The following is a 144,179-nucleotide window of genomic DNA, read 5'->3' as shown; positions in this document are numbered from 1 at the left end:
CCCCCTTATCCCCCCACCCCTCCATCTTTTTTTATTTTTATTTTTTTTTCTGAAGCTACATCCTTTTTCCCTGGATATGTCAGTGTGTGAAAGTGGGTTACCTGTCATGACATATAGCACATATGCACCAAGTGTAAGAACAAATATTTTTTACGGTCTAAAGATGGCCATGATAAAAAAAAAAAAACCAAAAACAAAAGCCTCAGTAGCCACAAAGGCTACAAATTAATTTTGTGTGTACCAAATACTGTTGTAAACCTATTGCCTTGTAAGGCTACATTCACACCGGCGATTAGTGGCAGGAATCTGAGATTCTTGCCTCAACTCTCGGCAGATAGGTGTGGCCGCCGGCCCCCGTTCACCATAATGGCAGGTTGGACGCGTGTTTCACTCCGCCCCCAGGGGTTCATCATGGGGATGTTCTCCATGAATAAGCCCAAGGTGCGAGGTAAAACATGTTGGGGATGTGCCCTGGGTGAATTGTGTTGAGGCTGCTTCTACCTGCTAACAGCCCAGCCGCTGCACACTCCACAACGCCCAAGTGATCTCTTCTTATTACTATAGCCGCTGAGAGCCACAGCAGGAAACTCTAAATCCTGCGAGAGTAGAGCTTTGGGAAAGATCCAGCAACAGCACCCACTACATGCTGCTTACAGAAAACTATAGGAGGGGGTGGAAATTACACCATTCATATTGGCCTAGGAGACGAAGAACAGCAGTGACTGATATTGATACCGGAAACTCCTACAAGAGGCAAAGTATAGGAGCTCCTTTATGCTGAATTGCTGCACAGCTAAAGAATGCTATTAAGGTTTTAAGAAATTCAACTGGTACTGTTCAGGGCCACAAAAGTAACATGACCTCTTAACAGAATTCTCTGGGTACCTACTATGTATGTTATCACTTTGTTTATACCTGGTTGAGGATTATTTTCTGTTAAAGTAATAATGTGCTGACAATGTAGTTATAAACCTTGTAAAATTAATAGTACTTCCCTTTTGTTACCGTTTCACAGCTATTCAAGCAGCACAGTGACGATGTTGCAGAATATAAAAGAAGAAATGGGTTGGAATAAATTATAGGGTAAGTATAAATGAATGTATTGCATTAAGTAATTATTGCATACTGTTTCCATTGTATGGCTTGTATTTCCCCTTATAAACCTATAATTTTAGCTAGTATAGGCAAATTTTGACTGTTTAAAAAAAAATAAACTCTGTATATTGAATTGGGAACTATACATTAATGGAAGCCAGTCCAGGTTAAAACTGATTAACAAATTTTGATAAAGTTTTTTTGTAGGGAAGGGTTGGAACCTCTGCTAGGTGTTTAGCGCCATGTGTAACCCCTGCTGGGGAGAATTGGCTCCTTGCTTGTCCTGGTAAACACTGTTGGTGGGACAGAAGGTGATGGAAAATCCAAAATATATTGTTTTCCCTGGACTGAACTTTAGGACTTTCCTGTTGTGGTGACATTTGCCGCAGAGGGAAATCTGCCAGACTTTCCAGTTCCTCTCCCTTTCTCTTGAGTCTCTAGGGCACAAACTAAAAAGGAATGGCCAGAAAGGGTACAAAAAAAAAAAATCTCTGGCAGGGGTTTTTACTATTCGCCACTCTATTCTATCCAAAACAAGGAAAAGTTTTGGCGTTTAGACCAGATGCGCATCTGAGCAGGTGTGGGAATGCACGTAATCACACGCTTTCCCGCACAAACAGAGAAAAATGCACTGCAAGCAAGGCCTCTGGAAACTGCATAGATGTGAAAAGAAGGTAAATCTGCTCTAAAATGATTGTAAAGTCAAACCTTTTGTTATATTAAAAAATAATCATGATATACTTGTTCTGTGCAATTGATCCTCCTCTTCTTGGGTCCCTTGCCAGCGCTCCTGGTTCCTCTTCCTCTTTTCGGTGTTCCCCTATTGAAAGCCAGTTCCTATGGTGGCACGCCTGCGGGCTCAAGCTGTGCTGTCTGTGTCTATGGACACACCATGGCCCTCAAGTTCAGGAACTACAATTACAACCATGCCTAGTCATGTCTGTGAATGTCAGAGTTTTGTGACGTGTAGTTCTGCAACAGCTGAAGGGCTGCTGTTTGGAGATCCCTAGAGTGAGGGCTTAGCAGAGTATCAGGGAGGGGGGGGGGCAATACTGTTGGCTAAACATTCAGCATGGAATGCATTAAGGTAAAAAAATGTTTAGGTTTTAGAACCACTTTTAATAAGAATATTTCTGCTTGTTTAATATTAACTTTACTAATCTCTGTTATCTTTAAAAATAATTATAATAGAAACCATAATTCATTAGTAGTTGTTCCATATTTTCAGGGATGCTACTTTAAAAGGCAATAGATAACACATGGCCCAGTTTTTCAGCTTCCTTTTACTTCATGTAAAGTCAAGCTGTTCCTACTATTCGGTTCTTTGAACTATATGGGAAACATGCTGGTCTGTGGAATCCTGCCTAAATGTAATTTAGGATGTCCTATGCATTGGAATTCTGCCATGACTCCTACTTGTACATACAGAAATAGAACTCCACTGCAATCATTTCCATGGCTGCACATGTTGTCTAGGGATGAGCTCGGTGTGTGAGAACATCGGCCGTTCGTCTGTTTGGCGAATTCAGAACTTTGTGGAAGGTTCACACCAAATTCGTGTGGCACGAATGGTCCTCAATGCACTACGCCATCGCAGTGCATTGCTGGCTCACGATTGGCCAAGCATGCACTTTGACCCCACAATCACAGCGCCGGCAGCGAGGAGAGCCATAATTGGCTACAGGCAGGATGCCTGTGGCCAATTATAGCTCAGGGTGTTTAGTACACGCCCCACGCTATATAAGGCTGCCAACGCTGCGGCCTTGTGTAGTGTGTTGGCGTGCAGGGAAAGAGCTAGATAGGCAGGGACAGTGTGTTCTTTTCTCAGCCATCTGCAGGAGTTAGTGGGTGTTGTGTGCCTCCAGTGGATTATACACCTGAAGATACCCCTTATTGCTGGTGTTGTATAGCTTGCATATTAGCCTTTAAAATTAGCACTTTTGATTTTGAACGTTCGAGTCCCATAGACTTTAATGGGGTTCTAAAGTTCGTACGAATTTTAGGTCCGTTCAAAGGTTCTGGTACGAACCGAACCGGGGGGTGTTCGACTCATCCCTAATGTTGTCATATCAGGCAAGATTCAAAACCATGTTATTGCAATTTTTTCATATAAAAGGTCACGTTTGGGGTGTTTTATTTATTTATTTTTGGCAATTAAATGTTCTTTTATTGCAAGTTAGATATATACGTTGTAATACCTTTTCTATATCTTATTTTCTTGCAGATGAATAAAGCTCCTTGCTTTGATGGATTTGTATACTGTGCAGACCATTTTTGTTATTGTGCTCTTCAATAAATACTAATATATCCATTATGAATTATGATTACTTTATTAAATGATGAGTTTGGCCTGAAAATCCAGAATCACAGTTTTCTAAGGAAAAAAACTATTTATACTCTTTAACCACTTTAAGACCGGGGCTATTTTTCAAGCATGTTGTTTACAAGTTGAAAACATATTTTGTTTCCTAGAAAATTACTTAGAACCCCCAAACATTTTATTTTTTCTAACACCCTAGAGAATAAAATGGTGGTCATTGCAATACTTTCTGTCACACCGTATTTGCTCAGCGGTCTTACAAGCGCACTTTTTTTGGAAAGAGAACACTTTATTTTTTAATAAAAAAAACATTAAAGTTAGCCCATCTATTTATTTTTTATATTGTGAAAGATGATATTATGCAGAGTAAATTGATACCCAGCATGTCACGCTTTAAAATTGTGCGTGCTCATGGAATGGCGACAAACATTTATCTTTAACAATCTTCATATTCAACGTTTTAAACAATTCTAAAGGTTGTATATTTTGAATTAGAGACTAGGTGTAGGACTAGAATTATTACTTTTGTGCTAACGATCAGTCATACCTCACATGTGTGGTTTGAATAGTGTTTTCATATGCGGGCGCTACTCGCACATGCTTTCACTTCTGCATGCGAGCTCGGCGGGACAGGGCGCGTTAAAATTATGATTTTATTTTTTATTTTATTTATTTTTTTGATTTTTTTTTTTAACTGTTCTTTAAAATTTTTTAAAAAAGTCACTTTTATTCTTATTGCAAGGAATGTAAACATCCCTTGTAATAGAAAAAAAGCATGACAGGACCTCTGAAATATGAGCTCTGGTGTCAAAAAGACCTCATTTACACTAAAATGCAATATAAGTCCCTTTTTAAGAGCTGTGGGCAGAAGTGACTTTTTAACGTCGCTTCCGCTCTGCAATTGTATGGAGCCGAGCGGGGGCCATCTTCCCCTCACTCAGCTCCATGCCAAGCAGGGGACAGGATGCATTCGCCTCCACCGCTGCCGGAGGCTCCAGTAAGCGTCGGGAGGGACCCCTCTCCCGCCACCGATTAAAAGTGATCTGGTGACGAATCTGCTACTGAGACCACTTTTTTTTTTTTTTTTTATCTGAAAGTGGACCGCCCACTAAAGAAGAGGATACCGGGGTTATTGCAGCTAGTTGCTGCCATAATAACGGTATTCCACTTCAAAATGCCACCGTATAATGACGGCAAGCAGTGTTTAAGTGGTTAAAGGGTGTGTGGACTTGTGAAAAACTATTTCATTTCCCTTATCGATAGACTAGACTGGATCAGTGTTTCTCAACTCCAGTCCTCAAGGAGCCCCAACAGGTCATGTTTTCAGGCTTACCATTATTTTGCACAGGTGATTTGATCAGTTTCACTGTCTTAGTAGTTACCACAACAATCTTGTCTGAGGGGAAATCCTGAAAATCCTTGTTGGGCCACCTTGAGGACTGGAGTTGAGAAACAATGCACTATGCCTCTCCAATCCTCTATTCCTTGGATCTTGCCCTTGTTATGGCCCCAAGCTCTTAATTCAGTACTGACGCACCCCTTTGCAGTTTGGGACTCCATTAAATACTTAGCCGGTTTAATATAGCCATATATGCCACTTGTGCAGATATTTAACTGTCCCCTTTTCCCTCCTGGGATGGATAGCCCTTAGAGCAGGGGTCTCAAACTGGCGGCCCTCCAGGTGTTGTGAAACTACAAGTCCCATGAGGCAATGCAAGGCAGTTACAGCAATAACAGCTACAAACATGACTCCCATGGGCAGAGGCATGGTGGGACTTGTAGTTTAGCAACAGCTGGAGGGCCACCAGTTTGAGACCCCTGCCTTAGAGCTTCCATTGTTTGAACGTTCATTGATTTAGGCTGGTGCCCTCCCTCCTGCCCTCCCTCCTGATGACAGGTGGGGTTTATTCTTGTCTTCCCGCTCTATCGCTGCAATCGTTATACTGAGAGCAACCATTCTAGCGCAAGACCTCCTCTGTAACACTAAACAGGTAACTTGTAAACATTTACTAAAGCGTTACCTATGGAGTTTTTTTAAGTACCGTAGCATGTCGCCATTCCACAACACAAATTTTAAAGCATGACATGTTGGGTATCTGTTTACTCAGTGTAACATCGTCTTTCACATTATACAAAAAAATGGGGGTTACCATTGTGTGTGTGTGTTTATTTTTATTTGTTAAAATAAATTTTTTCCAAAAAGGGGTTTAAAAAAAAAATCAACGCGCAAATACAGTTGTTCTAGGTAATTTTCTAGCAAAAAAATATGCTAATTTAAACTTGTATCAGAAAGTTCCAGAAAAGATTTGATCAGTGAGTGGAAAATAACCAATGGAAGAATCCATGGGAAGAACTCCTGTATCAACCGATCAAACATGCCGGATCTACACTTTTCCGGTGAGTGTCCATTTCACAGTGGTGCGGTGGATGATACTGGATCACGTCTTCACTCTTCAAGTCGCCACCAATTTTTTTTGTGTACATCTTTGCACTGAACTATTGTGCTTTCACCAATAAGTTTTTATTGCTCATCCTATCATGGGACTGTACATTTAAATCTACTATAATTTTCACTACATTGTTTTTTGTTATGACTTCCATTCAAGATTGGACATAGTGTGTGTGTATATGTATATGTGTGTATGTATGTATGTATATATATGTGTGTATGTGTGTGTGTATATATATATATATATATATATATATATATATATATATATACACACACACACACACACTCTCATAATCACAACAGAAACTACCCCAATGACCCTGATCAAGAGTTTACATACCCCAGTTAATAACACGTATTGCCCCCTTTGACCTCAATGACAGCTTGAATTCTTTTGTGGTATTTGTGGATGAGGCTCTTTATCATCTCAGATGGTAAAGCTGCCCATTCCTCTTGGCAAAAAGCCTCCAGTTCGTGTTAATTCTTGGGCTGTCTTGCATGAACTGCACATTTTGAGATCTTCCCAGAGTGGCTCAATGATATTGAGGTCAGGAGATTGAGATGGCACCTCCCAGAACTTTCATTTTATTCTGCTGAAGCCAATGAAAGGTGGACTTGGCCTTGTGTTTTGGATCATTGTCTCGTTGGAATGTCCAAGCACGTCCCATGCGCAGATTCCTGGCTGATGAATGCAAATGTTCATCCAGTATTTTTTGATAACATACTGCATTCATCTTGACATCAATTGTGACCAAATTTCCTGTGCCTTTTTGTAGCTCACACATCCCCCAAAACATCAGCGATCCACCTCCGTGTTTCACAGTCGGAATGGTGTACCTTTCATCATAGGCCTTGTTGACTTCTCTCCAAATGAAGCGTTTATGGTTGTGGCCAAAAAGCTAAATTTTGGTCTCATCATTTCAAATGACTTTGTGCCAGAAGGTTTGTATAAGCCCTTGTACACACGGTCAGACATTCTGACGGAAAATGTCAGATTGGACCGTGTTGTCGGATAATCCAACTGTGTGTGGGTTCCATCGTACTTTTTCCGTCGGAATGTCTGACCAACAAAGTTTGAGAGTTGGATATAAAATTTTCCCACAACATGATCTGATGGGACTTTGTCCGATCGGAATTCTCTACAAACGATCGGACAAAGTGCCACGCATGCTCAGATCAAATTCCTAGACCAAAGCTATTGGCTACTAGCCTGACTGTAGTCTCGTCATAACGAACAAACGTTATCACGTTCCGAACAATCGGATTTTCCGACAACTTTGTCCGACCGTGTGTATGCAACATCAGTTTCGGAAAAAATCCAACGGATATTTGTGGTCGGAATGTTCGACCGTGTGTACAAGGGCTAACAGTGTAAATTTGTTGTCCCCTCAAAATAACAACACACAGCCATTAACGTCTAAACCGCTGGCAACAAAAGTGAGTACACCCCTAAGTGAAAATATCCAAATTGTCAATATCTTGTACTTGTATGGCCACCGTTTTTTTTTTTTTTTTTCCAGCACTGCCTTAATCTTCTTGGGCATGGAGTCCACCAAAGCTTCACAGGTTGCCACTGGAGTTCTCTTCCACTCCTCCATGCCTGACATCACGGTGCTGGTGGATCTTGGGTACCTTGTGCTCCTCCACCTTCTGTTTGAGGATGCCCCACAGATGCTCATTAGGGTTTAGGTCTGGAGACATGCTTGGCTAGTCCATCACCTTTACTTTGAGCTTCTTTAGCAAGGCAGTGGTTGTCTTGGAGGTGCGTAGGGGGTTGTTAGCGTGTTGGAATACTGCCCTGAGGCCCAGCCTCTGAAGGGAGGGGATCATGCTCTGCTTCAGTATGTCACAGTACATGTACTCATTCATGGTTCCCTCAATGAACTGTAGCTCTCCAGTGTCGGCAGCATTCATGCAGCCCCAGACCATGATGCTCCCACCACCATGCTTGACTGTAGGCAAGACATTCTTATCTTTGTACTAGTCACCTTGTTGCTGCCACACATGCTTGACACCATCTGAACCAAATAAGTTTATCTTGATCTCATCAGACCGCAGCACATGGTTCCAGTAATCCATATTCTTATGCCCCATACATACGGTCGGATATTCCGACCATAAAATCCGTCGGATTTTTTCTGACGGATTTTGGCCAAAACTTGTCTTGCATACACACGGTCGCACAAAGTTGTCAGAAAATCGGATCGTTTGGAACGAGGTGACGTACAAAACGTACGATGGGACTATGTAGAGGCCAGTAGCCAATAGCTTTAGTCTCCAAATTTTATCTGAGCATGCGTGGCACTTTGGGCGTTTGGAATTCTCTACACGCGATCGGAAAAAGTCAGATCGGATTTTGTTGTCGGGAAAATTTTAGATCCAGCTCTCAAAATTTTTCCGTTGGAAATTCCGACAGAAAAAGTCCGATAGAGCCCACACACGATCGGATTTTCCGACAACATAATCCGGACTTTTTCTGTCGGAATTTCCGACTGTGTGTATGGGGCATTCGTCTGCTTGTTTTTAGAAAATTGTTTGTGGGCTTTCTTGTGCATTATCTTTAGAACAGCTTCCTCCTGGGACAACAGCCATGCAGACCAATTTGATGCAGTGTGTGACATATGGTCTGAGCACTGAAAGGCTCACCCCCCACCCCTTCAACCTCTGCAGCAATGCTGGCAGTACTCATATGTCTATTTCCCAAAGACAACCTATGGATATGATGCTGAGCACGTGCACTCAAGGCCTATTCTGAGTGGAACCTGTCCTGTTAAGCAGCTGTATGATCTTGGCCACAATTCTGCAGCTCAGTTTCAGGGTCTTGACAATCTTCTTATAGCCTAGGCCATCTTTATGTAGAGCAACAATTCTTTGTGGCATGTTGAACTTCCAGTGACCAGTATGAGAGAGTGAGGGTGATGACGCCAAATTTAACATACCTGCTCCCCATTTACACCTGAGACATTGTGACACGAACAAGTCACATGACACCGGGGAGGGAAAATGGCTCAATTTGGATATTTTCACTTAGGGGTGTACTCACTTTTGTTGCCAGCAGTTAAGACATTAATGGCTGTGTGAGTTATTTTGAAGGAGCAGCAAAGTTGCACTGTTACACAAGCTGTACACTCGTTGCTTTACATTGTAGCAAAGTGTAATTTCTTCAGTGTTGTCACATGAAAAGGGGTGTACTCACGTGTGTGTGTGTGTGTGTATATGTATATGTATATATATATACACACACACACACACACACACACATTTATTTTTTCACTTTAATGCCCTGTACACACGGTCGGACTTTCCGACGGAAAATGTGCGATTGGATCGTGTTGTTGGAAAATCTGATCGTGTGTGGGCTCCATCAGAATTTCCGACACAGCGTTTGAGAGCTGGATCTAAAGTTTTCGGACAACAAAATCTGATTGTTTAAATTCCTATCGTGTGTAGATAATTCTGATGGACAAAGTGCCACGAATGCTAAATGAAATTTATATTACGAGATCCAAGCTATTGGCTACTGGCTGATCGGATTTTCCAACAACTTTGTGCGACGTGTGAAAAAATCTGATGGATTTTGTCGTCGGAATTTCTGACTGTGTGTACAGGGCATAAGAGTTTTTTGGACTTTATTTTCCCATTTATGAACACAGTATTCACATTTCATTGCTGGTCATTTAATTTTGACGCTACACACTTTTTCTTAAGTAATATACAAAACTTATAAATAATCTTATCTGTGTCAGCTGCCACCCCATCACAGCGCAGAGATACATCTTTTCTATTTCGATCAAACATGCCACCCGTCGGGAGCACATATGAATTACTCATAGCTTCATGGTGACAAAAAAATGGATAGCGAGGGTGTAGAAATGACCAGTACTTAGCTTTGATGAGATTAAGCTTTTTTGTACAAGGTATAATGATAAATGAAAAATGCACTCCTTTCTCTTTACTAAGCCAGACTGCTCATAGACGACCATAAGCTAGAGGTCATTACACCCAAATTTTTGGTGAACTGATCGCCTGAGTTGATGACACATTATGTTCTGAGCTGCAGTTCAATTTATGATCCTCTCTTGTGATGTTCTCTGGAATGCTTCCTTTGATTGTGCCAACATACATCCCATTCCTTTGTTCTATGGGTTAGCTAAGTGCAGTTGTCTACGCCATGGGTCTTCAAACTATGGCCCTCCAGTTGTTCAGGAACTACAATTCCCATCATGCCTAGTCATGTCTGTGAATGTCAGAGTTTTACAATGCCTCATGGGATGTGTAGTTTTGCAACAGCTGGAGGGCCATAGTTTGAGGATCCCTGGTCTACGCTATAGGTCAATGTTCTACATACTGGCAAGCAGAGTTCCTCTAACAATTGTACCTTCCTTTTTTTCGTTGGAATACAAAACTAAAACACGCTGAATGGACCCGAAGGCTGTGTTGTTTATGGGTTATATACTATCCTTTTGATTAAAAACAAAGTGAAAGGAAACAAAATCCCATTTCCCTTTGCCCATTGCATCAAAATAATCATAGAATATCAAGTTTCAGATGATGACCCCCCCACATTTCCCAATGTAGAAGCCTCCCTAGTGCTGGGCTTGTTTACATTCTATTACACTCTGGATGCGATTTAATCATTTGAACTGACTGGGCCCAGTCATAAAGAATAATGTCCATCTTTGTGCTGAGAGAAATATGGACAATGTGTTTTATGACCTTCCTCTATACATGCTGTTTGTTTGGCTGTCATAGTGATCCATTAGCCTCAATACTTTCTGAGTCATTTACAAGCGCAGCTAGCAGATCCTGCATTACAGTCTAAATAAGCAACAATGTAAAGTGATAAGAATAGCGCTAATCCACACACAAAAAACTTTACATTATGAAACGGTTAATATTAGAAATTATAACGTTTATAATGCATGTCAACATTTGCATGTGTACATGTATATGTGTTATACCAATTCAATATGCAATATCTATAAAATGCTAGTGCTTAACTCTATGCAACATACTATAAAGTTGCTAAGATAAGGTGCAGAAAAGATCAAAAAATGGGAAATGATGAATATCAATATTAACCACTTGCCGCCCGCCCACCGTCAAATGACAGCTGGGCGGTGCGGCTTTCTTACTGGATGGATGTGATATGACAAACTCTGAGAGCGACCAATCGCGGCCGCGCCATGTTGCTGGAATACGGCGCAAGCCCGATCTCTATAAAGAGCCGCGGCTCTTTACCCATGTGACCAATCACAGCTGGTCACCTGTAAACACGGAGATGCTGGTAATCGTCGCTCCTCACCTCACACTGGCAGAGTGTGAGGAGAGGAGAGCAGATCAGCGGCATCTCCTCACAGAGGACATCTAGGGACGTAATCAGGGCACTGATGATCAGTGCCCTGATTACAATTAAGTGTTTACCACTGCTAGCAATCAATGCCTACCTTTGCCCACAAGTGCCAGAAATCAGTGGCACATGTGCTAGCAATCAGTGGCCATTAGTGATGCCAGTCAGTGCTGGCTATCAGTAATGCCCATCAGTGACCATCCGTGCTGCCTATTTGTGCCCATAAGTGCGGCATATTAGTGCCTCCTTATCAGTGCCCATCAGTGCTGCCTCATCAGCGCCCATCAGTGAAGGAGAAAAATTACTTATTTACAAAATTTACTGACAGAAACTAAGAAACTTTTTTTTTTAATTTTCAAAATTTTAGGAAAAAATAAAAAACCCTAGAAGTGATTAAATACCACTAAAAGAAAGCTCTATTTGTGTGAAGAAAAATTATAAAAATTTCACATGGTTACAGTGTAGCATGACCGCGCAATTGTCATTCAAGAAAGTTGAAAAATGGCCTGGGCAGGAAGGGGGTGTAAGTGCACTATATTGAGGTGGTTAAAGTAATAAACAAAAAAACAGTGAGTGAGTGAGTGAACAGTCTTTCCTTATGTTATTATTACAAAAAAAGTAAATTTCACCAATATGTGAATCTTTCACTGCTCTCTCTCAATTGGACTCACCAGATGAATAATTTGATATATCAACTGGAGGAACACACTCTCCACAAATGGTCATCAATCACAATTTTTCTTTCAATGATTACAGCATATCATGGGAAAGATAAAGAAAAAGGAAGGAGGCTTAAAGAATATCTCACAGGCTTGTTAACCACTTAAGCCCCGGATCATTTGGCTAGCAAAAGACCAGAGCGTTTTTTGTGATTTGGCACGGTGTCGCTCTAACTAGCAATTGCGTGGACATGTGATGTGGCTCCCAAACAAAAGTGATGTCCTTTTTTTCCCCACGAATAGAGCTTTCTTTTAGTGGTATTTGATCACCTCTGTGTTTTTTATTTTTTGCACTATAAGCAAAAAAAAGCGACAATTTTGAAAAAAACACTTTTTTATTTTTGCTATAATAAATATCTCCCAAAAATATGTAAAAAAATTTTTTTTCCTCAGTTTAGGCCGATATGTATTCTTCTGCATATTTTTGGTAAAAAAAAATTGCAATAAGCATTTACTGATTGGTTTGCGCAAGTTATAGCATCTACAAAATAGGGGATAGTTTTATGGCATTTTTATTAATATATTTTTTTTACTAGTAATGGCGTCAATCAGTGATTTTTATCATTACTGTGACATTATGGCAGAAATATCAGACACTTTTGGCGCTATTTTGGGACCATTCACATTTATACAATGATCAGTGCGATTAAAAATGCATTGGTTACTGTTTAAATGTGACTGGCAGTGAATGGGGTTAACCACTAGGGGGCGCTGTAGGTGTTAAGTGTGTCCTAGGGAGTGATTCTAACTGTGGCGGGGTGGGGCTATGTGTGACATGACACTGATCACCGTTTCCGATTACAGGAAGCTGTGATCAGTGGCCTGTCACTTGGCAGAATGGGGAAATGCTTGTTTACATCAGCATTTCCCCATTTTTTTTTCTCTCCGTTAGACGATCGTGGATATCCCCGCAGACATCAAGTCCGTGGGACCTGCGATCACACAGGGCTCGCGGAAGGGCGCAAACCGCTTCTTAAAGGGCAACTTACAGGTACGTTAATAAGCCTGTACATGCCCTTCTGGCAATGTATATTGGCGTGAGTCAGTCGGCAAGCAGTTAAAAAACTATTTGCATTCCACTCCCATTTGAAGAGTGGCTGTCCAACAATAGGGAATAACATGCTCAGCTATGTATAGCCGTTCACCTCCAGACCTGTCATGGACTGCAAGTGTGAACTGGCCCTGCTCTAAGTCTGTTTCGTCTTGTGACGTCCTTAAGGAACAACCTTCACACGACAAAACAGATGTAGAGCAAGGCCAGGATGCTGAGGACTTTGAGATTGCCAGTTCACACTTGCAGTCCATGACAGGTCTGGATAATGAAGGTTTGCTGCACAGCACAGACAGGGTTAATTATGGTATTCATAGCTGTCAAGCTCCTCTATAAATTAAGAGAGCTAAGCAGGAAATGTCTTTGCTGGAGGGCCAAAATAAAGCATCTAAATAGGTAAGCTGCAAGTTTATATATTTTTTTTGTTATGTTATGCTATGTGAATGGGAATATGTAACACATAAAATAGGTAACATAAATCAAAGGACAGGAAGGGAAATTAGGGATTTTCGCGGTGCAAGTTAACAAAGTACAATTAATTAAAGTACAAAATTTGTAGTACAAAAATGTATTAAGTTTGAAGTTAAAATCAGTAGCAATATATGCTTAAAAGATACAGAATAATGCAATACAGTGGTTGTTCTCGTCAAGCACACATAGTCCCGACATGTTTCCCATTGGATTGCTTCTTCAGGGGATGTGTGAATGTTTGAACAAAATCTAAACCAAAAATACAAAAATAGTAATAGAATATATCACAAAATTCATAAGTGCAGAGAGAAAAAAAAAAAAAAAAAACAACAAAGACACACATCAAACCCACCTTAAACCACTACATTGATGGTAAAGTAGGGGAATTGTCCACCTCGGGGGTTAACTGCAGCAGTGCTGAATCGCAGGGGGCTAAAAAGCCAACCCAAGGAAACTGATAACAAAAAGGTATGTAGTAAAAAGCGAAATTTGAAATTTTGGGATAATTTAAAGTTCTTTAATACATGACTTAATTTAAAGGTTGCTAAAATAAAATAAAACAGCCTTTTAGGGGTGAAAGACCCTCTAAAGTATAGAAATTGAGAAAGGTAGTACACCGATATATTTTAATTTCAAATATATTACTTACATAGGTTGGATAGTTGTAAGAAATGGGGACGCTCGTATTTTGAGAAAAATCTTTTGGAGCACTCAGGGAGACACACCTGCACAGAAGTACCAGCTGGGTGGCCAATCAAAGAAAAAACAAAACGAAGATTAGAAAGGTTAGGATAGGTAAGAAAGTATATCTCAAAAGGGTGGTGTGTACATCAAAAACTGAGTGTTATAAAAACACAAACACTCAAGCATATAGACATACACTAAGAATTACACATTAGCATCCCAAAGCATAGAATTCCAAGCCAGGGAGTCAATGCAGACATACAAAAAGAAACATGGACAATAGCCCAGGTCTAAAGGGTTGAAAAACAATCAGAAGGAAAAGTGAACGTTTGCAAATGAAAAGAACGATCGATTAAAGTAAATATAGAAAGATATAGCAGTAAGCTTACCAAGAAGTACAAAGTCTGGAGGACCAAGCGTCACCCTTGGCTGCGACCCGCAAAGGAATGACGGTATTACGAAGGCTTTTTATATGCCCCGCCATCAAGCCGGCGTCTGACATAGTCGGCCTGATGCGGACAAAAGGAGCACTATTGCGCATGCTCACCAATGGGACGAGACTGAGTAAGCCTACAAGTCCCATAATGCCTCAAGCATGTGGGCGGGGGAAAGAGGGGAACGAACGATGCCTTCGTAAAAGGCGACGGCATAGACGAACGTGGCCACCAATCCGACCGCCCAGTCAGGCGTGGAGGCAAAGACGATGGAAAAAGAGGGTCGGAAAAGGATGGCAAAAAATGGCCAAACCTTCCGACCGATGTAGGGGGAGCGTCGCAGCGCTAGAAAGGGGCAGTGGCACACAAGGCGCCTATGCCCCCGGGCATCCGTGCGAACAGCACTGATGGGGAAACCGAGGAGGTGGACCATTCGGGTGGGGAATCATAATAATAAAAAAAATAAAAAAAAAAAAATAAAAAGGGAGGGCAAAAAGTACCAGTTACTTACCGGTAACTGTCTTTCTGGGAAATCTTCCAGGACGGCACACCTGAGAGATGAGAGGCTCCTCCCTACAGGAAACACAATCAATCGACAGCTGTTTTAAGTCCCCACCCTTCCCCTTGATCCTCAGTTTGTAGAGAAGTAACTCCTGAACCAGGTTCACAAGGGAAATCATTCCTCATAGGTACTCACCTTCTAGTGTTCTAGAATTTTCCCTCCTCCAACGGGCGGGAAGTAGGCCTGCCGTCCTGGAAGATTTCCCAGAAAGACAGTTACCGGTAAGTAACTGGTACTTTTCTCAAGTCATCTTCCAGGACGGCACACCTGAGAGGATAAACAAGTACCTCAGGCCTACCTTAGGGTGGGGCCACTGCAAAACCCTCTTGGCGAACCTTGGCTCTGCAGTGAGCTTTACCTCCATTCCATACGCTCATATGCTTGATGAAGGCATCTTAGCTGGATCATGCGGCTGATCTGCAGGTCTGCTCCACAGATGTTCCTGCCTTTTCCGCTTCAGATGCAGTATCTAGGTGAAATGGGCTCTTAAAAATGGAATCAGAAAACATGTTAAACTTGTAGGTTAGCAATGTTGCCTATCTCACACATCTAACAACCATGGCCTATTATGCCTGTAGGTGCTACTTAGAACCACTAAAAAGATAAATAAGAGACCTGTGTAAGACAAGGACACTACATTAATCAATAAGAGGGCCTGTCTTAACACTATCCTGTTGAGGGAAATAAAACTGCTTCCTTTTTATCTTTATGTCAGCAAAAGACTAAAGGGAAGCCTACTTAAGGGAAATAGATTAACAGAAGCTTGAACCCTGGGTTTAAGGCACGCCCCAATCTATGTCCTTACTTACGCCTGAGAGCCTTCTTCAGGAGATTAAAGTCCCTAGCAGGAGTAGACTACCCATATTGCTATGTCTAGTTTTGCTAAAAGGGCAAAATGAAGGCCATGCACCGAGCCGAAACCTATTCGATCGGGTATACATCTTTATACTTCATCCTTAGGCCCTAATACTCCTCTGAACAGAACTCTCCAAGTTCTTACTAAACAGGGCGATTCATTATCCCCTTCCTCCAGTGTCCCATAACCCTACAGGGCTTCAACCCTAGGAAATGGTTCTGGCATCCCTGAATGCAAGTGGTCAAGGTTTTCTGACATGTGGCAGCTGCAGCCCGAACTCCTGGCCCCTCCATGGAAAAGAAGGCTGAAATACAAAAAGGTGATACATGTATTATTAATATCACAAATAAAATGATCATAGATTGTGGGCACGGCACAATAGATTTAGACAGAAAGGACACAAGCATAGACAACAATGTTGTGTGCCTGAGTGTGACTAGCTAAACCAATATATCAAATATGGGAAGAGACCCAAATCTGAACCTCAACGTAGACAAACAGTCCTCATAGTCTGGTTTTCTGATGTGCTGCCAAGATGTAAAAACATTAAGACTCAAGCAAACCCTAAATGCTGCGTATTTCTTTAGTGCAGCTAGCTAGGTCATAACTGATATATAAATACGGAAAGGACAGGAACCCCCTTTACTGTTGTGCTTTACCTATGTACAGCAAAACAAGGCTATAAAGACAGAAAGACCCAAACTTCTATGTTGTGTATTTCTGACAAACCACCACAGTTATAAGATTAATATGAACACAAACTCCCGTGTTGTGCATTTTTGCTATGCCACAGGGAAAAATATGGAACACAAGACAATCCTTTCTGTCATGCACTTCTGTAGTGTAGTTCAGATAGAACCAACACTGAGAAAGGACACAAGCAACCTGCAGCATTGTGTTTTTCTGAAACAGAAAGCACCAACAAGCTTCAATCTTGAGTATTTCTGCTGTGCAACAACATAAAAGCAGACACTGAGGAAAAAGACAGACAGCCTTTACAGCTGCAATCTTTCTGGTCTGCTGCAAAATAAAACAATAACGTCATGATGAGTATTCCTGCTGTGTAGCAAAACCTCAATCAGAAGGGACAGATAAGTTTAGGGTTCCCACACCTGTGCGACCCAACCTGCGACTTGGGACTGCAAGACGCATGAGAAGTCATATACTATGGCTTCCAATGGGTACCATTTGTGTCTGTGCGACACCAGCAGTCCCTGATTCCTGGATCCACAGACCTCAAGATTACACAGGTCGCAGGGAAAAAAACAAATAGCAATTTTCAGGTCGAACAAGTAAGGGGTCCCCAATGCTGTGACTCCCTGGAGGATTGCAGCCAACAAACCCCTGCTGTGTATCCCCAAGATGCAGAAAGGTAGATCCATGAGAAACACTGCTTAGCCTGATATACAAACGATAAGGCAGTAAATATAGGACATACAGGACACAAACATTCAATCTTTGTGTATGTCTGATGTGTAGTAATATACCAATACTGAGCAGAGAGGCCACCATCCTCAATGTGTCTCTCAGCTGAGCAGCAAAAACAAAATCAGAAAAAGACAAGCAACCTTCACTGCTGTGTCCTTTCTGATATGCAGCCAATAAGGCAGTATATGCAAGACATAAAAGGACAGACAACCTTCAATCTTGTATATGTCTGATGTGCAACAATATAACAATTCTGAATAGAGATAGCACATCCATATTGAAGCGATTTGGCCTTGCGACTCAACATGTCAAATCGCATTGGCTAAAATCAGCACAACACCACTTTTTGGTGCTACACGGATTACCAAAGGCAGTATATGTACTACACCTGGCAGGGGTTCAATTTGTATTTCTACTATGTAGCCCAACAAATTCGAACCATCAATTTTCACTGCTGCCTTTCTGATAAGGCAGTAATACAGGACACAAAAACCTCACAGACCTTAATGCTGTATAAATCTGATGTGCAACAATAAAACACTATGAATAGAGATAGCACATCCATATTGAAATGATTTGTCATGCGACTCAACATGTCAAATCGCATGTTTAAACTCGGCAGCCATTGCTGTTAATAGCACTGTCTGAATCAGCACAGCGCCACGCAAATCAGGACCATCAGACTTCACTGCTGCCTTTCTGATAAGTAACCAACAAGGCAGTAAAACAGGACACAAAGCCCCACAGACAGACCTCAATCTTGTGTATGTCTGATGTGCAGCAATATAACCATTATGAGCAGAGATGTCACCAGACTCAATGATGTGCATTTCTGCTGTGCAACACAAAACCAGAAAGTACAGACCACCTTCACTGTTGTATTTTTCTGATCTGTAGCCAAACAAAGCAGTACCTTTAGTATATAAAGGACAGAAAACAAGCTTCAGTGCAGTGCATTTCTGATGTACAGCAATATAGTCCTTATTAAGCAGAGATGTCACAAATCTCAATGTGTATTTCTGCTGTGCCACAAAAACATCCCAGCAAGGACAAACTTTCACTACTGATCTACTGGTGTGCAGCCAATGAGGAGTCATGGTCTATCCCTTTATGAAATAACCAACAGGCAATTTATTTCATAGGCATAGCCTGGGCTGTAGATACTAAACCTTCACCACCAGTGAAGGAACAGATCCTAAAATGGTTGGACACCCTACTATTAGTAGTAGTTGTTGTCCTACCTTACCTCCATAGACTGAGCAAACGCTAGCCAGCACAAATCCAGGTGGTGCTGATTAGCAACTAAAGTCTCAATGAGCCCAGCCCTAGAGACCAATTTAAGACCTCTCTAGAAGAGGTGGTTACCAGTTTAGCCTGGGAGGTAAATAGCTATTTGCAGGCTTCAAACAATCAATTATGTAGCTCTTGCATAGGTTTGCACAGAAAATCCTCAATTAAAAGGATGTAGGGAGCGATCTATGGTGAATCGCCTTTAGATCTGCCACTGAGTGGATTGTAGCCCAAACCAATAAAAAAAGTTTCTTCTTACCTCCTACATTATAATATAAACACAGTGTAAAGGTGGAGTGGGAGGTTGGAGCTTATGAAAGTTAACTATAGCAGGCAACCCCCAAAAGGAGGATCTGTGACAAGGGAACCCCTACTGTGCCACACAGTAGCTTGGTCTCTGCCCATCCTTGAATGTTAGGTCAGCTTTTAAACATTGTGAAGCAACTTCAGATTCCTAGCAGCTGGGCTAATAGGGCCGGTAACCTAGTGCACCTGCTGACCAGGGGAGCTTCTGAATCCACCAACCACTGCCCAATTAATAACCTGTTCAGTGGTATACCTGGCCTGTAAGTAACTTTGTATCTACCAGGTCCCCTCTGTACGCTATATTCATCCCTACTAAATGTACCACAACTGGGCATGTAGGGAGAGGCTGGCAACCTACTGCTGCGATAACCACAGTGTCTCTGCTGTAAGAGGGAGCTGTGGCTGGTGGTTTTAGCAGTGGCGTCTGCGCTATTTGTATCCCGACCCCAAGTTCTGCACTGCACCAGTCAGTATATACATGGGGAAGGGGGAGCAATGGCCTACCTACCTCTTTCTCATCTGAGGTGGTTTAGGCACACTCGTTCCTCTGCACCACCTGTCCACCATACAGCTTCTCTGATGCAAGAGGGAGCTGCGGCTGGTGTTTTTAGCAGAAGCTTAAGGGCTATTTGAATCCAGACCCCAGGTGAGATCTCAAATGCCCAGAAACCCTCTGGCTGGAATTGGGGATTTTGCAGATAATTTCCCACGGCAAAAGGAAAGTAAAGTACTCACCGTTGTCGTCTTCCTCTTTTTGCCACAGCCAGCGGGCTTGCTTTTCCATCCTTATGGTCCACACGCAAGGAGGATAGCCGCCAACGTGCTCCCCCCCCAACTGCTGTCCCCATAGGGAGGTGCTAGGTTAGGCTGTGTCCTGCACTGTACCAGTCAGTCAGTCTATATACATGGGGGGGGGGCAATGCCTTCCATTCCTCATTCCCATCTTCATATCTGAGGTGGTTAAGGCAGACATCCACCGTAGTAAACTGGTGCCTCCTCGCTCTAGAGAAAGGAGGATGTGGGCGCCTGCTCCTACTGACTCTCAGCCTTCCCTCCTGGGTAAGAACGCCGCTGCCATTTTCCCGAAGTTTGAAAATGACGCGGGTGCTTGTTGCCACGCTCCCTCTCCGGCAGCCCACGCGAGCTACCGGGGACCCAGGAGTCGGGGACAAGATCCCCCTGGAAAGAACCGATGGCCAGCACCCCCGTCTGAACAGCCACCTGTACAGGTAAGGAGGGGGAGACAGGATAATGGCCCCTGAAGTTCTGGGTACACCACTGTACCCAGGGTCCTTCAGCTCTCAGGGCGGCTCTTCCAATTTCTGCTGCCCGCCCTGAGGAAAAGATAGGGGAACCCCCCAGGAAGGACAAGAATATCCTACCAGACCCAGAGGCTTCCCAGGCTTGTGGTCCGGCTCCCAGGGGGAGACCTCCAGCCCCAGGCTTCGGGTCATTTGGAAAAAAACAAACAGTTTCGCTGTGTAGGGAGAAACACAATCAAAAACTGAGGATCAAGGGGAAGGGTGGGGACTTAAAACAGCTGTCGATTGATTGTGTTTCCTGTAGGGAGGAGCCTCTCATCTCTCAGGTGTGCCGTCCTGGAAGATGACTTGAGAAAATTATTTCTCTGAAAACTGCACATAATAATATCATAAACATAATAATATCATAAACATATAAACATATACATAATGTATTCTTATACTCGTTATTAACAAACAAATCAATACAAACAAATTTCAAATAAAACAATGAAAAAAAAAAGGGGGGGGGGGGAAGGGGGAGGGGGAAATGGGAACCCAAACAGGTTCCCTCTCAGAGGGGCGGTCAGCAGGACTGAAGGGCCAGAAAAAAATATATCACAAAAAGGGTTTAAAGCTTAAGTTTTCATTAAAGCCAGGTGAAGTTGTAGCCCTTAAATTAAAAATCCATTCAGCTTCATGTTGAAGTAAGATATTATCCACACTGCCCCCTCTCACATCAAGGAGGATGTGTTCAAGTGCGGAAAAGGTGATAAATTTGGGATTGAAAGCATGGAAGAGGCCAACGTGCCGACTGATGGCCGTCTCCATTTTCTTTTTAATAATGGGTTTGATGTGGTCCTTGATTCGAATACAAAATTGTCGCTTTGTTTTACCTACATAAAATCCGCCACAAAGGCAACGGGCAAGATATATAACGCCCTGTGTTTGACATGTGACTCGATGTTTAATGGAGTGCCATTTGCCATTTGGCAGTTTAAGTTTGGTATGTGAGTTAACATAACAACAAACGTCACAATGGCCACATGGAAAAGTGCCATTGATTACTTTTCTAGTATCCAACTTTGGTTGTTCAAAGTGACTATGCACTAGTTTATCTTTGAGAGAGGGAACTCTTTTAAAGGTAACTTCGGGAAAATTTTTAATATATTTCTTGGTGGTAGGGTCAGCTAGAAGGAGTGGCCAAAACTTGTGTAGAATTTCCTTAAACTTACGATGCTGATTGGAATAGCGAGTAATAATTCTAACTGAATCATTTGTACTGGAACGTCGGGTAGAGAAAATAAGTGAAGTTCTAGTTTTAGGTTTTACACGGTTATAGGCTCGTTTCAAACATTTATGGCTGTATCCTCTTTTTCTCAATCTTTGGTAAAGGTCATCAGCTGCTGTATGAAAATCTGAGTTTTTGCTACAATTTCGCTTTAAAAGCAAATATTGGCTATAAGGAATACTATTAATCAAAGAAATTGGGTGAAAGCTAGTAGCGTGTAAAACCGTGTTACCAGCAGACGGTTTCCTAAATAAGAAAGAGTTGAGTCTACCTTCACTGTCCAAAGAAATGGTTATGTCTAAAAAGTTAACTATTGACTGACTATGTTGCATGGTAAATTTCAAATTAAAATTATTAATAGAAATCAATTGAAAAAAAGTTTTTAATTCTGTTTCCGTGCCTGACCAGAAAAAAAGAACATCGTCGATATAACGAAACCATGAAACAATTTTATCCAAAAACGGTGACAAATCTTCTCTAGAGAAAGTTTCCTTTTCCCACCCCCCCAGGTACAGGTTTGCATACGATGGGGCACATTTAGTCCCCATCGCAACCCCCTGTACCTGGAGGTAGTGGGTGGAGTCAAAAACAAAGACATTATGCTTAAGAATATATTCAAGAAGGACCACAACAAAAGAGCTGTATTGTAGGAAAGAGGAGCCTCTTTCAGAAAGAAACCTACGTACAACTTCAACTCCCTTGTCATGGGGAATTGTGTTGTAGAGGCTTTCGATGTCCAGGGCAACCAACCATGAGTTGGGAGGGAGAGACAATCCCTCAATCATTCTTAACAAATCGATGGTATCTTTTACATATGAAGATAAAGAGATGACATGTGGACTTAAATAGCTATCAACTAATGCGCTCGCATTTTCAGTTCAACAGGAACATCCTGAAATGATAGGACGTCCTGGGGGATTTGTTTGAGACTTGTGAATTTTCGGTAGTGCGTAAAAAGTTGGAATCTTTGGATCCTTGGTGTTTAGGAATTTCCATGTGTTGAGGTCAATGACCCCTTGTTGATATGCCTTAAAAATGAGATTCAAATAGATATTTCGATAATTTAGAATAACAGTTTTAGAAATAGGACGATACCAATTTCTGTTGGACAATATATTTCGGCACATGGAAGTGTATTGTGCAACTTCCATGATCACCAAATTTCCGCCCTTGTCTGCGGGCTTAATGATTAAATTTGTGTTTTTTTGTAGAGATTTAATGGCTGCTCTGTGTTGTAACGAAAGATTGGTAGATAGAGGTGAGTGAAAAGACAATTTCTCAATCTCTATAGTTGTTTGCTGTATAAACGCCCAAATGTTTGGGTTTGCATTGAGTAGAGGAAATGCTCTGGATTTGCATTTAAAGGATGGAGGAGGGGGGAAGGAAACACCTGGGACCGACAGACTCGGAGTAGAAATTACTTCCGAGTCGTCGTCATCAGTGTTGCCCTCCTCCCATAATTCCATCAAATTTTTGATAGCGTAATGTTCGGTCATATTTTCATAAGGCCGGACATCGTCATTACTATTAAAACCTGCAGTAGCAGGCTTATCAAAAATAACTCGATACAACAATCTACGGGCAAAAAGATGTAAGTCCTTAATAAGTTGAAATTTGGTTGTGTTGGAATCAGGACAAAAGGTTAGTCCTAATTTCAGAAAATAGGTATTATCCCAATTTGGATGCAAAAGTGGCAATACAGCATACCTGTGGTCCATGGCAGGCCTAGCAAAAGTGCGTTATATCAAAGCACTGTGAAAAATAGGATGTACGGTATGTATCAGAGTTAAAAAGAATCTCTCACTTTGCCCACCTACTAAACCTACCCTTCACTGAGCAGCTCCCCTTTCTTCTGTCAAGCCCTTTAAAATACCCAGTGCTTACACAATGCTTAATACTTGTGCACCCAGAATACAGTACTAAGCAGTCAATCACCAGGAATGGTCCCTTGGGACGGGAGCAGCACATTAACTTTAGGCAAACTCTGACCTTGACCAACACAGAGAGGGTTTAGTTCCAGAGAAGAACAGGCAATGGCAAATATAAGTGGCTGAGATTTCAAGAGAACTTGTCGCTTAGCCCTGTATGGACAAAGTCATATGTATGGGGTTTATTTACTAAAGGCAAATCCAATGTGCATTGCAAGTGCGGTCGCTGTATATCTGAGGGGGACATGCAAGGAAAATAAACAGCACTACATGATCCTGCTTCTGGGCCATGTAAAGAGACAGCGCAGTTCTCCTAAGTACATAAATGATCATTCCTGGACACAAACCATGAGTGATTATTTGTCCCTAACTTCGGGTTAGTTGCTGGCTGTGTGATTATTACATCCGAACACCGGGGGGGCTTTGTGGCCGCAACTGTTCGCATCCACTTATACATCCAGCCACAGGAATCCACTGAATTCCTACTGCAGCCAGAACATTTGCGCAAATTTTCATATGAAGATGCACCTGGTGTGCACATGTATGTATGTGTGTGTAGATTGGGGAGAAGATCTTTACAGTGGAACTAAAGCCTTCTATCCTTTACAGCCCAGGAAGCAGCCATCTTAGCCTCTGTTTGATCTGCAGTTGCCGATCAGCAAGGCAAGAATATTAATGCGTTTCACGATATGCCAGCGCTTTGTTGTAACCTACTAAGTCATTCTAGCACACTGCAGTATATAACCATAGAAACCTGGTAACCCACAGCTGTGCGAATCAATCAGGTATATATCTCATCATCTTTTGCAAACCTCTATATGGGGTAGTAGGACAAGACTCGCATATTTGGGCATGAGAACTCCTTTTTGTTTCAGCACCAAACTATTTTGTTATATTGACGGTTTTGATTATTGTGTTTGATGGGCTGGATTTTTCTTTGGACACATTTTTTTGAATTATTTGAATGATAATGATTTAGATTTACTGGACACAGGAGTGACACTGAGAATCTATTTTTGAATGTTCTACTAAGATCTAGTCGGGCTAAGGTTGACACCACTCTTTATAGAAAACCCCTTTTAGGGAGTACTATTTTGAGGGTTGATTTGGTGCACCGGAGGCATACAATCAGGGGTAGCCCCCCCGGTGGGACAGTTGCTGAGGATGCACCAAATATGTTCTGATTAAACACATTTTAGCCCCCGTTCACACCAGTGCGGCTTTGAAATCATAGTATTTCTTTCTCGTACATCACGGGACACAGAGTCTCAGTAATCACTGATGGGTTATATAGGGTATCACTAGGTGATTGGACACTGGCACACCCTAGACAGGAAGTTCAACCCCCTATATAACCCCTCTCCTTACTGGGAGTACCTCCAGTTTTTTCGCCAGTGTCTTAGGTGTTGGTCACGTGTAAAAATGTGCTGTGCTGAGCTCCATTGGAATATCCTGCACTGGGACAAGCCATACAACGGGATCCATTCAAGGTGTCTTTTTCAGCTGAATTGGATGGTACCAGGGCCTCATGTCCAAAGAAATGAGGTTTTACCTGTAACGCTTCTCTTTTTAGAGAGCTGGCCCCCGGGATCCAGTATATGTTTTTTTTCAACCATATCCCTGGCGGGGTGCTTTACAGGCCCAGAACTGCGGATCCCCCTATACAAAGGAAGCACCAGTCTCTAAAGGTTTTTTTCTAAATGGAGCCCACTGTGAGAGGTGAAGGTTGGGTCTGTTACACAGAACCCTGCAGCTGGATAAGGTAAGGGAGACTCCTTAAGAATTTTTCTAATTCTAGTACGTTTCTCCTTTAAATAAATGTATGCTATGCCTAAAGTCATCACGAGGGCTGTCAAGAGCACATACCTTTTCATGCCTGATCTGTCTGTCTTGGTGTCCATGCTGTAGGCTCCTCCAAGCCATGCCCCAGGTAGGATGTGGGAAGGGGTGTTTTCTCTTTCAGGGATTCTCCCCCCATGGCTTAAGTAAGGCACAGGGAAGCGGTAGTATACTGCACCGCTCGCCTATGACGCCATTACAGCGGCTTCCCATCCACCGGCCCTCCTCTCTCCTCCGCCCCAGCCTCCTCTCCATGCTTGTACTGAGGATTGGAGCCTAGGCCCGCGTGGGAATGCGGTCTTTTTTGAAAAGACGAGGAGGGCGGAGCGTTAGTTAGACGCCCACATCGCAGGCTACACACAAGCTATAAAGTGCACTCTTTTCAGATGCACACGACTTATGGAGGGACACAGAGCAGAAGGGCGCATGTGAGTGTGGGGGACACTGGCATTCCCGGGCAACACTTACTTAGGCACCAGACTGAGACTTGGTAGCAGCGACAGTTGTTGAACTACATTGCTTAGCAGTCAGTGCATTCTGGTAGTACCTCTGCCTTTGTTGCTTGGCACTATGGGTAGAAGAGGTACAAATACCCTGAAAAATAGGGTCTTTATGGGATCTCCCTTAGGCTCTGAGGGCCCCCCCTCTCCAGCACCTTCCCCCCCCTGAAGGACCTGGGGTGGGCCGTTGGGGTCAGGAGCTGCAACTGCTTCTGGCACTTCAGCCCCTGTATACATTACTCATGAGGTTTATTCCTCCATTAATGGATTAGAGGAAAGACTAGTGGCCTTAATCGGATCTTCACTCAGTGGAAGAAAATGCACTAGGTCCCCCTCTGCCACTCAGGGCCTTCAAACAGAGGAACTCTGGGGGAAAAAGGAGAGGAATACCCTTCAGAGGATTGGGATGAAACTGATGACTCCTCTTCTAAGGAATCAAGTGGAGAAGTGCCTTTTCAACTCCGGATGAGAAGTTGCTGGTGCAAATTCTTGCTGGATTGGTCCGCTTCACATTTAAGTTACCCGTATCTGAGTCAGTTGAAGAACCCTCCTCTTGTTTGGGTTCACTGAAGCCTCCTCAATCTACACATGCCTTTCCTGTTCATGGTTTACTGGAAAAGCTTATTTATTCTGAGTGGGATTACCCAGATAAACATTTTTTTCCTCCTAAAAAGTTTTCAACACTTTATCCTATGGAGGAATGCATTTACAAAGATGTGGGGTATACTGGCAATTGAGTCCGCCATATACTCCTTAAATAAAAGTCTGACTTGTCCTGTTGACAACTGGTCCAACTGATAAGAAATTGGAAATCCTATTAAAAAATGTTTTTTCCTTGGCAGGTTCAGTGGTTCAACCTGTAGTGTCAGCAATCGGAGTCTGTCAATACTTGAGAGACCATGTTAAACAGGTGCTCAACGTTTTTTACCTGAACAGCAAGCCCCAGGGTTAGCCAACCTACCAGCGGCTTTGTGTTTTGCAGTTGATGCAATCAGAGATTCTATCCTCCAGACCTCTAGCCTTACGCTTGGGTTGGTGCATATGTGTAGAATCTTATGGTTGAAAATTTGGTCAGCCGAATCACCATGTAAGAAGCTTCTGGCTGGATTTCCCTTTCGTGGTGCAAGGCTGTTCGGGGAGGATTTAGCCAATTATATCCAAAAGATCTCTAGTGGGAAAAGCACCCTCTTGCCAGGTAAGAAAAGGAGTAAACGTCCCTCTTTTAAATGTGCTCTTTCCCCAGTGCCAGGAGCATCAGCCTCCAGGCAGTCGCAACGCCCTCCCCAATCAGGCTCAAGAATTAAATCTCAGAGTCAACCCCAGGGACAATAGAAGTCCTGGTGGAGGAAGTCTACAAGACAAAACGCTAAAGCCTTTTATGAAGGGGCGCCCCGCTCGCTCGACTGAGGGAGAAGATGGCTACAGTTCTCAAGGGTATGGCAGGAGGATTTTCAGGACAGATGGGTGGTCTCCACAATAACTCTAGGCTACAAACTAGAGTTCCGAGAATTCCCCTCTCTTTATTTCCTCAGATCAAATGTTCCCAGAGACCCAGCAAAAAAGAAGTCCCTCTTTCTAACGTTTGAGCGACTTTTGTCGCAAAAAGTTATCTTGGTAGTTCCCATGCAAGAGCAGGGATAGGGTTTTATTCAAACCTTTTCATGGTACCAAAGCCAAATGGAGATGTCAGACCCATTCTAGATCTGAAAGATCTAAACTGATTCCTAAAGGTACGGTCCTTTCGCATGGATTCAATCTGATCAGTAGTCTCCATCCTATAAGGAGGCAAACTTCTGGCGTCAATAGACATCAAGGATGCCTACCTGCATGTACTTATTTTTCCTGCTCATCAAAAGTATCTGCATTTCGAAGCAGAAAAATGCCACTTTCAGTTCGTAGCTCTGCCTTTTGGGCTAGCTATTGCACCTCGGGTGTTTACAATGATCTTGGCCCCTCCTCTGGCCAGATTAAGGGCCCGTGGTATAACGGTTATAATGTACCTAGACGACCTGCTCTTGATAGATCGGTCGGTAGCCCGCTTGGACCAAAACTTGGTCACCACAGTCAACTACTTGGAACACCTAGGTTGGGTTCTCAATTTAGAGAAGTCTTCTTTAAAAACAGTAAGAAGACTAGAGTATTTGGGTCTGGTCATAGATACAACCCAGAAGAGATTATTTCTTCCCTAGGCAAAAATCAGTTTCATAAAAGAACTGATTCGGTTAGTCAGGTCAAAGAAGGATGATTCTGATTGATTAATGCAAGGAAGCCAGCTTCCAGAATGATTTATCATAGAGTCTGGAAAGTTTATGTCTCCTGGTGTGAAACCAGGTGTTGGCATCTCAGAAAATATGTCATAGGTAGAATGCTTGACTTCTTGCAAATGGGGTTAGAAATTACGCTGGCCTTGAGTACCATCAAGGGCCAGGTCTCGGCTTTGTCAGTATTGTTTCAACGTCCGCCTGCTTCACATTCTTTTGGTCCGAAGCTTTATGCAGGGTGTAACGCGCATTAATCCTCCAGTTAAGGCGCTCCTAAACCCCTGGGACTTGAATTTTGTTCTGTCAGTTTTACAGAAACAGCCTTTTGAACCATTACATCAAATTCCCTTGGTCCTGTTGACAGGGGAGTTCTTTTTTCTGGTAGCCATTTCTTCTGCTAGAAGAGTATCATAATTAGCAGCTCTTTCCTGTAAAGAGCCTTATTTAATCATGCACAAGGATTGAGTGGTATTGCGCCCTCATCCTAGCTTTCTACGGAAGGTGGTTTCAGGGTTTCATATAAACCAAGATATTGTTCTGCCTTCTTTTTTTCCAGATCCCTGTTCTACGGAAGAAAGGTCACTACATTCTTTGGATGTAGTGAGAGCAGTCAAAGCCTATCTGGAAGCGAATGCTCAGATTCACAAAACAGATGTTTTGTTTGTGTTGCCAGAAGGTCCTAATAGAGGACAGGCAGCGTCAAAGTCTACCATTGCTAAATTGATTTGACAAGTTATTGTTCAAGCTTATGGTTTGAAGCAGAAAGTTCCGCCTTTTCAAATCAAGGCACACTCCACAAGAGCTATAAGTGCTTTGTGGGCAGTGCATCACCAGGCCTCTATAGCTCAAATCTGCAAGGCCACAACCTGGTCTTCAGTCCATACATTCACCAGATTTTATCAGGTGGATGTGAGAGGGCATGAGGATATTGCCTTTGGGTGCAGTGTGCTGTAGGCAGCGGTACAAGGTCCTCAGGTCTGATTACACCCTACTTGTTGTTGTCCCCCTCCCCTCAGATAGCATTGCTCTGGGACATCCCATCAGTGATTACTGAGACTCTGTGTCCCGATGATGTACGAGAAAGAAAAGAGTATTTTTATAACAGCTTACCTGTAAAATCCTTTTCTTTTGAGGTACATCATGGGACACAGAGGTCCCTCCCCTCTTTTAATACACTTATATTGCTTTGCTACAAAACTGAGGTACTCCCAGCAAGGGGAGGGGTTATATAGGGGGTTGGACTTCCTGTCTAGGGCGTGCCAGTGTCCAATCACCTAGTGATACCCTATATAACCCATCAGTGATTACTGAGACTCTGTGTCCCGTGATGTACCTCAAAAGAAAAGGATTTTACAGGTAAGCTGTTATAAAAATCCTATTTTTAAAGCCGCAGATCAGTGCGATTTTAGATCTCTAATTTCATTGCGACTTAATTTAACAGAAGTCAATACAGGTCACAATATAATCGCATGAAAGTATTGCAGGAACCTTTTTCAAAGTCATTGCGACTTGACATGCTACGATTTGAACAGTTCCATTGCCGAAAATAGGGTGCGACTTTTCATGGGATTTTAAACTGTCAAATTGAATGACAAATTGCATTGGTGTGAACGAGGGCTTAAACCAGAAGCTGAATGAATGTGTAAATGTTTCTTTCAGCAAGGATATTCTGAACAAGCTGTGGGAAGAGCATACAACCTTGCCAACACCATACAAAGAAGTAGACTGTTACAAAAGCAGCAATTTAAGAATAAACCCTTGTACACACACATTCCGACGGAAAATGTCAGATCGGACCATGTTGTCGGGTGATCCTAATGTGTGTGGGCTCCATCGGACTGTTTTCGTCTGAATATCCAACGGACAAAGTTTTATAGCTGGACCGTGTTTACAAGGGCTAAGAAGAAAATTAGTGTAGCGGCGTTTTCCACTATGTACCCAGTAAGCAAGTGGTTAAAAAAAAATAATTAAAAGTCAGCAGCTGCAAACACTGTAGCTGCTGACTTAATAAGCACACTTACCTGTCCAGGATGCCCGCGATGTCGTTGACCCGTCCCTCGGCTCCCGGCGCCATTTTGGCTAAGGGAAACAGGCAGTGGAGCCTTGCGGCTTCACTGCCCGTTTCCTACTGCGCATGCGCGAGTCGCGCAGCGCTTTGTGAATGGGGCGCGCTGTGTTCTGGGACACACAGTTCCCAGAACACAGCGCGACCCATTACCCAGAAGACGCAGCACGGAGGAGAGAAGACAGTAGATCTCCGTGGAGGAGGAAGAGGCAGATTAGGATGATGTGCCTAGCAACAGGCATTTCTGGTAAGTAAAAAAAAAAAAAAAAAAAATCTTATTTTTTTTCTGATTTATTTTTTATTTTTAATATATATTTTTTTTCAGGGTGGCCCTCCACTTTAAAGATTGTGGTCCCTGATGCAAAAGTTGAACTGCCCCCCCCCCCCCCCACTACCACCCGCAGCTTCCATTGCGCACCAAGATACTTCCACCGCACCAAGATATTTCAAGTGGCTAAAGAGTTATTTCAGACCTTTATTTACATATTAAGAGGCTAATTCAAATGAATTGGGGAAGTATGTCAAAATGTGGACAGTTCAATCTTTTGAATGCCCTGGAGCAGGGGTATGCAACCTTACAGAGGTGGAGATCTACCTGAACAATGTGAAAGAGATCAAAGATCACCGGAGTTGAACAAGAAGTCAGTGAGCGCTATGTAGTGACAGAGAGGTCAGCGAGCGCTATGTAGTGACAGAGAGGTCAGTGAGCGCTATGTAGTGACAGGGAGGTCAGTGAGTGCTATGTAGTGACAGGGAGGTCAGTGAGTGCTATGTAGTGACAGGGAGGTCAGTGAGTGCTATGTAGTGACAGGGAGGTCAGCGAGCGCTATGTAGTGACAGAGAGGTCAGCGAGCGCTATGTAGTGACAGAGAGGTCAGCGAGCGCTATGTAGTGACAGAGAGGTCAGCGAGCGCTATGTAGTGACAGAGAGGTCAGTGAGCTGTATGTAGTGACAGGGAGGTCAGCGAGCGCTATGTAGTGACAGGGAGGTCAGCGAGCGCTATGTAGTGACAGGGAGGTCAGCGTGCGCTATGTAGTGACAGGGAGGTCAGCGAGCGCTATGTAGTGACAGAGAGGTCAGTGAGCGCTATGTAGTGACAGAGAGGTCAGCGAGCGCTATGTAGTGACAGGGAGGTCAGCGAGCGCTATGTAGTGACAGGGAGGTCAGCGAGCGCTATGTAGTGACAGGGAGGTCAGCGAGCGCTATGTAGTGACAGGGAGGTCAGCGAGCGCTATGTAGTGACAGGGAGGTCAGCGAGCGCTATGTAGTGACAGGGAGGTCAGCGAGCGCTATGTAGTGACAGAGAGGTCAGCGAGCGCTATGTAGTGACAGAGAGGTCAGTGAGCGCTATGTAGTGACAGAGAGGTCAGCGAGCGCTATGTAGTGACAGAGAGGTCAGTGAGCGCTATGTAGTGACAGGGAGGTCAGCGAGCGCTATGTAGTGACAGAGAGGTCAGTGAGCTGTATGTAGTGACAGGGAGGTCAGCGAGCGCTATGTAGTGACAGGGAGGTCAGCGAGCGCTATGTAGTGACAGGGAGGTCAGCGAGCGCTATGTAGTGACAGGGAGGTCAGCGAGCGCTATGTAGTGACAGAGAGGTCAGTGAGCGCTATGTAGTGACAGAGAGGTCAGCGAGCGCTATGTAGTGACAGGGAGGTCAGCGAGCGCTATGTAGTGACAGGGAGGTCAGCGAGCGCTATGTAGTGACAGGGAGGTCAGCGAGCGCTATGTAGTGACAGGGAGGTCAGCGAGCGCTATGTAGTGACAGGGAGGTCAGCGAGCGCTATGTAGTGACAGAGAGGTCAGCGAGCGCTATGTAGTGACAGAGAGGTCAGTGAGCGCTATGTAGTGACAGAGAGGTCAGCGAGCGCTATGTAGTGACAGAGAGGTCAGCGAGCGCTATGTAGTGACAGGGAGGTCAGCGAGCGCTATGTAGTGACAGGGAGGTCAGCGAGCGCTATGTAGTGACAGGGAGGTCAGCGAGCGCTATGTAGTGACAGGGAGGTCAGCGAGCGCTATGTAGTGACAGGGAGGTCAGTGAGCGCTATGTAGTGACAGAGAGGTCAGTGAGCGCTATGTAGTGACAGAGAGGTCAGCAAGCGCTATGTAGTGACAGAGAGGTCAGTGAGCTGTATGTAGTGACAGGGAGGTCAGCGAGCGATATGTAGTGACAGGGAGGTCAGCGAGCGCTATGTAGTGACAGGGAGGTCAGCGAGCGCTATGTAGTGACAGGGAGGTCAGCGAGCGCTATGTAGTGACAGAGAGGTCAGCGAGCGCTATGTAGTGACAGAGAGGTCAGTGAGCGCTATGTAGTGACAGAGAGGTCAGCGAGCGCTATGTAGTGACAGAGAGGTCAGTGAGCTGTATGTAGTGACAGGGAGGTCAGCGAGCGCTATGTAGTGACAGGGAGGTCAGCGAGCGCTATGTAGTGACAGGGAGGTCAGTGAGCTGTATGTAGTGACAGGGAGGTCAGCGAGCGCTATGTAGTGACAGGGAGGTCAGCGAGCGCTATGTAGTGACAGGGAGGTCAGCGAGCGCTATGTAGTGACAGAGAGGTCAGTGAGCTGTATGTAGTGACAGGGAGGTCAGCGAGCGCTATGTAGTGACAGGGAGGTCAGCGAGCGCTATGTAGTGACAGGGAGGTCAGCGAGCGCTATGTAGTGACAGGGAGGTCAGCGAGCGCTATATAGTGACAGGGAGGTCGGTGAACATAACAAATGGCATTTGGACATTTTTTTTTTTACTTACATTTTAAAGTGGAGGTTCACACAAAAATTTACCCTCCCCCTGTAAACTTCTTTTTAATGGGTGGAAATCCGCTTTAACTTTAAACAAGCTGTTGGCTGTACTCCATTTCGCTTTCTAGAGACAAACCTTTCCTCTCACAATGATTTCATGTATTGTGAGGGAAGGGCTCCTCCCCCTGGGTGTGGCCAGTGTACGTGCTGACCTGAATTCCTAGGTCAACGTACATTGTGCGTGCGGGGTGCATAGGGCGGCATGTCGGCCTCCAGCTTCCTCCGCCATGACCTTGGCTGAGGCTTGCAGAGTGCTGACATCTCCCGCTCTACAATGGGCCTGGCTTCCCTGTCCCGGCTCTATCAATGCAGCAGCACATTCCTATGAAGGAAGGGAAGCATTGCTGGAACTTGTACTAATCCAGAACACATACATTGATATGTATAGAAAAGTGACATATGTAGTGCACTGTATGCGCAGGGTGGCGGGTAATGGTTCTCACGCTAGAAGTATGACTATGAGCTACCAGTACCCCTGCTTCACCTCAGTCACGATAAAACAGGTGCACAACACGCATGCGCACTGCGCACACCTATCGGATTGCCAATAGAATAGAACGCAGCGCGTTTGGCGGTAGGTGTAGTGGATTGGTTACGTCTTTGTGACGTCGCGTGCCCTTGTGCGATTTCTCCGCCCAGTCTGTGAAGCCGCTGTCGCTGACAAGGTTGAGTCCGCTCAGTGTTTCTAGGAGCTCTCCGCTGATATCATCAACCATGCTTGTGTGCCGGAGCGCCTGGCAGAGACTGGCCCCCCTCACCCAGCGGGCCACCGCCACCCTACTCCGCAATGGTGAGACCCCTCACTGCCATTGGCACTCCTCTTATCTCTACTGGGCTTCAGAAGCTTGTAAAGGACAGGCAGCGGGCGGGGCGTGCTATATCTGTATGTTCTCCATTACAGTGTGCCACACGACCGCCTCTGTGTGTGCTACTGTAGGGGATATATGGGATATTTAGGTTATATATGGGCATACTGGTGTATTATTACCTGGGTGACTTATGTAATCGTGAATGAGTCCTGATGGAGCTTATCAAGGGCCTAATACTCCCATAGATCTTCCAACATGATCCTACAAACATTTCTTTGTATATTCCATGGCTGGAAGGGTGGCGTTCGAACATGTTGCTTGCTTTTAATCCACGATTTTACAGCGATTTGTTACTTCCTGAACGAAAACTCCGTAAGCCGTTTGAAATTCATTAAAGAAAAATTTCCCATCCTGCCCCTTTTAATTTTCCAATCATCGTGGTCGAAAACCAATGTTGGGTTTGATTTAGAAAATACTATACGTATATGGTTAGTAGTGAAGAGAGCTGACCATACCCATATAGAATTTTTTTTTTTGTGTTTTCATTTTGAAAAACGTTAGTTAAATTTTTCTTTCTAATTCAGGAGTATCTCCAAACTTTTTAAACAAAGGGCAGGTTTATGGCCCTTCAGACTTTGGGTGGGGGCAGACTGTGGCCATTGGAAGTAGAAAATGTCTGGCATCTGTAAGAGTATAACCATTGCTTAAGTTTTTTTAGGGTCAGAGGAATTGTTCCTCATCATTGTTGTCATTGGGTGGGAAAAGTCCTTGTCCATTTGGAGGATCTGTGCCCCCCCCCCCCCCATTTTCAATGTCCCTTTTGAGGACCTGTTCCTTGGAGGATCCACCCCCACCCCCCCATTGTCTGGGTCCTTTTGATGACCTGTTTTTTGGAGGTCCCCCCCCCCCATTGTCCGGGTCCATTTGAGGACCCGTTCCTTGGAGGATCTGTTCTCCGGCCCCCCCCCCCCCCCCCCGATTTGTCCTGGTCCCTTTGAGGACCCGTTCCTTGGAGGAACCGCGCCTCCCTCACTGTCCATGTCCCTTGGGTGATCCATCTAAGCCATTGACTGTTCTTACAAATATTCCCATTTTAATATCTAAATGGTCTGCTGTTCTGTATGTGGTGATATGGCCGTAGATCAGCCCATGGGTGACCCTTCACCAAGTTCCCCTTTAAATCTAGACTTAAGCCCCATACACACTATCAGATTTTCTGCTGTTTTTTGTCTTCAGATTTCCCAAAACCATATAATATAAGGTCAAACATGTGTATGCAATTAGGCAGGCCCTTGCACTACATGGTTTAGGTAAATCTGAAGACAAAAATCAGCAGAAAATCTGGTAGTGTGTATTGGGCTTTAGGATCAGGGTGCTGGTAATGACTGTCTTGGAGCAGGCCTTGCCTTGTGCTCTGGAATGAAATGCCTAATCCTGTGTGTGATTTTTATAAACCTTTGATCAGCTGTCTGCCCATTAATGATCCTTCACCAGGTGCCAACATCACTTAGAAAACTCAATAATCGTCCATTAATTATAATTCTGCGAGAAGGATCGGGGGTGTCGGTGAGTGGCCCTGTGCTGGTAATGAATTTTATAGCACACCAGGGCTCATAGTGCAGCATGTTTATGATTGGAATAGCTCTGTAATGATGCAGAAAGAGAGATTTAAGTATTTGATAATGCTTTGTATCCAGGAAACAGCCATGTGTAAGTCACCAATGTGTTGTAGCTACTAGTGGACGCGGAGGTAGAGGCAGGCAGATGGTGACTTAGCAGACGAGTGAAGGTCACACATAGGAGGAAATGGAGATCGGAAGCTTTATGGCGATTCATGGCGTCATGCAGTGCTGTGATGAGCAGAGAATATACTAGATGTGTTTTGCAGAGGGATTTTTCTAGTGGTGCAATGTTGGAGGTGGAGTTTTCCTGATGTATTGCTCAATCTGAACTAAGTTCTAGCAATTGAAGCATTGCTTTTACATATCTGCCAAATCTAGAAATGCCTTTTGTGTTTTCCCGGTGATCTGTTTATGCAGGAGCATGTGTTTTCTGTGCAGACTTCACATCTGTGATGAGGATATCTGCTTCATCTCTCCAGGCTGTTGACTGGTGAATAAGATTTGCAGAGCTACAACAGGATCATTTAATTTTCCTTTTTATCAACTAGCTTGGTGAAATGTTACCAGATGCAAAAAATAAAAATACCAGTCATGTTTTTTTTCTTGTCTACATATCAAACAAAAATTTAATATATTGCTACTTGTTGCTGAATATAGTGGCTGCTTTCAAATTCACATTTTGGCAAAGAGAATTTTTCGTCAGGTACAGAAAATACATGCTGATCTTGCTAGAAATGCTGTGTCCTTGTTACTTCTAGTCCACTTAAAAAAATGCACAAAGAACCTTGAGATAGACTTAGTAAAACTGGAGAGTGCAAATTCTGGTGCAGCGCTACATGGTAGCCAATCAGTTTCTAACTTCGGCTTGTTTGATTAAAGTGTTTGCAAACCCTTTTTGTTTTTATATTTAAAAAAAAAAACACATGCCTTTTCTTATCTACTCTATGCAATCGTTTTGCACAGAGCAACCCCGATCCTTTTCTTCTGGAGTACCTTGCCTGCTCTCCAGACGCCTCCTCTTTGTGTGCCCTCTGGGGGCCCCCATGCAAACTTGCTCTCGAGTCGCGCTGCTGCATTCATTGACACAGACAGCAGTACTCGGCTCTGCCTCCTGCTCCCATATCGCTGGATTTGATTGAAAGCAGCTATCAATTTGTCCAGTGAGGAGATAGACAGCGGCTAAAGCCACTGCACTCATGCACATCACTGGATCGGATCAGCAAAAAACAAACATGTTATACTTGCCACCTCCTGTACAGTCTGTTTTGCACAGAGTAGCCAAGATCCTTCTCTTCTCAGGTCCCTCTTTGCTCCTCCTGGCCCCTCCCTCCTGTCGCTTGTGCCCACAGTCAGCAGCTTCCTGTGGTACACTGGAGCCGAGTCACAGCTCAGTGTGTCCATTCAGACACGGAATCATGCCCCCTCCCTCCCCTGGTTGACTGACTTTTACAGCCTTGGGCGCTAATGACAGTGCTGCTGTGTCTCAGCCAATCAGAAGGAGACTCCCATATGGCTTAGACATTTGTGGACATCGTTGGGGTGAGATGGGGCTCAGGTAAGTAATTAGGGGCTGCTGGGGTGGCTGCTGTACACAGGTGTTTTATCTTAATGCATTAAAAGGGTTGTAAAGGCAGAAGTTTTTTGTTTATCTTAATGCATTCTATGCATTAAGATAAAACACCTTCTGTGTGCAGCAGCCCCCCTAATACTCACCTCAATCCAGCGATGTCCACGAATTCCCTTGGCCGTCCGGGACTCTCCCTCCTTATTGACTGAGACACAGCAGCGGTGCCATTGGCTCCCACTGCTATCAATCAGGTGGGAAAGGGGGTGTGGCCAAACCACGGCCCTGTGTCTAAATGGATACTCGGAGCAGCAGCTTGGCTGCGCCCATAGCAAGCTGCTTGCTATGGGGGCACTCAACAGGAGGGAAGAACCATGAGCACCAGCCATTAACTTGAAGAGAGGATCAAGGCTGCCCTGTGAAAAAACAACTGCAAAGAGGAGCTAAGTATAACATGTTGGTGAAGTCTTTATTTTAATATAAAAAAAAAAAAAAAAATCACTTAAAGGTGAAAAATCTTGAGGCTTTAAAACCACTTTAAGCTTTGACAAAAAATAAAACCTGCAAGCTGATTAGTTTCTATGCACAGTTGCACCAGATTTTGCACTCCGTTTAAGTAAATCTACCCCTTATCTTTACTGTGCAAACTACTAGTCCAATGCACTATGTAATGGAGATGAAGGCAGTGGGGTTGATTTAGGCTCCATTCACACTTGTGTAACTCCAAAGTCATGTGATTTCCATTGCGGCTTTGATGCAAATTTGAATGCGTGTAGCTTTGGCTGTTGACTTTGGCTTTTACTGTGGCACAACTGTTGTATTTATAAGATGCAACTTTTGAGAGTTTACATTGCAGTCTGACACTTAAGTTGTATAAAAGTCACATTAAAGTAGCGCTGGAACCTTTTTTTAAAGTAGTTGCGACTAATTTACTAAGATTTGATGGCTTCCATTGAAATACCTAGGCTGTGACTCGTCGCTTTGTTTCCTAAGTCGTATGACAAATTGCACATGTCTGAATGGAGCCTTTCTAAAACTGGAGAGTGCAAAATCTGGTGCAGCTGTGCATGATGGCCAAATAGGCTTCTTACTTCAGCTTGTTCAATTAAAGTGGAGTTCCACCCATTTAAAAGTCAGCAGCTACAAACAGTGTAGCTGCTGACTTTTAATAAACAGACACCTGTCCCACAGTTCAGTGATGCAGGTGCATGAAGCCTCGCTCCTCTCTGCCAGCATTCTATCTATGGGCGCCTGGCTGTGGCTTCACAGCCGAACACGGGGTAAAGTTGGGCAATCATCTGGGTCCTGTGACATGTCCTAGAAGATCGGGGGTGTGAGAGGTGACCTTCCTTCCAGCGCCAGTGGAGGAAGTGGGAGCTGGGTGCCTGTAAAAACAAGGTACCCGCTCTTCCCCCCCCCCCCCCCCCCCAAATAAAGTCATGGCAAATGTGGCATGTCAGGGGGTCACCAACACTTTAAGCGGGAGTTCCATTTTTGGTTTGCACTCCGCTTTAAACTTTGGCAAAAAACTTTGGAAGCTGAGGTAACAGGGGGGGAAAAAAATAAAATAAATGCAGCCACCACATGTAAGGATTGATAAACTGCAATATATTACGTTTTGGGTTTAATACACCTTTAACTACAATCTAGCAGAAATAGTAAAGGCCATTGTGTCAGGTGAGACAAGAGACATTATGGCACAGGCGCCGTGCCCTGCCTCCGGCCCCATTGCAGGATGCATACATTCCAATGGGGGGGGGAGGGGTTTGAAGCACCTGATTAGAGCCAGGATCTCTAATAGGCTTCAAAATAGGGTGGGCACAGAGCACTTTTAACTGAGCCCACCGAGGTGTTAAAACGGCAAATATTCGCTATAACACTAATCCTCCTCCCGGCCAATCAGGAAGCAGGTCTTGAGACCCGTCACTCGATTGGCTGGCTGAAAGGAAAGGCGATCCTATTGGACGTCTGAGAGGAGATGCATGGCGGAAGCTACCGTGATGGAGGTGAGTACACTGGAGCTGATGCAAGCCACCTAGATGAGGTAAGTGCCAGACCGACTAGCAGACAGTGGGCGGGGGAGGTGCCCCCGGATCCTCTGGGGGTGGATGTTTGCCCCCCCAAAAAATAAACACCAGCCGCCACTGTAATCTGATATGAGGAAACATGCCTATATATTGTTGGACTTTGAAATCATCCCATAAACATTGCGTGCATAGGTGAATCGTAACATATGAACAAGGCTGTTGATTCTATATGCATTTAAACTGTCAGCTAGTGCAATTTGAGCACAGTTTATAACCTGCAGTATAGATATGCTGATGGTATGGAGGAGAGGCCAAGTAGTACACAATAAAAAGCAACTTCTCATCTTTTAAATATTATTTTTATTTTTTTATTTTTTTTCTTTTCTCCCCCCTCACCTTGACAGCTGAGTTGCCCTCATAAAAAATACTCGCCTGTCTAGCAAATTCAGCGTCGTCTGGTATAAGCTGCCGTTCCATCTCTGCATCCCATGCCGTGTGTCGCCCTCTGATTTTTCTGGTGTCATCAGGAGGCTGCCTGTCTTTTCCATGTTTCTTGATCTGGCCACCTGATGTGTGTAGCTGCACATGTGCATTGCAGCAGAGATTGACCCGAAGCCCCCCCGGGGTGTGTGACTTTAGTGTCTCGGGAGGCTTGGGGTACAGTGTCATTCTCAATGTAATAAACTCCAAAGTGCAGGGCAAGGGCCTGTGGATAATATACCAAACAAAAACAAAAAACAAAAAAAAAGTAATATCCAATTGTAGAACATGGTTAGGGTAGGGAGGGGTAAGCGTAAAGCCATGCAATGCAGATATGATTAAGTAAATGTGCATGAATACAATTTGATCGTATGGATGTACAGTATAATGAAAGATCAGTAAAGGATAGCTGGCTTGCATAGAAAATGACCTTTCCCCATCCCTCTGGAAGGAGAATGATGTTGCAGAGTGTGCTGGTTACTAAATATCTAAACATGGATAAAAAGTAAATGGTCCCAGGTGGCTGCTGTACTGATGGGGTGTCACAAGGACAGGATGGGTGGCTGTATGTTGGGAGCAAAAAAACGACAACAAAACTGTATTTAGTAGGAGGAAGAGGGGGGGGGGGCTTAAGGAGATGGAGATATATATATTCTCTCTGTTCTGACAGGGAAGCAAAGATCAGCTGTTCCTAGTGATCAGGAACATCCTCTCCCTCAGTTAAAAAGCACCCCCTAGGGAGCACTTAACCGTTTGATCACCACTAGTGTTAATACCTTCCAGTGTCATTTTTACAGTGATCAGTGCATTTTTATAGCTCTGATCACTATTGGTGTCACTGGTCACCAAAAAGTGTCACTTGGGGTCAGATTTGCCCACCGCAATGTCGCAGTCCCACTAAAAATCGTAGATCGCCACCATTGCTAGGAAAAATAAAAGTCCCTAAAAATCTTTCCCCTATTTTGTAGACGCTTTAACTTTTGCGCAAAACAATATATACGCTTTATTGCATGTGTTTTTTTTTTTTTTTTGTGGGGGGTATGTATTAGAACGTAAAAAAATATTTTATTTATTTTTGTCAGTCTTTGTTTAGCGCTAAACAAAAAATACCACAGGCAATCAAATCTCTCCAAAAGAAAGCTCTATTTGTGGAAAAACAACGTCAACCGGTACGTCGCAGGGCCACGCAATTGTCAATTACAGCGACGCAGTGCCGTATAGCTCAACTGACTTCAGTACAACCAGCATGTCTGCACCAGGCCCACATTGCCCTTAATCTGACCCACTGGCCTGCATAGAGAGATCTCTCTCTCTCTCTCTCTCACTTTTTAAAAAAGTGCGCTTGTAAGTCCGCTGCGCAAATATGGTGTGACAGACAGTATTGCAACGACCACCATTTTATTCTCTAGGGCAGTGATGGCGAACCTTGGCACCCCAGATGCTTTGGAACTACATTTCCCATGATGCTCATGCACTCTGCAGTGTAGTTGAGCATCATGGGAAATGTAGTTCCAAAACATCTGGAGTGCCAAGGTTCGCCTTCACTGCTCTAGGATGTTAGAATAAAAAATATATATGTTTATGGGTTCTAAATAAAGGGAAGGAGATAGGCAGGCAATGAAAAGAGCCAGGGGAATCTCCATTAGCATTGCTGGTTGTCATACCAATGGCCACCACAAGAGGGCGCCAGATTCCAGAAGGAATCATAGGACCACAGAGGGCCTCAATTACCGGCCGCCGGCGGAATAGCCCGACGCAATCACGCGGAGGGGGGTCCACGGAGACAGGATACCCCCAGCTGTGCTGCCCAAAAATAAATAAAAACATTTTTTCTTAGCCTCAGTTTAGGCTGATACGTATTCTTCTACATATTTTTGGTTAAAAAAAATCGCAATAAGCGATTGGTTTGTGCAAAATTTATAGCATTTACAAAATGGTGATAGTTTTTTAGGCATTTTTATTAATTTTCTTTTTTTTTGCTACTATTAATGGCGGCTTTTTTTTTTTTTTTGACTGCGACATTATGGTGGACACATCGGACATTTTTGACACATTTTTGGCCCCATTGTCATTTATACAGCAATCGGTGCTATACAAATGCACTGATTCCTGTGTAAATGGCAGTGTAGGGGTTAAGTGTGTCCTAGGGGCCTGTTACTGTGGGGGCTGGGCTGTGTGTTGGTGAACACTGATCTCTGTTCCAATCACATGGAGCAGAGATCAGTGTCACTTGTAAACAGAATCTCCCCGTGAGACGAATGTGGGTATCTCCGCGGCGATCATGTCTGCGGAACCCCGGCGACCGGACTCGCGGGGGTCCCGACTGGCATGCGCTGCCGGCGGTGCGCACGCGATGGCAGGGTGGCAAATACAAATGGACGTACCTGTACGCCAATTTGCCTGCTCGTACCATTCTGCCGACGTACATCGTTGTGCACCGGTCAGGAAGTGGTTAAATCTCATCCAGTAGTGGTACTTCACACAGGTCTATGCCCACAGGTCCCCTTTTGGCAGTACAGTAACCCATAGCAACCACTGGGAATCTGCAGTGCCTTGAAAGAGTATTTTATACTCCTTGACATTTTCTACATTTTTTGTCACATTACAACCAAAAACGTAAATTTATTTTATTGGAATTTTATGCGATAGACCAGTGTTTCTCAACTACAGTCCTCAAGGCGCCCCAACAGGTCACGTTTTCAGGATTTCCCTCAGATGAAATGGCTGTGGTAATTACTAAGGCAGTGAATTTGATCAAATCACCTGTGCAAAATAATGAAGGCCTGAAAACATGATCTGTTGGGGTGCCTTGAGGACTGGAGTTGAGAAACGCTGTGATAGACCGACAGAGTGGCACATAATTGTGAAGTGGAAGGAAAATGATTTTACAAATCCGAAAAGTGTGGCGTGCATTTTTATATTCAGCCCCTTTTACTCTTATGCTCCTAACTAAAATCTAGTGGAACCAATTGCCTTCAGAAGTCACCTAATTGGTAAAGAGTTCACCTGTGTGTAATTTAATCTCATTATAAATGCAGCTGTTCTGTGAAGCCCTCAGAGAACGTTGGTGAACAAACAAGGCACTGTATCTGTCTGAAATTGGGTTGTTGCACGGTTTTGCACCCTCAGCAGCTTTCAGGGGATACATAGGAAAGCCATTCAGGAAGTCATGTGTTAGTAGAGTGTGGCTTGTTTATTTCTTGATTAAACATTTCCTGACCTCCCTACCCTTCAAGTGGGATGTCGGAGCCATGGGCTGATTTTTGTGACAGTTTGTTTAGAGTTGATTGTAAAACAAAAGCTGGCAGCAAAATGATAGTTTCATTCAAAAGTTTTATGGAATCACAAAATGTAGTAGTATTCAGGCATTATATAGCGCCAACCTTTTACTCAGTGCTTTGCAATATAAAAGGGAAACAATATAATTATAATACAATCTAATACAAGAGGATTAAGATGGCCCCGCTCAGAAGAGCTTACAATCTAATAGTGTGGGGCAAGTGGTTCAAAAAGGTTGTAACTGTGAGGAATAAGCTGATGGAAGTGGTAAAAGAATAGCTGGAGGCGTGATGGGCTTCCCTGAGTTTTTGCCTGAAGGTAGCAAGAGTAGGGGATAGCCAGACAGGTTGTGGTAGCGAGTCCCTCTATTTTTGTTTTATAGCGCAAAAAATAAAAAACGCAGGGCTGATCAAATGCTACCAAAATAAATTTATTTGTGGAGGGGGCGAAGGTCAGTTTTGTTTGGAAACCACATCTCATGACTGCGCAATTGTCAGTTAAAGCGAGGCAGTGCCGAATTGCAAAAAGTGGTCTGGTCTTAAGCCAGCAAAATGGTCCGGTCTGAAAGTGGTTAATAAAATGGGATTGTTTCTGCAGCATTTCAAGATCTTTTGTCAGGAAGTCCTTTTATTCCTTTAGAAATGTGAGACGTCATTAATACTGTCAGGATTATCATACATGTGGCTGCCACAATGATACACAGTGAGGTTGCACACTGGCAAATAAAATGTTCTGATGATACAGTATGATCTGAGCTTCATTGGGGAGGGGAAGAGTGTCCTGGCTGGAGTCCAGCTATAAATATTTAATACTATTCTCGAGGTACTTGCCCTCCTTTCTGTTATACAAATGTCAGCTATTTCCTATAAAGCCTAGTACACACGTGTGTGTGTGTGTGTGTGTGTGTGTGTGTGTGTGTGTGTGTGTGTGTGTGTGTGTGTGTTTCTTTTTTTTTTTTCCTGGGGAGGTTGAATGAAAAAAAATTGTCAGCTCAGGTCTGAGCCTCTGTACTAACAATCAGACGTTGGTACAGCGATTTCCCCCTTCTGAGCTATTGTGTTCTGATGGGGATTATCGCATGGTTACTGTGAAATTGTGTGACTGCATCAATGCAGTGCATGTAACTATTATTCACGATGTAATCTCAGCTTGCATTCATTGAATGAGTTAACCAAAAATGTAAATATTTCAGAATATACAGCCTCATGCTGTTGCATAACTAAGCTCTGTTTCATGCTGATTAAATTGAATGTCTCTTAACCACTTCAATACAGGGTATTTTCACTCCCTACCTGCCCAGGCCAATTTTCAGCTTTCAGAGCTGTAACATTTTGAATGACAATTGCGCGGTCATACAACACGGTACCCAAACTTTTTTTTTTTTTTTTTCCCCCGCAGCTTTCTTTTGGGTGGTATTAAATCACTTTTGTAAGTAAGTACTCCCGCGCTACTTAGGAAAGAAATAGAAAACCAAAGGTCCATGAGGGCCAAATACTACCCATGAGTAAATAAAATAAATCCAATAATTGGTGTTGAGCTCCTAAGTATATTAAATAGTGTTCGCATATAACTGTAAATAACTTTACAATACATAAATAGGCACCATATAACCAATAAAGTGCAAATTACCATAAATAATAAAGTATGGTAATACAGTGCATAATAAGTGAAGAGAGATCACAAGCAGGTTTGCTGAGCAGGTGACTCAAGTGGATAATAAAAATAAATATCTAAAAAGACTTTAAGATAACCATAAATAGATAAATAAGATCTATAATGGATAAATAAGTCCATATAGCTAAAGTGCAAATTGTGCTGATGAAACTTAAAGGGGTTGTAAAGGTTCGTTTTTTATTTTCTAAATAGGTTCCTATAAGCTAGTGCATTGTTGGTTCACTTACCTTTTCCTTCGATTTCCCTTTATAAATGTTTTTTTTTTTCTTTGTTTTCTTTGTCTGAATTTCTCACTTCCTGTTCCTCCTCAGTAAGCTGTTCTGGCTAACCACCAGCTCGGATGATGGTGTGAAGTTTACTGAGGAGAAACAGGAAGTGAGTTATTCAGACAAAGAAAAAAAACATTTAGAAGGGAAATCTAAGGAAAAGGTAAGTGAACCAACAATGCACTAGTTTAGAGGAACCTATGTAGAAAATAAAAAAACGAACCTTTACAACCCCTTTAAAAGGACACTCTTCTGGGTTCATGGTGCAGAGTGCAGTGTGGAGGTGTTCTATAGTAACATCAGGTAACACATTGACTTTCAGTGAGAGGTGGATCCGCAGTGTGTGTAACAGCCATAGGTGTACTAAATTATTACCTTACTGCTGTAAGGTAAACCGCATTAAGCGGGAGAGGGAGTAGATCACTCAAGTTTGTCTTTTTTCTTTTTTTCCTCTTCTTTTTTTCCCTGTCAATTGTCAAATGACGGCTGCAAAGGGGTTTCAAAATCCTGACTGGACGTCCTAGACCGTCCTCAGGATTTTGAGCCGCGGCGATCGTTGTTGCGGGGTGTTAGTCTGACACCCCGCAACTACGATCTCGGGAAAGAGTCTCCGGATCAGCCGTGTCCAATTACAGCTGATCACAGTGTAAATAGGTAGAGCCGGTGATCGGCTTTTCCTCTCACGTCTGTCAGACGTGAGTAGAGGAGAGCCGATCGGCTGCTCCTCTGACAGGGGGCGGGGTCTGTGCTGATCATCAGCACAGCCCCCCAGAGATGCCCTCCACAATGGATGCCAATCAGTGGCCACAATGGGCATCACTGATTGGCATGCATTGTTTGGCATCCATCAGCATAAAACCATCTGTGCCGCCTCTCAGTGCCCATCTGTGCCACCCCATCAGTGCCCATCCGTGAAGGAGAAAACTTAATTTACAAAGTTTTTTAAAAAAAAATTCAAAATTTTCGGTCTTTTTGTTTGTTTAGCAAAAAATAAACGGTAGAGGTGATCAAATACTACCAAAAGAGAGCTGTATTTGTGGGAAAAATTATAAAAATTTAATTTGGGTACAGTGTAGCATGACTGCAATTGTCATTCAAAGTGCGACAGCGCTGAAAGCTCAAAATTGGTCTCGGTAGGAAGGTGTTTAAGTGCCCAGTATTGAAGTGGTTAAGGAAGTGGTGTGACATCCATGCTGATATGTCAGTAATGCCAGAGGAGACTGAAAGAGTGAGGTGAGGAGTAGACAGTGTAATCGGCATATAAGTGGTATTGGAAGCCATGGGTGGTTATCAAGGGAGGAGGTGTAGATAGAATAGAGAAGGGGGGCTCCCGCAGAAAGAGGCAATGGAGGGGAGTAGACAGTTGTAGGTGACCCTGAAGGAGCGCTGTGATGGGCAGAGAACCAGGATAGAGCAGAATCTTGGAGGCCAAGGGAATGTAGTTTGAGGAGGAGTGGGTGGTCAACGGCATCAAAGGCAGCAAAGAGGTCAAGTAGTAGGCATATGGAGTATTGGCTGTTGGTTTTAGGTGTTAGTAGATCGTTAGTGAGTTTTAGTAAGGCAGTTTCCGTGGAGTGCTGCGAGCGAAAGCCAGACTGGAATGGGTCAAGTAGGTTATTTTCAGTGAGAAAGGAGCTAAGACATTTGTAGGCTAAACGTTCTAGAAGTTTAGAGGTGAATGGGAGCAATGAGATGGGTCTTAAGTTGTTCAGGTTGGTGGGGTCCAGTGAGGGCTTTTTAAGTATGGGGGTGATATGCACATGTTGTAGAGGGAAGGTGCCACTAGAAAGGGAGAGATTGAAGATGTGAGGGAGCATAGGGTAGAATTAAGAGGGTGACCGTAGTATGTGAGAAAACGGCATCCAATGGACAATTGGTTAAGTGGGCGTCTGAGAAGTTTTGTAACCTCTTCAGTAGCAGCCAATGCAAAAGAGGAGAGTGTTGAATGTGCTATTGGGCAAGGTATGTTGTGTGGGGAAGATGTAGGCACAGTGGAAGGTTTCCTCACAAATTGCATCAATCTTGTCTTTGAAGTGATTGGCAATCTCTCGGGCAGTGAGTTAGTGGATACAGGGGGTGGTGAACAAAGCGTAGAGTTCAAGGTTGAGAAGAGCCAACGGGGACTAGATGACAAAGTATTAATGAGAGACAAAGTTAGCTTGTTTGGCAGCATGGAGGCAGGAATTGTATTTTAAAAGGACAGATTTATATAGCTGCACTTTCTGTTGGTTTGAATCTTGCCTATCTCATCGCACCTTCAGTGTCACTTACAGCTCCGCTTCCTCCTCTTAGCGTTGGGGTCCCCCAAGGTGCTATTCTTGGACCTCTATTCTCGAACTACACGTCCTCCCTGGATCAGCTGATGGCCTTCCATGGCTTCCACTACCATTTATATGCTGACACCCAAATCTATCTCTCTGCCCCTCTGCTCACCCCATCAATCTCGCGCATCACCAATTTTACTAACAGACATATCAGCCTGGATGTCAAACCACTTTCTAAAACTGAGCTCTTAATATTTCCTCCCCCATGTGCCCCTTCCCCGGACTTCTTTGTCAAGATCAAAAGATCAATGGCATATCTATCAGTCCATCCCGACATGCCAGGTTGCTAGGAGTAACCTTAGACTCTGATCTGGTCTTTCAGGCCCACATACAATCCCTGTCCAAATCATGCCTCCAACACTTCCAGAATATGCCCTTTTTTAACTGACACCACCAATCGTCTAATTCACTCCCTGGTCATCTCTTGCCTCGACTACTGCAACTCCCTCATTAGATTACCTTTACATACACTATCCCCCCTTCAGTCCATAATGAATGCTGCTGCAAGACTCCTCCACCTTACCAACCATTCATTGTCCTCCACCCCTTTCTGCCAATCCCTCCACTGGCTTCCACTCGCCCAACGAATAAAATTCAAAGTACTAACAATTTACAAAGCCATCCATAAATCTGCCCCCAGCTACTTAACTAACCTAGTCCCAAAATACCAACCAAGCCGCTCTCTTTGGTCCTCCCAAGACTTCCTGCTCTCTAGCTCCCTTGTCGCCTCCTCCCATGCTCACCTCCAGGGTTTCTCCAGAGCTTCTCCCATCCTTTGGAACTCCTTACCCCAATCTGTCCGACTGTCCGCTAATCTATCCATCTTTAAATGATTCCTGAAAACCCTTCTCTTCAAAGAAGACTATCCTGCTTCTAACAGTTTTACTTCCTCCATCAGTTCATCCCCCCCCCCCCCCCCCCACAGCTGTTACCTTTTGTATCAATTAACCCTACCTTTTTTAGATTGTAAGCTCTAATGGGCAGGGCCCTCCTCTTGGACCGAAGTGTAATGTAACTGTAATGTCTGCCTTTATTTTGTTAAGCGCTGTGCAAACTGTTGGCACTATATAAAACCTGTATATTAAATGATATCCCTCTAGTTTGCGACCAATATGGATTTTTCAGAAAATGCTGATATTGGCCTGCAATAATCGGTCAATCCCTGATTCTAGTATTATGCCTGTGCACGCTCTGATTGTGTTTTTTGTTCTCTTTACAGCACCTGTTCGTCAGATGTCAGCCAGCAGTGTGCCAGGCTCTTCTGGTGAAGCTCTGCCTTACTACCTGTTCGTTGGTGTATCTGCAGTTGGTGGAGTGGCATATGTAAGTATTTTCTCTTTGCTGGGATTGCTTATTGGGTATCTCAGAAGTCACAGCTAATTTAAGTTTACAAATAAACTAGCACAAATACACCACCACAGGATGGTACTGCAGGTGTATAACTAATAGTAAAGTGCCACATCCTAATAACTGAATTGATTGATTATATGTTGAAAGAATCATGGACTTTACAGGCACCCCAATGTATTTAAAAATAGTAATTTTATTAACAAATGTTCAAAAAATAATGTAAAACATTTTAAGTACAGAATTAACCACTTCAGCCCTGGAAGATTTGGCTGCTCAATAACATACCATTTTTTGCAATTCAGCACTGCGTCACTTTAACTGACAATTGCGCAGTCATGCAACACTGTACCTAAACAAAATTGTCGCCCGCCCCCCCTACAGATAGAGCTTTCTCTTGGTGGTATTTGATCCCCTCTGCGGTTTTTATTTTTTGCGCTATGAAGAAAAGTGACAAGTTTGAAAAAAAACAGATCTTTTTTTTACTTTTTGTTATAATAAATATCCCACTTTGTTAGTGTTTTTAATTTTTTTTTTTTTTTTTTTTTTTTTTTTTTTTTTCCTCAGTTTAGGTCGATCTGTATTCTTCTACATATTTTTTTGAAAAAATTGTAATAAGCGTATATTGATTGGTTTGTGAAAAAGTTATAGCGCCTACAGAATAGGGGATAGATTTGTGGCTTTTATTTTTTTTTATTATTTTTTTCTGCTAGTAATGCCGGTGATATGCGATCCCGCTACTGGCAAGGAAGGGATTAACACTAGGGGGCGATCAAGGTGTTTACTGTGTTCCTTATGTGTGTTTAACTGTGGGGGGATGGGACTGTCTAGGAGGAGAGCGAGATCAGTGTTCATACATAGTATGAACACACAGTCTGTCTCCTATCCCCTGAATGAACCGGGATCTAGCACGAGCGATCGTGGGAGCCCGGCGGTCATCGCATCCCCCGGGCACTCGCATCGGGGTCGGTCACACGCTGCGGGTGCGCGTGCCGCTAGTGGCCAAAAGGCAAAGCGACGTAACATAGTTCCGCCCATCCGTGCCATTCTGTCGCAGTAAAACTGCGGCGGCTGTTAAGCAAGAGTTTAAACAAGCGATAATTAGCACATCCAACTCTAGCTGCTGGGCCACGCGCTATCGTGTGCATGAGCATCAGCGTGGGGATTTGTGTATTAAAACACACAAATTCCTGTGCTGTCAGAGGAGAGGAGACATGTCCTTTATAGTGGTTAGGTACAGTGAAATCTCCCCTCCTACCTAACTCTGCCTTAACCACATGCCAACCAGCGCATGACTATGCACAATGGCACGGCTGGGCAAATGGGCGTACAGGTATAACCCCTTTGAATTGTGGCATTGTGGGTGCACACCCCCGTCAGGACTCTATGTCCGCCGGTGTCCCGGAATGGCAGAACGGGGAGATGCATTTTGTAAACGAGGTATTTCCCTGTTCTCCCTAGTGACATGCAGGGCTGCCATCAGGGGGGTACACCCACCACAATTGTAAGGGACACTGGTGCCTGCCCAGGCCAGAAGAAGGCAGGACAGGTGAAGGGGAGCTGTGCTCTGCATTACAGAAACTATTTCACAGCTTCTGCTGTTCTGAAAGAAATAAAAATCATCAATTGCAGCCAGTGAGACCCCCTGCCTGCTCGTCGTCTGTCACTTAACCTGTCTTGGTGGGGCAGTGGGTAACTGCGGCGAGCAGGGTCCTTCATGCTTCTCCTGCCGTTGTCTTCTCCCATCCTCTCCTCCTGATAGGCAACCAATAACGATGCATATAAAGAACAAAATTAGCTGCGCTACCTACCCCCACTGAGGCTATTACTGTTTGTGCAAAGAAATGAAAATTAATCGGATAATTCCAATAGATTAAGTGAAATCAGCTAGAACTATTCATATACAATCAAAATTAAGTGAGAAATGCTCAAATTAAATATGATTAAATTATTAATATAGTGATTAATAAGTTGATTATATTCAAAAAGTGAATAAATAATTATAAATGAATTAATTAATTAATTATTGACTAAGTAAATGAATTATAATCAATATAAATACAGTGATTATAATTAAATAAGATTAAAAACCCAGTGACAAATTTAATAAAAAGATATCCATAAAAAAGGTGAACCAGTGAACCACAACCAATGAGAAAAAGTCTTTATAATGGAAGAGATCTCCTTAAGAGTGCCAGTCAGCCGTGCGATCCACCTTCACCAAGCCAGAAACCCGTGAGTCAACAGTGGGAATGCACGCTTACCAGAAAGCGGTATGTAAACGCTCATTGAATTTGTCACCCGAACTGCACCAATCCTGACTCCTATTGCGGAAACGCTTTCGAATGGACCATGGAGATTTCCACATAAGCAGGCAATGGTTTAGATGGTAACTCAGAATACACAAAGCCGCCCATAGCGTAAACCAGGCAGGATATTTTCATTTCAATAAACAAAATATACTCACAAACATAGCAGTAAAAAAGCATGAAATGTCGGCCGGCATGCCAACGCCCGTTCAGAAGGTCAACGTAATTGTGTCCGCACATCTTGACCACCCGACGTGCATTTCGTCATACGGTGACGTCTGGGGTATGGGCGACGCGCTGACGCATCACGTTTAAATAGGGACAGTAATAAAACCAAGCCTCATTGTGAATAATGAAAACCGGTTTTCATTATTCCGCAATAGGAGTCAGGATTGGTGCAGTTCAGGTGACAAATTCAATGTTCAATGTTCAATGTTTACATACCACTTTCTGGTAAGCGTGCATTCCCACTGTTGACTCATGGGTTTCTGGCTTGGTGAAGGTGGATCGCACGGCTGACTGGCACTCTCTTAACCACTTGACCACTGGGCACTTAAACACCCTTAATAACCAGACCAATTTTCAGCTTTCGGTGCTCTCACATTTTGAATGACAATTACTCAGTCATGCAACACTGGACCTATATGAAATTTTTGTCCTTTTTTTTTTTTTTTTTCACACAAATAGAGCTTATGGTGGTATTTAATCACTGCTCGTTTATTTTTATTTTTTTGTGCTATAAAAGAAAAAAATACCGAAAAATTCTGTAAAAAAATATATATATATTTTTTTCTTTTTCTGTTATAAATTTTGCAGATTAGTAATTTTTTCTTCATAAATTTTGGCCAAAATTTATAATACTACATATCTTTAATAAAAATAAGTACAAATTGGTGGATATTATTTGGTCTTTGTGAAAGTTAGAGTCCACAAGCTATGGTGCCAATATCTGAAAATTGATCACACCTGAAGTACTGATGGCCTATTTCAAAACTTGAGACCCTAACATGCCAGAAAAGTACTACAAATACCCCCCAAATGACCCCTTTTTGCAAAGAAGACATTCCAATGTATTTAGTAAGAGGCATGATGATTTTTTTTTAAGTTGTCATTTTTTCCCACAATTCTTTGAAATATCAAGATTTTTTTTGTACTTCTTTTTTTTATTTTTTTTAACAAAATTGTCATATCAGTTTATTTCTCACACACAGCATATTCATACCACAAATTACACCCCAAAACACATTCTGCTATTACTCCTGAGTACGGCGATACCACATGTGTGAGACTTTAACACAGTGCGGCCACATACAGAGGCCCAACATGCAGGGAGCGCCATCAGGGGTTCTGGAGCACCCAGGACAATTCTGACAGTTCTCTCCTACGTGTAAAAATCATAATTTATTTGCTAGAAAATTACATAAAATCCCAAAACATTATATATGTTTTTTTAGCAAACATCCTGGGGAATACAATGGTGGTCGTTGCAACTTTTTTTATCTCGCATTGTATTTGCGCAGCAATTTTTTTTAATGCTTTTTTTTGGGGAAAAAAACTGTTTTGTGCTTAAAAAAAAAAAAAAAAAAAACACAGTAAAGTTAGCCCAATTTTTGCATAATGTGAAAGATGAAGTTACGCTGAGTAAATGGATAACTAACATGTCACTCTTCAAAATTGCACACGCTCGTGGAATGGCGCCAAACGTCGCTACTTAAAAATCCCCATAGGCGACGCTTTAAATTTATTTTTTTTTTTTTTTTTACTGGTTATATGTTTTGAGTTACAGAGGAGGTCTGGGGCTAGAATTATTGCTCTCGCTCTAACGTTCGCAGCGATACCTCACATGTGTGGTTTGAACACCGTTTTCATTCGTGGGCGGGACTTGCGTATGTGTTCGCTTCTGCATGCGAGCACATGGGAACAGGGGCGCTTTAAAAAAAAATTTTTTATTATTGTTCATTTTACTTTACTTTATTTTAGTTTGACATTTTTTTTTCCCCAAAAATAAATTTTTTGATCACTTTTATTCCTATTACAAGGAATGTAAACATCCCTTGTAATAGGAATATGGCATGACAGGTCCTCTTTACAATAAGACCCTACATCTCACCTCTAGGCTGGAAAGCCTGAAATAAAAAAAAATAAAAAAAAGATTCTGGCTTTGATCGTATTGGCGAGTCGGTAGAAGCACCGGCGGGAGGGGGGGGGGGGGGGGGGAGGGCGATGTCTATGGCTGGGTATTGCAGGGTATCTCAGAGGAATTTTACTGCAGGGTATTGGCTGGAATTTTACTGCAGGGTATTGGCTGGAATTTTACTGCAGGGTAATGGCGGGTAATTGAGGGGTTAAATTTCTGTGAGCAGCGATGTGGGCACTGCAGATGCAGCCCACAGCGCTGCTGATACCGATCTCTCCCCTCTCCGCTGTACCGATCGGTACAGAGAGGGGGAGGGAGGAACCAGCGTCATAACATGATGCCGGTTTGTTTACAAGTGATCACTCCGTCGTTTAAAGGAGCGATCATGTGGTAAACGGCTGCGACGAGCAGCCGTTTACCGTGATTCGTGATGCGCCGGGTACTGTGGACCCAGCAGTCACGGATGCTCTTGAGTGCGCGTGAGAATGGAATTCTGGGAGGACGTCATATGACTGCCTCCCAGAGTTAAAAAAACGCCCTGTAGCAGTCATTCGGCTATGGGCCGGTTGTTAAGTGATTAAGGAGATATCTCTTCCATTATAAAGACTTTTGGTTTGGACTTTTTCTCATTGGTTGTGGTTCACTGGTTCACTAATTTTGTTCTTTATATGCATTGTATTTTGGATGTGTATCACATCCTGGTAGCTGCAGCTGTAACTGGGTTTTTGTTTTTTAACCACCTCAGTACAGTGCAGTTACACCCCCTTCCTGACCAGACCAATTTTCAGCTTTCAGCGCTCTCACATTTTGAATGACAATTACTCAGTCATCCAACACTGTATCCATATGAAACTTGCGTCCTTTTTTCCACACAAATAGAGCTTTCTTTTAGTGGTATTTAATCACTAGTGGGTTTTTTATTTTTTGTGCTATAAATAAAATAAAACGTAAATTTTGTGAAAAAAATGCCTTTTTCTTCGTTTCTGTCATAAATTTTTGCTAATTAGTAATTTTTCTTCATAAATTTTGGCCAAAATTTATACTGCTACATATCTTTGGTAAAAATAACCCACATTAGTATATATTATTTGGTCTTTGTGAAAGTTATAGAGTCTACAAACTATGGTGCCAATCACTGAAAATTCATCACTTCTGATCAGGCCTTCAGTACATCAGGTGTATCTCATTTCTTGAGACTCTAACTAGTCAGGAAAGTACAAATACCCCCCAAATGACCCCTTTTTACAAAGTAGACATCCCAAGGTATTAAGTAGCATGGTGAGTTTTTTTAAGTTGTCATTTTTTCCCACAATTCTTTGCAAAATGAAGATTTTTTATTTTTTTTTACTAAATTGTCATATTATCAGGTTATTTCTCACACACAGCATATGTATACAACAAATTACCCCCCAAAATACATTCTGCTACTCTTCCCGAGTACGGCGATACCACATGTGTGAGACTTTTACACAGCCTGGCCACATACAGAGCACCAACATTGATGTAGTACCTTCAGACGTTCTACGAGCAAAAATGACGCATCTCATTTCTCAACCACCTATTACACTTTTGAAGGCCCTGGTGTACCAGCACAATGGAATTTCCCATAAAATTACCCCATTTTGGAAAGCAAACACCCCAACGTATAATCTGTGAGGCATAATGAGTCTTTTGAACGGTTCATTTTTTTCCAGAAGTTTTTGGAATATGTGGAAAAAAATTAAAACGCATTTTTTTTTACACAAAATTGTCAATTTATAAGATATTTCTAACACATAGCATGTATATAGCAAAAATTACACCCCAAAATACATTCTGCTACTCCTCCCGAGTACGGCGATACCACGTGTGTAGGACTTTTACACAGCCTGGCCACATAGATGGGCCAAACATTGAAGTAGTACATTCAGGCGTTCTAGGAGCATAAATGACACATCTTATTTCATTCCTACCCATCACACTTTTGAAGGTCCTGGACCACCAGGACAGTGAAATTACCCACAAAATGACCCCATTTTGGAAAGTAAACACCCCAACGTATATTCTATGAGACATGGGCTGCAAATAGGTACTCGGGTACTCTGATGGGCTGGAGATAGGTACTCGGGTACTCGGGTGGACTGTGACAGGTACTCGGGTACTCAGATGGACTGGAACAGGTACTCTGGTACTCTGATTGCCTGGTGACAGGTACTCTGGTACTCTGATTGCCTGGTGACAGGTACTCTGGTACTCTGATTGCCTGGTGACAGGTACTCGGGTACTCTGATGGCCTGGTGACAGGTACTCGGGTACTCTGATGGCCTGGTGACAGGTACTCGGGTACTCTGATGGCCTGGTGACAGGTACTCGGGTACTCTGATGGCCTGGTGACAGGTACTCGGGTACTCTGATGGCCTGGTGACAGGTACTCGGGTACTCTGATGGCCTGGTGACAGGTACTCGGGTACTCTGATGGCCTGGTGACAAGTACTCGGGTACTCTGATGGCCTGGTGACAGGTACTCTGATGGTTTGGTGACTGGTATTTGGGTACTCTGAAGGGCGGTGACAGGTACTCAGATGAACTGTGACAGGTACTCGGTACTCTAATGGACTGTGACAGGTACTCGGGTACCCTAATGGACTGTGACAGGTACTCGGGTACCCTGATGGGCCGTGACAGGTACTCGGGTATCCTGATGGGCCGTGACAGGTACTCGGGTACCCTGATGGGCCGTGACAGGTACTCGGGTACTCTGATGTGCCGTGACAGGTACTCGGGTACTCTGATGTGCCGTGACAGGTACTCGGGTACTCTGATGTGCCGTGACAGGTACTCGGGTACTCTGATGTGCCGTGACAGGTACTCGGGTACTCTGATGTGCCGGGACAGGTACTCGGGTACTCTGATGTGCCGGGACAGGTACTCGGGTACTCTGATGTGCCGGGACAGGTACTCGGGTACTCTGTGCCGGGACAGGTACTCGGGTACTCTGATGTGCCGGGACAGGTACTCGGGTACTCTGATGTGCCGGGACAGGTACTCGGGTACTCTGATGTGCCGGGACAGGTACTCGGGTACTCTGATGTGCCGGGACAGGTACTCGGGTACTCTGATGGGCTGGGACAGGTACTCGGGTACTCTGATGGGCTGGGACGGGTACTCTGATGGGCTGGGACAGGTACTCTGATGGGCTGGGACAGGTACTCTGATGGGCTGGGACGGGTACTCTGATGGGCTGGGACGGGTACTCTGATGGGCTGGGACGGGTACTCTGATGGGCTGGGACGGGTACTCTGATGGGCTGGGACGGGTACTCTGATGGGCTGGGACGGGTACTCTGATGGGCTGGGACGGGTACTCTGATGGGCTGGGACGGGTACTCTGATGGGCTGGGACGGGTACTCTGATGGGCTGGGACGGGTACTCTGATGGGCTGGGACGGGTACTCTGATGGGCTGGGACGGGTACTCTGATGGGCTGGGACGGGTACTCTGATGGGCTGGGACGGGTACTCTGATGGGCTGGGACGGGTACTCTGATGGGCTGGGACGGGTACTCTGATGGGCTGGGACGGGTACTCTGATGGGCTGGGACGGGTACTCTGATGGGCTGGGACGGGTACTCTGATGGGCTGGGACGGGTACTCTGATGGGCTGGGACGGGTACTCTGATGGGCTGGGACGGGTACTCTGATGGGCTGGGACGGGTACTCTGATGGGCTGGGACGGGTACTCTGATGGGCTGGGACGGGTACTCTGATGGGCTGGGACGGGTACTCTGATGGGCTGGGACGGGTACTCTGATGGGCTGGGACGGGTACTCTGATGGGCTGGGACGGGTACTCTGATGGGCTGGGACGGGTACTCTGATGGGCTGGGACGGGTACTCTGATGGGCTGGGACGGGTACTCTGATGGGCTGGGACGGGTACTCTGATGGGCTGGGACGGGTACTCTGATGGGCTGGGACGGGTACTCTGATGGGCTGGGACGGGTACTCTGATGGGCTGGGACGGGTACTCTGATGGGCTGGGACGGGTACTCTGATGGGCTGGGACGGGTACTCTGATGGGCTGGGACGGGTACTCGGGTACTCTGATGGGCTGGGACAGGTACTCGGGTACTCTGATGGGCTGGGACGGGTACTCGGGTACTCTGATGGGCTGGGACGGGTACTCGGGTACTCTGATGGGCTGGGACGGGTACTCGGGTACTCTGATGGGCTGGGACGGGTACTCGGGTACTCTGATGGGCTGGGACGGGTACTCGGGTACTCTGATGGGCTGGGACGGGTACTCGGGTACTCTGATGGGCTGGGACAGGTACTCGGGTACTCTGATGGGCTGGGACAGGTACTCGGGTACTCTGATGGGCTGGGACAGGTACTCGGGTACTCTGATGGGCTGGGACAGGTACTCGGGTACTCTGATGGGCTGGGACAGGTACTCGGGTACTCTGATGGGCTGGGACAGGTACTCGGGTACTCTGATGGGCTGGGACAGGTACTCGGGTACTCTGATGGGCTGGGACAGGTACTCGGGTACTCTGATGGGCTGGGACAGGTACTCGGGTACTCTGATGGGCTGGGACAGGTACTCGGGTACTCTGATGGGCTGGGACAGGTACTCGGGTACTCTGATGGGCTGGGACAGGTACTCGGGTACTCTGATGGGCTGGGACAGGTACTCGGGTACTCTGATGGGCTGGGACAGGTACTCGGGTACTCTGATGGGCTGGGACAGGTACTCGGGTACTCTGATGGGCTGGGACAGGTACTCGGGTACTCTGATGGGCTGGGACAGGTACTCGGGTACTCTGATGGGCTGGGACAGGTACTCGGGTACTCTGATGGGCTGGGACAGGTACTCGGGTACTCTGATGGGCTGGGACAGGTACTCGGGTACTCTGATGGGCTGGGACAGGTACTCGGGTACTCTGATGGGCTGGGACAGGTACTCGGGTACTCTGATGGGCTGGGACAGGTACTCGGGTACTCTGATGGGCTGGGACAGGTACTCGGGTACTCTGATGGGCTGGGACAGGTACTCGGGTACTCTGATGGGCTGGGACAGGTACTCGGGTACTCTGATGGGCTGGGACAGGTACTCGGGTACTCTGATGGGCTGGGACAGGTACTCGGGTACTCTGATGGGCTGGGACAGGTACTCGGGTACTCTGATGGGCTGGGACAGGTACTCGGGTACTCTGATGGGCTGGGACAGGTACTCGGGTACTCTGATGGGCTGGGACAGGTACTCGGGTACTCTGATGGGCTGGGACAGGTACTCGGGTACTCTGATGGGCTGGGACAGGTACTCGGGTACTCTGATGGGCTGGGACAGGTACTCGGGTACTCTGATGGGCTGGGACAGGTACTCGGGTACTCTGATGGGCTGGGACAGGTACTCGGGTACTCTGATGGGCTGGGACAGGTACTCGGGTACTCTGATGGGCTGGGACAGGTACTCGGGTACTCTGATGGGCTGGGACAGGTACTCGGGTACTCTGATGGGCTGGGACAGGTACTCGGGTACTCTGATGGGCTGGGACAGGTACTCGGGTACTCTGATGGGCTGGGACAGGTACTCGGGTACTCTGATGGGCTGGGACAGGTACTCGGGTACTCTGATGGGCTGGGACAGGTACTCGGGTACTCTGATGGGCTGGGACAGGTACTCGGGTACTCTGATGGGCTGGGACAGGTACTCGGGTACTCTGATGGGCTGGGACAGGTACTCGGGTACTCTGATGGGCTGGGACAGGTACTCGGGTACTCTGATGGGCTGGGACAGGTACTCGGGTACTCTGATGGGCTGGGACAGGTACTCGGGTACTCTGATGGGCTGGGACAGGTACTCGGGTACTCTGATGGGCTGGGACAGGTACTCGGGTACTCTGATGGGCTGGGACAGGTACTCGGGTACTCTGATGGGCTGGGACAGGTACTCGGGTACTCTGATGGGCTGGGACAGGTACTCGGGTACTCTGATGGGCTGGGACAGGTACTCGGGTACTCTGATGGGCTGGGACAGGTACTCGGGTACTCTGATGGGCTGGGACAGGTACTCGGGTACTCTGATGGGCTGGGACAGGTACTCGGGTACTCTGATGGGCTGGGACAGGTACTCGGGTACTCTGATGGGCTGGGACAGGTACTCGGGTACTCTGATGGGCTGGGACAGGTACTCGGGTACTCTGATGGGCTGGGACAGGTACTCGGGTACTCTGATGGGCTGGGACAGGTACTCGGGTACTCTGATGGGCTGGGACAGGTACTCGGGTACTCTGATGGGCTGGGACAGGTACTCGGGTACTCTGATGGGCTGGGACAGGTACTCGGGTACTCTGATGGGCTGGGACAGGTACTCGGGTACTCTGATGGGCTGGGACAGGTACTCGGGTACTCTGATGGGCTGGGACAGGTACTCGGGTACTCTGATGGGCTGGGACAGGTACTCGGGTACTCTGATGGGCTGGGACAGGTACTCGGGTACTCTGATGGGCTGGGACAGGTACTCGGGTACTCTGATGGGCTGGGACAGGTACTCGGGTACTCTGATGGGCTGGGACAGGTACTCGGGTACTCTGATGGGCTGGGACAGGTACTCGGGTACTCTGATGGGCTGGGACAGGTACTCGGGTACTCTGATGGGCTGGGACAGGTACTCGGGTACTCTGATGGGCTGGGACAGGTACTCGGGTACTCTGATGGGCTGGGACAGGTACTCGGGTACTCTGATGGGCTGGGACAGGTACTCGGGTACTCTGATGGGCTGGGACAGGTACTCGGGTACTCTGATGGGCTGGGACAGGTACTCGGGTACTCTGATGGGCTGGGACAGGTACTCGGGTACTCTGATGGGCTGGGACAGGTACTCGGGTACTCTGATGGGCTGGGACAGGTACTCAAATACTCTGATGGACTGTGACAGGTACTCTGATGGACTGTGATTGACAGGTACTATGAGGGGTGGTGACAGGTCCTCTTTATTGGGGGGGGGGCAATCAGTATGTTTGGTGTACACTGTATGCGGTAACGAGATGTTACCGCAATCTCCTCCTCACACACGATCGGTGTGTGAGGAGGAGAACCCGGTAACATCCCGTTACCGCGGTTTGTTTACATTTTAGTGATCGGCTGTGAAAGGATCACAGCCGATCACGTGGGTAAACAGCCAGCCAATGGCTGTTTACCAGTGTCGGTGACGAGCAGTGTTCCCGGGGAACACGCCGCCACCGACGTGCACGTGCAGCGCGCTCGCGATCGCGCGCATGCGCCGTGCACGTAGGGGGTGTGACCATCTGTGATCGGCCGTGACTTCATCACGGCCGATCACGTGGTAAACAGCCATAACGAATGGCTGTTCACCCCCTTCGGTGGCGAGCGGTGTCTCCGTGACACGCCGCCACCGAAGAAACAGGGATGCCTCCCGCCACAATAGCTGCGCCGCCTGGCCGTCATTTGACGGCCGGCGGTCAGCAACTAGTTAATCTTTTAGATTAGGAGCGCAGTCCCCTTTTTTTTTTTTTTTTTTTTTTTTTCTCTTATTGGTCCAATAACGGTGCCAGTTTTGGGCCAATCAGTTGACGGGTAACAGACCTAAGCACCTGATTGGCGGAGAGGTGGTTCAGTGTTAGGAAAGCGAATATTCATTCTCTTTTCTAACACAGCTAGGTGAACTGCGAGCGCTGTTTTACCTTTTTTTTTTTTTTTTAACCTTTTTTGACGCCTATTAGAGCCTGTGGCTCTAATCGGGTGCTTAAAAAAAAAAAAACCACGCCACTGTAATTCAGGCTCCCAGCGCCTGAGAAGGGGGTGGCAGTGGCGGCCATAGATTCATGCAATACATGAATCTATCTATTGGTGATAGGGGTGGCTGGAGAGAGGGGGCGGCGCCCGTGTGCACTTTTGTACGCACACAATCACTGTGTGAGGGGCTGTCATATATACAGGATTCCTTGGGGGGGCGGCTCAGTGCATACAGGTGAGGTGGCCTGTGTGCTGATTCGGTAGGATGGCCTGTGGCAAGCCCTGGAGAATGTTGGTGGTCAGGTTCGGGGGGGGGGAAGAAGACGCCAGGCTTAAAGCTTAACGTTTCTGCTGGCTGCCCTGGTGACACGATGGGGGTCTACTGCTCCCTGATTGCTGTCATGTCAGTGGTAACCCATCTCTTCCCCTCCCCCACAGAACATCTCCCTAGGACACACAAAAATCGCAGATCGCCGCCATTGTATAAATATAAATCTATCCCCTGTCTTGTAGACGCGATAACTTTTGCCCAATCCATATACATATTGGCCTAAACTGAGAAAAAAAATATGTATGTGTGTATTTGGAGCTATTTATTATTGCTTTTTATTTTTTGCGCAAAAATAAAAATAAAACGCAGAGGTGATTAAATACCACCAAAAAAAAAACAGTATCTAGGTAAAAACACACATGCTCTATGAATATATATTTATGTGGACATGGTCATGATAGATCGAGATATACTTCTGCCCATACGTCTTAAAGGGACATAAATTTTTTTCAAATGACAAAATTTTTTTTGATTGCATTTAAATCCTAATATGAGATCAGAGGACCTTTTTTGACCCCAGATCTCATATTTAAGAGGATCTGCCATGTTTTTTTTTTTCTATTACAAGGGATGTTTACGTTCCTTGTAATAGGAATAAAAGTGACCCAAATTATTTTTTTTTTTTAAACTGTGTAAAAAAAAAAGGTGTGTAATAAATATATATATATATATATATATGTGTGTGTGTGTGTGTGTGTGTGTGTGTGTTTTAAATGCCCGGTCTCGATGCGCTCACTTGCAGAAGCGAACACATACGTGAGTAGCGCCCGCATATGAAAATGGTGGTCAAACCACTCATGTGAGGTATCGCCGCAATAGTTCTAGCCCTGGACCGCCTCTGTATCTCAAACATGCAACTTGTAGAATTTTTTTTTTTTTTTTTTAAACGTCGCCTATGGAAATTTTTGAGGGTTAAAGTTTGACACCATTCCCTGAGCGGGAGCAATTTTGAAGCGTGACATGTTGGATATCCATTCACTTGGCGTAACAATATCTTTCACAATATAAAATAAAAATTTGGTTAATTTACTATTGTCTTATATTTTTTATTTTTATGCAAAAAAGTGACTTTTCCCAAAAAAGTGCGTTTGTAAGACCGCTGCGCAAATACAGCGTGAAAAAAGTGTTGCAATGACCGCCATTTTATTCTCTAGGTTGTTAGGAAAAAAATATATAATGTTTGGGGGGTTCTAAAGTAAAGTTTTAAACATGTAAATGCCAAAATCTTAAAACGAGGCTGGTCCTTAAGTGGTTAACATGGACTTTGGGTAGTCAAGCTTAAACCCCAATTTTTTTGTTTTTTGCCCCCACTTTAGGGGAACCCCAGTGGTCATTACACTCAGTGACCCGGGCCCAGTGGCTAGAGTTGTATGTGCTAATTACTGCTTGTATAAGTCTGTCCTTTATATGTTTTGAAGTCACTTTTTGTACATTTTGTTTATACATATTTTTTTAATACATTGGTGCCTGTAAAGTCCATGATTCTTTGTAAATATAATTAAAAGTTAAAGCGCATCTCTAGGCAAAACGGCTACATCCTTTTTGTTCTTTTTTTCTTTTGTAGGCGTTGCATACTGTGAACAGAGACAGAGCCCGCTATCGTGATCGCCATGAATACATTGAAACGCAAGTGAAACCCCTAGCGGGCACACTTGGAGGTAAGATCAAACTCTTGAATACAGATAAGCTGTGCTGTGGTACTTTTTGGAATTTGTCAAAGAGCAGGTTACTTTTTTTTTTTGTTAGGATAGATTCGATTTTCCTAAAGTCATATCATAGGTTTATTAAAGGGTGCTGCTGCACACAGGTTTTTTTACCTGTAAAATGCCTTGAGTCTTTACAACCACTTGTTTGTGTCCCCACAGGGGAAATTCCCCCCTTTAAAAGAGAAGTATAGGTTGAGGGGGGGTTTCCTGATTTATACTTTGGTGGGTGCAGCATCGGACACGGGAACCTCTACACTGAGGACTGTCAATCAGCAGCTCTCCACTCTGCTTCCTCCTCGCTCGCTGGAACGCTGAGCTGTGGAGGGACGGGGAGTGGCTGCCTCAGGCTCTCAGCAGCTTGCTGAGCGGGGTGTCAGTCCAGGCACCCCATTGTCGCGATGACACGATGCCTGGACTGGCTCTGTGACCTCAGCGTAAGTGTTTTCAGACCGCTCTCCACTGAAAACGGGAGTGCAAAACTAATTGCAATCCTGTGATCCATAGGAGAATCTCAGCCAAACAAGCTCAGATTGGATTTATCCTTTAATTTTGTCCTTGATGATTGACACTAAATAGGTGAGAACCTCCTTCAATGAAAACGCCTATTCTTTTGACTAATCTCCAATAGGGGATTTACAATTCACTTTGGAGAAGCTTTTGTTTTTTTCTGTTGCAATAAAGGAATCGTTATCGCAATCTTGACTAAAGTGTTTCACAATTCTTTCTATGCAAAGAATTCTCTCTGCTCTTCTGAAGCCACAGCCCTCAAAAGAAAGGAAGGAAAAACTGGGCAGTCTACCAAGAATCAAAACATTCTTTATCAGTTGAACTTTAGTATAAACATTGTAGTAATTTGTCAATGGAATAGACTTAGACAGTGTGCAAGTGATAAAAGTTTAACCACTTAAACACTAAACCTTTTTCTGACATTTGTTGGTTTCAAGTGAAAATAATTTTTAATTTTTTTGCTAGAAAATTACTTAAAACCCCCAAACATTATATATATATATATATATATATATATATATATATATATATATATATATATATATATATATATATATATATATAATATATTTTAGTAGACACCCTAGAGAATAAAATGGTGCAATATTTTATGTCAAACTGTATTTGCGCAGCCGTCTTTCAAATGCAATTACGTTAATGAACTAAAAAAAGAACCAGTAAAGTTAGCCCATATTTTTTTTTATTAAGCATAAACTATGGTGAGAGGCCTATAAATTTACACCGTGAAGCAGGTTCTGAAAACCAGGGTATACTCTGCTCTGCCTTGCCTGGTAGTTAACACCTATGCATCCAATTGCTTAGAACCATAGCCAGAAACTGTTGTCTGCCTAACTTGATGCTTGTGGCTGTGTTATCGCAGTCCTGTTGAAGACCCTCCTGTTACCATTATTCATTTGATATGACAGGTGTGTGCCCCGCCTCCTGTATTGGTAAAGATGTAGTGTGAAATGTAATACCGTTGACAAAGTAAAGGTGCCCTGCACAAGTTGGTCTGATTACCAGACATTGGAGACAGTATTCTTTTTTCATTGTAGAAGTTGGCTGATCTGAAGTATTAAGATGGTACAGTAGCTGGTACCAGGCCACACCCCTCAGCACCTTGTCCCCATGTTGATGAGGACCAGGGTCTCTTCCCATCAACCCTGGCCGTTGGTTGTCAGGATCTAAGGGGGGCTTATTGGAATCTGGGAGCCCCCTTTAATAAGGGGGCCCCCAGATCCCAGCCCCCCACCCTATGTGAGTATGGGGGTACATCATACCACTACCCATTCATCTGGGGGAAAAGTGTCAAAAACACACTAGACAGGTTTTCAAAGTAATTAGGCAGCTCCGGGTGTTGTCTTCCGTGACATTTTCCTATTGCAGCCAGCACAAAATGTACAGTGCCCTGTCACCGAGAACCGGCATGATGGGATTGCGCTGGAAACCTTCTCGTCGGGTACTGTAGCTTGTTGTATTTGGGCAAAACAATGTCAGGTGGACCAGCAGGGTATGTTGGAAGATCAGGATTTTGTTTCCAAAAATGTTCAAATATGTCCTAAAACACAGATCTTTCTAGAAAAAGTGGCTTTGTGTCTGCAGCTGTGCTGAAATGTGTTTTTCATAATGCAGTCAGTTCTGTGACACAAGTTAGTGGCCATCTCACATTGTGCTGAGTTGCACATCATGGTTGTAAAACGAAAAGATCACTGACCGTGATCACACACAGAAAAGTTTCATCATCCTTTTCATTAGAGGCATATTTCCAGTGCCGAAAAACAAACAAAATTTACCCCACGTTTTCTTCAATTGACAAGCTATGACGAGAATCCATTCTATTTTCATCATCTAACGAAAACAGAACGCAAGCAAGGTAGCGTGCTTAGTGTGCTTAGCACTGTGCAGTATTAAAGGCCTCCTCAGATGACCCTCCAGAGCACTGTGTGCATTACCAGCCTCCTGAGAGTCCTGACTCATGAGCATCCAGAGCACATTACAGGTCCCCTCAGACTTTCCAGAGCACTGTGCATTACAGGCCTCACGTGTTCTGACTTTCCAGAGGACCAGAGCACTGTGCATTACAAGCCGCCTCAGACCACTGTCCAGAGTCTGTGCAGTGTGTTCAAATGTTAATACGATAAATTATGTATTCGATTATTTTTACTCCAGGGGTATATGAGTTTGGAAATTCTACAGAAATGCTTAAATAATGCATTACAATTTAACTAAACCCATTAGATTTCAGTCAACTAAAATGTACTGCAGATTTTAGTCTACTAAATATGACTAAAACAATTGCAGATTACTAAAATGGCATTTTAGTCAAGACTAAAGGCATTTTCACACTGGGGTGGGGGGCATCGACTGTATTTTTAACAGAGCTTTACTGTCGTTTTAGCTGCACTTTACGTCTGCTAAGCACCGCTGGCCATTGATTTAAATGGCACAGGCGTTTTAGGAGCAGTGTATTTACCGCTCCTGCAATGCACCAATGATGCTGCTTTCAGGAGTTTTTTCCACATCCTGCAAGCACACTGCTCCAGTGTGAAAGCGCTCAGGCTTTCACACGGGGGGGGGGGGGGGGTTCTCAGGCGCTTTACACGTGCTATTTTTAGCCCTTTAGCGGCTGAATAATGCCTCAATGTGAATGTAGCCTAAAACTAGACTGAAATTTGACACCAAAATTTACACTGCAGAGCAGTTTAATAGTTAGGTGTTTAAAGAAATCCAAGTGACCTAGCAATGTTATTAAACAGTTTGTACATTCCAGCACAACCGTAGATAATTGTGAAGCAAAGGGATATGCAACGTGTTTAAAGGATGCGTTTTTAGAGAGCAGATTGCAGATCTGCTTAGGTTAGTTTAAAGGGGTGAACTGGATTTCCATTTTGGATAGAGTAAGAGATTTCTAATCCCTGTCAGTTTGTTTGTTTTGTCTTTTGCCATCTGGGAGATTTCCCTTCACTTCCTGTCCCATAGCCATAACTTTCAATGATATGGTAAACAGGACAAATAGAGTGAATCTCCCTAATGGGGGACACAAAATTAAAACCTGACTGGGGTTCTAATCCCTCTCCACTGTATCCAAAACCTAAAAAAAAATAAGTTTTTCCTCTTTGACAATTTAATATATTGGAAAGATCTTGTTTATGTACAGCAGGCATGGCCAAACAGTCGGTTTGTATGAGCTGGTAGGGGGTTTCATTCTGCACAATAATTATTTTTAAATGGATCATATGCAAGACCTATAGTGTAGGTTTACTAAAACTGGTGCACTCAGAAATTGGTGCAGCTGTGTATGGTAGCCAATCGGCTTCTAACCTCCGCTTGTTCAATTAGGCTGGGTTCACGCTATACTACACAACAGTAGTATGACTTTCATCCTACTTTGCTCTGCGACATCATCAGTCCTACATTGGTCCTGCATCCATCCGACTTTCATGAACAGGATGCTACTTTGATCTCACTTTTCAGATAGTTTTGATTGGTCAAAGGACAAGTCATATTAACACACAATGGGAGGGGCTACAGCAGGGGGCGGGAAAAAAACACTATGTCTGATGTTAGTCGGATGGTTAGGACAAGGATCTGACTTTGATCCTACTTCAATGGATAGTCAATGGGCTGAAGTGGGATCAAAGGGGGACTAAAGTAGTACAGGGAGCATTTTCAAAGTCGGACCGACTTGTGTCGGACCAGTTAAGACGGTTCCCATAGGGAAACATTAATTTTCACAAGTCATGTGACATGAGCTCCTGTCGAAGCGTTTGTCCTACCAGTGTGAACCCCGGCCTTAAGCTTTGGCAATAAGGCTGGGTTCACACTGGTCCGACATTGGGAGCTCATGTCGCATGAAAATCAATGTTTCCCTATGAGAGCCGTCATAACTGGTCCGACTTTGAAAATGCTCCCTGTAGTACTTTGGTCCGCCTTTGATCCTACTTCAGCCCATTGACTATCCATTGAAGTAGGATCAAAGTCGGATCCTTGTCCTAACCATCCAACTTTTGACATCAGACATGGTGATTACAGCAGCAGTAAAAGGAGATTATCTCACACTGGGATTGTTTTGATTCAGACTATCACAAAGTTGGATCAAAGTAGTATCCTGTTCATTCAAGTTGGGTGAATGTAGGACTGATGTCGCAGAGCAAAGTAGGATGAAAGTAGTATGTCTGTTGTGTAGTATCAGTGTGAACCCAGCCTAAAACCTGGAAGCTGATTGGTTTCTATGTAGAGCTGCAGCAGATTCTGCACTCTTCAGTTGTAAATTACCCCCTCGTGATTTGGGGGGGGTTAGATGAATGGTCAGATCTCGCTCTCTCGCTCTTACAAACTTTGCACTGAGCGCTATACATGTCTAGCTATGCCGTTGATGATGGATGTTGTGTGAAGGATGCTTCTGCCCAGTACAGGGCAGGCAGTTTTATAGGGAATACCCTGATCTTAAATATTGGCAGTTTGGAGGCTGCCCATGACATTTTGTGTGTGTGTGTCTTTTTTTTTTCCCCCAACAGATCATGCAGTCATCACTTAAATGTACACAATAGGCAATGTCTTAATGTGATTTTAATTGTTGTGTTTTTTTTTTTTTTCTTCTCCAATCCCCAACTTTCCTTTCGTGCTTTCCAGATGACAGTAAGTAGATTTCTTCTATTTAACGTTCTTTGTAATCTTTCCCATTTTTATAGTACTTGCAAAAATATATTTCTCTGCTCTGGTTTATTCCCACCTATACTAATCTATTAGATCAATTTTACTGACAACAGTGGCTTCAAAAACATTTGTTTTGGATGTTCATACAGACTGTTGAATTCTGCCATAGGTGTTTGTATTGGTGAGCACCATATGGGTAGAATGGGAAACCTGAGCCAAGCAGTATATTATGCCACTCTACCTATGACTGTTTTGAACAAGGTTGTCTTAGTAGTTACAGCATGTTTTTAACGTTGACTATTATGTTCCAGATATTGAATTTTTGTAGCCGAACTTTTACCATACAAATATACTATTAAACTTTACCCAAAGTATTGAAACTTTTATTCAATTCTTTTTTTTTTTTTTTTTTTTTTTTTTACATAATTGTCAGACAAAAGTGCTTACCCTTGTTCAGAACAGATATAGTCTCGTGTGTTTTCTGTGACTGTGTGTGAAAGTGTTATCGGTGTCCTTTCAGTTCATTCTGGTTAGCTCTTAAAATAATTTTTTTGTTTTCCAAACATTTTTTATATATATTTTTTTTTTTTTTTTTTGGCATGAGCATTACTTATTTTAACTTTTGCTCATGTTTCTTTTATTTTTCTCTAACTGTCACTTTTGCTTCTTACAATTTCCAGAATAAAGCCCAAGGGGATATCTACCTAAACTTGAAGTTATAACAACCAAAAAGGGACAGTCCATCATGCCGTGCAGCCTAACTAGTGATGATTTATAGTCGCACGCCAGTCCTTAAAGTCTCACTACCACTTAAATTTTTTTTTTTTTTTTTTTTATATTGGTTATTCTGTTATACTGTTTCCGCTAGTTGCACCCCCACCCCCACCCCCTTGCCACAAGTGGGGTAAGATCTGGTTCTGATTCTGTTAACAAAAAAAGTGGAATCTCTCATTTTTAAATGAATCCATTTAGGCTGATTGCTCTTATTACCTGTGTGTGTACATGACTGTCCAATAAAGAGACCAATATGAATGTTGTTTTGACTGACTGTCTTATTATTTTTTTATTTATTTTTTTCCTACTTTTGATTGGGATTTCTGGGTAGTGCTGCTCTTAAACTTAGAGTGGTCCCCTTTTCTTGAGGTGATTAAGGTGTCCTAACACTGAAGTGTGGGCTTTGTGTGTTGATGGAACTAACATACTTTCCTTGCTTGCTTCCATTGTAGAGCTGCTTAGTGTCAAGGCCATTTGTAGAAAAAGAGCTTTCTGCTTCTGATAGTGTTTATTAGCATCACTTTATTCTTAGATCTGCTGTGATCTAGGGATAGAAACTTTCCAGAAATAGATGGTGTTCTGTCAAGGTATGAGCACATGTCCATGTATTTTTGTTAAAGAAGATCTTTCCTGTTGCATTGCCAAGCTTTCTATCCAGTGAATTTAATGTTCACTGCATTCTGGTTTTTAACATTTTGATCCTATATGTACACAGCAGTACATGTTATGGGGCTCTAATTCACAGCCATTTGTATGTCCAAAAAATTCCATGTCACTCATTGGTGAAACCATAAAGATTTACCCCTTGTGAATTTTTGGAGATCTTTTTAATACATTTTTTTGCAAGTTAAGATTTTGTGCGATGTCTGCATAGAACTAAAGCTGGAGAATTCTCTTTAGGTAAATTTTTTTTTTTTTTTTTTTTTACTCTTCTTCCTGTCCCAAAAAAGCAACAGGAAGTGAGAGAATCTCTATTGGGCGAGGGGAATTCCCCTCTTAGTTGTCACAGAAAAAAAGGGGAATAGTTCACCTCATCTCTTGTTTTGGTGATGCCCTTAAAATGTGCATTTCCCATCATTTTGTCAGGGTAGCAATGGTCATCAGAACAAATAGAGGTTTACTCTACCTACTGGAAACAAACGGCAATAAGTACTTGGCAGGTTCTAAACGTTTCTGATTTGGCTGTACATACCTCTTCTTTTATATGGAAGGAAAAATAATATACCGTGCACTTCTAGTTATTAGAAAGCATGCTGCCCAGTGACTCCCTTTATTCATTATGAGACTACTGCTAGTGTAAGAAAAACAGAAGCCCCTCCAATTTACTTAATTCAATTTTTGCCCACCAGGAAGTCAGATGCAAGTCAAGCTGGTCTTTGTAGAGTACCAAAAGGTTGACAGATAACCGCACACCAGCAATAATAATAATAATAGTAGTACATTTAATTCCAAGCAGTAATACCAACAGCATGATATAGCTCATGTATCGTGGTGTTGTCTTTACTGATTTAAATGAAATATATATCGCCATTACTACTGGTGTGCAGTCATCCATTATACTCTATAATAGGACTCTCCTACTTGGTGACTGGTCTCTCGGGCACCCAGTGCTATCCCAAAGTTAAGGCGAAAGTGTCCCTGACTCTAAGTTTTAAAAAAAAATACAGTAATCTAGAGCTTGCACATAGATTATTTTGCTAATTTTCAGTGGCTAAAGGGAGACGTGATGGAAAGGTGAGTTTGGGCTGCTCGGAGCTCATCAAGGACACCTGTTGCTTTTGTCTTACTTGGGAAAAACAATGGTATAGTGTCATACTGTAGTTGTAATGGGGATGACCGATTTTTTTTTTTTTTTTTTTTTTTTTTTTTTTTTTTTACATTTCTGCACAAGGCTGAAAAATCTTCTTGTATTTCTTTTGTACTTGAATCCCTTTCACACAAGCGAATCAATTGGCTCTGCATGTCAGTTTTTCCAGGTGGCCCTTCCATTCTCTTCTCTGGAGCGGCAGATGTAAATAGACATTTGTCTGTTTACACGCACTGACCTCATATCCGCTAAAAACAGACTGATGGGGATTGGATGGCAGTTGGGTGTAAACTGAAAGGCGGTCCCTTTATATCTGACCGCCCATGGAGGAGAGCGAGCTGTATCTGTATCGACTCTGTATAAGCGGACACGAACAGGCCATCCACCTGCTCAGCGGCGATCCAGCACACAGATTCCCTGCTGAGATAGCGGAGCCTACCCTGTGTGGAAGGGGCCTAAGGTGCAGAGATGTCATTGGAATGTCTAGTTCTGCCCATCAGATGGGCCAATTACAGGGCTGACTTAAATGGCAACTCCACCTTTGGGCCCACATTACACCCATATTTAGGATGCAACGATGAATAAATAAACTACAAGTCCCGTTTGCCACCAAAGCATATGGTCTTGTAGTCCTTAATGGAACTAAAGTTTGGTTATTACTACATTATTCCTCCAGATCTCTAACCCAAAGTCTTTACCTTGATGTGGACGTAGAGCTGGAGGAAGAGCCTGGCATTGCTCCCGCGATTCACAGATCATAGTTGCAATGCTTTGCAGGCACATTTGCAAAAAAAAAAAAAAATGTACATTTGATTTTCTTTATATATGTGCATTGTGTACCTTGTTTTTGTTTTGCAAAAGGTGGACAGCTAGCTGTTCACTTAATTTTCTCTTGTTCAGCTCTGGGCTGAGCATAGGGACCCATATACACTATTGGCTTTTCTGCAGATTTTTGTCTTTACCAAAACCATGTAGTGCCAAGGGCCTGCCTGATTGCATAGATATTTAAACGCTTAAGGTTTGACCTCATATTATTATATGGTTTTGGTAAATCTGAAGACAAAAATCTGCATAAAATCTAATAGTGTGTATGGGAGTCTAAGAAAATCAACTAATTTCCCCCATCCTTGCTAAAAAGGCTATGCTATTCTCTCAAGATCAGTCAACCAGCTGGTGCCCATAAAAATAAAAGTAGTTCTAAGTATATTTAATTTACTCTAGATTAAAAAGTATTCTAGCTTGGTTGGCTCATCTGTAGTAGTAGGGAGTGAAGCTATAAACCTATGTTTCTGTTTCATGTGATTGTTTTGCCTGACCATAACACTGTATTACTGGAGAATTCTAAATGCCTCTATCTGTGAAATCGCAAAGTATTGCATAATTCCCCAACCTATTCATCCACGTTGGCTGCACAATCTTTGCTACTAACACAGATGGAAAGCTGTTTGGTTTTTATTTTACTGTACATGGCACGCTTTCTTTTTTTTTTCTTTAATATATAAAGGGCTGCAACCAGAATGCTGTATTATTGCCTGTTACTCTTGTCAGCCTTCTGTATCTCACACCTTCTTTTGTCTGTCTGCTGTCACCCCTTTGTCGTTTTTGTTGCAAGTCTACAAATGCAAAATGAAAGAATGAGCATACTGGGCTTGTGAAACTAAACCTACCACACAATGGTCTGAAGGCTTTCCATGTTTGCACACAGCACTTTCAGCATAACTGCTCGAAGATGGGTTATTTTAGGAAAAGGTTTTTCAGACCAGTTCCATATGGTTTGTGTTGTTATATTCCAGCCTCAGAACTGGTTTTATTTTCTCATGTGCTCCCTCTGGGGAAAAGGGAGAATGGGGGGGGGTGTTCATAAGATTCAAACAAAACCAGTTGGCTTACCCCTACAACTTCAAGCTGTATGGTGCTGTTTTCTAATATTTAGATTGAGTAGGGAATAATTAATTTTGAGCTGCTAGAGATAAATACAATAAAGTCTCTTAATAAAAAAAAAATATATATATATATATATATATATATATATATATATATATATATATATATATATATATATATATATATATATATAAAATAATTTTTTTTTTTTTTTTATGGCTACCATGCACAACTGCACTCCACTTTTAGTAAATCTACCCACTGTGTACAGCAAGCTTTTAGATAAACTTTCAAAATGCGTTTTATTTTTTTAAGAATTAAGGTTTATTTCACCAGATTACCCTTCTTTAATCAATATGCGCAGAAATAATTGGGTTATGTGTGATTTTCTTTTTTTTTTTTTTTCTTTTTTTTTTTTGGATTGGCTTGTTCTTTTGTTGGGTGCACTGCATAGGTATAGAAATCCAACACTTTTGGTTGTGTTGGATCCTATTATCTGCCAACTACCCTGATGGTTTCGTTCACGCTTGCAGCAGCCCTTGGCGATTTGTGGTGGAATACTTTTGAGAGGAGTTTGACAGATGGGCGGGAAGCCGCACCACCTTGTTTTTTAACTCTAAAATCCTGTATGCGCTTGCATTATGCTTGAATTGGTCGAGTTTGGGGGGGGGGGGGGGCAGTACTGTCTGTTGGATGTGAGCTGCAGTATAGTTTTTGCTGTGCCATCTGTCAGCCTTTGTAGGTTGGGGGGCTTTAAGCTGCGGCTCAACTGCCTCTTCTTTCTACTGTCCCAATCTGCAAGTGTGAATGAGGCCTGCAAGACTTTGGCAGTGGTGCTCCATTTTGAAAGGGGGGGCGGGCTGGGTGGAGGTCTTGTTTGCCGCCAGCTCTGCTTGCAAGCTCACCAGGTCCCGGGGCGGCTTCTCCTCCTGGCAAATCTGGTCTCAGGACCCGCTTCCTGTCCTGATTGGCTGTGAGAAGAAGACAATAGCAAATCAACATTCGCTATTGTCGCAAGAGGGTAGGCTCAGGGCGCAGTGCTCTGAGCCCACCCTTTTTGAAGCCAATTGGAGCCTCCTGCTCTAATTGTGCATTGCAAAAAAGAAAACCCCCGGAGAGCTCTATGCCTCTGAATCCCTGCATATAAACTAGAGGGACAGCACCCTTGGTCTCCTTATGAATGGGCCTCTGCTGCTCTTTGGAGCTGTCAGGACAAAGCAACAACAAAATCTTTGTTACAGTTTACAATCTGCAAGTAGTTCCCACTGTCTATAGTTACTATCACTACATGACGTGCTTCCTGGGTCTCTCTGGAGCCGTGTACAAGTAGGGTCCTACACCACTCTTTGGTAAACTGTCCCATACAATAAACCCTCCTTAATTTCCAGATTTGGGCCTTAAAAAGTGACATTAAGTGTTATAGGGTTCCTATGTTCAGCTAGAAAACTGTATGAACAGCCATTGGATAGTGTAGGCTCTCTTAAACTTAATGCACACTAACCTCCCCAGGATGCCGGCTGTGGCAAAATGCTAACAGTTAGCTTGGTTTACATGATTTATTGCCATGTTCAGTGGCCTTTGGCCAGAGAGGGAGGTTTAACCTCCCCTAAATGTGGCTGCTCCTAAACTCCGCTAAAAGCTTACATGGACACATGGGCTTTTATTGCGTTGCGGTTAGGGTCTTTGGCAAAAAAAAAAAACGCCAAAAGAAGCAAGTGTACATGAAGCCTTAGATATTTAACTCTGTTCCCAGGTTTGCCAAAAAGGGGCCAATCTTTGACTAATTCAGAGGAAGGCAAAGATCAGTGCATCTGGTATAGTACATCGCAAATCGGTTAACTTGTGTAATCTGTTATTTTACCATTGGTCTTGGGCTCCATGTATATTCTGTGTGGTGAAGGAAAATCTCATTTTGAGGATAGCTTAGAAAATTACAAAACAATCTCTGCCAATTTGTCAACAAATATTTGTCATTTAGCCAGGGCTTTTTTTTTTTTTTGTCTGAAATGTGTCAGTACCCTGTTCCCTACCTCCAACGCTCCCTCTGTTACTTGTAAACGCAGAAATCCAGCTTCTGTGTTTACAAGTGATGTGTACTTCTCCCTGAGGCTCCCACAGAACCCTCCCTACCCTGAGCTGTGGGAGACCACTCAATGTCCAGTGTGGAACTGTAGGACAGTGCGCATGTAGTGAGTAGCAAAGGTGGGAATTGTAGACTAGCTGAGTGTCTGGAGTCTCAAATAGTACACTGTGTCTCTGTCATCTGAAAAATTATAGCACCAAGGGATGGCAGTGAAGGGCACTGTGTGTGAGGATTACATGAGGGGACTGAGGGTGCTGTGTGGCCTTGTCTATGTCCCTACCACTGATTGCAGGTGCTACGCCAAACTTCATATCGGCACTGAGCATGTAACATATTACTGCCAGCTGTCCCCTTCTAGGACAGGGCAAATACCCCCCATGCCCCTATTTTCACCCGATGTCATCCTGACCTACCCCTGCCACTGTGTTATGCACTTCGAACCCTGGCCCTCTTTATGTTGCACACTCCTGATTTTATTTACGCTGTCCTTTTAAGGCCCTCTTATTTTACCAAATTGGCCACAGGTACCATTTGATGAGGTGCTCAGAATGCTCCACACCACAACGCTCCTCCACGGGCAGTGAGAAAAGGTTGCAGGGGTTGGTGGAATTTTTGTACCTATTCTGGTAGTGCTTAAGAGCCCTCCGTTTAGTCAGTGTTTCTACTAGTCCTCTGATAGTAAGAAGCTATTGATATGCGCATGCTCTTCATTTTGCATGGGAACGTCTGTGCTCCTTGGATATATACTGTATGTATTCTGTAGTGGAGCTGCATCATCTTTACTAAAACCCTTTAAAAGGTGTGACAGTGGAAACTGGAAAAGTCTCTGAAATAACAGTGGAGGCTGTTGAAGCGATCACTGAACAGGTCCCCGCTATGTCTATGGAGCAAGAGCAGCCTGTTACTGAAGAGGAAGCCTCCTTGTCACCTTCAGAGGCGGAGCCAGTAATGAACGCAGAGGCCTCTACAAAGCAAGGTTATGATCAGATATAAATGTGAAAATATAGCTGAAAAACAGCAGCTAATAAACTCTGCGCCACTTATGCAAAATGTAAAAAGAGAAATAAACTAATAATCAGTGAATCAAATACACTAAGTGAAACACTAATAGCTGCTCCCTAGAAACAAGAGAAAAAACTTGTGCTGAAAATAAGGTAATAGTAGGGGCGCTGAAAAAATTTAATTAAAAAATATAAATATTAATTACAAATGTGAAAATTAATAATCATAAAACACCTCAAGTAATGGACAACCTATCACCATGAATTGTAAAGAACAAATAGTTGCAAAAACAATGATAAATAAAGTCCCAATTGGATACTAGAACAAAAAATATATATCCACAGTCCAAGACAGTGATTCATTCAGTGAAAAACTCCTTCTAAATCCATATGCCAGAAGGCGGCTGAAATGTTCTATAAAGTTGTGACGCGTCCCTTCACCAAACTTTTGGACACAGAAAACACCCCAACTGTGAAGATAAAGTTGTCTTCTTACCAGATGCTGTTGACTACTTTATTTAAAAAGATAGTCAAATAGGCTTATGCAGGTGAATTCCCTGCTCACATGGAATAAGGTGGACCTCTTATGGAAAAAACCTTCTCCTCATAGATTCAGACAGGTCATAAAAAAAGGAGAGCAAACAAAATCCATAGCGTGACACCGTTTAATAATAAAAATAAATTAAAAAACATGAGGCCAAATGGCTGCTTACATATGCCGGTGCCCGACCTGGCACTGGGGCTGCTCGCTTAAAACAATCGTTTCGTAATGGATGCGTAGTTCCTCGTTGTGTAGGGCGTGCGTTCCACCAAGAAACAGCCGACAACCAAAAACGAAAGAATAGAGGTAATAGGTTGCGCTAAGGAACTTATGTAGAAAATACAAAATATAAAATATATAATATATAAATTATGGAGGAAGAAAAAATAGGTAAGAGCTGCCTCTATTAATATCCACCTGGTGGGGTGGAGAATGTTAGATAAGGGAGTACTATGAATAGATCTGGCGCTATACCTATATATCAAAAATTTAAATTACAAGTGTTACATCAATCCGGTGTATGAGTGCCAATGTGCAATATATTAGTGTTGAAATAAAATATAAACTATAAGCAAAAAATATGTGTATATAAAATGTTTGTCACATAGTAAATAATTGCCAGCGTGCTGGCTAAAAAGTAAGATTTAACTCAAGTGCAATAAAAACCTAAATAAGTGATCACCTTATAAACTCTAGATCATATAAATACCTTAAAACATGTGAACTACTTAATATATTGGTGATGAATTAGGTAAAAAAATTATACATGTAAAATATAAACCACAAAATTAACACAGTTGTTGGTTTTAAAGTGCACAAATGTGACAAATGAAGTCTATGCGTGCAATGCTAAAATGTACAATAAATTTGTGATGAATATCAATACTTCACGTGAAACATGCCAAATGTTGGGAGTGAAAAAATAAGAATAAAAATAAAGGTAAATATAAATATAAAAATGAAAAATAAAATAAAAATAAAAATAAAATAAAATTAAAGATGAATTAAAAATTCCCAGAAAAATAAAATTGAGAATATTCGATATTTGTCCCAAAAAATATAAAAATATAAAAATGTATACAAAGAGAAGATGAACGGTAAAAAAGATAAAAAAGCAAGCAGTCTCTGGTGCAGTGCAATTAGTGGGGGATTTCCCGTGGGTAAAGGAGGGGATGTGATGGATCCAAACAACTATTCTTCATGCATTGTGGACACTTCTAGGTTGTACTCTCACCAGAAAAATAACCCCGTCCGGGGTGGATCAGCCTTCACAGTATGAGCTACTGTGTCGCTCTCTGGCTTGCTTCAAATAGGCCGTGATTCTCTTTTCCTGGATTCCCGCACAACAGCTTAGAAATGGAAGAAACAGTCTTTGTCTACCTTCATACGTAAGCTACCCAGCTTTCCTCATTCTTTAACATCCAGAAATGAACTAGACTAGCGTCTCATCCTCTCCCCATGTGTTTGTCAAACACATGGGGAGAGGATGAGACGCTAGTCTAGTTCATTTCTGGATGTTAAAGAATGAGGAAAGCTGGGTAGCTTACGTATGAAGGTAGACAAAGACTGTTTCTTCCATTTCTAAGCTGTTGTGCGGGAATCCAGGAAAAGAGAATCACGGCCTATTTGAAGCAAGCCAGAGAGCGACACAGTAGCTCATACTGTGAAGGCTGATCCACCCCGGACGGGGTTATTTTTCTGGTGAGAGTACAACCTAGAAGTGTCCACAATGCATGAAGAATAGTTGTTTGGATCCATCACATCCCCTCCTTTACCCACGGGAAATCCCCCACTAATTGCACTGCACCAGAGACTGCTTGCTTTTTTATCTTTTTTACTTTTTTACCGTTCATCTTCTCTTTGTATACATTTTTATATTTTTATATTTTTTGGGACAAATATCGAATATTCTCAATTTTATTTTTCTGGGAATTTTTAATTCATCTTTAATTTTATTTTATTTTTCATTTTTATATTTATATTTACCTTTATTTTTATTCTTATTTTTTCACTCCCAACATTTGGCATGTTTCACGTGAAGTATTGATATTCATCACAAATTTATTGTACATTTTAGCATTGCACGCATAGACTTCATTTGTCACATTTGTGCACTTTAAAACCAACAACTGTGTTAATTTTGTGGTTTATATTTTACATGTATAATTTTTTTACCTAATTCATCACCAATATATTAAGTAGTTCACATGTTTTAAGGTATTTATATGATCTAGAGTTTATAAGGTGATCACTTATTTAGGTTTTTATTGCACTTGAGTTAAATCTTACTTTTTAGCCAGCACGCTGGCAATTATTTACTATGTGACAAACATTTTATATACACATATTTTTTGCTTATAGTTTATATTTTATTTCAACACTAATATATTGCACATTGGCACTCATACACCGGATTGATGTAACACTTGTAATTTTAATTTTTGATATATAGGTATAGCGCCAGATCTATTCATAGTACTCCCTTATCTGACAACCAAAAACGACCGGAACTGTACGTGTACGAACGTGACTAGGTACCGCCTCGACGTACGTTTCGTTTGACACGTCATCAGGAAGCGCTTCTATTATCTACTATTACCTTATTATGATCAGATATAGAAAAAAAATGCTTTCAATTGTGTATTTAACAAACCAAAAGGGAGTAACATAGAGACCTTCACTTTTAGGCTTTACATACATATTTTTTATTTTTTTTGTCAGCAGAATAGGTTTCTCTTCACCTCCTATTCTGGTACCAACTCAAAAAAAGTTCTTCCATCTCTACAACATTGGTAACCTCCCAGTTGTCTGTCAACCACTCTCTGAAAAGTGTTTCACCGTGGGTCCCTTTTCGGAAGGTTAGCAAAGACTGCCACCAGTGTAAATGTGCCATAAAAATTTGAACTAGTATATTGCACTCTTAAACTCTGCAACCCATGCATATTACACTCCTGAACTCTATGACTTTGTATTATGCGCTGCTGAACCCTGACACTTTGTTTTATTTAACAGTGCTCCTTTAAGATCCTCCCATTGTACCAAATTGGCCATACTTACCATTTGATGCAGCTCACAGGATGTGCCACATCATAACTCTCCCACACAGGCGTGAGGATGAGGTGGAGTTCCTGTACCTAGTCCCTGACAAAAAAAAAAGGTCCTGCATTAAAATAGTCAAAAGCTATACTCAAGCTTTTCATTTTGCATAGTTACATGTGTGTGCTCCTTGAATATATACTGTATGTATTCTGTAGTGGAGCTGCGTCATCTTTACTAAAATCCTTTAAAAGGTATGAGCGTGGAAACCAGAGAAGTCTCTGAAACAACAGTGGAGGCTGTTGAAGCAGTCATAGAGGAAGCCATAGCGGAAGAGGTCACCGCACAGGAGGCTGCTCCCACTACATCTATGGTGCAAGAGCAACCTACTGCTGAAGAGGAGGCCTCCTTTTCACCTTTAGAGGAGGAGCCAGCAGTGAACGCAGAGGTTTCTACAGATCAAGGTTATGATCAGATATAATAAAATGCTTTCAATTGTGTATTTAACAGACCAAAATGCAGCAACTTGGAGACATTCACTTTTAGGCTTTACATGCATTTTTTTGTCAGCAGAATATGTTTCTCTTCACCTCCTGTTCTGGTACCAACTCTAAAAAATGTTCTTCCATCGCTACAACATTGATCACCTCCCAGCTGCCTGTGAGCCACTCTCTGAAAAGTGTTCTCCTGTGGGTTGCTTTTCAGAAGGGTAGCAAGAACTACCACCAGTGTAAATGTGTCTTAAAAATGTGAACTAGCATAATACTCTCCTAAACACTGCAAGCCGTGCTGCACACATTCCTGAACTGTACCACTCTATATTATGCACGATTGAACCCAGCCAATCTGTTACGCACAATGAAACCCTAGTACTCTCATTTTTATTAGTGCCCCTTTGAGACCCTCCCATTGTACCAAATTGGTTACACCCAACTATTTATGCAGCTCACAGAATGTGCCACGTCACAACTCCCCCACAAAGGCAGCGTGGGAAACTTGGGGGGGGGGGGGGGGGTTCCCTGCAACCATTCCCTGACCTCAACAATAACGTCCTGCATTTAGCCAAAGCGTTTCTACTAAAAACAGGAGGAGCCAAATAGTGAAAGGCTATAGATATGCTCAAGCTCTTCATTTTGCATAGTTACATGTGTGCGCTCCTTGGATAAATATCGTATGTATTCTGTAGTGGAGCTGCATCTTCATGACTCAAATCCTTTAAAAGGTGTGACAGTGGAAACTGGGGAAATCTCTGAAACAACAGTGGAGGTTGTTAAAGCAGTCTTAGAGGAAGCCATAGCAGAAGAGGTCACGGAACAGGAAGCCACCCCCGCTACGTCTATGGTACAAGAGCAACCTACTGCTGAAGAGGAGGCCTCCTTGTCACCTTCAGAGGAGGAGCTAGCAGTGACTGCAGGAGCTTCTACAGAGCAAGGTTATGATCATATATAACTATATACTTTCAATGGTGTATTTAATAGATTAAAAGGTAGCAATGTAGAGAAGCTCGCTTTTATTTTTATTTTTTTACTTTCTCTGTATTGTCAGGGAGATTTCTCCTCATTTTAACGGATACAGCAGGAAGTAAGAGAAGAGCTCTCCAAAGTGAGGGGGTATCCACTCCTAATCATTTGTCAGCAGAATAGGTTTCTCCTCACCCCCTGTTCTGGTTACAACTCAAAAAAGACATTGGTCAGCTGCCTGTCAACCACCCCCTGAACGTCTTCCAATGTGGATTACTATTCAGAGGAGTGGCAAGGATTGCCACCAGTGTAAATGAGCCCTAAAAGTTTGAACTAGCGTAACACTCCAGAACCTTGTACGTAATGCACTTCTGAACTCCGCTACTCTGTGTTTGACACATTCCTGAGCTCTTCCACTCCTGGACCCAACCATCCTGTGTGTTAGGCACTCTTGAATCCTGCCACCCTGTTTGTTAAGCATTTCTGAACTCTGCCACCCTGTGTGTTAAGCAGTCCTGAACTCTGCCACCCTGTGTGTTAGGCACTCCTGAACCCTGCCACCCTGTGTGTTAGGAACTCCTGAACGCTGCCATCATTGTTTTACGTACTCTGAACCCCACCAGACTGTGTATTATGAACTGAACCCAGCCCCTCTGCATGTTATGCACTCCTGAACCTTGCCACTCTGCATGTTACACACTTCTGAACGATGCCACCTTGTGTGTTACACACTCCAGAACCTTGCCACTCTTTGTTGTTATACACTCCTGAACCCCTCCACCCTGTGTATTACCCATTCCAGAACCAAGCCACCCTGTGTGTTTCATACTCCTGAACCCCACCACCCTGTGTGTTACACACTCCTGAACCCTGCCACCATGTGTGTTAGGAACTACTGAACCCTGCCATGCTTGTGTTACATACTCTGAACCCCACCACCCTGTGTATTATGAACTGAACCCAGCCACTCTGCATGTTACACACTTCTGAACCCTGCCACCTTGTGTGTGTTACACACTCCAGAACTTTGCCACTCTATATTGTTATACACTCCTGAACCCCTCCACCCTGTGTATTCCCTACTCCAGAACCCAGCCACCTTGTGTGTTTCACACTCCTGAACTCCACCGCTCTGTGTGTAACACACTCTTGAACCCAGCTACCCTGTGTGTTACATCTCCTGAACCCAGCCACCCTGTGTGTTATGCACTCCTGAGGCCAGCCACGTTTTGCGCTGCGTACTCCTGAGCCCAGCCACCTTTTGTGTTACGCACTCCTGAGCCCAGCCATCTTTTGTGTTACACACTCCTGAACCCAGTTAAACTGTATGTTACTCACTCCTGAACCCAGACATCCTGTGTGTTTCACACTTCTGAACCCAGCCACCCTGTGCGTAACACGCTCTTGAACCCAGCTACCCTGTGTGTTACACACTCCTGAACCCAGCTACCCTGTGTGTTACATCTCCTGAACCCAGCCAACCTGTGTGTTATGCACTCCTGAGGCCAGCCACGTTTTGCGCTGCATACTCCTGAGCCCAGCCATCTTTTGTGTTACTCCTGAACCCAGACATCCTGTGTGTTTCACACTTCTGAACCCAGCCACCCTGTGTGTTACACACTCCTGAACCCAGCTACCCAGTGTGTTACATCTCCTGAACCCAGCCACCCTGTGTGTTACGCACTCCTGAACCCTGCCACCCTGTGTGTTTCACACTCCTAAACTTGGCCACCCTGTGTGTTTCACATTCCTGAACCCAGCCACCCTGTGTGTTGCATCTCCTGAACCCAGCCACCCTATGTGTTATGCAATCCTGAGGCCAGCCACATTTTGTGTTGCGTACCCCTGAGCCCAGCCACCTTTTGTGTTACGCACTACTGAGCCCAGCCATCTTTTGTGTTACACACTCCTGAACCCAGGCACCCTGTATGTTACTCACTCCTGAACCCAGACATCCTGTGTGTTTCACACTTCTGAACCAAGACATCCTGTGTGTTTCACACTTCTGAACCCAGCCACCCTGTGTGTTACACACTCCTGAACCCAGCCACCCTGTGTGTTACGCACTCCTGAACCCAGCCACCCTGTGTGTTACGCACTCCTGAACCCTGCTACCCTTTGTTTTTCACACTCCTGAACCCAGCCACCCTGTGTGTTTCACACTCCTGAACCCAGCCACCCTGTGTGTTTCACACTCCTGAACCCAGCCACCATGTGTGTTTCACACTCCTGAACCCAGCCACCCTGTGTGTTTCACACTCCTGAACCCAGCCACCCTGTGTGTTTCACATCTCCTGAAACCAGCCACCCTGTGTTTCACACTCTGGAGCCCAGCCACCTTTTGTTTTATGCGTTCCTGAGTCCAGACACCTTTTGTGTTACGCAATTCCTGAGCCCAGCCACCTTTTGTGTTACATACTCCTGAACCCAGCCACCTTGTGTGTTACGTACTCCTGAATTCTGCCACTTTTTGTGTTACACGCGCCTTGTTTTATTCATCAATGCCCACTTAAGACTTTCATACTGTTGCAGTCTGGCCACACTCTTTATTTGACACAGTATGCAGAATGTGCCACATTACTACTCTCCTCTGTGGGGTGGGGTTGCGGTGGATGTTTTTAGGGAGTTCCGGCACCTATGACCTGACCAAAGTCCTGCATTTTGCCGAATTGTTTCTACTGAAAACAGGAGGCATCAAATAGTCAGAAGCTATAGATATGCTCAAGCTTTTCATTTTGCATAGGTGTGTGTATGTGTACGCTCCTTGGATATATATGTATTTTGCAGTGGAGCTATATCAAATTTACTCAAATTCTTTAAAAGGTGTGACGGTGGAAACCGGGGAAGTCTCTGAAATAACTGTGGAGGCTGTGGAAGCAGCCATAGAAGAAGCCGTAGCAGAAGAGGTCACCGAACAGGAAGCTGTCCCAACTACATCTCTGGAGAAAGAGCAACCTGTTGCTGAGGAAGAGGCCACCTTGTCACCTTCAGAGGAGGAACCAGCAGTGAGCACAGTGGTCTCTACAGAGCAAGGTTATGATCAGTTACAGTATAACAAAATGCTTTCAATTGTGTATTTAACAGACCAAAAGGGAGCAAATTAGAGAAGTTCACTTTTAGGGTTTACTGTACATTTTATGATCCCGTCATTTATTTTTTTTTGCTGTCTACGTACTGTCAGGGAGATTTCTCTTTACTTTCAGGGATATAGGAAGGAAGAGAAGATCTCTACAAAATGAGGGGATATCCACTCTTTGTCAGCAGAATTGGTTTTTCTTCACTTCCTGTTCTGCTGACAACTCAAAAAATGTTTTTTTTTTCACAATCTTTGACAATGGTTACCAGGGCCAATAGATAGAATGAATCTCCCCAGCTGGGGCATAAAGAGCAATAAAAACTTGAAAAGGGTTCTAACGCTTCCACATTCTATTAAAAGCTAAAAAAGTTTTGACTTTACATATACTTTAACCACTTCTGCCCCGGAAGGATTTACCCCCTTCCTGACCAGAGCACTTTTTGCGATTCTGCGCAGTCAAGCGACGTTGTACCCAAACAAAATTGATGCCCTTTTTTTCCCACAAATAGAGCTTTCTTTTGGTGGTATTTGATCACCTCTGCAGTTTTTATTTTTTGCACTATAAACAAAAAATGAGCGACAATTTTGAAAAAAACGCATTATTTTTTACTTTTTGCTATAATAAATATCCCCCAAAAATATATATAAAATATATTTTTTTCCTCAGGTTAGGCCGATATGTATTCCTCTACAAAAAATTGCAATAAGTGTATATTGATTGGTTTGTGCAAAAGTTATAGCGTCTACAAAATAGGGGATAGTTTTATGGCATTTTTATTATAAATTTTTTTTTTTTTTATTAGTAATGGCAGTGATCTGCGATTTTTATCGGGACTGCAACATTATGGTGGACACATCGGACATTTTTGACACTATTTTGGGACCATTGTCATTTATACAGCGATCAGTGCTATAAAAATGCATTGATTACTGTGTAAATGACACTGGCAGTGAAGGGGTTAAGTGTGTCCTAGGGAGGGATTCTAACTGTGGGGGGGTGGGGCTACAACACACATGACAGCGATCATTGCTCTCGATGACAGAGAGCTGTGATCTCTGTACTGTCATTAGGCTTTGTTTGCAAAAGCATCTCCCCGTCCTACCTCTCCGTGACACGATCGCGGACCCCCGGCGGACACCGAGTCTGCGGGACCCACGGTCACGGAAAACGCTTCTTAAAGGGGACGTACCTGTACGCCCTTTGGCCCACCAGTGCCATTCTGCCCATGTATATTGGCGTGCACTGGTTGGGAAGCAGTTAAAGGGACCATAGTTAAAACTTAAAGAGGAAGTAAACCCTGATGGGTTTACTTCTTCTTTGATTCCCTGCAAAGGTAAAGCATAATGGACTACTATGCATCGCATAGTAGTCCATTATGTGTCACTTAACTGACACAGGAGCCAGCAAAGTCACCGCTGTCCCCTGTAGTCTGGAGCCTCCATCTTCTTGGTGGGTCTCGCTGCTCCGGCACTGTCATTTGTCGGAGCCGCGATGACGTCACTCCCACGCATGCGCACAGGAACCGCCACTCGCGGCAAATCGCCGTTCACTGCAGCGCGCTCAGTGCGCCTGCACGCCGCTGTCTACGGCGCATGCGCCGTAGACAGCGGTGCCTGTCTTTCGGCAAATATCTCCTAAACCGTGTAGGTTTAGGAGATATTTCTTGGACCTACAGGTAAGCCTTATTCCAGGCTTACCTGTAGGTCAAAGTGGTTTGTAAGAGTTTACAACCACTTTAAAGTGGTTGTAAAGGCAGAAGGTTTTTTATCTTAATGCATTCTATGCATTAAGATAAAAAGCCTTCTGTGTGCAGCAGCCCCCCTCAACCCCCCTAATACCCTAATTCTTAGATGAGGTCCCTCTCTGTCTAGAAATTTTTCAGCCGTCCGAGATTCTGCCTCCCTGATTGGCTCAGACAAAGTCAGCTAGCCAATCAGGAGAGAGAAGAAGTTGGGGCCAGGTCAGGGCTCCCTGTCTGAATGGAGCTATGGGGTGCCTAAAAAATTGACTTGTATCTTAGTGCAGACTTCTGGGAAGATCTGTGAGCCAATCATTCAAGCAAGATATTACATTTTCTGGGGGCATTCTGTACACCAGGTGCGTATAGATCTCCTCCAGGTTTCCATAGTGCATAGAATTTTACAAAAAAAATTAAGCGGCTGATAACTGACTCTTGGTGTCTTTCGTCCTGCTGTGCACCCTTGGTCAGATTGCCTGATCTCGCTGCATCTCCCAATACTGTGTTATTCTGCACTGTCTAACTACAATGGGCCCCCTGTATTTTGGGAACCATACTGCTATTGCTGTATGCCTGTTCTATTACTTTTGTTAAACGACCACGAAAAAAAAAAAATTGTTATTTGAAAAAAAAAAAAATTAAGCGGCTGCATAAAAAAAAAAGGAGACATGATGTGTGTACAAATGTTATATGTTATATTACTTTTTTATTTGCTATATCTTTTTTTGCTTTATTTACTATAACTTGCGTCTGTTTACACCTGCCTACCTCCATCCATCCTACTCCATGTAGGCAGATTGGAGGTAGCCGGGTGTAAATGGACAGCAGAGTCCGTTTACACCTGGCCACCCATATAGCAGACTCTGTCCATGTCCACTCTGCAGAAACTGAGCAAACACAGACCTGTCCTCTGTCTGCTCTGCTCCAATCAGCAGGGGATATGTGAGCAGATTCCCTGCTGATCAGAACAGAGTCTGTCTCATGTAAAGAGGGCCTAATGGCCATTTTCCAAAAAATCCTTCATGCATTTCAGCATCCCTGTTGCATTACATATGACTCCTCTGTTTATAAAGTTGCTCTTTTTCCCTCTCGATACATTAAGGTTATGGGCAGCGTGACCAAAAAATCTCTTTAGTAACTGATCCAGAATGGTCCGACATTAGAATTGTGCCCCCAGTGGTCACTTTGGCTCATTCAAATACTGCACATGTGTAGTGCGTTCTCTCAGCCATTTTCTGCACTGAACTCTGCCAGTGCTGCTGCAAAGGGAGCGCTGTAAACAAGCTGAGTCACCACTGGGGGTGAAGTTCTAATGTCCAGTTCACCTACATACAATGGGAGGTATGCCCGCTGCAAAACTGTATGAGATGTGCAAACACCCAGGCCAACTTTATTCATTTGATTTAGTCCTGCCTGATGATACCCAGATACTGGAAACATGTGGTTGCTATTTATTACCATTTATTATCTATGCCTGGAACCTGTACCAAAGAAATCTGTCTCTTCAGCATTCTGGATGAGACTAGAACTTTTGTTAAGAAAAGAAACGCTGTTTATTACACGTAAGAGGATAGCTATTAGGTGGATGCATTTGGCTGCTCCTACATTGTTAATATGTTGACCGATTGGTCAATGAAAAAATTAGCTTTTTTTGTGATAGTTTCAATGTTAGTAATTACCCATGATTGGGAAGACATACAAGATGGAGAATGGTTTATTTGCATATGTGCCATTTTGATTATTATATTGCTATAATGTAAAAACTCAAGTCTCAATATCTGTCAGTACTCGACAGATAATTCTGTATATCTGTCATGTATGCAACAGAGTATAAAAAAAGTTCTGCATTGAGTTCACCCAGTCTGTCATAGCTTCCCTCCATCAGGGAGACTAACTATCCTTGTAGACATCAAAGATGCATATTTATATTTCACCCTCTTTCTAGCACATCAACGTTATAACTATGTTTTGCTGTGGGCACAACATACTACTAGTCTGTACACCTGCTATTGGGCCTATCATCCACACCTCAATTGTTCACCAAGGTTTTGGCCTTGCTACACTCTCTGTGTGTTCCCATCGTGGGATACCTGGACAACCTCCTGTTAAGAGAATAGTCAGCTTACACTCTGGCCATTGATGTGATGCAGACTCTTCATAACCTAAAAAGGTTTGGTTGGTTTTTGAACCTTCAGATATCAGTGTCTTGTTCTAGACACAGCCCAAGCCAGAGGTTTTCTTCCCTAAGAAAAAAAATTGACTCTCCATTGCCAAACTTAGACTCTACTTTCTAGGAGCTGTCCAGCTTTGCGATTTTACATGAGCATTCTGGGCTTAAATGTAGCCTCCTTAAAGGCAGTTAAATTTGCTTAGTTCCACTCCTGACTCCTACAACACAACATTCTGTCTATATAGCAGTAAGAGTAGGAGTCAATATCCTCTCTCAATCAACTCCGAGCATTTTGGTTGTCCCTGCAATGCTGCACACCTCGAACGTTGGGTTTTGCAATCATGATCCATTTAGACAACACCACAGCAGTGGCTTACATCAATTATCTAGGAGGAACCAGAAGTCTTGCTGTGGCAAGAGTGGTATAAAGGATTCTAACCTGGTTCAGAACTCCATGTTCCCTCATTGCCTGTTGTTCCCATTCCAGACATGGACAGTTGACAGGCAGACTACCATAGCCAGCAGCACGTGGATCTGGGGGAAAGGTAATAGGTGTCATAAGGGGAGGATGCTACATGTGGACCTCGTGGTTTCCAGTTTCAACACAAAACTGAGCAGGTTTGTTTTCAGATGCGGAGTTCCTTTGATGGATGTAGTGGATGCTCTGGTGACTCCGTGCCTGATCTGTGCCTTTCCTCCTCTGAAACACCTGTCTCATCTACTCTACTGGATTGAAATGGAGAGCATTCCAGTGATCCTTATAACTCAGAACTGGCCCAGGTAGATGTAGTATGCCGCGTACACACGATCAAACAATCCGGTGGAAAAGTCCGGCAAACTCAAGTCCGCCAAACAATCCCCCCGTGTGTAGCCTCCGGCACACTTTTTTGACCCGAAAGTACGGCGGACTTAGAATGCCGTGTTGCACACCAATCTGCCCGCCGTACTCGCATTTCGGCGGACAATCCGGCCGTGTGTATGCCAGTCTGCCGTATTTTTGAAATGAACGGACTTTTCCCGCCCAGAGAAAAGTCCGCTCATTTCGAGCGGGTCTCCAGGTAGGCAGGGCCCGCGAAGGAGACGTCGCTGACCCCGCCTCCTGGTATGGACTTAAAGGGGAACCCCAACACGCCGAAAAAAATCGGCGTGGGGGTCCCCCCCAAGTCCACAACAGACCCTTGTCCGAGCACGCTGGCCGGCCAGGAAAAGGGGGCGAGCGAGCGCGCCCCCCCCTCCTGAGCCGTACCAGGCCGCGTGCCCTCAACATGGGGGGTGCCTTGGGGAGGGGGGGGCCGCGTGGCCCCCCCACCCCAAAGCACCTTGTCCCCATGTTGATGAGGACAAGGGCCTCTTCCCGACAACCCTGGCCGTTGGTTGTCGGGGTCTGCGGGCGGGGGGCTTATCGGAATCCGGGAGCCCCCTTTAATAAGGGGACCCCCGGATACCGGCCCCCCATCCTATGTGAATGAGTATGGGGTACAATGTACCCCTACCCATTCACCTGTAAAATAAAAGTACAAAAAAAAAACACAACACACAGATAAAATACTTTATTGCACAGCTCCGGGGGTCTTCCGTCTTCGGGGGTCTTCTCGCCGGACTCCTCCGCTATCTTCTTGTAGCTCTTCGGTTCTTCTGCCGGGCCACCGCGCCTTCTTATAGCTCTTTTACAGGCGGTGGCCCGGTCTTCTGTCGCCGCCGCCTTCCGTTCTTCTTCTTCTCCTTCTTCTCCTGGAGATGTTGACTCGACGCTCTCTCCGGCCACAATGCCAGGGACGCGCTCCGCGGCCACTTATATAGGGACAAGGGGCGGTGTCACATGGCTTTATGTCACATGGGTTGGTGTCACATGGTGACCCCGCCCCTTTACGATGTCACAGTCCCCATGTGACATCAACCCATGTGACCAACCCATGCGACATAAAGCCATGTGACACCGCCCCTTGTCCCTATATAAGTGGCCGCGCAGCGCGTCCCTGGCATTGTGGCCAGAGAGAGCGTCGAGTCAACATCTCCAGGAGAAGAAGAAGAAGAAGAACGGAAGGCGGCGGCGACAGAAGACCGGGCCACCACCTGTAAAAGAGCTATAAGAAGGCGCGGTGGCCCGGCAGAAGAACCGAAGAGGGGGACAAGACCCCCGAAGTCGGGAGAAGAGGCCAGCGGTGAGGAAGAAAGCCGGACTCCTCCGCTAGCAAAAGAGCTACAAGAAGATAGCGGAGGAGTCCGGCGAGAAGACCCCCGAAGACGGAAGACCCCCGGAGCTGTGCAATAAAGTATTTTATCTTGTGTATTGTGTTTTTTTTTGTACTTTTATTTTACAGGTGAATGGGTAGGGGTACATTGTACCCCATACTCATTCACATAGGGTGGGGGGCCGGTATCCAGGGGCCCCCTTATTAAAGGGGGCTCCCGGATTCCGATAAGCCCCCCGCTCGCAGACCCCGACAACCAACGACCAGGGTTGTCGGGAAGAGGCCCTTGTCCTCATCAACATGGCACCAAGGCACCCCCCATGTTGAGGGCACGCGGCCTGGTACGGCTCAGGAGGGGGGGGCGCGCCCGCTCGCCCCCCTTTCCTGGCCGGCCAGCGTGCTCGGACAAGGGTCTGTTGTGGACTTGGGGGGGACCCCCACGCCGATTTTTTTCGGCGTTGGGGGTTCCCCTTTAAGTCCATACCAGGCGGCGGGGCCAGCGACGTCTCCTTCGCGGGCCCCGCCTACCTGGAGACGCGCTCGAAATGAGCGGACTTTCCTCCGCGTGTGTGGGCGAGTTCGTTCATTTCGAAAGTACGGCGGACTTAGTACGCCGTATTAGTCCGCCGTATTAGTCCGCTGAAAAAGTGCCGTGTGTGGGCAAGTAGCCCGTTCAGAAAATCCGACGGACAGTCTGGCGGACGTCCGCCAGACTAAGTACGTCGGACAGACGGCTACGTGTGTACTCGGCTGTACTCAGACTTGATCAGTCTACTGGCAGACACCACATGGGCTCTTACAGCTCATCTCCCATCTCAGAGTCTGGTCCACTTTTGACTGGTATAAACATAGAAAGTTTCACCCCCAGGAAATACTCCATAGGACAAACCCTAACCTTTTTTGCCATCGGGCCTGGATCAATATTTTGCCCCGAATATAATCAATCACCAAATTTTCGGATCTTGCAATCATATTTCAAAGACTGCTAGCCTCCCATTCTTTCATAAAACATTTGCACAGGGTGTCTCTCATGTAACCACTACTATACAACTCTTTGTGACCCTGTGTGGGATCTCAGTTTGGTTCTGACAACTCAGAGACCTCTCTTTGAACCTAGTATAAACCTAGTAGGAATATTCCCTTTTCTGCTCTCACCCACAAATTTGTATTCCTTGTTGCCTTCACCTCTGCAAGATATATCTGAGCTGGCAGCCTTATCCTGCAAAGAATCCTTTTTGGTTTTACACAAGGATAAGATTGTTTTGTCTCTTTACCACAACTAGGACATTGTTCTTCCATCTCCAGTTAATCAAAAGCAAATTTCCCTTCTCTATCTGGATGTATTTTTTATTGAGTTTACCTCTTGGCCACTGCTTATATTAAAAAAAAAAGATTTTTTTCATGTTTAATAGTCACAATAAAGGGGAACTAGATTCTTGTTGGACTATTTTGAAGTAGGTAGGACAGATGATTGTCCAAGTTTATGGGCTTAAGGATAAAATTCCACTTTTTTCCTCTCAAGGCGTTCCGTTGCTACAGTGAGTTCCTCTTGGGCTTTTAGGCATTGGGCAACTGTTTTACAGATTTGCAAGGTTGTCACTCTGTCTTCTATTCTCACGTTTTGTAAGTTTTACCAGGTTGATGTTATGGCCTGATTGTGGACATCCTAATTGTCTCTGATTAACAGAATCATGTGCCTCTTAAGCCCTGTACACACAGTCGAATGTTGGGAGACATTGGCCGGTTAAAAAAAAAAATGTCCTACATTCGGCCCGTGTGTATGTCGGTCTGTCCAACAGAAGCCAGCCATTTGCCCGGCTTCGGTCAGACAACCATGCTGGAAAACCAGCAGCAGACTAACGCTCGATCAGTGCTCTCAGCCAATGGTGGGTTTGGCAGGTTTAGCATACGCATATACGTTTACTTGTTGCATAATGTAAATTTTTTATGTAATGCACTAATATTCAGCCAAGAAGTGTCAGTATGTGAGAACGGCCTGATGTCTGAGTTGAAGCTATAGTCTGTAAATATATTTTGACTTGTATGCCTTACACAAGGGTGCTTGTGAACGTTTCTCAGGGATTACTGTACTATGTGTTAAATTACATTAGCTTCATTTGACTTCACTGTGTCAGCTTGAATATGTCATCATGCATTAGGAAAGGCTCTGTCATTGGCAGCTTGACAGGTTCTGACTTATTATCTGTGGTCGTTGGTGTGTGCTGATTGCTAATCAGTGTGATCGCACAATTTTCTTTGCACTGTTGCACATTTTGAACTAGTTTACTTTGACAGATATACTAGGTATTCTTCTTCACAGTTTTTTTTTTTGTCTCGTTTGCTTCAATGGCTCACCAAATTATTTTGTCATGTTGCATTATAAATTAAAGGGTCACGCTACCTAAAAGTGGTATTTTGGCTGTTGCCTCAAAGACTAATGGGTCGTACATAGGATTTTCTGTTGGATGTGAGCTTGTTGTCAGAAAGTCAGACCGTGTGTATGCTCCATAGAACATTTATTGGCAGAATTTCCGCCAACAGGTGTTTGAGAGCAGGCTCTCAAATTCCGAGCATGTGTACACAGTTCTGATGCACAAAAGTCCACGCATGCTCAGAATCAAGCAGAAGAGCCGGACTGGTTATTGAACTTCATTTTTCCCGACTCGTTGTATGTCTTGTACATCCCTTAATTCTTGACGTTCTGAATTTCCATCAACATTTGTGTGACTATGTGTGTGCAAGACAAGTTTGAGGCAACATCCTTTGGAGAAAAATCCACTGTTTTGTTGTCGAAAAATCCTATCGTGTGTGGACTTCTCTGACCAAACCACTCTATAATGGTGGGGTTACCATGTTTCTGCAAAAAACTTTAGCCACCTTTCCAGAGGAGCACTGAACTGGTCTAAATCACAAACAAGAATCCCTACCTATTCACACATGAAGAAAGCTCTATTGTTCATGTGTGAGTTCTGATTATACAATGGTGGGACTGGATGTAGACACCATGGCTTGGCTAGCTCTCAGTGATCTTAAAACAGGGCCTGCACATAATAATCTTAAAGGTCATATCCAGCTAAAATGTTTTTCAATAAAAAATGCTTTTCACATACGTAGAGAAAGGGAAGGAGTGAGCAAAGTTTTTTTTTTAAAAGGTGTTTATTTTAAGTTTTTTCCTTAAAGAGGATTTGCACCTTTAAACATTTTTTTAAAAGCCAGCAGCTACAAATATTTACTTTTAATAAATGGTCCAGCGATGTCGGCGGCAGATGACAAGCAATCGCTCGTCTCTCCGCTGCCCCGCCGCCATCCTTTGTCAGGGAATTGGGAAGTGAAGCATTGCGGCTTCACTGCCCGGTTCCCTACTGCGCAGGCGCGAGACGCGCTGCGTGTCTCCACTGGTCCCCGCTGTGTCCTGGGAACTGTGTTTCCCAGAACACAACGTGGGGGGGGGGGCGGGGCATCTGCGGCTAGCTTGTCCCGGAAGTGGGTGCAGATACCTGGATTATCCAGGTATCTGCACCCCCCTCCCCCCTGAAAGGTGCCAATTGTGGCACCGGAGGGGGGGAGGGATCAGATGAGCGGAACTTCCACTTCAGGGTTGAGGTCCGCTTTAACATACAATACAATTTCCATCTAAACCAGAGCGATGAAGTTGGCTATGCATAGCCCAACAAAAACAAGTAACAGGATAATACAGAGTAAACCATCCATAAAGTATCATAGCTTTTAGCAGAATCAGCTGGACCATAAAAATGGGCAAACCGATTCAGCCGACAAGCTAAAAACAGCAATCAACTCATACAACCACCCACAACACACACATCTCTCTCCAGACCCAGGTACAAGAGTCATATCTAACTTATTTAAAGGGAGGATTATGGTGATGCCAAATTTGCCATTTGAGAGGCTGAAATCTCTAGCTAAGGTTGCCAAATTTTAGTATTTTTTTTTTTTTTTAGAATAGGCACATTCTTTTTTGTATAAGTTTATACAAAGGTAATGCTTGGTTTATCAAGTGGCAAAGATATGGCAATGTGGGTGGAGCTGGATCCTTCCAATGCAGCAAAAGTGCATAGAAAAATATCTAACTAAACATAATACGGTTGCAAGTAATTGGAACATAGTTATCAGGTACACCGAGTAGGCAAACCTCCAGAGTCTTTCGAGCTTGTAGACTAAGATGAGTTGCTAGCCTATCAAACAATTCAGAACAATCTTGGACAAGACCAAAACATATGCAAAACATTAGCAGAGACCTCCCCACATCGAGGTTTGTTCCATAAACCCCTTGTAATTCAGCTTAGCAGGATAATAGTACAGTTAATGAATACATTTGAAGAGTACTGATAGCATCCTGTAAAAACCTCTTAGTAACCTCCTCCCAATCCTCATCCATAAGGTCAGGAAGGTAAGCGTGCCATTTCCCATAGGGTGAAAACAAAGGGGTGTGAACCTGCAAATTGCAATGCATTGTAAAATGTGGTTACCAATTTGGCAATATCAGGGTCGGCCATGAGATGTTCCAAAGGGGAAGTAGACAAGTCTACCCCCAGCAACTCAAATTGGGCTTGCATGGCATGGCGCAGTAAGAGGTCATTTAAAAAGAATTTCTTCGACACACCAGCCTTTTCCTTAAAGAAATGGAACCTCCGCTTATCTTCCTCCCCCCCCCCCCCCCCCCGATGCTACTTTTGACACCTTCCGGGGGGGGGGGGGGGAAGTGGTTTGACAGGTACCCGCTCCCACTTCCGGGTGATCTCGCAGCGACTCCCTTCCTCCTTCCCCCAAAGCTGGGCCATTCACAAAACAACGCTTTGGCTTTGCTGACAGTATCCCTTACAAGCAATGGCAGCAGCAGCACCTGAGAGCCAATGGAAAAATCGGCTGGGGTGAAAACACCACAGGATTCCTGGACAGGTAAGGCTCCATGCACATTGGGCTTAAAAAATTGTCTGTTCTCTCTCGGGACTCCTGTAGAAGCAACATTTTTTAAGACAGTGTGCATGGAGCCTTAGTGTCCTAATATTAATAGTAATTTAATTAAGTAATTAATAGTATTTGTAGCTGCTGACTTTTATTTTTTTCTGAAGGAGGCTGGATCTCCTCATTGAGAACATCAAAGGAGATGAAGGTACCTTCCACATACACCTGAGAAGCATATGTGATCCCTTTAGCTATCAACCAGGATGTATCTGGATGATTATAGAGTTTTTTTAAAGTTAGGATTTCACCAAAGTGGCACAGTCAGAGTGAGAAGGACCTTGACCCCAGAGAGGAGTTTGCTGCGGACAAGGCTAAGGAGCAAACATCTGTAGGGGAGAGTTTCTGACACATTGAAGGTATCTAGCAATTAACCTCATTCCTTAGTCCACTAGAGGTATCCTGGAGAGCTGACATTAACACCCACAATAAATTGGGTAACAGGCTGTTGTTACCCATGGGGGACAATAAAAGGATGGACCTTCTAAATAAGGAGGGATTGGAGCAGATGAGAAAACATCCATATAGGGGAAAAAGAAGAACAGTAAATATACAGAGGAAGGCAGACATTAGGAAGAAAGAAAAGTCTAGACTTTAAAGTCTAAAAGTTTAAAGTTGAAAAAAATAAAATAAAAAAAGTTGAAAAAAAAAAAAGTTGAAGTTTAAAGTCATGCACTTTAAAGGATAAGTTCACTTTAAAAAATAAATAAAATGCATGCAAATTCTTTTTGCAGGTTAAAAAATGTTCATTTATTTTATTTCTTTTTTTGGAGCCTGTAAAGCATTGCACCAGTGATCAGTAGATCACTGGTGCCATTGAGGTCTCCTGCAGACCTGTTAGTGTATCTGCCCGTATATCCTGTACAGGCAAGCAGATACACTGACAGGAAGAATCAATGAACAGCTCCACAGTGCCGTGGTCCTTCATTGAGAACTACAAACAGACGTCCGCAAAGTATGTTGAGACTTTCATTCATACACAGAGCTCTGCTTATGAATGATGCAGCCGTACGAGCGAAACCCCCGCATAGCCGCGATGATTTTAAAAACTGACAGTATGTTGAACTTCTCCCTGTACTGCTGTCACAAGGGGGATCTGGTGGAAGTTGCAGCATTGGGAACACGTTACATGTTCCACCCTCAAAACAGGTTGAACATATAACATGTCCCCAAGGGTGAACTTATCCTTTTTTTTTCTGTTCTTATTCATATTGTTTGTTAGTTTTTTTTTTTTTTTTGTGCACAAAATAAAAAAAATAAAAAAGTTTTTTTTATTTGCAAATTGCTTAGCCATACTTTAACCGCTTCAACCCTGGAAAATTCTACCTCCTTCCCGACCAGAGCACTTTTTGCGATTCAGCACTGCATCGCTTTAACTGACAATTGCGACGTTGCACCGAAACAAAATTGACGTCCTTTTTTTTCCCCCACAAATAGAGCTTTCTTTTGGTGGTATTTGATCGATTTTTTTTCCTCAATTTAGACCGATATGTATTCTTCTACATATTTTGGTAAAAAAAACTGCAATAAGCGTATATTGATTGGTTTGCGAAAAAGTTATAGCGTCTACAAAATAGGGGATAGTTTTATGGCATTTTTATTATAAATTTTTTTTTTTACTAGTAATGGTTGCAATCTGTGATTTTTATCGTGACTGCGACATTATGGCAGACACATTGGACAATTTTGGCACATTTTTGGGACCATTGGCATTAATACAGCGATCAATGCTATAAAAATGCATTGATTTCTGTAAAAATGTCACTAGCAGTGAAGGGGTTAACACCAGGGGGCGATCAAGGGGTTATTGTGTTCCCTAGTTTGTGTTCCAACTGCAGCGGATGGTCGGCAAGGGGTTAAGCTTAATTTTAAACTAGATAAGCTACAGAATAACATGTCTATTCTTTTTATTTTCAGCAAAACTACTTTAAAAAGCTAACATTGGTTCAAATAGAATAAACGTTATCTTAACCACTTTCAGACCGGACCATTTTGCTGGTAAATGACCAGAGGTCTTTTTACACTTTGGCACTGCGCTGCTTTAACTGGTAATTGCGCGGTCATGCAATGTTGTACCCAAACAAAATTTGCGTCCTTTTCTTCCCACAAATAGAGCTTTCTTTTGATGGTATTTGATTGCCTCTGCAATTTTTATTTTTTGCGATATAAACGTAAAAAGACCGCAAATTTTGAAAAAAAATGATATTTTCTACTTTTTGTTATTAGAAAAATCCAATAAACTCAATTTTAGTCATACATTTAGGCCAAAATGTATTCAGCCACATGTCTTTGGTAAAAAAAAGTCAATAATTGTATATTTATTGGTTTGCGCAAAAGTTGTCACATCTACAAACTAAGGTACGTTTTCTGGAATTTACGCAGCTTTTAGTTTACGACTGCCTATCTCATTTCTTGAGGTGCTAAAATGGCAGGGCAGTACAAAACCCCCCCAAATGACCCCATTTTGGAAAGTAGACCCCCTAAGAAAATTGATAAGAGGCATGTTGAGCCCATTGAATATTTTATTTTTTTGCCTCAAGCGATTGAATAATGACAAAAAAAAAATTTTTTTTTTTTTTTACACAAAGTTGTCACTAAATGATATATTGCTCACACATGCTATGGGCGTATGTGAAATGACACCCCAAAATAAATTCTGCTGCTTCTCCTGAGTATGGGGATACCACATATGTGGGACTTTTTGGGAGCCTAGCCGCGTACGGGGCCCCGAAAACCAAGCACCGCCTTCAGGCTTTCTAAGGGCGTAAATTTTTGAGTTCACTTCTCACTACCTATTACAGTTTTGAAGGCCATAAAATGCCAAGATGGCACAAAACCCCCACAAATGACCCCATTTTAGAAAGTAGACACCCCAAGCTATTTGCTGAGAGGCATGTTGAGTTCATGGAATATTTTATATTTTGCCACAAGTTGCGGGAAAATTACAAACTTTTTTTTTTTTTTTAACAAAGTTGTCACTAAATGATATATTGCTCACACATGCTATGGGCATATGTGAAATGACACCCCAAAATAAATTCTGCTGCTTCTCCTGAGTACGGGGATACCACATATGTGGGACTTTTTGGGAGCCTAGCCGCGTACGGGGCCCCGAAAACCAAGCACCGCCTTCAGGCTTTCTAAGGGCGTAAATTTTTGAGTTCACTTCTCACTACCTATTACAGTTTTGAAGGCCATAAAATGCCAAGATGGCACAAAACCCCCACAAATGACCCCATTTTAGAAAGTAGATACCCCAAGCTATTTGCTGAGAGGCATGTTGAGTCCATGGAATATTTTATATTTTGCCACAAGTTGCGGGAAAATTACAAACTTTTTTTTTTTTTTTTTTTTTTCACAAAGTTGTCACTAAATGATATATTGCTCACGCATGCCATGGGCATATGTGAAATGACACCCCAAAATAAATTCTGCTGCTTCTCCTGAGTACGGGGATACCACATATGTGGGACTTTTTGGGAGCCTAGCCGCGTACGGGGCCCCGAAAACCAAGCACCGCCTTCAGGCTTTCTAAGGGCGTTACAGTTTTGAAGGCCATAAAATGCCAAGATGGCACAAACCCCCCCAAATGACCCCATTTTGGAAAGTAGACACCCCTAAATTTAGGGGTACACTAGTGAGACTAGGTAATAAATGGCGGGTGCCCTGAAACTATAAAAAAATAACTAACCAACCAGCGTCACCTGTAACAGTTATATGGTGATCACTGGTGAAAGGGTTAACTAGGGGGCAATTAGGGGGCTTTATGCGGTAGTATATGGGGGTCCCTGGCGCTATAAAAAGCTGCAGCGAACCTAAATACCTACCTGCCTAACTAGCGTCACCTGTGACACTAATACAGCGATCAGAAAAACGATCGCTTATTAGGCTGGGTTCACACTGGAGCGATGCGGGAACGCCACGAATGCGCGGCGGGTTCCCGCATCGCATGCCTCCCGGCGGCAGTTCACACTGCCCTATGCGAACTGCTGGGAGTGTCAGTGAAATGTTACTGACACCCCCAGATCAGTTCGCATATCGCAGTGCGATCTGCAAACTCGGATCGCATGGTGTGAACACCCATGCGATCCGATTCTGCTGCGGGCCAAAAAAAGGGTCCCGTGCGAATTTGCGGCGGGTGCGGCGAATGGCTGAACTCGAATCGCACAGAGATCGGATGTGATTTGCACTGCAGTGCGGTGCGAATCACATCCGTTCTCATAAACCGCTGCAATGTGAACCCAGCCTTAGTGACACTGGCGACGGGGGGTGATCACGGGGTTAAACCTTTATTGGGGGGTTAGGGGGGTACCTTAGAACTAAAGGGGGCTAACCCTAACTGCCCTAACAGTTATTAGTCACAAATGACACCCGCCGGGTGATCAGGGGGTTAAACCTTTATTAGGTAATAAATGGCGGGTGCCCTGAAACTATAAAAAAATAACTAACCAACCAGCGTCACCTGTAACAGTTATATGGTGATCACTGGTGAAAGGGTTAACTAGGGGGCAATCAGGGGGCTTTATGCGGTAGTATATGGGGGTCCCTGGCGCTATAAAAAGCTGCGGCGAACCTAAATACCTACCTGCCTAACTAGCGTCACCTGTGACACTAATACGGCGATCAGAAAAATGATCGCTTATTAGGCTGGGTTCACACTGGATCGATGCGGAAACGCCGCGAATCCGCGGCGGGTTCCCGCATCGCATGCCTCCCGGCGGCAGTTCACACTGCCCTATGCGAACTGCTGGGAGTGTCAGTGAAATGTTACTGACACCCCCAGATCAGTTCGCATATCGCAGTGCGATCTGCAAACTCGGATCGCATGGTGTGAACACCCATGCGATCCGATTCTGCTGCGGGCCAAAAAAAGGGTCCCGTGCGAATTTGCGGCGGGTGCGGCGGGTGCGGCGAATGGCTGAACTCGAATCGCACAGAGATCGGATGTGATTTGCACTGCAGTGCGGTGCGAATCACATTCGTTCTCATAAACCGCTGCAATGTGAACCCAGCCTTAGTGACACTGGCGACGGGGGGTGATCACGGGGTTAAACCTTTATTGGGGGGGTTAGGGGGGTACATTAGAACTAAAGGGGGCTAACTCTAACTGCCCTAACAGTTATTACAGTCACAAATGACACCAATGCAAAAAAAAAAAATGACATTGGTGTCACTGTGACTGGGGGGGCAGGGGTAATTGGGGGGGTGATCGGGGGGTAAAGGGGGGGTGTGAGTGTGCCTGGCATGTTCTACTGTGTGTGTAGAGTGTTGGTGCAACTCACCGATCCGCTCTCCTCCGTGTCGGAACGAAAAATACCGACACGGAGGAGAGAATACATCACTTCCTCTCCTGTGTTTACATTACAGGAGAGGAAGTGATGTCACCGGGGATTTCTATTCGTCGGGAGCGATCGCGAGGGGGTGGCCATGAATGAATGGCCGTCCCCTCGTCCTGGATCGCTCCCGAACGAATACCGACCGCCGCAGGCACCGGGCGGGGGCCCGATCGGGCCCCCGACCCGCGGGAGGCAAGGGACGTACATGTATGTCCTTATGCCTGCCCGTGCCATTCTACCGACGTACATCGGCGTGCGGCGGTCGGCAACTGGTTAAATAATGACAAAGTTATCTCCAAATATATACATAGGCACATAATGTAGATGTTAAAAAAAAAAAAAAAAAAGCTCTGGTCCATAATGGGTGTAAAGGTATGAGAGATAAAAAGATTAGTTCATCTTTTCGGGGAAAAAGGCAAACTAATACCCTCATGAGTTATGCCGTGTACACACGGCCGGACTTTTCAACAGTAAAGGTCCGATGGAACGAATCCGTTGGACAATTCGACCGTGTGTGGGCTTCATCTGACCTTTGCTGTCGAAAAATCAGAAGGACTTTAGATTTAGAACATGTTTCAGATCTTTCTGACGGACTTGAGTTCAGTCGAAAAATCCATTCGTCTGTATGCTAGTCCAGTGGACGAAAACCAACGCTAGGGCAGCTATTGGCTACTGGCTATGAACTTCCTTTTTCTCGTCTGGTCATACGTTATCACGGTCGAATCCGTGAGACTTTGGTGTGATTGTGTGTAGACAAGTCCGATTCGACGGAAGTCCGTCAAAATGTCCAACGGAATTCAGTGAGTCGAAAAGTCCGGTCGTGTGTACATGGTATTAGTGTCTTAAAGATTTACAAATATTGAAATAAAATGGTTTAAATAAGCCAACATAGAATACACTCCCAGATGCCCCTTCTGTCCCAGTCCAGAATGTATTAATATGTTACATAAATAGAGAGTGTATTGCACATGCAGTGTTTTTTTTAAATGTCAGATCAAATGTCCCTGTGAATATGTGTTTAAATGAAAGAAGGTTCTGTGTTGCACTTGTATTATATAGGGTGGTTCCATCCCTTCCATCTTGTTCTTGATTAATTTACATAAAATCCAATTATGATGATTGGATTGAAGTGACACTAAACTGTTTGAAAAAGAAAATATATTCAAGTATGTGTTCTTAACTCAAAAAGGTACATTCTATTGCATTAGGCCTCCTTCAAATCTCCAGATTCTTTATTTTTTCTTCTGTTGTGATCCAGCTTCCCGTTTGAGGGTGGATGTGTTAGATTTCCATGGTCCCCCTGCATGTAGGAGTATAGCCACCCTCTGTTGCTTGCTCCCGAGATGGACCAGCAGAGAGCAGTGTACATGACCACAGCTAACGTGCAATGCTCATTCCAAACAAACAAAATTGAGAGGGGAAAAAAGGAAAGGTTTGGGAGGATGCTACAAGGAGGCAGAAAAACACAGTAAAACAAACTCAAAGGTGGAATCCCTAGATGCCACTGCTACCCTTAACAGCAGGGAGAGCAGCCAATTTAGTAGGGGAGGTGAGGGTAATCCCGAAAGGCCTAGAGAGTTGGTGGCAATAGGGAACTCTATAATATGAAGGACTGGTAGAATAATTTGTCACCAGGACCGCTTCAACTGAATGGTTTGCTGTCTCCCTGGTGCCAGAGTTTGAAATGTGGTGGACCAGGTTGATAAATTACTAGGTAGGGCTGGGCATGACTCTGCTTGGTCCATGTTGGATCCAATGAGAGAATACAGGGAAGGCTGAGGCTCCTTAAAGTGGAGCTCCACCCAAAAGGGGAAACTCCATTTGTTTGCCTCCTCCCCCCTCGGCTGCCACATTTGTCACCTTTCGGGGGGGGTGAGGGGGGTTTCTTTACCTAGTTTTGACAGCTTCCCGCTCCCACTTCTGACTGACTTTGCATCGATGACCTCAGCTGGAAATATGGTCCCCCTCCTCCTGTCCTCGCTGCCGGGCCATTCATAAAGCACAGAAAACGTTGTGCTTGCGCAGTAGGGAACCAGCTGTGAGGCTTCACTACCGGTTTCCCTTAGCCGAGATGGCTGTGGCAGCACCCGAGAACCTATTAAAAAATCAGCTCGGCTGAAGAGACACCGCTGGATTCGTGGACAGGTAAGTGTCCTAATATTAAAATTCAGCTGCTACAGTATTTGTAGCAGCTGGCTTTTAATTTTTTTCTGAAGGAGTCTGGAACTCCTCTTTAAGAATAAATTAAAAGGACTATGCTGCAAGTTGAAGGGAAGGACCTCCAAGGTGATATTTTCTGAAATATTACCTGTGCCATAGGCAACACAGCAGAGAAACGGGAAGATTGTAGAATTTAATGACCTGGCGTAAGAGGAAAGGCTTTGGGCTTCTAGAGCCATAGGCTGACTTTGCATTGGGGTACAACCTATATGCTGATGGTTTGCACCTAAATGTAAGAGGGTCTGCTGTGCTGGAGGTGAGGTGTATGGGAAGGCTGGAGGAGTGTTTAAAGTAGGATTGAGAGGGAGGAAGAATTAGAATATAATGGGGCAGCTAAGTCAATCAGTTGGCAGTCATTAATGGAGGGTGGAATGGGGGAGGGCTATGGCAGGTAATAAGGAGTTTTCCATGTTACAAACAACCATTGGCAATGATAGTACTGTTGGTACTGCTAAAAATAATGTGACAATGAATGAAAGTGTTGGTTCACCAATGCCAGCAGTCTGCCAAGAAAAATAGGAGAGTTAGAAGTTTTAGTGCATGATTTAATTGGTATTTAGGAATCCTGGCTTAAATTCTTACATGACTGGGTTATTAAAATTCCTGCCTATGCTTTCTTTCGGAAAGACAGGGTAAAACGAAAAGGTCGGGTGTTTGTCTCTATGCAAGTGATCTCAAAGCGAGTATGAAAGAGAACTTTGTTGATGGAGAGTGCAATGATGCTGAAATGTTATGGGCGGAGCTGTATATGGGCGTGGGTACTTCAGAGTAAATTTTTGGAGTTTGTTATAGACCAACCAGTGTTAATGAGAAGGTGAATACTTACTGTAGCTGCTTGCACAAGGGCTGTAAGAGCTGATGATAATAATGGGGAATTTTAACTAGCCTGAAATGGATGGAGTAATGGCACTGCAGGAAAAGTAAAAGGGAGGAAATTTATGAACTTATTACAAGACAATTTTATGGGAACATCTGCATAGCAGTGACCATAGCGATTTATTTTATTATAATCGGTGAACAACAAACATGTACTGGGAAGATAAAAACACATAATTTTAAGAGAGCAAATTTCCCAAGCTGAGGCTTTAGACTGGGAGGGAATGTTGTCAATTAAGAATACAGAACAGAAATGGGAATGCTTCATATCGACTTTAGGCAAACCCACTGCAAAATGTATTCTCATGGTAAATAAGTTTAAAAGGCTAAATATAAAACCTGTGGCTCATGGCCAAAGTTAAAAAAAGCTATAAATATTAAGAAAAGAACATTTAAAAAATACAAAACTGAAGGAACACTATCATCATTTAACCTTTTTGCTGCCAAGTCTGTACGTTGTGAGGACCTGACAGCATGGGGGGTTTCACAAACAATTGTGTGTAGAACTGACAGGCAGCTGCCCGATTTCTCACACACACACACCAATGCCGCCGTGCCCCACACCGCCATGTTTTACGGGCTTCACTTGCCCATCTGCAGGTGCAACACTGACATAGTGGATGCCGGAGGGAGGAGAGCAGACACAAGTCCGCTCTCCTCCTGTTCTTGCTGTGACCCGGAAAGCGATATCTATAACGTCATTTCTGGCTCAGCCTCTCAGTGTCCCAGGAAGCAATGTTTTGCAATGCGATCGGCATTGCAAACATTCAGTGGAGCCCAGGGGAGACATTGGGGGTCTCATTAAAGAGAACCCGTCACCTAAAATTCATCACATAGGACTCTTTATCACAAAATCATCATATAAGTACTCTTTGTCCCCTATGTGATAAAAAAATAAAAATAAATGTTAAGTAAAAAAAAAAAATATTCTTTTCTTTTTTTTTTTTAAATAGTTACTCCCAAGCACATAAAATAATTCACATGTAACATATCGCCACGCATGCCGGAGTGAGAGCAATAATTCTAGCACCACACCTCCTCCATAACACTAAACTCATGACCTATAGGGGGCTTTTGAAGCATCACATATAGAAAATATAGGGTACTGAAATTTATTTTATTTCATTGGCGCACACAAATTTAAGGTTTGACATGTTGGCTATCTATTTACTCATGCAACCTCAACTTTTATATTTTACCAAAAATTTGGATAGTTTATTGTGTCTGTTTGCTCTAAAATTCGCTTTAGTGTGTTTTTTACTAAAATTTAGAATTTCCTAGACCTTTGCAGTAATAGCATGGAACTAACAATATTTTATTCTGCTTTCAGAAAATATATAACGTTTGGGGTTTTGTGTCATTTTCAGGCCTAATTATTTTTTTTTTTTTAATGCAGTAATTTTTATTGAAAAGATTTTTTTTTAACCCATAATACAACTTAGACATTTCAGAACACACTACATACATATTATCCAGATACAGCCTTAATACACATCACATTTAATAAGCCATAAACTCTCCAAACTTTCCTTTTTTTCACCCGCTTCCCTCCTCCCCTCTCTCCAAAGGAGTCCACTCCCCCCAATTCCAAACCCACTTCTCTCTTACAATATTCACTCTCATACTATAAAACTCCTTCCCGAATAGGGGCCCAAAACCTCTAGCCACTTTCTCCAAATAGCCTCAAATTTCCTTTGACACCCTCGATGTAAAAAGATAAATTTCGCTTTTAGCATGGTTTTTTTATTTGTATTTTCCATTCCTCCACTGTCAGTGGATATATGGAGATCCATTTTTTTGCTATTAGTTTCCGTGCTTGAAATATATTTCTTGCTATTATAACATAAACACACTCCAAAAATCTAAATTCCTCTATTATGTCTAACAAACAAATGCCAGGGTCTAATGGCAGTTTAATTCCTAATAGACTATTTATAGTCTTAATTATATCCTGCCAATATCGGTGGAGTTTAGGGTATCTCCATAGCATATTTATTAAGTTTTCCGGATCGCCCCTACATCGGGGACAAAAGAGGGGAGTCTTAACATTTCCATTTAAATAGTTTCTCAGGGGTATAATATGACCTATGTAAAATGAACAGTTGTGTTCATTTTTGCATAGTGGACAACAATACCTTTGGGACCGCAGACAGAGCCATTGTCCAATGGTCATCCAACAACGGTCCCAGGTCCTCATTCCCACTGGGCCCTGGAAGGAATATCTACGGATTATTTAAATTTATTATGCAGTATCCCATAGAGTCGTAAAGTAAGACCTTGCTTTTTCCCTCTATCCTTCAATATGAAATTATTTTAGAATGATTACGTTTAAATTTATAAGTGTGTGCCTGACTGAGCTGCAAATATTGTTTGGAATTCCAAATTCATCCGTTATTTGAATGAAGGATTTTAAACTGTCATTCTAAAACAGTTGCTCCAAATATCTCAGCCCATGTTTTTGCTATAGTTCAAACCCTTCTAGTTTCAGCAATTCCTCACAATTTGCATTATTCCAAATTGGGGTATGGCAGATATAACCCGTGATATTAGTAATATGTTTCATTTCTTGCCAAACTTTATCAAAGAGTTTGCCTGTCATAAACTTTATCCCTTCGCATTTTTTTGTCTCCAACAAGGAGATCAATTTATATCCCCTGTATAGCGGTAATAGCAGGCCCTGTATAGGGTCAGACTCTGCAACCTCCGTCCAGCCAAAATATTGCTGTATTTGTGTGGCTAAAAAGCAACTTTTGACGTGTGGAATAGCAAGTCTCCCTTTATCTTTGGCTAACATTAAGATTGTTAATCTTATATGTGATTGTTTTTTCTGCCATATAAGTTCTCGGAAGAAAGATTCAACCTTCCCAAACCAAAAAGATGTTATCCAAATAAGAGAATTATGGAGGATATACAGTAACTGTGGAGTCCAGATCATTTTAATGAGATTTGCTCTACCAATCACTGTTAGTGGAAGTTTGCACCACCTCCGACACTTATCGCTAAATTTAAGCAATAGTGGTTTGAGATCCAAATCAACATAATTCCTCACTCATCGTGTCACTTCAATCCTCAAATTTATGTTTAATTTGAAATTGCGCAACTTGATCTGGTAATGAGATATCCGCAATGTGTAATGGCATCAATGTTGATTTCTCCCAATTAATACAGAATCCAGAGAACTTCCCAAACATAGATACAAGTGTAATGAGTTCCTCCAAAACTCTGCACTATCTCCCAAAAAAATAAGGGCGTCGTCTGCATATAAAGCAGTTTTTTCCTCCCTTCCTGAGTGGCGAAACCCAACTATCTCTTCTGACTGTCCTATGGAAATAGCAAATGGTTCTATTGCCAAAGCAAACAGTAATAGGGACAGTGGGCACCCTTGTCTAGTCCCTCTGGTTAGTGAAAAGAATAGTGACATTGGGGGTTATTTACGAAAAGCAAATCCACTTTGCACTGCAAGTGCACTTGAAAGTGCTCCGAAAGTACACTTTCAAATGCAGTCACTCTAAATCTAAGGGGTAGATCTGAAATGAGTGGAAGTTCTGCTGATTTTATCATCCAATCATGTGCAAGCTAAAATGCTGTTTTTTATTTTTCTTGCATGTCCCCCTCGGATCTACAGCAAATGGATTTTCCTTTTGTAAATAACCCCCATAGTGTTATTAATTTCAACCTTGCCTTATGGTCTTTGTACGATAGTTTTATCCATGATAAGAATCCTGGATCTATACCAAAAGCAGTTAATACCATCCACAAATATTCCCATTCCACCCTATCAAAAGCCTTCTGGGAATCCAGGGACAGTATGGCACCAGTTCCTCCATTATCCATTGGTAGTTGCATGTTTAAGAAAAGTCTTTGAACATTTGTTGATGCTGATCTTGAGGGGATAAACCCGGTTTGATCCTTATGGCTTATTGTTAATATATCTAGATAACCTATTTTCCAGTACCCTAGCTAAGATCTTGACCTCTGAAGTGGGAAGAGATATTGGGCGGTGTGATTCTGGTTTTAATGGGTCTTTACCTGGTTTAAAGATTACTATTATTATTGTTTCCTTCATTGATTTAGGGAGTTCCTGTATAATGTATGCTTCATTTAATTCTTCGAGAAGTTCTGAGAGTAATACCCTTTTCAGCTCTGCGTATACAATGGAAAATTGGGAAGCTCAAGTCCTTAATGGGCATCGTATTGACACAGCCCTAAATGATCCACAATGGCTCAAAATTGATATGGTCTAGAAATATTTAGACAAAATAAAGGTGAATAAAGCATCTGGACCAGATGGTTTAATAAAAAAAAATAAAGAAGAAATTTTGCTAGAAAGCTAATCTATAGTCAGCATGGATTTACAGAAGAAGTTGTCAAACAAATCTGATTTCTTTTTACGAGGTGGTGGAAAAACAAAAGCGTGGTTGTGGATATTTGGTTTTCGCCAAAGTATTTGACACAGCTCCCACCAAGCGGATAATGTGTCAATTTAAGTCCACGGCCTTAGAAATTTCAGTTTGTAAATTAATAGAAAACTGGAAAAAAAGACCGAATTCAGAGAGTTGTGAATAATGATTCTTACTCTGAATGATCTAAGCTTATTAGTGGTGTACCCCAAGGTTCAGCGTTGGGACCCTTACTTTATTAACCTATTTATAATTTATATGGGGTCTTGGATTAAAAGTACTATTTCATGTTTGCAAATGACACCAAGCTATACAGTGAAAAAATGCCCTCACAGGATGTTTCCAACTTACAAGCCGACCTCAATGCACTGCTTCAAACATTTGTAAAGTAAAATTTCTAATGCCCTGTACACACGGTCGGAAATTCCGATGACAAAATCCGTCTGATTTTTTCCGACGGATTTTGGCCCAAACTTGTCTTGCATATACACGGTCGCACAAAGTTGGCGGAAAATCCGATCGTTCAGAGCGAGGTGACGTATATCACATATGACGGGACTATAAACAGGCCAGTAGCCAATAGCTTTTGTCTCATAATTTATTCTGAACATGCGTGGCACTTTGTGCGTCAGATCTGTCTACACACGATCGGAATTTAAACAATCAGATTTTGTTGTCGGAAAATTTTAGATCCAGCTCTCAAACTTTGTGTGCCGGAAATCCCGATGGAAAAAGTCCGGTGGAGCCCACACACGTTCGGAATTTCCGACAACACAATCTGATCGCACATTTTCTGTTAGAAAGTCCGACCGCGTGTACGGGGCAATAGTCTTTTGGTCCCTTGCCGGTGCTCCTGGCTAGTCCACTTTATGTTCAACCATAGGAAGCAGCTCTGTCTTGTGGCACCCCCCCCCCCCCCCCCCCCCGCTCCCTCCTTACAGGATTTGTGACTGGCAGCAGTGGGAGGCAATGGCTCCCACTGCTCTCAGTAAAGCCTGTGAGAGCATAGAGGAAGGGAGAAAGCCTCTACAGATGGGCACAGCACTGGATTGAGATTGGGCTCATGTAAGTATAAGTGGGGTGAGTGGACAATACACATACTAAAACAAGTTTTACCTCTTAATGCACCAAGTACATTAAGGTAAAATAAAAGTTTAGGCTTTACAACCACTTTAATTAGGCAACTATGTGACAAATGAGGTTTAATGTTGATAAATGTAAATTTATGCACTTGGGGGCAAAAAACATGCATACATCATACATTCTAGGAAAACAGCCAAGGGAGTGAATGAGAAGGATCTGGGTGTTCTGGTAGGTCATAGACTTAATAATAGCACGCAATGTCAAGCTGCATTTTCTAAAGCTATCAAAAAAACTTTCTTGTGATAAAATAGGTATTGATTCAAGAGAGAGATCATTTAGCCCGTCTACAAATCATTAGTAAGACCGCATCTGGAATATGCAGTAGGGCACCAGTTCACAAAAAGGATATCGGGGAACAGGAGAAAGTGCAGAGAAGGGCAACCAAACTGATAAGAGGGGAGGAGGAACTCAGCTATGAGAAAAGATTAGAGGAATTGAATTTATTTTCTCATGAGAAAAGGCAATTAAGGGGTGATTGATATAAAAAAGTAACAAAGGACCAGGCAGTGAATTTTCAAAAGAGCAGAAGGTTTAATAATAACAGCTGCAGTTGGGAACAAATTCATTATTTGTTCAAAGAGAGAATGTACGCAGGCCTTTTTAGAACAACTTTTGACCATAGAATTACATGTGGTACAATATGATTGGTTGCTAATATCTACCTCATTGTAACTTTGACACCTGTCATACTACCAAACTTATTCATTCCCACAATTTCTATATGTTTATTACAATTATTTAAAACTGTTTTTGTCTATAGTTTTACCCATAGATACAGTATGACAGCCAATCATGTTAAATCAAACTCTTCTTGTTTTGGTAAGACTTCTTCAACTCAAGGACAACATATTTACGACTTTGGAAAAATGAACTTGCAATCACCCCACCTTTTTTTCTTTTCTCCAAAGGACTTTATTGAAATAAACAAGAACATAAACTTCAACATTGTTGATTCCAGTTACAACCAGACAAAAGAAGACATTCACAATCAGACAAAAGAACACCAACCACCATTGAGAAAATAATTATTAATAAATTCTGATCCCCCCCCCCCCCAGTCTTCTCACAGGGCCTTCAAATAGATGTAGTATATCCCCCCAAAACCCAACACACATTCATAACCTGAGTGAAAGCAATTCCCATGTTACAAGAGTAGTCTGTCAAGAACTAGGTCAACAGGGTCTTGACCAGGAGTATCTAGCCAAGGAGACCATAAGGCATCAAATTTACCAGGGAAACCCCTATGCTGCAAGATGTATTTCTCTAACCTCAGGGTACCCCCCATTTGAGCAATCTATTTTTGTAGGACTGGAGGCTCCTATGCTTTCCAGTGCCTGAGAATAAGCTTGTGTGCCTGGAAAAGATGTCTACCTATTGCCTGCTTGGGGACATCTTCAACAGTAAGGTAATCTAAGATACCTATTAGGCAGGGCTTATTGTCCATTGTAATGTTGACCTGAAATACCTTGTTTATGGTAGTAACAACTCTCGTCCAGTACAGATGCAAATTGGGACAATGCCATAAAAGGTGAATAAGGTCTTCATGGTCCCTGGAGCATCAAGTACATTCAGAGCTCTCCCTAAGCCTATAAAGCCTTGCGGGGGTATGGTGTACCTGCAATGCTATATACAACTGGGACAACCGCTATGCCACGTTGAGAGAGCACAATTGCACCGCCTGCAGGGCCTCCTCCCATTGCTCCTCCTCAAATGTACCTACATCCCTCTCCCAATTGGCAGCCGCCTTTGAGGGGAAACCCTTTAAATTTGTAGACAAAAGCATAGCATAACATTGAGATATGAATCCCTTATATTGAGAGACTTCAGTCATATAATGAAAGATGGGGGCTAGGGACTGCATCCACGATATTCCTTCCGACTGCTTTAACTGCATGATGTAACTGCATATAGGGAAAATACATTATTATTATACAGGATTTAGTACCAGCAATTTACACAGCCCTTTACAACTTGAGGGTAGATAGTACAAATGCAATACACTTTAATACAGCAGGAATCAGAGGGCCCTGCTCCTTAGTGGTTACAATCTATGAGTACATTGATTGAGGAAGGTTAAATTTGTTCTGCAAGTCCCTAAAGAAATGCAATTAACCATTGGAAAAGATGTGTGTCAATCGTCTGACTCCATATAATTGCCATTGTGCTCAACATGGCAAAGATTGTAGTTCCTTATAGTATCCGTTGTCCCATATGGGACTGTAGCTAGTAAGCCCCTCTACTTCATGTAATTGTCTAGTTTTATTCCATATCTTCTGCATCAAGACATATGTGGGAAAGAGTTTATTAGATTTAGTCTAGGCCTGGGCTTCCAGTCCCATGGCCACATTGTGTATTTCCATGATGTGACGCAGAAGAGCCGTAATTGGTTCAACAGTCCCCTCCCCACTGGCTGCCTCCAGGGGTAAAACCCTGGCGATGTGTTGTAACTGGGCTGCCAAGTAATAGAGCCACGGGTTAGGCAGAGCTAAACCACCTGCCTCCTTAGGTTTTCGTAGTTGCTCCAACTTAACCCTCAGAGGTTTATTCAGCCATATGAAAGAGTGGAACGTCAAATTGATGATCCTAAATACTTTAAGTGGGACGAGCATTGGAGTGTTATGCAGGATGTAAAGTAGTTGTGGCATAAAAATCATTTTTAGGAGGCTTACCCTACCCACCAGCGACAGCTTTAAATTTGACCACACTTTGGTTTTATCTCTAATTCGGCCAAACAGGGGTGATAGATTGAGAGAGACATAGTCCCGAGGCTAAGGGGAAACATACACCCCCATATATTTGAGGAAGGAGGCTGTTGGAATATTATGCAGGGGGTCCCTGGCTGACTGAAGGAGAGTCTAACAGCATAATGGAGGATTTACTCTAGTTAATCGCCAAGTCTGAGAATACTCCAGATTCGGTAATAAATGACATGGCTTCCCGCAGCAAATCTGAGATATCATTAAATAGGGGTGTGTATCTATCACAGGGTGGTGTCTGTGGATACACTAAACAAAAAACCAATTGCCACGTCCTAATCGTAACTTTGAAAAAATATTTTTAGGGGAAGGGGGGAAAAGAAAAACCTTCACACAAAAGACCTCAAGGAAAAGTGTTGGTTCTGTTTGGACTTTTTAGGCAAAAATGAAAAGTAAAAAACAATATATTCAAAAGTGTTATTTTTTTTTTTATTTAAATTTAGAACGAAAACAGAAAAAGGGGGAATTTGTAAACACACATCAAGTCAAAATTTGTACAATCTACACAAAATTTATATTCATTTCCATATAAGTATCCCAAAATTTGAGAGCTTATACATTCATACAGGAAGTAAATGAGACAGGATATCAGATATAAATCTAAAACTTAGATATGTTGTGGCGCTCTACATGTTTCGCGTTTTTGAACACCTGTATGAATGTATAAGCTCTCAATTTTTTGGATACTTATATGGAAATGGACAGGTAAGTGTACATATAATAAAAGTCAACAGCTGCAGTATTTGTAGCTGCTGACTTTTAACTTTTCGTGGAGGGGGGGGGGGGGGTGGACCTCCTCTTTAATTACCATATTCCACATGTTTACTTTTAAACCAACAGTATACAAAGTTTTAATACTTTTCTTGTCAATGGTTGTTTTACTACTTTTAAAGAATGGTAACTTACCGGGTTATGTCATCTGTTGTCAAAGTTTTTTTTTCTAAGCAGTGGTCAAGAATTCAACTTAAAATTTGATTTTCTATAGTATAAAATAATATAGTATAAACTTCTATAAACAAATAACTTTTGCTTTATAGTGAACTAATAATAATATTGATCTCTATAGGGAAGTTGGCGTAAAGTTAGTAACTTTTTGGTCATTACAAGGAACAAGGGGGCACTCTTTACATCAGAGTAAAAGAGATTTAACCTTCACATATTGAAACACTTCTTCCCAGTAAGAGCTGTGAAAATGTGTCTAATTATCTATTTTGCTAAAATATAAAAGATGTCCCTTATACGCCAAACATGGTCCCGTCTCCCCCTCTGGGTTTTGGGTCTAATACATTTAGTCAAAATGATACTACTCCCCAAACTACATCTTTTGGCAAGCCCTGCTTTACATCCCTCCTCGCATATTTAAGTCTATGGAATCAATACTCAACACATTTATCTGGGCCTCCTCCCAACACAAGCTGTTGTGGCAGGTCCTGAAATGCCCGATCGACCTAGACGGCACCGCATTACCTGACCTCTCCACTTACTATATAGCATCCCAGCTCTCCCATTTCTTCTACTTCAATCAGACCGACAAAGAAAGGTACTCCACCCTGGTCTGCTCCCAGGCCCCCGGTCCAGTGACTCATCCCTTTCAAGTTTTGTTCTGCGGACCCCACCGCTCCCCCCGAATAGGTGATAGGAAACATACTGTTTCACCACTGTAAGATTTGACAATTGACCATGCGCCTCAGTAAGACACCCACCCCCCACTCCCACACACCTCTATGGGACAACCCACATATGCCCAAACTAACCTCTATCCCTGATTATGGTCTATGGATAGATAAGGGGGTCATATACCTGTCGCAAGTAATATCCAATGGGACACGCACTCAACACTCAATTCAGGGACTCCATCCCAACACTCTAAATCATACTATTAGTGCACATTATCTCGGGAAAGGACCCCAAATAGCTTATCTCCCAAACTTACAGCTACCTCATGTTGCCCACAGCAACTACCATAGCCCACCAGCTGAAATCCCGCTGGGAACCCGACTTGGGCGCCTTATCGGATGAAGACTGGGAGGAGGCACTCGCCACCTACAAAATCATGTCCCCCAAGTTGTCCGCCTCATTCACCTTTATATTCTACACAGGTCATACCTGACACCCCACCGCATCTCCAAATAGAGCCCAGGGCACAGCCCCAACTGCCCCAGATGCGACTACCCCAACAGCTCCTTTTACCAGTTGCTTTGGACCTATACACCCATACAGTGATACCTGACTCAAGTAGTTCAGTTCCTCCATGACCGCATGGGCTCCCCACTGACTGTATGCCCCCGACAGTGCGTGTTGGGGCTCCTCTCACTTTCTCAAAGCGAGAAATACTTAAAACATATTTCTGCAAGAAACATTATTTTTGCCCATACTACAGATTGCCAGGTTGTGGATGAGGGGGCACCCCCACACTGCAGCAATGGATCAGAGCTGTCAATAACACCCTCCCCTACAAAAAAGTGCTGTATATTCACAGGGGTTGTCCAAAGAAATACCATAAAATATGGATCAGATGGCTGGAAGATACCTCCACTTGCAACATAGAGGATTAGGCATACTCTTCCCCGATCACGCCCCCCCCCCCCCCCCCCCGAGCCACCTTGATAAACTCCATCCCCCCGGTGGGCTCGCACTGTTATACTACCCAATTGATTGTAATCTGCTAGTATTTTTTACTGCTATCTTTTGAGACGCAATGTATGTCAACAAGTTCGCTCTGTATGTAGTGCCTGTTGCACTTTTTCGCACGTTTGCTATTACACTTTGCATGCTCAATAAACGTTCTTGATTAAAAAATAAAAAAAGATGTTATATTTACCTGCTCTGTGCAAGAGTATTGTACAGAGCGGTCCCAAATCTCGTCTTCTTGGTCCCCCGCCAGCACTTTCAGCTCTTCTCTGTGTGCCACCATAGGAATCTACCTATTGTGGTGGCACACATACAGGCTTGCTCCCCAGCTGGACTGTGTGCGTTCATAGACACAAACAGTATAGTTCAGCCCAACCCCCTCCTAACAAGATTTGACAGGCAGGGACTCCTGCTGCTCCTAGCCAAGACCATGAGAGAGGGAAGAGAAGCCCTGCAGAAAGACCCAGTGCTGAATCGATCGCTGGAGAAACAGCTACTGAATTTTTTCTTTTATCTTAATGCATAGAATGCATTAGGGTAAAAAAAACCTTTTGACTTCATAACAACTTTAAGCACTATTTGCTACTATTGTGTTGAAATAAATGCTGGGGTATCTTCCTGACATTTATTGGAACTGAAGAAGAGGCTTGGAGAAGATAGAAAACATCTTCAACGTTACAGAACAAGTCCCGTTGAATGCGACTTACTACTAGCGTTATGGCAATACATTTATTACTACATGTTCATATATTGGAAATCTTCTTTCTATGTATAATTATTATTATGTATGTGATTGTGCACAGTTGCAGACATATTTGTTATTTACATATGTGGGCTCTGATTTCTGCTTTGCTAAGTTACTCCTTCTCACAATTCACAGTGTATGAGTTAGCCAAGTTTTTAAAAACAATACAGTACTTTCCTTACGTGTCTGATTTTTAAAAAAATCTGTACTGAGACGTGATTGAAAAAAAAAATTGAGGGGGATGGAGGAATCCCCCCGCTGCGCTATTGTATTCTGACAGCGAGGACACCTCCCCTGTCAGAATACGTTGATCAGCAGTGCAGATGAATGGTTGCAGGCGCTGTTTTAATAATAAAAAATATTCAGTATTCTCGTTCGAGAAAAGCCGATCATTAGCTAGAGTTCTCCCATACAGGCCATATATAGTCTCTGCTAAACTGGATGAATTATGATCCATTTTTGTCCAGCCTAAAGTAGTAGTAAATTCCCAATTACAAAATTCGATGACAGGCAGGGTTTTTATAACAGAAGAGACCCTAGAGGTCTCTTCCGTCATAGATGTCAGCCATGTCTTTCAGCGGGCAAATGTGGTCTGAGCTGCGCAGATAATACCACATTTATGGCCCGCTCTTTGTGCCGAGGCGACATGATGTTGCCCGGCCAGTCAAGCAACTGAAGACAGGAAACCCGGAAGAAAGACCAGGGAAATATGGCAGTGCCAGGGACATGTGAGAGCCATGACAGCACATCACTGGACGGCTGCGTGTGCCAGTAAGTCTGTCCTAATGTGCTATTATGCAGTACATTATGATTTAAATCTGCGGGGGGGGGGGGGGGGGGATTTCTTTACTTTTCTGAAGGGACTTTACTACTGCTTTAAGAGAACATAGAGGTACCTTTGCTGACTTCACCTTCGACTTCTAAATATTCTGTCTGGCTGTCATGCTGATGCAGCCTCCATTATTATCCTAGTACAGGTTGTCGTTATGAAAAAGACATAATTGCATTGAGATACTGAAAGCTTCCACTAGTGGTATATTTACAAATATTTATATTTAATATAACAATAGAAATAAAGAACATGCAGCAAAAAAGGTGAACACTGCAACAATAATTCAAGTATATGCTTTTTAATGAAAATACATTGTACTATCCCTAAAAAAAACTATTTTTTTTAAAGAAGACCTTTATTTGGTTTAGGTGGAGGGTAATATGATAATTGCTTCAACAAATATGTACTTTTTTTTTTTTTTACAAAACAAATTGTTCCTTTATTGAAGCATTGGCATTGTTCAAACACAACAGTTCCTAATGGAATGAGGTAACGCATACAATAACAATTGGAAAGCGTATACTGTATGTTATCCTAGTCCTAGTCCAGAGTCAGATAAGGTAGGGCACAACACATCAAATAAGGTAGGGTATCGCAGCCACCCCGGTACCACAACCAAAATAGACCGGCAAATGACGTATCCACTGCTAAGCCGTCCATGGCTGCCATAACCTGGTAATATCAAACTTCCTAGGGCAATTCCTACTAATATAAGTCAGCTTGCACATGGGAAGAGCAGCATCAATGGAATTTTCCCATGAAACCACGCAGGGAGGGGAATGAACATTCCATTTAAGTATAATTTCTCTCTTGGCATAATACATCATTATAAATACCCAACAATGCCAGAGTAGAGGAAACCAAACAAATGTGTACTTAGTCACAAATATTCTTTTAAAACAATACTGATATTTTTTGAACTGGCTGGTGCAGGCACCTGTTGCTCCTGAAATTTAAATACCCTTATTAAACTAGAGGAGTCCAATGTGTTAAGAATTTTATATTTTCCTAATCGTGTATCATATACAGGTTTGTGGATTGATAAGCTTCTAGTAAGCGAGTACAATCACTGTGCTACATTAGTGAGTAGGAAGCACGTACAGTATCTCACAAAAGTGAGTACACCCCTCACATTTTTGTAGAAATGACACGCCGGGGTTTATTTACTAAAGGCAAATCCACTTTGCACTACAAGTGCACTGTAAGTGCACTTGGAAGTGCAGTCCCTGTAGATCTGAGGGGAAGATCTGAAATGAGGGGAAGCTCTGCTGGTTTCTATCATCTAATCATGTACAAACAAAAATGTTGTTTTTTATTTTCCTTGAATGTCCCCCTCAGATCTACACTTGCAGTGCAATTGTAGTGCAAAATTGATTTGCCTTTAGTAAATCAACCCCTCTGCTACAATGTAAAGTAGTGAGTGTACAGCTTGTATAACAGTGTAAATTTGCTGTCCCCTCAAAATAACTCAACACACAGCCATTAATGTCTAAACCGCTGGCAACAAATGTGAGTACACCTTTAAGTGAAAATGTCCAAATTGGATCCAAAGTGTCCATATTTTGTGGGGTCACCATTATTTTCCAGCACTGCCTTAACCCTCTTGGGCATGGAGTTCACCAGAGCTTCAAAGGTTGCCACTGGAGTCCTCTTCCACTCCTCCATGATGACATCATGGAGCTGGTGGATGTTAGAGACCTTGTGCTCCTCCACCTTCCATTTGAGGATGCCCCACAGATGCTCAATAGGGTTTAGGTCTGGAGACATGTTTGGCCAGTCCATCACCTTTACCCTTAGCTTCTTTAGCAAGGCAGTGGTCGTCTTGGAGGTATGTTTTGGGTTGTTATCATGTTGGAATACTGCCCTGTGGCCCAGTCTCCGAAGGAAGAGGATCATACTCTGCTTCAGTATGTCACAGCACATGTTGGCATTCATGGTTCCCTCAATGAACTGTAGCTCCCCGGTGCCAGCAGCATTCATGCAGCCCGAGACCCTGACACGCCCACCACTATGCTTGACTGTTGTCTTTGTATTCCTCCTCTGGTTGCCACCACGCACGCTTGACCGCATCTGAACCAAATAAGCTTATCTTGGTCTCATCAGACCACAGAACATGGTTCCAGTAATCCATTTCCTTAGTCTGCTTGTCTTCAGCTTTCTTGTGCATAATTTTTAGAAGGGATTTCCTTTGGGGATGACAGCCTTGCAGACTAATGTGATGCAGTGTGCAGCTTATGGTCTGAGCACTGACAGGCTGACTCCCCACCCATTCAACCTCTTCAGCAATGCTGGCAGCACTCGTGTCTATTTCTCAAAGACAATCTCTGGATATGACGCTGAGCACATGCACTCAACTTCTTTGGTCAACCATGGCAAGGCCTGTTCTGAGTGGAACCTGTCCTGTTAAACTGCTGTATGGTCTTGGCCACCTTGCTGCAGCTCAATTTAAGAGTCTTAGCAATCTTCTTATTGCCCAGGCCATCTTTATGTAGAGTAACAATTCTTTTTTTCAGATCCACAGAGAGTTCTTTGCCACGAGGTGCCATGTTGAACTTCCAGTGACCAGTATGAGAGAGTGAGAGTGATAACACCAAATTTAACACACCTGCTCCCCATTCACACCTGAGACCTTGTAATACTAACAAATCACATGACATCGGGGAGGGAAAATGGCTAATTGGGCCCAATTTGGACATTTTTACTTAGGGGTGTACTCACTTTCATTGCCAGTGGTTTAGACATTAATAGCTGTGTGTTGAGTTATTTTGAGGGGACGGCAAATTTACACAAGCTGTAAATGTATACAAGCTGTACACTCACTGTACAGTACTACATTATAGCAAAGTGCAATTTCTTCAGCGTTGTCACATGAAAAGATACAATAAAATATTTACAAAAATGTGAGGGGTGTACTCACCTTTGTGAGATACTGTATGTACATGTAATAATCCAGATATGGTTCCCTCTTGAATGTGTATTTACAAACTATAGATGAAAATATAGTTGTTTCCTCATTTAACACAAAAAGCCTAAGATATCTAAGTACCATACATAGATTTTTTTTTTTGCAAATTGTAATACAATTGGAAATCTGTGTCTGACATTTATGAGATTTGAGATGAAGTCTGCACGAATGAATGTCTTCCTTATTCATCTAGCAGAACAAGAAAATGCTGAACCTGTAGCAGAGGTCATAGCTGCAGAGACCTCTCCTGTGCTTGAAGCAAGTTCAGACAACATCCCGGAGGAGCTGAGTTCAGCAGCAGAAGACTGGTCAGAGCTCTCAGCTAGAAAACCAGAAGAGTCCGTTGAGAATTCAGATACAGCACAAGGTGGGTTCAGTACAGAAGCCAGTAGTAAAAACACCTTAGATTGCCCAGGTCCTAATCTGTAATATACAAATGGAAAAGCTATTTCCAGGAACCTAAACCTTGTAGGACAGTCAGGGGACTCAAACCGGCAGCCCCCAGCAGTTGCAGAACTACAAGTCCCATCATGCCTCTGCCTGTGGGAGTCATGATTGTAACTGTCAGCCTTGCAATGCCTCATGGGACTCCTAGTTCTGCAACAGCTGGAGGGCTGCCAGTTTAAGACCCCTGATTTGTACTTCAATAAATTAACAACTTAGCCTTAACTATAGGCCACAGTGAAATACCTGAAATTACACAGTGCTTAGTGCTATAGTAAATTTACTGCCAATACAATATATTAAAGTGTAAAACTGTGCATTATTTATGTTCATGTAAAATTTATTTAACTTTGTTGCCTACAGTACGGTGCAAAAGTTTTAGACATTAAAAATACTGTGAGGATGCTTTCAAAGAATAGTTTTTAATTGCTCAATTAACAAACGGCAAACTGCATAAACAGAAAAAAACAAAATCAAATCAATATTTGATAAGTTCATCCTTTACATTTAAAACAGCATAAACTCTCCAAGGTACACTTGCACAGAGTTTAAGTGATATTAAAGTACAAAATCCAGACATAATTAAAACAATCATACCAAACATGTCCTAATATCAACAAGATATCAACTTGGTTAAAATAGGCACGGTTCACACCTATGCGTGTGTGTGCGGGCAGCGTTTGCTTGGGCACAGCAACTCACTCATTTGAATGGGTTGCCGTGCCTACATTTCTCACAGAAAAACGGTGCAAGCTCCTTTTTCAAAACATGCCCGGCAGAGAAATCGCATGATTTCTGCACCTGAAAACGTGCTCCAGGTGGTTACGGGTGCAGGAATTGCAGCGATCTATGCACTTGCAGAGATGTGAACGGAGAATAGGAGCTGAACTACTGGTATTCTCCTAATTGCATAATTACATTTGTCCAACTTGGATCAGTGTGCAAATGTTATAAATAAGGTATTGCTGTGGAAGATAGCAATCACTGTAGTAATTGGCACTACTACAGTGGCCACTGCAGTCTTTCAGGTTTTGAGCCAAACGTACCAGAGGTATTTGCTCGCTCAGCATTGCCTCTGTTCACAAAACACCTTGTATTTCTTCACTGAAGACAAGGCGTTCTCCGATTGGAACTTGACATCGCCCACCCTCCTCTCCACTTTGCCTGATCACGGAATGCCACAACGGTCCCTCAGGTATGAGATATGCATTCTTACATTGGTTCAAGCTGGACCAACATAAGTGTGCAACTGAGATCAAACCTAAAGTTCATCTTTAAATCAAACAGAAACAGCTGTGAAAGAGGAATCAAACTAAGCGAGGAAAAGCCATGCTCTACTAATTTGTCGAAGACGAGGTCTCTCACAGACAGAACTTTTACAGAAGGCAGGTATTTCCAGATGTCCTCTCCAAGCTTTTCTGCAAGAGCACATAGAAACAAGGAATGTTGAGAAGAAAAAATACAGGAATCGCCCAAGAAAACTTAGTGGATCAGATTAAAGATACATCATGCTGACTCCTGTTTATGATCAGAAGATGTCGAGTGGCATCATCCGCTCATACCTGGCAGGAACCAGTGGGACCATGGTAATGCGATCTACAGTCTGGAGAAATCTGGTCAGAAGTGTTTTTCATGGAAGACTTGCGTCTAAAATGTGATACCTCTGACATTGAAAACACGGATGAGTCAAAATTTATAAGATTTGGCTGTAATTTAGGACAGTTTATTCCAAGAAGGTCTGGAGTGCACTCCAAGCATGAGTGACCGCAATGACACAAAGTATAACACATAAAGGATCGATCATTCTTGGTGCTGTTTTAAAAGCAAAGTTTGAACACACAAAATATAGATTTGGTTTAGTTTTTTTTTTTTCTATTTATTCACTAGGTCGGTGATGGCGAACCTTGGCACCCCAGATGTTTTGGAACTATATTTCCCATGATGCTCAACTACCCTTCAGAGTGCATGAGCATCATGGGAAATGTAGTTCCAAAACATCTGGGGTGCCAAGGTTCGCCATCACTGCACTAGGTTGTTGATATTTAAAAACTATTCATTGCATTATTTTTTAAAGCATCCTCACTTTACAGCATTTTTCCACAAGTGCCTAAAGCCTTAGCACAGTACTATACATGGGAACGTTTTTGTGGGGAATGCAATGGTCTCATGCCATAAAAACTTGAGAATGTTTCTTCCATTTTAGAGAGTGAAGAGGCCATAGAATCTGAAGTTGCTGCAAGTTCCTAAAGGTAAAATTCACTTTCTGCGACATGTTAGTTTTAATACAAAATACAATACATGGGTCTACCATTATATCTTGAAAGCTTGTGCATCAATAGTAATGCGCGAGATCATCACATATTCATAGAGTTGAAATTTTGTGTTACATGACAGAAGTGGCTACTATGTGTTTTAGAATAGAGGTAAATGTAATCAGTCTCCCGTGGAAACCTTTCATCTGCATTTTTTGTTATCCTTGCAGGGTCGTCACAAGCCTGCTGGCCATACACTAGCTGAAAAATAGTTTTAAAATCTTTCATTTGGACTGTTCTCTAATTTTTTGTCCAGTTAATGGACAAAGATAGAAAATCTGTATGAACAGGGATCTATCTCTTCCTCTACACAGTCCCCTCCCCCTTCAGTTAGAACACACACTAGGGAACACATTAACCCCTTGATTGCCCCCTAGTGTTCACCCCTTCCCTGCCAGTGACATTTTTACAGTAATCAATGCATCTTAATAGCACTGATCGCTGTAAAAATGCCAGTGGTCCCAAAAATGTGTCAAAATTGTCCGATGTGTCTGCCATAAAGTCGCAGTCCCGATAAAAGTTGCAGATTGATGCCATTTCTAGTAAAAAAATAAAAAACTATCCCCTATTTTGTAGACGCTATAACTTTTGCGCAAACCAATCAGTATACGCTTATTGTGATTTTGTTTAACAAAATTATGTAGAAGAATACATATCGGCCTAAACTGAGGAAAATTGTTTTTTTTAAATATATTTTTGGGGTTATTTATTATAGCAAAAAGTTAAAAATATTGCTTTTTTTTCAAAATTGTCGCTTTTTTTGTTTATAGCGCAAAAAATAAAAACCGCAGAGGTGATCAAATACCACCAAAAGAAAGCTCTATTTGTGGGAAAAAAGGACGCCAATTTTGTTTGAGTGCAACCGTGCAATTGTCAGTTAAAGCGACTCAGTGCTGAATTGCAAAAAGTGCTCTGGGCAGGAAGGGGGTAAAATCTTCCGGGGCTGAAGAGGTTAAAATACCAGTTTAAATTAAACTAGTCTCCTGCCACCAATCATGTGCAAAGCAAATTTCAGTTTATTTCATCTGCACATGATTAGATAATCACCCCACCCTATGTGAATGAGTATGGGGTACAATGTACCCCTACCCATTCACCTGTGAAAAAAATGTAAAAAAAACACAACACATAAGGGTTAAAGTAGTTTATTGCACAGCTCCGGGGGTCTTCCGTCTTCGGGGGTCTTCTCGCCGGACTCCGCTATCTTCTGCTAGCTCTTTTGCTGGCGGAGGAGCCCGGCTTTCTTCTTCATCGCCGTCCTCTTCTTCCGACTTCACGGGGTCTTGTCCCCCTCTTCGGTTCTTCTTGCCGGGCCACCGCTTCTTCTTCCAGCTCTTTTACTAGCGGTGGCCCGGTCTTCTGTCGCTGCCGCCACCGCCTTCCGTTCTTCTTCTTCTTCTGGAGATGTTGACTCAACCCTCTCTCCGGCTGCAATGCCAGGGACGCGGTGCGCGGCGACTTATATAGGGACAAGGGGCGGGGTCACTAGTTGATGTCACATGGTGATCCGGCCCCCTTACGATGTCACAGTCCCAGAGGATGCTGGGACTGACATCATAATGGGCGTGGACATCATCCGGTGATGTCCCTATATAAGTTGCCGCGTCCCTGTCATTGTGACCGGAGAGAGCGATGAGGCAACATCTTCAGAAGAGAAGAGAAGAACAGAAGGCCAGAAGACGGCGGCGACAAAAGACCAGGCCACCGCTTGTAAAAGAGCTAGAAGAAGGCGCGGTGGCCCGGCAAGAAGAACTGAAGAGGGGGACAAGACCCCCGAAGAAGGGGACAAGACCCCCGAAGTCGGAAGAAGAGGGCAGCGAAGAAGAAAGCCAGGCTCCTCTGCTAGTGAAAGAGCTAGCAAAAGAGCAGAAGATAGCGGAGGAGTCCGGCTGGAAGACCCCCGAAGACGGAAGAAGACCCCCGGAGCTGTGCAATAAACTATTTTAACCCTTGTGTGTTGTGTTTTTTTTTACTTTTTTTCACAGGTGATTGGGTAGGAGTACATTGTACCCCAAACTCATTCACATAGGGTGGGGGGCCGGTATCCAGGGGCCCCTTTATTAAAGGGGGCTCCCGGATTCCGATAAGCCCCCCGCCCACAGACCCCGACAACCAACGGCCAGGGTTGTCGGGAAGAGGCCCTTGTTCTCATCAACATGGGCCCCTCCTTCTGCTCGTCCCCACCCCATTTCCTGGCCGGCCGGGTAGCGTGCTCGGATAAGGGTCTGATATGGACCTGGGGGGGCCCCCACGCCGATTTTTCCGCGTAGGGATTCCCCTTTAAGTCCATACCAGGTGACGGGGCCAGCGACGCCTCCTTCGCTGACCCCGGCTACCTGGAGACGCACTCAAAATGAGCGGACTTTTCTCCGGGCGGGAAAAGTCCATTCATTTCAAAAGTACGGCGGACTGGCACACACAGCCGGATTATCTGCCGAAATGCGAATCCGACGGACAGATTGGAGTGCAAAAATACTTTCTTAGTCTGCCAGACTTTTGGGTAAAAAAAGTCCGCCGGAGCCCACACACAGCGGTCCGCCGGACTTTTCCACCGGATCGTTTGATCGTGTGTACGAGGCATTAGATGGACTATCAGATTTAGATTAAGCCTAGGCTTGCACTTGTACAGGTGGTTGCGGGTTCTGGAAGGTGTGGAAATTACACCACTTGCAGCCAAATTATACTGCTCTTTTGCAGATGAGCAGGGCTGCCATTCATTCCTAATGACACACCCACACATCTGAAAACGCAGCACGTTTTTGGTTGCAGAAAATTGCATGGTGCAAAAGCGGCTGCATTTTATAAAAGGTGCAGAAAAAACACAGGCATAGCATTCCATTCAAATTAATGGGCTGCCGTGCCCATGCAAATACGGTTCACAGAGCCGCATGGATGTAAATCTATAAGAAATTAATCCTAAGTCTCTCTACCTAATCCTCCAAATCTAATAAATTATTATACACGATTTATATAGCGCCAACAGTTTATGCAGCGCTTTACAATGTATAGGGGGGGACAACACAATTACAGTACAATACAAAAGGTACAGGAGGGCCCTGCTCATAGAGCTTACATTCTAAAGGGAGGGGGTGGTGGTACAAAAGGTAATAGCTGCAGAGAATGATTTGATGGGGACGGCTCAGGGACAGTTAGGTGGGTGTGGAATAGGCTTCCTGAATAAATTCGTTTTCAGGGAACTCATAAAGGTGGACAGGGTAGGGGCTGATCGGACAGACTGGGGCAGGGAGTTCCAGAGGATGGGAGAGGCTCTGGAGAAGTTTTGAAGGCGAGCATGAGAGAAGGTAACAAGGGAGCTAGAAAGTAGGAGGTCCTGGGAGGAGCGGAGGAGACGATTTGGGCGATATCTGCAGATGAGGTTGGTGATGTAGATGGGGGCGATGTTGTGGATGGCTTTGTATGTTATGGTTAGCATTTTGAATTTTACATGGTGGGGTAGGGGAAGCCAGTGAAGGTATTGGCAGAGAGGAGCAGCAGTCACGGAACGATTAGTGAGTTGTATTAGTCTAGCAGCAGCATTCATAATAGACTGAAGGGGGGTTAGCCTGCTTAAGGGTAGGCCATTAAGGAGAGCATTGCAGTAGTCAAGGCGGGAATTAATCAAGGAGTGAACGAGTTGCTTTGTGGTGTCATTAGTCAGGAAGGGTCGAATTCTGAAGCTGTTGCAGAGTGAAGGCAGCAGGATTTAGCCAGTGATTGGATATGGGGGCTGAAGGAGAGGTGAGAGTCAAGGATTACACCCAGGACCCTGGCATGTGGCAGAACCAGTGGTTGTGTTGTTGATATTAATGGTGAAGTCACGGGGGGGGGGGGGGGGGGGTCATGAAGGAGGAAATATAACAAGCTCAGTTTTAGAAAGATTGAGTTTGAGGAAGTGGTGTGACATCCATACTGATATATCATTCAGTAAGTTGGAGATCTCTGAGGAGATTGAGGGGGTGAGTTGAGGAGTGGAGAGATAGATCTGGGTGTCGTCTGCATAGAGGTGGTATTGGAAACCATGGGAGGTTATCAACTGGCCCAGGAAAGAGGTATAGAGCGAGAATAGGAGGGGCCCAAGGACAGAACCTTGGGGTACCCCAACAGAAAGAGGAAGGGGAGCGGAGGAGATGGAGTTGTAAGTGACACTGAAAGTGCGCTGAGATAGGTAGGAGGAAAACCAGGATAAAGCAGAATCGTAATTTTCTGAGGAGGAGCAGGTGGTCAACTGTGTCAAAGGCAGCAGAGAGGTCTAAAAGTATGAGTATGGAGTAGTGGCCGGTGGTTTTAACAATTAGTAGGTTATTGGTGAGTTTTAGTAGGGCAGTTTCAGTAGAATGTTGTGGGCGGAAGGAACCATGCATCAGAGGGGGTGGGGTCACCGGGTGGCCCCACCCTCCGTTATATAAGAACTGTCAGAAGAAGAGAAGCATCACACAGCGGGAGCCTCCCATTGTGCGGAGTGGCCCGAGAACGAAGAAGAGACGCCGTGGAGGAAGATGCCGTACGAGAACACCGGAGCAAGAAGAAGCGGATCGGAGGAAGAAGAAGATGGAGAAAGGAAGAAGGAGGAAGACCAGAAGGAAGAAGATGAAAAGAGACTTAAATAAAGGACTTGTCAAAGACTGTCTCCTGTCATTTTTAACACTTTTGTCACTTTATTGGTGAAATGGTAGGGGTACTTTTGTAACCCCTTACCATTTCACACAGGGGGGAGGTCAGGATCTGGGGGTCCCCTTGTTAAAGGGGGCTTCCAGATTCCGCTAAGCCCCCCGCCCACAGACCCTCACAACCACCGGCTAGGGTTGTGGGGATGAGGCCCTTGTCCTCATCAACATGGGGACAAGGTGCTTTGGGGGGACCCCAAAGCATCCTCCCAATATTGAGGGCATGTGGCCTGGTACGGTTCAGGTTCTTTTCCTGCGGCCTGTCAGATTGCGTGCTCGGATAAGGGTCTGGTATGGATTTTGAGGGGGACCCCCACGCCATTTTTTTTTGGCAAGGGGTTCCCCTTAATATCCATACCAGACCTGAAGGGCCTGGTATGGAATTTCGGGGGACCCCCACGCAATTTTTTTTCTTAATTTATTTATTTTCTTAATGCTAATGCTAATGACCTGTGTGCAATGCAAATAGCCTTAAAAAAAAACCCATAGAAGACGTACAACATTAGAATCCTACTATAGCTTGTAGTCTAAATATTCGACCGGGAATGTATGATTGCAGCATCATACAGTGAGTTTCGCTGCTCTGTCGAATCTTCTTTAACCCCCCTCCCACTCATGGCCGTCATATGACATCCTGGACTTTCAGTGGGAATATCTGAATGATGCTAGCAGCCACAGGCAACATTCAGATATCCTTTTTTTCAGCCGGCGATTCTGTGCACCATAAGAATGATCATAGCGGCAGTCCTGCCGCTTAATCGTTCTTACAGGCGACGGGAGGGGACACCCCCCCGTCCTGCCGCCAACCGGTGCTTCTCCGGGCTCTCCCGTGCCATCGGGGACCTGGAGAAAGAATCGTCCGGCGCCGGATGATGACGATAGCTATTTCCGGTGACCAGATGGTCACCAATCATCTCTATGACCGTCGGACGTTGCAATCGCGGCTGTTAGCATGGGATCGGTGAATTTTTTTTTCAAAATCTCATGCTTTTCAGCCTGGAGGAGAGATGTGGGGTATTACTGACCCCATATCGCTCCATAAAGAGGACCTGTCACATAGATTCCTATTACAAGGGATATTTACATTCCTTGTAATAGGAATAAAAATTATCAAAAAAAAAAGTTGTAAAAATAAAAAAAATTAAGTAAAATATAAAATAATTCATTTTTTAAAACGCCCCTGTCCCCAGTAGCTCACGCTCAGAAGCGAACGCATACGTTAATCCCGCCCACATATGTAAACGCCATTCAAACTACACATGTGAGTTATCGCCACGTGCGTTAGAGCGCAAGCAACAATTCTAGCTCTAGACTTCCTCTGTAACTCTCAATTTGTAACCTGTAAATTTTTTTAAAACATCGCCTATGGAGATTTTTAAGTACTGAAGTTTGGCGTCATTCCATGAGTGTGAACAATTTTAAAGCGTGACATGTTAGGTATCTATTTACTCGGCGTAACATCATCTTTCACATTATACCAAAAAATTGGGCTAACTTTACTGTTTTGTTATTTTTGAAAGCTGACCTCCACCCGTGTGGAAGTTCCGCTCATCTGATCCCTCCCCCCCTCCGGTGCCACAATCTGCACCTTTCAGGGGGAGGGGGGTGCAGTTACCTGGATAATCCAGGTATCTGCACCCACTTCCGGGACAAGACCGTCGCAGATGCGCCCCCCCCCCGTTGTGTTCTGGGAAACACACAGTTCCCAGGACACAGCGGGGACCAGCAGAGACGCGCAGCGCGACTCGCTCATGCGCAGTAGGGAACCGGGCAGTGAAGCTGCAATGCTTCACTTCCCGATTCCCTGACAGAGGATGGCGGCGGGGGCAGCAGAGAGACGAGCGATTGCTCGTCATCTGCCGCCGACATCGCTGGACCCTGGGACAGGTAAGTGTCAGTTTATTAAAAGTCAGCAGCTGCAATATTTGTGGCTTTTAATATTTTTTTTAAAGGTGCAGAACCACTTTAAATCGTGAAAAAAAATGCATTTGAAAAATTGTTGCGCAAATACTATGTGAGATAAAAAGTTGCAATGACCGCCATTTTATTCCCTAGGGTGTCTGCTAAAAAAAAAATATATATAATGTTTGGGGGTTCTGAGTAATTTTCTAGCAAACAAATTGTGATTTTTACGTGTAGGAGAGGAGTGCCAGAATAGGCCTAGTATTGAAGTGGTTAAACATTCGACAGACACCATAAGCCTTCAATGACAGATTCGACCTTAATTAATTTGGATTTTCGGACGACTGCAATTTTTTTTACAATAAATAAAAACAAATTTCGGGAGTAACTAAATAAATTTATTTTTCGGACGAAAACAAAATTCCGAAATATTTCAGTCTGCACATGTCTAGTAACCAGTGCATGTTTGAGCAGGGAAGGAAAGGTGCCAGAGGAGAGGGAGAGGTTGAAGATGTGGGTTAGGGAGTTGAGGATAGAGTGGAAAGGTGGTAGCAGTAATTGTGAGGGGACAGGGTCCAGGGAACAGGTAGTAGTGGAGAGGAGTATATTAACTTCATCTGTGGTAACTGGGCAAAAAGAGGAGAATATTAAGCGTGGTGTTGGACCTGTTGTGTTGGGTAGGAGAGGAAGTTGAATGCTGGATACCCAGGGCCGGTGCTACCACTAGGCGGATTAGGCAACCGCCTAGGGCGCACTGCTGCCTAGGGCGCCTGGCCGCTGGCTTTTTTATTCCCGCACTGTCCTCCATAGAGTCATATCAAGCAGCCCTGACTCTCCGCCCTTATGTTCCCAGTCCAGACAGTAATCCCCCTCTGCTCTTCTATCAGCCAGCGCAGCGAGTGTCATATGTCCAGCAATCCCCAGGGCGCTCTCTGACGTGTGACGTTGGGGAGATGTGGGGGCGGCCGGGCATCCATTGCTACATGCCAGTGAAAAGCGAGGGGCTGGCCGAGGGCAGATAAGCCAGAGAGCCCGGGACTTTGGAGAAGAACTCCACCGTGGCACCGCCTCCTCTTTGACCTCGCCCCCTGACCCCGCCTCCCCCAGGCGCAGCGTACCCCATGCTTCCCGAGCATGGACTGTTCCAAATTCCTCTCCACTCTCTGATGTGAGGCACGAATCTGGAGGACAGTCTCGCCGCTCACTAGGGGCACAGAGCTGTCACAGACAAGGGGCAGGAGGCACAGGCTGCTGCGGGAGCCACTGGAACTGGACGGATAAAAGCAGGAGACTGGTATCATGTTATGGAAGGTACTGTCTGTCATCATACACACCTGCAGACAAAGACTGTGACAGAGGTGGAACTGCAGGAGCAGGGCTAGGGGTCTCTCATCTCCCCCCAACTCCCCCTCCCTCTCTCTAAGCCCCCCTTCCCCTCTCTCAGCCCCCTCCCTTCTCTCTCAGCCCTTCCCCTCTCTCTCAGCCCTCCCCCTCTCTCTCAGCCCCCCTCCATTCTCTCTCAGCGCCCCTCCCCCTTCTCTCTCAGCCCTCCCCCTCTCTCTCAGCCCTCCCCCTCTCTCTCAGCCCCCCTCCATTCTCTCTCAGCGCCCCTTCCCCCTTCTCTCTCAGCCCTCCCCCTCTCTCTCAGCCCTCCCCCTCTCTCTCAGCCCTCCTTCCTCTCTCAGCCCTCCCCCCTCTCTCTCAGCCCTCCCCCCTCTCTCTCAGCCCTCCCCCTCTCTCAGCCCCATCCCTTCTCTCTCAGCTCCCCCTATCTCCAAGCCCCCTACCCCTCTCTCAACCCTCCCCCCTCACTCTCAGCCCCCCTCCCTTCTCTCTCAGCTCCCCCTCTCTCTTAGCCCTCCCCCTCTCTCAGCCCCCCCTCTCTCCAAGTCCCCCTCCCTCTCTCAGCCCTCCCCACTCTCTCAGCGCCCCCTCCCCCTTCTCTCTCAGCCCTCCCCCTCTCTCTCAGCCCTCCCCCTCTCTCTCAGCCCTCCTTCCTCTCTCAGCCCTCCCCCCTCTCTCTCAGCCCTCCCCCCTCTCTCTCAGCCCTCCCCCCTCTCTCTCAGCCCCCCCCTCTCTCAGCCCCATCCCTTCTCTCTCAGCTCCCCCTATCTCCAAGTCCCCTACCCCTCTCTCAACCCTCCCCCCTCCCTCTCAGCCCCCCTCCCTTCTCTCTCAGCTCCCCCTCTCTCTTAGCCCTCCCCCTCTCTCAGCCCCCCCTCTCTCCAAGTCCCCCTCCCTCTCTCAGCCCTCCCCACTCTCTCAGCCCACCTCCCTTCTCTCTCAGCTCCCCCTCTCTCCAAGCCCCCCCCTCTCCCAGCCCCCCTCGCCTTCAGCCCCCCTCCCTTCTCTCTCAGCTCCCTCTTTCTCCAAGCCCCCCTCCCTTCTCTCTCTGCCCCCTCCCTTCTCTCTCTGCCCCCTCCCTACTCTCTCAGCCCCCCTTTCTCCAAGCCCCCTCCCTTCTCTCTCAGCCCCCCTCTCTCCAAGCCCCCCTCCCTTCTCTCTCAGCCCCCTTCTCTCCAAGCCTCCCTTTCTCTAAGCCCCCCTCCCCTCTCTCTAAGTCCCCCTCCCTTCTTTCTCAGCCCCCTCTCTCTCAGCCCCTCCCCTCTCAGTCCTCCCCTCCTCTTAGCCCTCCTCCCTCGATCAGCCCCTCCTTCTCTCTCAGCCACCCCCTCTCTTAGCCATCCTTATACTCTCAGCCCCCCTCTCTCTCTCAGCCATCCCCCCTCTCTCAGCCCTCCCTATTCTCTCAGTCCCCACTCCCTAAGCCCCCCCTTCTCTCCTAGCCCTCCTTTTTCTCTCAGCCCCACTTTCTCTAAGCCCCCTCTCTTTTCTCTCAGACCTCCCTATTCTCTCATCCCCCCATTCTCTATCAGCCCCCCTCTCAGCCCCCACTCTCTTAACCCCCCCTCTCTCTCAGCCCACTCGTCACTCTCAGCCCACCCATCTCTCTACCCCCCTCTTTCGCCCTCCCTCAATTCTTAGCCAGCACTTCCTCTCTCAGCCCCCACTATCTCAACCCCCCTTCTCTCACAGCATCCCTCTCTCTCAGCCCTCCCTCCTATCCCCCTCTCTTTCAGCCCCCTCTCAGTCCCCCTCTCTCCCCTCCCCAAGTCACATGTGTTACAGGGTCACGGGCGGAACCAAAGTGGGGGGGGGCGGCAAAATGAGATTTCGCCTAGGGTGTCAAAAATTCTTGCACCAGCCCTGTGGATACCTCCTTGCGAATTGTGTCAGTTTTGCTATTGAAATGGTTGGCAATCTGTTGAGCGGTAAGCAAGTTGGTGCGTGGGGGCAGTGGGGGGTGAAGTAAGGAATTAAGGTTAGAAAAGAGTTGACTAGGTTTGGATGAGAGATTTTGATGAGAGTGTTGTAATAGGTTTGTTTTGCAGTGTGGAGGCAGGAGTTGTATTTGAGAAGGTCAGATTTGTAGAGGGTAAAATCTTGCAGGGACTTAGATTTACGACATGCTCACTCAAGAGCATGGCTGTGTCTCTTGAGACTTCTGGTGTCGTCTGTTTGCCAGGGTTGTGGCAGACGGGGCCATGTTCTGCATGTAGCAAGAGGAGCAAGTACGTCTAGGGAGGCTGACAGTGTGTTGTTGTAGATGGAAGTGGTTAGGTCTGGGCAGGACAAGGGTGCGAATTTGTCATAAAGGCCATCAGTAGCAGAGTGAAGAAGGGAAGGGTTGAGGTTGTGAATGTTTCTGCGGGTAGTGGTTTGTAGGTTGGCAGCATTGGATGTAGGAAACAAGGAGAGAGTGAAAAGGATAAGGTTGTGATCAGAGAGAGGAAAGGGTGTGTTAGAGAGATTGCAGGGAGTGCAACTATGGGAGAATACGAGGTTGAGTGTGTTACCGTTTTGGAGTGAGTGGTGGCTTGTGTCCATTGTGTTAGGTTAAAAGAGGAGGTTAGGTTGAGTAGTTTAGAAGTGGTAGCAGTATTAACATTGATTGGAATGTTAGTCACCTAGGATGATAGCAGGTACTTCAGATGAGAGAAAAGACGAATGCAGTGCATTTCGAAAGAGCAGGGGGAAAGAGAGGGAGGTGTGGGAAGTACCTGAAATAAATGATAATAATAAATGATAAACAATGTATCCTATATGTGAACCTCACTAATATTATACGTGCATAGATATACCATTTAACCACTTTCAGACCGGACCAATTTGCTGGTCAAAGACCAGACCACTTTTTGCGATTCGGCACTGCGTCGCTTTAACTGACAATTGCGCGGTTGTGCGACGTGGCTCCCAAACAAAATTAACATCCTTTTTTTCCCACAAATAGAGCTTTCTTTTGGTGGTATTTGATCACCCCTGCGGTTTTTATTTTTTGCGCTATAAACAAAAATAGAGCGATAATTTTGAAAAAAACGCATTATTTTTTACTTTTTGTAATAATAAATATCCCCCAAAAATATATAAAAAAACATTTTTTTCCCTCAGTTTAGGCCGATACGTATTCTTCTACATATTTTTGGTAAAAAAAATCGCAATAAGCGATTATTGATTGGTTTGCGCAAAAGTTATAGCGTTTACAAAATAGGGATAGTTTTATAGCATTTTTATTAATAATTTTTTTTTTTTTTTTTTTTTTACTAGTAATGGCGGCGATCTGCGATTTTTATTGTGACTGCGACATTGTGGGGGACCCATCGGACATTTTTGACACATTTTTGGGACCATTGTCATTTATACAGTAATCACTGCTATATAAATGCAGTGATTCCTGTGTAAATGACACTGGCAGTGAAAGGGTTAACCAGTGGGTGGCAGTGTAGGGGTTAAGTGTTCCTAGGGGTGTGTTACTAACTGTGGGGGGGTTGGGCTTTCATTTAGTGTACACTGATCTCTGCTCCAATCACATGGAGCAGAGATCAGCGTCACTAGTTGCTAGGCAGAATGGAAAAATGTTGTTTATACAGCATTTCCTCCATTCGGCCGCTCCGTGATACGATCACGGGGATGCCCGCGGCGATCGAGTCCGCGGGTCCCGCGACCGGACTCACGGGGGTCCCGACCAGCGCGATGGCACGGCGACAACGAATATTGGACGTACATGTACGCCAATATGCCTGCCCGTGCCATTCTGTCGTCGTACATCGTCGTGCGCTGGTCGGGAAGTGGTTAAACAAACCAATATAAAATCCTAATGTGCAAATAGTGCATCAATAAAGTGCAGGTTGCTCTATGAAATATAGTGAAAAATATTACATACATAAGGTGCAAAGTGCTCGTGAAACTATATGCAAATTATGGAAAAATACATAATGATATAAAATATTTGTGCAAAAATATAAAAAAAAAAATCAATACAAATCAACTATATAGAAAACAGCCAAAAAATAAATAAAAAATAAAACAAAAACAGTCAATAAAGTGATCCAAAAAGAATATCCCAAAAGTGCCAAGCTGTAAATATTGATAACTTCCTTATACACTATTTGTACATTAGGACTTTATATTGGTTTGTTTAAATTATATATCTATACACTTATAATATTGATGATGACATTTTTTATCCTTTATTAGATTTGGAGGTTTAGATAGAAGGACTTAGGACCAGTGCTGCTTTTCTATGCTTTCTTATAACTTTTTGGTCTACCAAAATTAGAGCAGCTGTGGTCTGGTTTCCATCTTTGACACATTGGGGGTTATTTACAAAAGGCAAATCCACTTTTCACTACAAGTGCACTTTCAAGTGCAGTCGCTGAAAATCTGAGGGGTAGATATGAAATGAGGGGAAGCTCTGCTGATTTTATCATCCAATCATGTGCAAGCTAAAATGCTGTTTTTTTATTTTCCTTGCATGCCCCCCTCAGATCTACAGCGACTGAAATTCCAAGTGCACTTGAAGTGCAAAGTGGATTGCCTTTAGCAAATAACCCCCATAGTATCATTTTAATAATTTGTGTACTAATTTCCAACCATCGTCTTTGGCGCTGTTTTGTTCTTTTCTTATTTATGGAAGGAAACCTAGCCGAAAAAAATTCAAACTCCAGCTAACACTTTTTAAGCAGTTAGACCCCTTTCACACTGAGGCACTTTTCAGGTGCTTTCACACTAAAAAAGTGCCTGAAAAGCTCACGACAACCTATTTTCATTCAAATCAATGAGTTTTTTCACACTGGGGCAGTGTGCTGGCAGGATGGTGAAAAAACACCCCTCTCCATTGAAATGAATGGAAAGCTCTTCAAAGGTGCTTTAGTGTTTTTCTGGCAGTTTACAAGCGCCTCAGTGTGAAAGGGGCCTTACAGCAACAGGTTCTCTTTTTTTTTTTTTGATAAAGGATTTCCATAAATAAATAAAAGCTGATCATTGAAAGTGCCCATGTCAGTGGCTTTTCTCCACCCTTTAACTGCTACATCTGCAAGCTAGCATGTTCTATTGTAAACAACAGTGTCAAGTTGGCTATAGATGGATTAAAACTGGTTCAGCAGGAACAGGACAAATTTTGATCAATGTGTGGTCATTGCCGCTGATTGTCATGGTGCAAAGTAAAAACCTGTGGCTTGATCCACTTGCTGGCTTGTGGACAATTTTTTGGGCAGTTAGGGGCAATTTTTAGGAATTTTGCCACGGTGCCCCTGAAGAACTCAAAAGGCCATGGCACCCAGGTCGAAGAAGGCTGCTTTAGACAGTCTTTTCAAAGGAAGCTTTCAATTTCAATATGTCTTAACTGCCAAAGTTCTCATCCAGCGCCAAAGTGTCTAACTCCTGTAAAAAGTCCCAGTTCCAGAACAGGCAGGTCACTGTACATGATACTACTAATGTTTAATCTACCCTGGCACTATCATCATCTCCAGGACTTGGGCAATCGGGCAGTCTTCTGTTCTGAATACAATGTAATGCCGCTTACACACGACTGGACTTTTTGACAGCAAAGGTCCAACGGAATGAGTCCGTCGGACAATTCGATCTTGTGTGGGCTCCATCGGACCTTTGCTTGCCAAAAATCCGGCGGACTTTAGAAATAGAACTTTACATTTTTCCGCCGGAACGAGAAATCCGTTCGTGTGTATGCTGGTCCGACGGACAAAAACCGACGCTAGGGCAGCTATTGGCTACTGGCTATGAACTTCCTTATTCCAGTCGTACGTCATCACGTTCAAATCCATCGGACTTTGGTGTGATTGTGTGTGGCCAAGTCCGTTCATTCGGAAAGTTCGCCGAAACTCCGTCGGAAAGACCGCCGGACCTAGTCCCTCGAAAAGTCCAGTCGTGTGTATGCGACATTATTCTGTGGCACATAGCAAGCATGATAGGCTCCCTTTTAAAGCTATGTATACAATTTCCAGCTGTTGAATGAACTTTTTTGGAGTGGGTGGAGTTTAAGGTGGGAAATGGGCATGTCTACAAGCAATAATTAGGTTGAAAACTGTCATTATATAGAAAAACAGTTAAGTAGTAGTATGCGGAGAGCTCCACTGGGCTTATTACATAGACAGAACAATAGAGACTCAGCAAAATTTCAAGCATCCTTTTTATTCGATTTTTTTCATCCCTATGCTACCTGCCTCACTTGGTACCTATAAAGTTTCAATTGCCATTATCATCCTGTTATAAACCTCAAAATCCTACCCTGGTTTTAGGGTCTAAGGTAATTAGGGGTTCTGATGTGTACCGCTAACCAATTTATTTTCCAGTTTGCTCTGTCTCAACCTTATACTTGTGTTTTCTCAATATTGTTTATTCTTTTATACAGACTGGAGAAATCGTTCCACATAAACAGTACAGTTGCTGAAATTCAGAATTTCCAAATCCCAGATACATCAAGGTCACAATCCCAAACCCATCGTACAGTGCTGGCTTCTCATTTCCTATGATGTCACTGTTCACCTCCATTGGAATCACTGGTGTTATACTATAGTAGTTCTGTCTTTCTTATATATTGTTATTTGTATTGCTGGAAGAGAGGTTAAGGGTGCTGTGGTACTAATTTGTAAAACGCATAACATATTTTTATTGGTAAAGTATTGAATTATTTTTGATACCTAAAAAGCAATAAGTCCGTTTTCTATCGTTCAGGCATTTCGTCATTTTAAAGAGACACAATCTAGTTGATCCTGATTGTTGCCAAATCAAAAAGTAGTCAACATTCAGAAAAAAGACTGGCTGTGTAGTACTCTATGCAAGTGTGCACATTAATCCTAGGGCAGGATGATATGGGATTAATGTGATAGGGCAATGTTGATATGCAAATGATAGTAACCCTTAGCAATCAATTGGTTTTACTTTCATGAGTATGGAACAGTCCAAATAATGAAGGATAGTTGGTTTCTATGGGTTATTCCAGTCTGCACAATGTATCATTAAGTAAAATAATATTTAAAGCCATACCTGCAAATGCACTACAAGGCTACCCGTGTAGAAGAATCTGAATAATTAAATGAAACAAACCAGATCAGAAATGTGCTGCTTCTTCTATTACAATCACAAAACAGACAACAAACATCTTACTATGGAAGGTGGGGAAGTCTGGTGTTCTTGAAATTGCACAAAGCCTCAATTTTTAATGTGTTCTATAACTGGATTGCAAAAACGTGTAAAACTCTTACAGTGAGCAGAAACATTTATAGAATAGGTAAAGCTTTATGTAAATATATAGTAATATAACAAGGATGTATACATGTTTACAAGCAATAAGGCACATAAAGTACATTCACAAATTTGTCAGCTCAAACAACGGTGTAAAATTGATATTAGCTCTTACATTTATAGCTGCATTTTCTATCAACATATAAAAGTAATAACTGTTTTGAAAGTATTAGAATGCATATTTTCTACAGAGTGTGCTAGGAATAGATCGCAGCTCGTTTGCCTGGCTGTATGAGCACAGGCCATTCTTACGCCCGCTGTGTACCCATGGAAAGTTTATATATAAACAGGGGCATTGGTCTAATGCAGGGGTCTCCAAACTTTCTAAACAAAGGGCCAATTTACTATCCTTCAGACTTTAGAGGGGCCAGTGGGGGTAGAAAATGTCCTGGCGTCAATAAAAATGCCCCATCATCGGTGTCCATGAAAGAATAGTACCCCATTATTGGTGTCAGTGGGAGGAATAGTGCACCATCTTTAGTGTCAGTGGGTGGAAGAGTGTCCTAGCATTGGTGTCAGTGGGAGAAATAGTGGCAGTTGTTAATATCAGTGAGAGGAAAAGTGTCCAGAGGGCTGCATAAAGACAAGCAAAGGGCCGCATCCGGCCCCTGGACCACAGTTTGGAGATCGCTGGTCTAATGTAAGGCATAAAGCCTGTGTCCTGACTTCAATAACATGGCTAGACCTTTTACATATTGTGTCACCTGCACCCAAAAAACTAATCTTTTGGATACATCTTCTCCAAACTGATTGGCTCTGGATTAAAGCATAGAGCTTTCCATGCCTTACTCGTTCTATGGTGTTATTCAAATACTATGTCATCGGGATGCTTGTTTCATGTCAAGAGTTTGTATTTTTATTTTTCATTTAGATGTTGTGAATGCTGAGTCACTTTAAGTGGCTTTCTAATACTGCTTATGGTGCTTTTGCTGTGTGAGGTGCGAACCACTTAACCTTCATAGGGTTCTGGACATATCCTATGATAAACTTCACTGTGAATGGCTTTGTAGTCATTTTCCTACCTCACCCAATCCTGCTGTCATTCCATGTAGTTATCTGCCTTGAACACTACATTAGTAGCTACCCCAAATGGGTCAGCACTATAGAAGCTATATGCAAGTTTACTGCATTTCTTAAATGTTACACCTTGTATACTAAACAGTATTTTCTCAACAAAGATATTTCCTCTATGTGACTCACTAAGGAAAATAAAAGCCCCTTTACACCTGTGTGTTTGTGTGAAGTATTTTTTTCTTATCAAGCATGATTTATTAGGTAAAAAAGGGATTGTAGAAGGCTATAAATGTTGCTTTTAGTTACAATGTTTAGCTATTTAGCACAAAATGGAATGGGCATGCATTATTGCTATGACAATGGTGTCCTCTAAGGTCAAATTGTACACCAGCAATTGTCAGCTTTGAGTAGCCGCAGCAGAAAAGAATGGAATTTGGGGAATCCAGGTCATTCCTTCCCCAAGGCTAAGTGAGGACTTTTTCTCAGACATACACTTCTGGGGAAACATTGGCCACAACAGCAAAATATACTTGTGAACAGTGCTTCAGACTATAGTCTAGTACACACGGGCCAAACGTTGGACGATATTAGCCGGTTCAATAAAAACATCTGAGTTTCGGCCCGTGTGTTTGGCAGCCGGTCCCACAGTCAGACGAGTATGCTGGAAAACCAACAGCTGACTGGCTCCTGATCAGCGCCCTGAGCCAATGTATGAGAGCGCTGACCGCAGTGTTCTGGCAGAGGAGTCGTTCACCTGTCAGAATACAATAGAACTGTGGAGAGATTGCTGTACTAACATCGGATTGTTAATACAGCCGCTCCTACTGGAGCTGTCACCCAGCGGGTTGAACTAAAAAAAAAAAACTAGTGTGTGCTAGGCTTTAGTCTGTGCTTGCCTGTGACTGTCAGGTACTACTGTAGGCTGCCAAGGATCTTACACCAACACCCGTGACCAAGCACTGCAAAGAATGCAGCTGCACTCCAGCTTCCAGCTTATCTATGGCCCTGCACACACATACTGCAGTGACCTGAGTTTTACCATACTGGAAGAATCCAGCTCATTGTAAGGCTACACAGAAAACAATCATTTTCCACGTATCCTGGTCACACCACAGTGCTGGTGCCATGTATGCATTTTAACACAACACATGTAAATGCACATCAACACAACACAAATCTATTAAGAGAAAAAAAAAAGCTTTTTATTATTTTGTCCCTTTCAAAGACCCATACAACAGCTATATTAGAGGGGAAGTAGAGAGTGTGCAGTGGAAAACTGGCTAGTAAGGTATCTCAATGACACAGTTTTTAGAAATAGATGAGCAATATCATGAATCCTGGTATAGGCTCCAAAACTGCCCTTCACTTTCACATGTGAGCAACGGATACACCCAATAGCGCAGTTTGGCTTGGCTAACGTAATCGCAATAATTGGGAATGTTACACTAGACATCCCATTCACCAATGCTTCTCCAAAACAAAAAATGTGTTTGTCTCAGTCTCTCTCTTTTCCTCCCTCACTCCTTCTCCCAAGCTACAAACAGAAAAATGATGTGACATCACCCAGTGACCCCGCCCATTGTCCCTATATAAGTCGCCGCACAACGCGTGCCTGTCGTCAACATCTCAAGGAAGAAGAAGAGAAGGCGGCGACAGAAGACCGGGTCACCGCTAGTAAAAGAGCTGGAAGAAGAAAGCGGAGGCCCGGCAAGAAGAACCGAAGAGGGGGACAAGACCCCCGAAGTCGGAAGAAGACCCCCGGATGGCGGCGGCAGTGACTAAGAAGAAAGCCAGGCTCCTCCGCTAGTAAAAGAGCTGGCAGAAGATAGCGGAGGAGTCTGGCGAGAAGACCCCCCAAGACCAACGGAGCTGTGCAATAAATTTATATTAAAAACATGTGTTGTGTTTTTATCTTTACACTTTTTTTCACCAGGAGAATGGGTAGGGGTACATGGTACCCCAATACTCATTCACATGGGTGGGGGGCGGTATCTAGGGGCCCCCTTATTAAAGGGGGTTCCCGGATTCCGATAAGCCCCTCACCCGCAGACCACGACAACCAACGGCCAGGGTTGTCGGGAGGAGGCCCTTGTCCTCATCAACATGGGGACAAGGTGCTTTGGGGTGGGGGGCACTCGCTTGTCTCCATCCCTTTTCCTGACGGGCTGTGTGCTCGGATAACGGTCTGATATGGACTTTGGGGGGGACCCCCACACCGTTTTTTCGACCTAGGGCTTCCCCTTTAAGTCCATACCAGGTGACGGGGCTAGTAACATGTCAATCTTGCTGATGGAGGCGGCGACATTGACCTCCTTCGCTAGTCCCATCTACCTGGAGCCGCGTTCAAAATTAATGGACTTTTCTCCTTGTGTGGGCAAGTCCGTTCATTTCAAAAGTCTGGCGGACTAGCACACAGACGGCCAGATTGACAATTTTGAGTCAAAACTTCTTTCTAAGTCCGCCGGACTTTTGGAAAGAAAAAGTCAGCGGGAGCCCACACACGGGCGGATTGTCTGGTGGACACTGGTCCGCCGGATAGTCTGATCGTGTGTACGTGGCATGCGAGTTCAGATGTAAAAAGGGAGCTCTGTGGACTCTGATGTAAAGGGGGACTCTTGTTATTAATTTCATATGATTAGAAATGTTATTTATTAGCAAAATATATGTATAAAAAAAATAGCTGTACAAAAGTGTTTGGGTTTGAATTGAAGAAAAGGTGGCAACCCCTACACTGCAGCCTCCCAGCTCCCCTCCTTCTCACTGACATCAATACAGTGCTATTTTTTTTTCTTCATTGCCAGCAACGCAGTCACATTCTTTCCTCCCATTGAAATTGACGCAGGGCCTTGCTCTGCTTCAGTCACACTCTTCTGCCCTAGTAATAGCACTGCATGGTAAAAGGGCTTTTCTACTTTTGAGATATGCTTGTACGCGCAAAGATAGATCACGACAGTGGGCACGGTGGGGGAGGAAGTTATGGTGCCATATTATGTCTGCTGAGTGCTGGGGCTTATTTCATTCCCACACTACAAGCAATGCACCATAAAGGGACACCTAGGGGGTTATCTACGAAAGGCAAATCCACTTTGCACTGCAAGTGCACTTGAAAGTGCAGTTGCTCTAAATCTAAGGGTTCGATCTCAAATGAGTGGAAGCTCTGCTGATTTTATCATCCAATCATGTGCAAGCTAAAATGCTGTTTTTTATTCTCCTTGCATGTCCTCCTCGGAACTACAGCGACTTTACTTTCAAGTGCACTTGCAGTGCAAAGTGGATTCTCCTTTAGTAAATAACCCCCCTAGTGACACACCAGCATTCAGCGTGCTATGCACGCCACTGTTTTCTAAAAAAAATTTAGCTATCCTATGTAGCATGCATATCTGTCTTGGTGCCTCTAATTTCTAATTTTATTATTTTGTCTTTATAACTTGAATGTTTAACTCTTCTTACTAACACATAAAATCATAAAATGGATGGAAACATACATTCATTTTCCCTGCATTTTATTACAAGTCAGTGATAACCATCCAAGCTAGAACAGATCCCTGCCATTATATTATTTGAACACTAGATGGCAGCATGTTAGAGTTCATGAGCCTTTGGAGTGTCATCAAGCAGCTGCTCCACATCTCACTAAAGACGCTTGTATGCAATAAAATAATATTTGTGATAGTAGCCAACTTTTACATCCCATTGTTTTATGTAATACAGCATTGGAAATGACAGAAGCTATTAAATATGTTTTAGACCATGCATTGGATGACTTTATTTGGTTGGAAAATTAATCCAGTCACATCATCTGAAAAATGGCCATAAGGGTATTCATGATCAAGATCACATGCTGTGTAATTTTGAATGTATCAGATTTAATTTACACATGACTGCTGATTACACTGCAAAGGGTGAGATCATCAGATTTAGTAGACCTAAAAGTTCTGGTCATTGACTTTTCAGGTGTGCTAGGGATTATGCAGCTCTGGGATTCCAGGGATGTGATGCAGCTCTGTATTTTTCAATACTATACCATAAGAGGAATTACCGCTTGTCTGCTCCCCCCTCCTTTTTAGGTTTTGACAGTTTATTTTTTTTTAGAGGGGAACAGGTACCTGGTTTTGACAGGTAACCGCCCCCACTTTTGGTTGGATCGCTGTGGCAATCCCCCCTTTCCTTCACCCGTAGCTTTCTGGGACATATCACTGGTCCCAGAAAGCTGTGGAACCATTCACAAAGCGCAGGACGGCTCACGCGTGAAGCCTCAAGTGGTCACAGCCAGCTTCTCAAAGTAAACATGCCGAAGTGCAAACTCAAGTGCAGACTGCTCTGGATCCCTGGACAGGTAAATGTCCTATTATTAAAAGTCAGCAACTGCTGACTTTTAGTTTTTTGTTTGTATGTTGAAGAACAGCTTTAAACCCAAAAACAAACATTTATTATATTGCAGCTTACCAATTTTTAGATGTGATGGCTGCATTCGTTTCTCTTTTTTAGGCTCTTTTTTTTTCTATTTTTATCTAGTAATTCTTTTTTTTTTTCAATTCTTTTATTTATTTAATCATAGGACACATTCAAAAACATACATTGAAGAAACACACAACACACCATTACATTTCAACATCTCAGGTTTATAACACCACATTATATCAACCGTATAGTAAATTGGGTCACCATCTGAAATACCCTTCCCATTCGGGACTAGGAACCACAAAAAAGACCCCTATATGTAGTCTCCTATACCTATACCATATAATCAACCAAGGACCCTATCTACTGCCTCCCCTATTGTCTCGGACCTGTCCCAATCAGATTTATATCATTATATATTAACAATATCAAAAAAGAACAAAAAAAAAAAAAGAAGGGAAAATAAAGCCAGTCCATGGAGACCTCCAGTGTGCTCGCCCAGCAGGGAAAGAGTTGAAATTAAAACCTTAAGTACCTGCCCTAACTGTTCAAATTATAGTCAAGGAGGGTGCTTCCCTCCTCCAAGGCAAACAAGCCATTCCATACCCATAACGACCATGTCCCGGAGTAGCGCTCCTGCTGGTGTTGTGCAAAGAGAACTAATTCCTCTCATTTACTAATCTCTTTCACTTTACGTAACCACATCCCTATTGTTGGGGGGTAGCGATGATTTCCATGTCAGAGGAACACATGCCTTAGTGGCATCTAAAATATGACAAATGATAGATTCTTTGTATACCGTTTCTGGTATATGAGACACATGCAGAAGAAAAAAGGCCGGATCTTCTGGTATGATACGGTCTATAAAAATTTGAAGAATACATCTAACCTCTGTCCAAATGTTCTTTAATTTGGGGCATTTCCAAAAAATATGTAACACGGTGCCTCTATCTCCCTGACATCTCCAACACAAGTCAGAGCAGTCCTGGAAAATTTTCTTCAGTCTCTTCTGTACCACAGAGAAAAAAATGTAAAATTGGTTTCTTGAATTTTCATACAAATCGATGATTCGTATGTAAACTTAAGAATATGTTGTGTTGTGCTAAAATATTTACCCAACTCCCGTCCCATTCACAGACACAATTCTTTTTCTATTTTTATCTAGTAATTCAGCCAGCAAATGAGATAAACCACCTAACACTGGCAGGGATGATTAAAATGATCAGCTTATTTATTCATGCAAAACCTTTATCCCAAAAGGAAAAAAAACTGCTTGTTTTAACTGCTTTTAAAGTGTGAGCCGCCCCCACCCCCCACTGACAATGCTGCTGTTTCGTGTGCTCATTCCTCCAGATTTGTGCCTCAATAATACAAAAGGTGTGTTACTGGCAAGGTCACCAAGTGAAAATGGGGAAAAAGACAGAGAAAACCAATGCAGCCACCACCAATGATTTGTAAGCTACAATATAATACATTTTTGGTTTGGGGTTTAATATGCTTTAACTTCTCTTTCTGTTAATAACCCTTTCCTAAAAAGATGGCAAACTCTTCCTGCTTTCACATGCCAATGATGGCAACCTTGAGGTGTGTTCTATCCTGATGTAGCACCCTGATGTTTAGGAAGGGTTGCTATCAAATTTAGTTGCCAAGTGATAGTTGCCTTGGCTAATTGTTAGGATATCAATTGATTCCTCTCTAACTCTGGACTTTTTGCACCCTTTCTCCTCTGTCAATAGGTGGCACTATGCTGGTGACATTAGATAAGACAGGGGCTTTTCAAGCTCAGACATAAATGGATGGGGTGTCTCAGCCAATGGGTAGGGATTTCTTTGGTCCCTTGGCCTGCTGGGAGAGCCTATTTATTTCGGTGGAGTCAGGTGATCAGGGTTCTGTGCCACCTGGACGACTGTCTGGGTGGACGCGTGATGCGCTGCCCTGGGCTGCTAGGCCGGAAGCCTGAGGCCTATCCTGGGAACGTTTAGCTGCTAGGCTGCCTGAGGGCCTTTCCATGAGCAGGAGAGCAGTGTAGGGTAGGGCTTGCTTGCAGTCCAACCAGAAGCCAAATGGAGAACCAGCTGTGTTCGGAGGTAGAAGGGGAAGCTGTTGCCACTAAGGACCCAACCACCTTGTTACCGGAGACTGCTGTGAGTAAGCTGAAGTCAGTAAAAGAGCAGTTTTCTCACCAGCCAGGGATGGTGAAGATGTGGGAAAGCTTCAGTGAGTGCCAAGCCAGGGACCCTGCGACACAGCAGAGGTGACGCTTGTGGAGCATCAGTGGGTGCCAAGCCAGGGACCTAGTGGGTCATCAGGGGTGATGCTTGAAGAGTATCTGTGAGTGCCAACCTAGGGACTCTGTAGAGAAGTGGGGATGATGCTTGAAGAAGATACTGAGAGCTAAAAGGGGAAGAGCTCAGGGGATCTAGTGGCTATTGGACCTGAAGTCTAGTAAAAGACTGGGAGTTCGTTGAGTGAAGATCCACAG

General features: G+C 43.7%; 1 protein-coding gene across 1 annotated transcript; it reads left to right on the top strand.

The window, feature by feature from the left end:
* Positions 1–33,533: 33,533 nt before the first annotated feature.
* On the top strand, positions 33,534–137,511 carry MGARP (mitochondria localized glutamic acid rich protein). The gene is made up of 11 exons (XM_077476921.1): positions 33,534–33,731; positions 48,206–48,309; positions 62,408–62,501; positions 67,689–67,694; positions 75,060–75,236; positions 79,093–79,302; positions 80,061–80,270; positions 83,122–83,331; positions 118,553–118,726; positions 121,007–121,052; positions 135,390–137,511. Exons 1-10 carry the CDS (start codon positions 33,656–33,658, stop codon positions 121,048–121,050), a joined length of 1,305 nt encoding a protein of 434 aa, XP_077333047.1. The 5' UTR covers positions 33,534–33,655; the 3' UTR covers positions 121,051–121,052; positions 135,390–137,511.
* The last annotated feature ends 6,668 nt before the right edge of the window (positions 137,512–144,179 follow it).

This window comes from Lithobates pipiens, unplaced genomic scaffold (genome assembly GCF_037356315.1).
Source record: "Lithobates pipiens isolate NorthernLeopardFrog02 unplaced genomic scaffold, aLitPip1_a1.2 Scaffold_13, whole genome shotgun sequence".
NCBI classification, from domain to species: Eukaryota; Metazoa; Chordata; class Amphibia; order Anura; family Ranidae; genus Lithobates; species Lithobates pipiens.
Note: the sequence above shows the minus strand (reverse complement) of the source record. Positions and strands in the feature narration are given on the sequence as shown.

Excerpts from the sequence above, each read along its gene's own strand:
- MGARP (XM_077476921.1), top strand. The coding sequence starts at position 33,656 with ATGCTTGTGTGCCGGAGCGCCTGGCAGAGACTGGCCCCCCTCACCCAG. Across the intron at positions 33,732-48,205 it reads CGCCACCCTACTCCGCAATG|CACCTGTTCGTCAGATGTCA; the intron begins GTGAGACCCCTC and ends TTCTCTTTACAG. Across the intron at positions 48,310-62,407 it reads CAGTTGGTGGAGTGGCATAT|GCGTTGCATACTGTGAACAG; the intron begins GTAAGTATTTTC and ends TTTCTTTTGTAG.